General features: G+C 46.9%; 2 protein-coding genes across 2 annotated transcripts; one reads left to right on the forward strand and one right to left on the reverse strand.

Moving 5' to 3' along the window:
• The first annotated feature begins 43,196 nt into the window (after window positions 1-43,196).
• On the forward strand, window positions 43,197-101,993 carry ace2 (angiotensin I converting enzyme 2). The gene is made up of 19 exons (XM_060833251.1): window positions 43,197-43,265; window positions 44,309-44,572; window positions 56,268-56,426; window positions 60,544-60,637; window positions 63,145-63,288; window positions 63,380-63,492; window positions 64,620-64,728; window positions 66,046-66,143; window positions 67,790-67,962; window positions 68,869-69,095; window positions 75,178-75,322; window positions 78,577-78,675; window positions 81,206-81,328; window positions 82,449-82,627; window positions 86,492-86,550; window positions 94,100-94,200; window positions 96,413-96,529; window positions 99,627-99,821; window positions 101,016-101,993. The coding sequence occupies exons 1-19, from the start codon at window positions 43,197-43,199 to the stop codon at window positions 101,152-101,154; spliced, it is 2,607 nt and encodes an 868-aa protein (XP_060689234.1). The 3' UTR covers window positions 101,155-101,993.
• Window positions 101,994-108,531: 6,538 nt separating this feature from the next.
• Window positions 108,532-135,477, reverse strand: LOC132820671 (uncharacterized). Its single transcript, XM_060832900.1, has 6 exons — window positions 135,240-135,477; window positions 127,332-127,428; window positions 122,232-122,691; window positions 117,210-117,359; window positions 115,442-115,581; window positions 108,532-109,128 (listed from the first exon to the last, which is right to left on the reverse strand). The coding sequence occupies exons 1-6, from the start codon at window positions 135,350-135,352 to the stop codon at window positions 108,907-108,909; spliced, it is 1,182 nt and encodes a 393-aa protein (XP_060688883.1). The 5' UTR covers window positions 135,353-135,477; the 3' UTR covers window positions 108,532-108,906.
• Between the last annotated feature and the right edge of the window lie 8,702 nt (window positions 135,478-144,179).

A 144,179-nucleotide genomic window follows, 5' to 3' on the forward strand; every position in this document is an offset into this window, starting at 1 on the left:
GAAGCTTGAGTCTAGCACTGACATTCTGCTGCCGTTTCAGAGATCTTTACAGGGAGGCTGGGTAAACGCACAAGGGAGAGAGGAACAGAGACTGGTGAGGTAGGCAGGGAGGAACCTCGAGTGGAACGTATACGCCACCATAGCCTATCTCAGTGCTGCCATTTTTAGCAGCTCTATCATCAGGTCCCTCAGGAGATTTGAACGCCATTTTACTTAACATTTGTGCATTTAGTCCTCTTTTCTCATTGACTGGGGAAATTCGGTCTCATGCCTCACCAGTTGGTCACATGTGTGCGTTGTAATTCAGTAATCCTCCAGGATTAACCCATTTTCGCAAGTGTTAACGACTGTGGCTTCTGGCCAGACTCTGCCCGACTAAGTGACAGGAGGTTAAGTGGGGGTGAGCTGAATATGCCTGATTCCTGCTAACAACAAGTGACCCCATGGCATAATGTGTTCCTGAAGCAGTTTCTATCAGGGCCAGTTCAGCTTAGAATCAGAGGAGCCAATAGAGAGGCCATTCAGGTCTTTATATTTGTGTCAACTCTCCGAAAGATCTATCTGATCAATCCAGTCCCCTTAACACAAGCTCCTCTCAAATTCCACTCCCCAGCGCAACATTATAGTTATAGTGAAAGTGGTTATAGCTTCTATTTCTCTGATGCTTTTGCTAAATTTTTTTTTAATCACTGTGTGAACAGCGTAATAAGTAGAGGGGACCAGTTGAGTTCAAGGGAGTGGACGAGTAGGAGTATCCCAGTTGATCCCTTAAATCTGTTTTACCGTTAAAGTCATGGCTGACATTTATTTTAACCTCACTTTGATTCAGTGCCCCTCAATACCCCTGTCTATTCACCTCTAAGGTCATGGTTTTGATTGAAATCCCAGCCCCTAACAGATTTTGGAATGGAAACACTTTGAAGGAGTGCTTCCTGACATCAAATTGAATCTCAAATGTTTAGGTTATTCCCTCTACACCGCCCCCCACCCCACCTCTTCCCATCTTCACTTGCCTTGTTCTGAACTACAATGGGAAATATTTCCTCTTTATCTACTCCAAAAACAAATCATCAGCCTAAGCACCTCCATTAAATCACCCCTCAGCCTGCCATAATCTGCCACACTCTCTGATTCAATGCATTTTTTTTCTCATGGCCTAACTCTTCCGGCTTCAGTATCAATCTGCTAAATCTCTGCTCCATTCTCTTTAATCAAATATATCTCTCCAGGGGTGCTGTACCTCAACTGAATGATGTATTTTGTCTAATGAGGAATTTAGACAAAGTGTAACATAATTTTCTCCCCTTTCGTATCAATCTGTGTTTGACATAGAGTCATAGAGATGTACAGCATGGAAACAGACCCTTTGGTCCAACCCGTCCATGCCGACCAGATATCCCAACCCAATCTAGTCCCACCTGCCAGCACCCAGCCCATATCCCTCCAAACCCTTCCTATTCATATACCCATCCAAATGCATCTTAAATGTTGCAATTATACCAGCCTCCACCACTTCCTCTGGCAGCTCATTCCATACACTTACCACCCTCTGTGTGAAAACGTTGCCCCTTAAGTCCCTTTTACATTTTTTCCTCTCACCCTAAACCTATGTCCTCTAGTTTTGGACTCCCCCACCCCAGGGAAAATACTTTATCTGTTTATCCTATCCCTCAAGTCCCTCATAATTTTATAAACCTCCAACAGGTCACCTCTCAGCCTCCGACGCTCCAGGGGAAACAGCCCCAGCCTGTTCAGCCTCTCCCTGTAGCTCAAATCCCCCAACCCTGGCAACATCCATGTAAATCTTTTCTGAACCCTTTCAAGTCTCACAACATCTTTCCTGTAGGAGGGAGACCAGAATTGCACACAACATTCCAAAAGTGGTTTGAATTGTTTTTTGCTGTTGAACTAACATTGATAATTATGTATCAGTACACACTTTAGCAATGCTGCTAATTTAAATGTGGCTTCCTTGTCGGCAGGTATTTAGATGTGCCCAAGGCAGACAAGGCTATGGGCTGAGTGCTGGGAAATGGGCTGAGAATAGTTTGAAGGTTGGCTTTGACTTGTGTAGACCAAAGGGCCTTATGTCAGTGTTGTGCATCTCAATGATTCTAAGGCCTTGCCCCTTCCTAACCACATGCAACCCTGGGTTTAAGCAGTGCTGTCAAACGTAGGGCAGGCTGGCCTCTAAACTCTGGAATTCCCTCCCTAAATGGTAGTGAATGGGAAAATGTTGCTTCCCGCCAGGTCTAAAATGTGTTCCTTCAGCTCCTATTTGGGATTAATTACCATCCCGAGACATCACCCCAACCCGAACACCACTCCCATCTCCTTTTCTTGCAGATTGCTCCCTCTTGCCCTCTTTTTCTTACCCTTTCATTCTGTTTTTCTTCTTGCGGACATAAGAAAAATTTCTAATTTATCTGATTACTTTTCCTTCAAGACGGTAGGCCCATTGGCTCCAAGCCTCTCGCATTCTTTATTTTGCTTTCTCTCCTCCTTATCTTTATTTTCACTTACCTTCTGGTGTTCTGGAGAGAGAGAGAGAGAGAGAGAGAGAACAGCAACAGTAGTGGCGTCTTGAGGGCAGCCCTGCCTCCTGAATGGTGTCACTGGAGTTCCGGTGTAGGGAAGCAACTGCCGACTCAGTGCAGTAAGGCCTGGAGGCCCAGTATGTGGATCAAATGTAGGGCTGGTGCAGTGTCGGCTGGTGGTCTGGTGTGTGGATTGCCTGTAGACCCGGTCCAGTGTCGGCTGGAGGTCTGGTGTGTGGATTGCCTGTAGGCCCGGTCCAGTGTCGGCTGGAGGTCTGGTGTGTGGATTGCCTGTAGACCCGGTGCAGTGTCGGCTGGAGGTCTGGTGTGTGGATTGCCTATAGGCCTGGTGCAGTGTTGGCTGGAGGTCTGGTGTGTGGATTGCCTGTGGGCCCAGTCCAGTGTCGGCTGGAGGTCTGGTGTGTGGATTGCCTGTAGGCCCGGTGCAGTGTCGGCTGGAGGTCTGGTGTGTGGATTGCCTGTAGGCCCGGTGCAGGATCGGCTGGAGGTCCATTGTGCAGAGAAACGGCTGTGGGCCTGAGACCAATGTGGTCAGGGAGAACATGAAGTGTCAGTTCCTGGTATCTCTGGTGTCGAGAGCAGGAAGCCCGAGGTTTCCCAGAGAGAGGGGCCAAAGTGGAAGAGATCGAGCCCTTGCACATAAGAAAGGCTATTGAGCCTTTATTCCTTTATTAATCCACATACTAGGAAGTTAACTTTTAACTTTATTTCTTTATTTTTCTACTTGTACTCAGAAAAATGGCAAAGCTGTATTTATATCATTGTTTCTCTACATTGCCAATTTTACCTATGTTTTGTACCAAGGTACCTTCATACCTAAGATGGCACCTTGTTGGGTGACATTGTGCACTTGTCACTGCCCACCTGTACTGTGACAATAAAGCTTGAAGCGAATTGAGTCCAATCAACTCCAATCAAATTAATGTGTGAATTGTGCCTCTGGACTTCTCTCCTTCCAGTAGTCCTTCTCCACCTTACAGCGTAAACAGGAGCTCATGATATTGTGGCTGAAATTGAAAGGGTAATGACTTGACAGAGTAATAAAGCTGTTGACTTGTTTGTCATCTTGACAGTGTCTCCAATGTGCTCATATGTGAAGAAACGAAGAGGATCTCGTTTTATTTTGTGGTGACAAATGAAACATTGGACGTCGTACGCAAGGATGAAGTGGAAAAGGCAATCAGGTATGGCTTTGCGTTGCAAAGACAGAGGCGACGGGGCGAAATCTCCTTCCGGTAATGGCTGCAGCTGATGTTGTGCGTTCAACATTTCAGAATGGTCCGACCGCGGTTCAATGATGCCTTTTCCCTGGATGACAAGACGTTGGAATTTGTCGGGATTGAGCCCACCTTCGTCCCACCCACTGAGCCAGCAGTGACAGTCTGGCTGATTGTATTTGGTGTCATCATGGGTTTGATTATGATCGGTTTGATTGTGAATATCATCACTGGTTACAAAGAGAAAAAAAAGTAAGTACTTCAATGCATCCTTTCTTCTGCTTTCCCTTTCCAGGGTTAAATTAGTGAGTTGGAAGAATGGACTGATACTGCATCATGGTAGGACTTGAGTCCAATTCATAACAGCTCACTAAAATGGGCAAATGGCCTCCATTGACACTGTGTATTCTGTGAATCTGCAAATGCTATCTGACACTGGATGGCCTTGTCCCAGAGGGCACTTAAACCTTCTGCATCATACCACCATTGGGCAGCTAGACAAATGAGCTATTTCGGGGTGGCATGGTGGCTTAGTGGCTAGCACTGCTGTCTCGCAGTGTCAGGGACCAGGGTTCAATCCCAGCCTTGAGTGACTGTGTGGAGTTTGCATACACTCCTCATCTTTACATGGGTTCCCTTCAGGTGCTGTGGTTTCCTCCCACAGTCCAACAATGTGCGGTTTGGGTGGATTGGCCATGCTGTAGGGTCCAGGCTACATGGAGTGGTCATAGGAAATGCAGGGATCAGGCAGGGGAGTGAGTCTGGGTCGGATGCTCTTCAGTGGATCAGATGGGCCGAATGGCCTGCTTCCACTCTGTAGGGATTCTATGACCTCTTGAAGAACCTTTGACATGTCCTGGACATTTCAAAGGAACTGGTTCAAATTCACAGGATGCACTTCCATGGACAGGGGTCCCCAGTTGGAGGTTGCTTGTAGAAAGAACCGCCCGCGATGTTCAGGCATGTATTTCACTTTCAGCACAGAATTGCACGGGAGTGTCTCAAGCCTGGTAGAAAAGTTGGCTCCCAGTTCCACAGAGCATGTGTCGTTTGAGGGGCTTGGAGGAATCTGTGAATTCTGGACAATGCTTGTTTGAGTTGTTTTGATTCATTCACGGGGTGAGGGCATCGTTGGCCAGGCAAGAATTTATTGCCCATCCCTAATTGCCCAGAGGGTAGTTAAGAGCCAACCGCGTTGCTGTGGGTCTGGAGTCACATGGAGGCCAGAACGGGGAAGGATGGCAGTTCCCTTCCTGAAAGGGGTATCAGTGAGTCAGCTGGGTTTTACCTGACAATTGACAAAAGAGTCACGGTGGTCATTAGACTCCGAATTGCAGATTTCCATCTCGTGCTTGAATTCAAATTCAGCCACTTCAGTCGATTGTGCTTTCATGTTCCCTTAGCGTTGACAGGAAAGTCATACCCATTTTTTAAAATCTTCAAATGATTAGCAATGAAATGGAACATGTTGAGTAGGTGGGTGGTGGAGAACTGGGGAAATCTTGTTCCGAAATCGTGGCCAGGATCAAGTGGGAAGACAACACGGGTATTACCTAAAGGCCTGAAGTACAGCGTGGGAAAGTGTGAGGCCATGCACTAGGGTGATTAGAATAGAGGCATGAACTATTTTCTCAATGGGGAGAAAAGCCTAAAGGGCAAAGAGACTTGGGAGTTCTAGTCCAGGATTCTCTCAAGGTAAACTTGCAGGTTGAGCCAGTAGTGAGGAAGACAAATGCAATAATGGCATTTATTATGAGAAGACTTGTACATAAAAAACAGGGATGTACTTCTGAGGCATTATGAGGCTCTGGTCAGACCACATTCAGAGTACTGTGTGCAGTTTTGGGCCCCATATCTCAGGAAGGATGTACTGACCCTGGAGCGTGTTCAGAGGATGTTCACGACAATGGTCCCAGGAATGAAAAGCTTAACATGTGAGGAATGTTTGAGGAGTCTGGGTCTTTACTTGATGGAGGTTAGAAGGATGAGGGGGGAATCTAATTGAAACTTAGAGAATACCGAATGGCCTGGATAGAGTGGATGGTGGGAAGATGTTTCCATTGATAAGAAAGACCAAGACCCGAGGGCACAGCTTTATATTAAAGGGAAGACCTTTTCGGAATGGAGATAGGGAGAAAGTTCTTCAGCCAGAGAGTGGTGAATCGATGGAATTCATCGCTACAGAAGGATGTGGAGGCCAGGTCATTAAGTATATTGAAGATTGAAATAGATAGGGACTGAGTATTAAGGGGAGAAAGTGGGAGAATGGATTTGAGATACTTATCAGGCATTATTGAATGGTGGGGCAGACTCAATGGGCTGAATGGCCTAATTTCTGCTGCTGTGTCTTATAGTCTTATAGGTGTGGCCCAGTGTTATCACCTGCAAATGAATAGGGTTGGAACAACCAAGAAAGGCAGGATGGAATAAGCAGATATGTTGGTCGAGTTAGATTACTCAGTCCTAGTGAGGACAGAAAGCTCCCTTCCTTCTTTTCAACATCCTGTTGATCAATTGCAACAATGATTTCTATTTTTGCTTAGCCCAGAGTTAAATCAAAGCCAATTTAAAAATGTTGTTAAAGTGGATCAAAAAGAAGGAGACAATTATAAAGGTTTCTTGAGTAAGAGGAATTTTATTATCTACTAACCCTGAGAAAAGTAATAAAAACAAGGCATTAAACACAGACACAAACTCACACTCACACACACACACACACACACACACTCACACACACACACACTCACACACACACACACACTCACGCACACACACACACATACACACACATACACACACATACACACACTCACACCTACACCCACAAACCATCACATACACACACCCACACCCACACACACCCATACACACACACACAACCCACACACACACACACACATACACACAAACCATCACATATACACACACACACACAAGCCATCACACACACACACACACACCCACACCCACAAACTATCACATACACACACACCCACACTCACACACAACCCACACACATACACACACACACCCACAAACCATCACATGCACACCCACACATACCCACACACACCCACACACCCACACACACCCACACACACATACATACACACACACATAAACGCACACATACACACATACATACACACACCCACCCACATACACACACACACATATACACACACACTCACACCTACACCCACAAACCATCACATACACACACCCACACCCACACCAACACACACCCACATCCAGCTCGGCGAGCAGAACCACAACAACGGATACCCGAGCTACAAATCTTCAATCAGATTTTAAACACACCCATACACACACACACAACCCACACACACACACACACATACATACAAACCATCACATATACACACAACACCCACAAGCCATCACACACACACGCACACACACACACATCCACACACACACATACACACACCCACACACCCACCCACACCCACAAACTATCACATACGCACACATACACACACACACCCACAAACTATCACATACACACACTCACCCACACCCACACACACCCACACACACCCACACTCACACACCACCCACACACACACATACACACACACCAACACAACCACGCACATACACACACATTCACACACACAACCCACACACACACATACACACACACACGCACACACCCACCCACCCACACCCACACATACACACACACAACCCACACACACACACATACACACATACCCACACACACAACCCGCACACACACATATACATACACACACGTATACACACACTCACATACACAACCCACACACACACATACACACACGCACACACCCACACCCACACACCCACACATACACACATACCCACACATACACATACATAACACACCCACACACCCACACCCACACACAAACCATCACATACACACACACGCACACACACACCCACACACACACACGCGCACACACATACACACCCACACCCACAAACCATCACATGCACACACATACACACACACACCCACAAACCATCACATACCCACACCCACACACACACACACACAGACACACACACATACACACACACAACCCACACCCACACATACCCACACACACCCACACACCCACACACACCCACACACACATACATACACACACACATAAACGCACACATACACACATACATACACACACCCACCCACATACACACACACACACATATACACACACACTCACACCTACACCCACAAACCATCACATACACACACCCACACCCACACCAACACACACCCACATCCAGCTCGGCGAGCAGAACCACAACAACGGATACCCGAGCTACAAATCTTCAATCAGATTTTAAACACACCCATACACACACACACAACCCACACACACACACACACATACATACAAACCATCACATATACACACAACACCCACAAGCCATCACACACACACGCACACACACACACATCCACACACACACATACACACACCCACACACCCACCCACACCCACAAACTATCTCACACGCACACATACACACACACACCCACAAACTATCACATACACACACTCACCCACACCCACACACACCCACACACACCCACACTCACACACCCACACATATACACACACAACCCACACACACACATACACACACACCAACACAACCACGCACATACACACACATTCACACACACAACCCACACACACACATACACACACACACACGCACACACCCACCCACCCACACCCACACATACACACACACAACCCACACACACACACATACACACATACCCACACACACAACCCGCACACACACATATACATACACACACGTATACACACACTCACATACACAACCCACACACACACATACACACACGCACACACCCACACCCACACACCCACACATACACACATACCCACACATACACATACATAACACACCCACACACCCACACCCACACACAAACCATCACATACACACACACGCACACACACACCCACACACACACACGCGCACACACATACACACCCACACCCACAAACCATCACATGCACACACATACACACACACACCCACAAACCATCACATACACACACCCACACACACACACACACCCAGACACACACACATACACACACACAACCCACACACACACAACCCACACACACACACAACCCACACACACACATACACCCACACACCCACACATACACACACACATACACACACAACCCCCCCCACACACACACACGCATACACCCATACCCACACCCACACATATACACACACAGACGCACACACCCACCCACCCACACCCACACATACACACACCCACACCCACACATACACACACACATACACCCACCCACACCCACACACATACACACACCCACACCCACACATCCACACACACACACACACACCCACACATACACCCACACATACACCCCCCACATACACACCCCAACACCCACACAACACACACACCCCACACACAACCCTCCACACACGCACCAAACACACATGCAGCCCAGACAAACCCCTCACACACATACACACACACTCCACACACACACACACACAAGCACACACACACCAAAACCTCCCCACACACGCACACCCATGCACACATATACACACACATACACACCCCCCACACACACCCCACACACATACCCACACACCTCACACACACACCCTATACACATACTTACACCCCACACACACACACCCCACACACACACCAACATACACCCACTCACATACACACAAACCCCCCCACACATACACACACACCCCACACACACACACCCCGCACACATACACACACGCCCACACACACATGCACGCACACATACACACACACTCTCACACACATGCAGATACACACACACCACACACACACGCTAACACACACACACATGCACCCACACACACATGCACCCACGCACACACCTCACACACACCCCACACACACAGACACACACACACATGCACCCACACACACACACCCCCACACACACACCCCCTCACACACACTCAGACACACTCAGACACACAGCGCTCCCCCCGCACATATACACGCAGACACACAGCGCCCCCCATACACATACACACACACACACACACACACAAAATCGCGCGCACACACACACGCGCGCGTGCACACACACACACACACACACACACACACACACACACAGACACACCAGTAATAAGTGCTTTGTGGAGGGTCAAGAGGATGAATACTACTCAGTTTAAACATCCTTAGATTTTGGGATGCATCAGGTTTTTAACCTGGGACCATGGCGGTCTGATTGTTGTCTGGTATCCTCAGCAGTGGCAAAGCTTCTTGGTAATTGGTTATTTCCCCAATTCACCAGGTTCTGTTTAAACTGAGAAACATAGAAAATGAGTGCAGGCGTAGGCCATTCAGCCCTTCGAGCTTGCATCACCATTCAATATGATCATGGCTGATCGTTTCGAAGAGAGATTAGCAGGGGAACGAGACAATCTTCCAGTTCTTGCTTACAAATACATTTTCTTTCTCTCTGCTCTGCTGTTCAAAGGCAACTGTTGAAATAGAAACTGGTGTGTATTCCTGAGTCCGGTTCCATTGTCTTTTCAAGCTGCCAGTATGCTACTCCTCTGGAGTGAGCCTGCAGAATGAAAAAGAGAGAGATAGAGTTTTTATTTATTGAAGCTTAAGATATGATTATCTACACAACCCATGTCAAAATATCAGGGAGAATGTTAATATTTAGTTACAAAACCAGGAACTCAGCAACCTGCCCCATGCTGGATGGCTGATAATAGTCCATTTTGAGCAATTAGAAATTGGCAGTACATGCTGGCCCAGGTACCAAGTCAACATCGTGTGAACAAATAAAAGAAGGGAGTGCTGGGGGTGGCAATTTGGCCAATATCCCTTCTGCCCTATACACTGTGTATGATACCAAGAGTGGATCTTTATCCTTCTATCACTGAACTATCGCTGGAACAAACCATTTGAAATTAAACCCAATAGCTCTGAGCTGTTAAATGCTTTTCTATCTGGGAAATAATGGGAGTGTTAGTTCAGAAACCTTAGCCTTCATAGCAAAAAGGAAGGTCCTTACACATGAGTGTACTCTCTATGACTGTGCTGTTATAATACGCTGACTCTCCGACTAGTGCTAATGTTATTTGTCAATGAATTAATCCCAGCAACCATAAACTTTGCCTGCTGTTGCTAATGATATTATTCACTTATCTATTTTTAAACTTTGGAGTGTGTTGCAAACCTTGTTACCATGACAATACTGATCCTATACAGAATGTTCGGGCTCAGACTGATAGGATAGAGAACGTCTTTCCTGGTATTAAGGTTTCCGAGCTTTGCTGACCTTTGACCTTGTGGTCCAAATTGCTCCAAACGTAGCACCAATTAAAGGTGGCAGATCCTCGCTTTATACTACATTGTAAAAGTGACAAATGCTTACATTTATGCGGTGCATTACATGTAATAAAAATGTTACAGGGCATTTTCTGGGATGTTATGAAGCAAAATTAGGCATCAAGCCAGTCAGGAGGTATTTAGGCAAAAGGCCAAATCTTTGTCAAAAGGGGAGGCTTTAAGGAGAGTTCTACATGCGGGGAGATCGAGAGGCTGAGAGGTTCCAGGGTTTGGGGCCTAACCAACTGAAGGCATTGCTCAATTAAAACCGGGCTATTCCAGATTAGAGGGACAGAACTACATCCGAAAGGTATGGGGGTGTTACAGGAGACTGCAAAGAAGAAGAGGTTTTATAAACAAGGATGAGATTTTGAAAATCAAAGTGGCATCTGGCTGAGTGCCAGTGTAGATCGGAGAGAGAAGAGATGTTCGATAAGTGGGATTTTAGTAGCATTAAGGATAGGGGCTTCAAGTTTTCGATATTCTCAAGTTTACAGAAAGAAGGAAATGGGACAGAAGTTGCAAGCAACGCAGCGCAGGGTGTGGTAGACAAAGTGTGAGGGAAGGGTTCATTAACAGATTGGCTAAAGCATGGAGCAAACAGGGAGCAAGGGTTTGTCAAGGTTTTACCAAAGAGTGAATTGGCAGACTTGGTGATGGCACGGTTATGTGCTGGAGGCCAAGCTAACTTGTAACCTCTCCCAATTGTGCTCAATTAAAGAGAAATGTGAACACGGTGATTTTCACAAAGACCCGAGTCAAGGCGCCCTCAACGAGCCCCCTCACAGCTGGTGTGAGAGATGGCAACATAGTGAGTTTTAGAACACAGTACCCTTAATCTGGTCAGACCGCGCTCACTTTTAACATGATGGGGCAAAGATGGAAAATGTGCCTTTCCCATGACTGTAGGAGAAAGCTGACATGATAATCACACAGCATGGCAGACCTGCACGAACTGGATGTTGGGAATTGTGTAAAACAAAGGAGTAGAGAAAGGCCATCCACTTTTTGTCAGAATTTACAAATTCCCTACATCTGCAGACTGACATGAATCATAGAATCCTGACAGTGCAGAAGCAGGACATTTCGCCCATCGAGTCCACACCAACTCTCTGAAGAGCATCCCTCCCTCATTCACCCCCTTACCCTGCCCCTGTCATCCTGCATTTCCCACAGCCTGCATGTCCTTGGAGACTATGGCGCAACTTAGCATGGCCAATTCACCTAACCTGCACATCCTTGGACTGTGGGAGGAAACCCACTCAGACACGGGGAGAACGTGCAAACTCCACACAGACAGTCGCCCGAGGCTGGGATCGAACCCAGGGCCCTGGTGCTGTGAGGCAGCAGCGCTAACCACTGTGCCAACGTGAAATCAACATAAACCCTTTCAAAGAGTAAAAAAGGTCCTTGCTCCTTAAGATAAAACCTGACCTGCATAATTCAGCCCAATCGTGTCACAGATGATGCTTTCATATCTTGAGCTCAGCAATGTAGGAACCCTGATAGTCTCTCCAGTGTTTGTGATGAATTGGTGCCAATGCTGAGCCCTTCATTTGTTTTTATTGTGGTTCAACGTGTAGGTTTATCGGTTATTAAAAAGCTGAACGATGATAACATGTGGATACCAGGTTTTATAGGATGTTCAGGCACTGGGTCGAGAGTCCAAAAGCAAACGTACAGTTTTAAATCGACTATGCAGTTCTGGGTTAACACAGCCATGGGAACAATGCCGAGTCATCGTGACAAAGGACAAAGCTCTTTGTGAAATGGCAGTAGCAGCTTCTGTCCAATAACTCAGCAAGTGTTCTGCTAGCCCTTGCAACTCCAGTTCATGCAATAATAGAAACGAAGGCCATTCGGCCCCTTGGGCTGATGGGAGGAATAGTGATGTAGAAGAATGTCTTCCCCCTGCCCTGCTGCAGTTAGGAAGGTTGGATGCAAATCGGATGATAAGCTGAGGCCAGCAGATGCTGGAGAGTGTGGTGCTGGAAAAGCACAACTGGTCAGGCAGCATCCGAGGAGCAGGAGAGTCGACGTTTCGGGAAGAAACCCTCGGAACACTGTATGCAGATCACCCAGCTTTAAAAAGGTCGCTCAGCTTTGATATCACAGTGTGGGCCAGCTTAACACAGAGTTTGAAAGGATCAAACAAAGTAACTTTGATAGGTAGAGATAAGAACATCACAAAGGTGGCACAGTGGCTCAGTGGTTAGCACTGATGCACTCACAGTGCCAGGGCCCTGGGTTCAAATCCAGCCTCAGGCAACGGTCTGTGTGGAGTTTGCACATTCTCCCCCTGTCTGCGTGGGTTTCCTCCGGGTGCTCTGGTTTCCTCCCACAGGCCAGGTGAATTGGCTATGTTAAATTGCTCATAGTGTCACAGGGATGTGTAGGTTTGGTGGATTGGCCATGGGAAATGTAGGGTTACAGAGAAGGTGGGGGGGGGGGGGGAGGTTGGTCTGGGTGTGATGCTGTTTGGAGGATCAGTATGGACTGAATGACCTGCATGGATTCTATATGATGCTCTTCGAGTAAACCATCCTTTTGGACAAGTTCAACAATTCACTTCCTGCAGGAGTGAGAACTCGTGGCAGAACAGAGAGTTAAGACTGCAGGATTAGAATCATTAAATCCCTCCAGTATGGAAACGGGCCCTTCGGCCCAACAAGTCCACACCAACCCTTCAAAGGGTAACCCACCCAGACCCATTCCCCTACCATATTACTTCACATTTCCCCTGACTAATGCACCTAACCTACTCACCCCTGGACACTATGAGGCAATTTATCGTGACCAACTCGCCTAACCTGCACACCTTTGGATTGTGAGAGGAAACTGGAGCAAACCCATGCAGACACGGGGAGAATGTACAGAGAGTCGCCTGAGGCTGGGATCGAACCTGGGTCCCTGGCGTTGGGAAGCAGCAGTGCTAACCACTGAGCCATGGAAACAAACCCTTCGGCTCAGTACATCCATGCCAACTAGGCTTCCCAAACTAACGTAGACCCCATTTGCCTGCATTTGGCACATATCCCCATCCATGTCCTCCACTCATCATCCCAGTGTTTTTCTTAAACCACCACAGAGTGACTTCAAGTGTTCTACTTTGTTACAGTGAAAACACCTGAATTCTTCTACTGCACTTCCCCCTCATACCCAGGAGGGGGGAATGGTTGATGATTATGAGTTGGTTTGTAAATCGAAGTTTGGTTCTGACGTCAGTTTGAGGTATAGAAATTGGGGTGAAGAGAAATCATCAGGTGGTAAGGGAAAATTTACCACAGGATGAAAAGGAAACCCCTGAGGGGGAAGGAGCAGTAAAAGAATTCAGGTGTTTTCGTTGTAATGAAGTGGGACTCGTGAAGTCACTGTGTTGGTGGTTTAAGAAAAACGCTGGGAAGTTGAGTGGAGGAATTGGATGAGGATACAGGCCAAATGTAGTCAAAAGGGTCTACGTTAATTTGGGAACCCTGGTTGGCATGGGTGAGTTGTGCCAAAGGGTCTGTTTCCATGCTGTATGACTCAGTGCTGGGCCCTGCCTGGGACCTGCAGTCATCTCACAAAGCGTGGGTTCCAGAGGAAGGGTGACTCCGGGAGCTTCAGCTGGGAAAGGGTCTTATGGAACGTCAGGAAGTTTGGTGAGTGGTGGGGGAGGGGAATAGGTGCAGTGTGTCAGGTTCTGGAGAGCAGAGGGGAGGCACGATGGGTCAGGATACCAACTTGGGTACGTGCACACTGCGCACCACCAGTTAACGCCAGTCCTTTACCACTTTCACTCAGCAGCGCTGGGGAGGAAAGGGACTTTCGGTACTCTCAGGTGAAGACCACCAGCTGTCCACAAAGCTGCAGTTCCTTATTATTTGTGTCATTCAGTGAATCACTTCTGTAAACTGTTCAAGGACACAGTGCCCAGCTTTGCTTCCTGTTGTGCATCTAAGGCTTGTCACAGTGCTTTGTGAAGGTTTAATATCATCTTGTTGACTTTACCCCATGAGTCTGTTAACAAAGCCAAGCAGTCTCCTAGTTTTTTATAATAGTCCTTTCAATTGAAGACAACTGTAGCATGTCTTTTTGCTCCAGTACCCCATTTAAAGTACTTTCCACTGTGTAAAGTATTTTGAAATGATGCTCTATATCCTTGAGTATGGTAAGCCGATTAGATGACACTTAGTAAAATGACTTTTGAATATCCACCTGTAAAGCATCAGCTGAATGAATCTCTCTAGCGTCAAATAATGTTGATCTTGGTAATGTTGTTTGAGCTTTGTGCCCCCCTTGTACAGCCACAGCCTTGTGTGCCTCACTCTGTCTGAGCACCCTATGCTCTGCCTGTCCTTGTTTGTTATGCTCTGCCTGTCCAAAGCTTTTCACTGTACCTAGGTACACGTGACTACAATAACTCAAATCAAATCAATCTCATCACGTCCAATAAGCCTCCTTCATGAGGAACTTATTCAAGTTCAAAGTCTATACTGACTCATCTTTACCTGTCTCTATGAGTTTCTCCAAGGCAGACTGGTCTGTAGCTGTTGGGTTTTTCTCTCCACCTCAGAGAGAGAGAGCAGTACAATTTACTAGTCCCCTAACGCTACTCCCATTTCTAAAGAGGATAGGAATATTGTGGATGGACCCACTGCAATTTTTATCCTTATTTTCCCAGTAGTCAGGGATACCTCCCATTCAGATTGGATGATGTCACTATCGTCAACACTGCCAATCTTTGGAAGTATCTCTCTTTATCTTTTGGTATCCTATTCAACACTGTTACAACCTTTCATGAAGAGAAATGGTGAGTGTTAATTTGCCATAGCCTCAGCCATATCATCTGACGCCACAAGAAATGGCGATTTTCTTAGTCCCTGTAGGATTTGACACTTTCTTCAATTACTCGCTCCCTAAGGTCATCACTCCAATAATAATCAAATCACTGCACCTTCGGTATGTGGGAAACTAGAACCCTGCAAGTCTTTCCCAACCTCAGGTTGTGATTAAATTCCACTGTATCAATTAAATCGTAAGAGGAATGACTGTAGTGATTGGAATGAGGTCGGCAAGGTGGATATCATAGAATACAAGTTCCCTAATTGGGGCTGTTCACCTGGTCCAATCAGGGAGCTCTGGCTGACAGATAGAAACAAGAGTGTACCCCGGGTGTCCTTGGAGAAGGAGCACACAGTGTCCACCAACACCCTGGAGTTGTTCAGGGAGAGGTGGGCGCCGCAGGGAGTGGAGTGCATCATTTCCCCCTCCAACGCTATTTTGATTTAGTCCCTGCCCTCCCCTTCACTGTTTGTTCACACAGCATTGCCCTTTGATGTGAAGGGCACTGCTTGTCACAGGCCACTCGGGTTTTTCCTACTTTTCCTGGTGGTGGAAATTGAATAAAGATTCGTGCACTTTGTGTCTCTCACTGTGTCTCACACCTGCACACACACACCATGGGTGCTGGGAAAAAAATAAGCACGACCACAGTTAGGCGATAGTGTGGGGGCTTTTAAAAAAAAAGAAAGAAACAAGAGTGTTCACTGGTCACTCAGGTGTCTCCGTTCTTCCTGGTGGTGGAAACTGAATAAAGGTTCATGCACCTTGTGTTTTTCATGCCTGCACACACACAACATGGGTGCTGGGGGAAAAATAAACACTAAACAAAAAACAGGGGTGTCAGAGATGCTATTCACTCTGAGAGCTGGCTCTGAGGGAGCTGGATCAGTGTCAACTACTATGCACAAGAAAAAAGTGAAAAAGAAAAAGAGAAAAAAAAATAAACAAGAGGATTTGGGTTTTTTTTCTCACTCTGAGAGCCAGCTCTGAGCTTGCTGGGTCAGCATCACTTACTATGCATGTGTAAATAAAAGGTGACTTGGTGACAGAATTCTGGCCTTGATTTCAGAGATAACTTGCAAATATTGTATTGCAAGCTTGGTGGACCCTCAAGCCTGGTGTTAAAGAGACTTGAAATAAGGTTTGACAGCAACAATGGACAGATTTGAACCCAGACCCCAGACATGCCCAAACCGGTTATCACACTGCGTCATATCTCACTGTGATGTGTCTCATCTCTTGCAGGAAAGCACGAGACGCTGAAGGGAGAGGGGAAGAAAATGAAGACAAAACTCTCAAAGGCATCGAAAATGGGATTTACTGTAATTCACTGGCTGGCGACAAAGGCCAGAAAAATGAAGCTTTCTGTCAGGATGATGACAAATTAACACAGCTATAAGAGACAACTCTTATTACAGTCAGCTTAAAATATCTGCACAGGCTCTGGCTGCCATACTCATCATGACAGATATCAGTCTTGGTTGTAAGAGTTCTGAGTCGTAAATTCAAATCAGCTCCGTTGTAATTTTTTTTTCCCTTTCCTGATAGTTTATGCTAGTTTGTTTGTGCTCAATGGATTGTGGAGTGATGGAAATATCAAAGGGGCTCCATCACAACAACTTTGGAGTCATCAGATTGGGTGTGATAATATGATCCCTTCTTCACTAATGGTTGTTGCATTGGGGACACGCTGCTGTAGTGAGTGAGTACCTCTTTAATGAACACTGTAACATCATAAGGATGACTGAATGAAAAAACACCATTCAAATGAGGAAAGACTTCCACCTCTGTAAGACTGCTCTTATCTATTTAATATATTATGTATCAAAACATGGTTTCACTATGGGACCAAGTAAATCACAAGTTTACAAAAACTCATCGCAGTAGTCATTATTAGTTAGTCATGCATTAAGATTTACCTTCCCTAACGAATACGCTGCAATTTTATTCTTTTGTCAGTGGGTCATAGAATCAGTCCAGTGTGGAAACAGGCCCCTTGGTCCAACAAGTCCACACTGACCTTCTGAAGAGAATCCCACCCAGACCTATTCCACTGCCCTATTACTCTACATTTCCCATGACTAATGCACCTAACCTATGCAGCTCTGAGCACTGGACAATTTAGCATGGCCAATTCACTGAACCTGCACATCTTTATACTGTGGAAACAAGAGCATCTGGAGGAAACCCACTCAGACACGGGGAGAATGTGCAAAGTCCACACAGACAGTCACCTGAGGCTGCGATCGAGCCTAGGTCCCTGGCACTGTGAGGCAGCACTGGGTTCTCTTAGTAGCAGGAGATTGGATGGGGAGGAATTTGTTATGTGTGTCCAACTGGAGAAGGGGCCATATTAGACCGTTATATTCAGGAATGAGCCCAGCCAGACAATTGAAGTTTGAGTGGGGGCACATTTCGGCAAAAGTGACCATAATTCTGTATGTTTTTAATCACGTATAGATGAAGATAAGTGCAGCACTTGGGTGAAATTTGTAAACTGGGGGAAGGTTAGCAACTACAATATTAGGCCAGAACTGAAGGATGGTGATAGCAGACAGTTGTTTGAAGGTAAATCCACAACTAGCATGTGGGAATCCTTTCAAGGCCAGTTGAATAGAGTTCGGGACCAGCATAGTCCTGTGGAAATGAAGGATAAGGATGGCAAGATTCGGGAACCTTGGACAACAAGAGAAATTGTGAGCACAGTCCAAAAGAAAAAGGAGGCATATGTAAGGCTAGGGAAGCTGAGGACAAACAGAACCCTCAAAGAGTAAAAGGAAAGCAGGAAAAACAAGCTTTGATGAGGAGTTTGGAGGGCTAGCGGCGCATATGAAAAGCCCTTGGCAAACAGGGTTAAGGAAAATCCCAAGGAATCTTGTCTGCAAAGTGCAGTAGAGTAACTAGGGAAAGAAGAGATCCACTCAAGGACAAAGTAAGGAACTTATCCGTGGAGTTAGAGGAAGAGGGGGAGGTCCTTAATGGTGAGGTCCATCAGTATTCACAAAGGAAAGGGACATGATGGATGATAACTCTCGAAAAGGGTATGTTGATATTCTAGGGCATGCCAATATAAAGAAGGAGGACGTGTTGGGTGTTTTGAAAAGCATGAAGGTAGACCCAACCCCAGGACCTGATGGGATCTATCCCCAGAACGCTGAAGAGACAAAGGAGGAAATTATTGGGGCTTTGCATGAAATCTTTCTATCATCTTTCATGACAGGAGGGGTCCCAGGAGATTGGAGAATAGTCAAAGTTGTTCCTTTGTTTAAGAAGGGCAGCAGGGATAATCCAGGAAATTACAGGCCGGTGAGTTTTACATTAGCAATAGGGAAAGTATTGGAGGAGATTCTTAGGAACAGGATGTACTCACATTTGGCAAATATAGAATCATCAATGCTGTGCAGCATGGCTACGCGCAGGAGAGGTCACGTCTCACAAACCTGATTAGGCTTTTTGAGAAAGTGATGAAGATAATTGATGAGGGCAGGGCAGTGGAATTTGTCTACCTGGACTTTAGTAAGGCCTTTGATGGCAGACTGATACAAAAGGTGAAGTCACATTGGATTCACAATGCTAAGGTGGATAGAGAACTGACTTGGTCATAAAAGAGGGAAAGTAGCAGTGGTAGGGTGTTTTTCTGACTGGAGATCTCTGGCTGGTGGTCTTCCACAGGGGTCAGTGCTGGGACCCCTGTTTGTAGTATATATAAATGTAAATGATTTGGAGGAGAATATTGGGGGCTTGATTAATAAATTTGTGGACAACAGAAAGATTGGGGGAGCTGTGGATAGTGAGGAGGATTCCCTGAGTTTATAACAGGATGTAGATAGGGTAGAGACTTGGATGAAGAAATGACAGGTGGAATTTAATCTGGACAAATGCGAGGTGATACATCTTGGAAGGTCTAATGCAGGAGGCAAATATACAGTAAATGGCAGAATTCTCAACTTAATCAACATACAGAGGGATCTAAGGGCACAGTTCCCTGACAATTCCCACACAAGTGGGTAAGGTAGTTGTGAAGGGATATGGCATGCTTGCCTTCATTATTCGGGACATAGAGCATCAAAATTGACAAGTCATGTTGCAGCTGTACAGACCTTCAGTTAGGCCACATTTGGAATATTGTGTACAGTTCCAGTTGCCACACTACCAGAAGGATGTGGAGGCTTTCGACAGGGTACAGTAATGGTTTGCCAGGATGTTGCTTGGTTTGGAAGGCATGAACTATGAGGAGAGATTGGACAAAGTTGATTTGTTTTCACTTGAATGTCAGAGGCTGAGGGGTGACCTGGAAGAAGATAACTTTGACTGTGAGGACTAAAATGTTCAGTCCTTTCCACCATTACCCATCAGGTACGCCACCCCCCACTCCCCCCCACCACTGTTGTTCGCCCACACCAAGTAATCATCCCGTCACCTGGAACTTTCTTCATTTTCCACAGATTTCTTGCATATCTTTGTTGACTCTCTTACCTTGCCTCCTGAGCCCCTAGCTACTGAGGTCCCAAAGCCCCTCCTGAACTCTCAGCCTACCACCTCCCTTCCATGATCCTCCATGGACCACGTCCATGTAACCGCTATAACATCACATTCAACTCCTCTCTACCCACCTCTCTGAACTGAGTGCACATTCTCCTAGGCAACACCAACAGACAGATCCCCAGGCGTAAACAAATCATAGAAATAGCCTTACTCCAGGCACCCTGCTTTTGGTAACAGCCTCTTCCCAAATATATTGACACATGCTTCAATGTCCATGTATTCCCCCCTCTCCCTGGCAGTGCCCCATCCTGCCATAGACAATACCCCACTCTTGCCCAGCCATTGCTCCCCTCTGCCACTTTTGCTCCAGTTCTTGAGGAGGTTGGTATTCTGAGGGTCACAAACCCAATATACAGGCTGTACTCCAGTAAGAGAAAGTGAGGACTGCAGATGCTGGAGATAAGTGTCGAAGTGTGGTACTGGAAAAGCACAGCCAGTCAGGCAGCAACCGCGGAGTCGACATTTCAGAGCATAAGCCCTTCATCAGCAATTGGAGGTGACCAGTGGGGAAACGGGATGAGAGATAAATGGGAAGAGAGGGATGAGGCTGTAGGGAAGGTGGTTTGGAAGGCGATAAGAAGTGGCAGGTGGAGGGGGGGTGATGGTGATAGGTCAGAGCAGAGGGTAGAGCTGATTGGTGGGAAGGAAAATGGACAAGTGGGATAGTTCGAGAGAGTGGTGCCGAGTTGGACAGTGGGATCTAGGATAAGAGGGGGGAGTTGCGGAGGGAATGGTCTCTGCAGAATGCTATTAGGGGTGAGGAGGGGAATATATCTCCGGTGGTGGGATCTGTTTGTAGGTGGCGGGAATGGTGAAGGATGATGCATTGTATTGGAGATTGGTGGAGTGGAAGATGAGGATTGGGGGTTGGTGGGGGATGGGCTCTATCCGGAGATTGGTGGAGACAGGACCGATATCCTCATACACGGTCATTCACTAGTACGGTGGCGTAGACATTCAGACTAGAGCAACTGTAGTCAGGAGACTGAGTCGTGAGAGGAGCAAGGATGTGAATGAACGATAGAAAAGTAAAATAAAGCAAGCGTTGAATGCAGAGAAAACAAGGGCCTGTAGCGTATAGGGCTGGAGTATGGAAATAGATGTGTATGCATTGCCAAAATAGACAGGTGGAAGGACATCACATCTGAATGCACAGGGCATTTACAATGAGGTGGGTGAATTAACAGCACAAATAGCTGTAAACGGGCACAATATGATTGCAATGAGGGGACATGGCTGCAGAATGATCAAAGTTGAAAACTGAGAATCTAGGAATGTTTAATCTTCCAGAAGGCCAGGCAACATGAGATAGGGGGCGCAATGGCACTGAAGGGTGGAATCGTGAGAAGGGATATCGGCACAGAAAATCTAAACATGGAATCAGTCTGACAGGAGCTACGATCAACAAAAAGGTGGAACACATCAGTAGAAATTATCTATAAGCCTCCAAACAGAGCTTTAGGTTGCATTAAACAGGAAATTAGAAATATACTTGACAGTGCTACAGTAGCCTGTCAGCTGCATGTAGACTGAGCAAAGCACATCATCGATAAAACTGTAGCAGATAAATATCTGGAAGATATACAAGATCGATGTTTAATCCAGTACCCGGACAGACTGTCCTAGATTTGGTCACATGCAACTGGAAAGGGTGGGTTAATCTTCCTGTGAGACCTTCTTTAGGAAAGATGTGGTGGCAATGCGGCAGAATTCTTACTGGGATGAAAATGAATGAGTACAATGCAAACTAGTGTCTTAGTCCTGAGCAAAGGAAATTACGACAGCATCCGGGGTGATTTGGCTGCAATAGATTGGGTAACTTTACTAAAAGACATGGACATGGAAAGGCAATGATTAATAGTTAAGGAACTAATGAATACATTGCAGCAGTTAAACATTCATTTTGGGTGAAAGAACACAGCAGGAAAATTGCCCCAATCAAGAATACCATAACAAATTAAGGATAGTATTAGATCCAAAGAAGCATATATATTGAGAGTCTATGGCCTTGACGTATTATCACTGGACTGTTAATCCAGAGACCCAGGTTCGAATTCCCCTCCACTGTCCACACCCCCACCTCCCGCCCCAGGGCAGATGGAAGAATTTCAATTCAATAAAAATCTGGAATTCAGAGTCTAATGATGACCATGAGTCTATTGTCAGGAAACCCCACCTGGTTACTAATGGAAACTGCCATCCTTACCTGGTCTGGCCTGCACGTGATTCCAGATCCACAGCAATATAGTTGACTGTTAACTGCCCTCTGGGCAATTAGAGGTGGACAATAAATGCTTCCCACATCCCACAAGTGAATGAATAAAAAATAAAGTTTCTCAAAAGATTTGGAAGCCTTAGACGCAGGAGCTGTCTAGAATTCAACAAAGGAGGACCAGCAAGTTCATCATTTGGGGAAATGTGGAGTATGAGAGTAAGGAACACTAAAGTGAACTGTAAGAGCTTTTAGAGGTATGTAAAAAGGAAAGAGAAAGCATACTTACCAAAGACAAGTGTAGGCTCTTGCAGTTCTGAAGTAATGGCATTAATAATGGGGAACAAGAGATGGGGAAGCAGCGCTTTGTTGTTCTGTCTTCACAGAATAAGACATAAACACTTCCCAGAAATGCAAGGGATGCAAAGATCTTTTAGGAAGGAGGAATTGAAGGAAATTCATATTAATATTAAAAATGCTGGAGAGATTAATGGGGCTGAGAGTTAAGATAGTCCCCAGGACTTTGTAATAAACATCCCAGGGACTAAAGTGGGAAGAAGGGAAGGCATGGAAAATCAGTTGGAAACTATTATAAAGGACATGATAATAAGAAAATGAGAAAATATTAACAGGATCAAGACAACGACAACATGGATTTATGAAAGGGAACTCATGGTGGGCAAACCTTCTTGATACTTTGGGAGATATAACTAACAGGGGGCAAACCTGTGGATTGTGGTGTATTTGATTTCCACAAAGCTTTTGATGAAATTTGACATGGGAGGTTCACACTCCAAGCTCATGGCATTAGTGGTAATGTACTGACATGAATTGAAAATTAGTTAGCAGTCAGGAGACAAATAGTAGGAATAATAGGATTGTTCTCAGCGTGGAATGTGGTGGCAAGTGAAGTACTAGACAGGTCAGTATTTGGGTCCTAAAAATTCACAATTATATCAACCACTTGGATAAGGGAATCGAAAGTAAGATTTCCAAGTTTGCTGGTGACACAAGACCCAGCGTGATTGTAAGTGCTGAGGAAGATGTGAGGAGGCTGATTAGGTAACTTGAGTGAATGGGCAACCATATGACAGGTACTGTATAAAGAGGATACATATGACATTGTCCACTCCAGAGGAATAACATAATCGGGAATGTTTCTCCTGCTGTTGAGGATCTGAAGTTTGGGTTATGATGGGATTAATTTCCTCCTGGAAGCTCTGGGATGGGAAGAGCATGCCGATGGTAATCCTCTCACACAGTCCTGTACATGTTAATTCCAAGCTCTGGAAGTGCTACATTATTAAAATTAGGACAGATTGTTTCCTCCATTTGTCTTTGAAAAAAAACCAGACTTATCTAAAATTAACAACCATTAGATTTACAAAGTGCTTTCTAGCCAATGAAGTCTTATTGAGGTACTGTCATTGCTGGGAAGTAGGAAATGTAGCCATGCACAGCAAGTTCCCACAAGCAGCAATGTGATAACAAGGAGACCATCTTTGTTCATGTTGATTGAGAAATAGACATTAGCCACAACACTGAGCTACAACTGCTTTACTCTTTTTTTAAAAAAGCACCATAAGTTCTATTGCAAGGGGTGGCAGATGGGAGGTCAATTTAACGTCCCATCTGAAAGATGGCACCTCCTATGAAGTAGCACTCTATCAGTACTGCATTGGGATGCCTGCCTGGGTTTTAGAGCTGATGTACTCAAGTGAGCTGTGAACCTGGGAGAGGAGAGTGCCCCAATTAAGGCGTGACTGATATATGACCAATCTAGGCAGAAACTCAGATAACACAGGATATCTCACTGCCCTCTTTAAAGAGATAGAGCCGTGGCTTGTTTTATAACCTTGATAAGGGCTGACTTGTTTGGATAAAGAATCATTTCATCAGCATTAGTCCTCTCCTTTCCCGGTATTCAGTCTATGTATGGACAAATTCCATTTTGAGGATAGATTTGGGGCCCCTCCTAATGGTCTTTCCTTGTGCTCCCATTCCTCCATATGGTGCAATCCACCCACAGGGAGATTAGCTGTGGATTTCCCCAGTGTGAAATATCACCAACAGGCCAGCCATCTCCACAGTGTGGTATCAATGTCTGTTCAACTGTGGATGGGGATACTGGCATTGGAGGGAGCTGAAGATAAACCTGGGAAGTAGGTTAAAGGGAGAAAGCAAGAGGGAGAGAGGCAGTCTCGACATGGTGAGTGAGAACAATGCGTAGGGCATGGTCTGTTTAGCTGCTTTCTGACAGAAGCATTGTAAGTAATGAAGTTATAAAGTTTATTTCTATAAAAGGGAAGTGAACACGGTTAAACACAACATCCGAATTAAAACGAAAACTGAAAATTAGTGTGCAAAATTAAACCACTCAAAGAGACAGCCAATCCTGGCTATCAATAAGGCTTATGGGTGATTATCTCGACCAATGAAAGCAAAGTCAGAAAGAAATCAGGTTGAAATTGGCTGTGCGTAAATCAGATTTGGAGTTTAATGTATAATGGAAATGTTAACTATCTGAATAAATAATTCACAACATGCTTAACTAATTAGATTCGCAAAAAAGATCATAAGAATTCATTGCAGGCAGGACAAGGGGAAAGGCTCGCAGTAAGTATGTTGGATCTTTGACGATAAAATTGTTTTCTTCTTTCTGTCTGCGTGCATGCCATGCCCCATTCCCCACCCCCCACCTTACTAATTATCACTGGGTCCTCTGTGAAGGGGTCTTTAGTTGTTTTTCCTGAACTATTACGGCTGCTTTGATAATGGTTTCCTCCCAAAGGTGTTAAACCAGCGGCCTCAGCAGCCAACTACAGACACAATGAAAGAAGGTAACATATGTTCAGGATACATTGGCCATAGAGTCAAACATAGAATACAGCACAGAGAGAAGGTAGTTACCCTAGCTCTCAACCCACCCTCTCTTGAATCAATCCAGTCAGCTCTTTTCAAATGCGTAATAAACACAAAAAGAGTAACAGTTAAGGTTTTGAGTCCATTTCGATTGTTTCTCTCTCCTGCTGAGTTTATCTAGCATTCATTTTGCTAGAAATGCCTCTTCTATCCCTGCTGACTTCCCTGAAGTTAAAAATCACATAACACCAGGTTATAGTCCAACAGGTTTAATTGGAAACACACTAGCTTTCGGAGCGACGCTCCTTCATCAGGTGATTGTCGTCATCAGGTACTTTCATCAGGTACTTTCCTGAAAGTCTCCACTCAATTTCCTTTTGACAACTCTGGTTGGTTCTACCTCCAAGTCCGTCAAAGCCAGTGTGTTCCACGACATTGCAACAATCTGTTATTTCTTCATCTCTTATCCAAACCTCTAGTTCCTCTCTCTGTCACATCTCCCCCCAGTTTCCTTTCCTTTAAGGATGGTAGCCTTAGTTACCTTGTCACTAAAATCCCTCACCCTTGGAACCCATTTTGTTGAATCTCCCTTGTAGCGCTCAAGGGTCCTCAAAGGGTCAGAGCTGGACGCAATAATCTAATCATGGCCTAACCAGAGATTTATACAAGTTCAGCACCACTTTCCCTGCTTTTTGTAGCCAACACCACTTTCTTGATGAAGACCCAGATTTAATTTATTCTCTCAATATGTCCTGTCACCTTCAAGTGTTTATGTGGATGAACACCCAGGTCCTCTGCCCCTGTGCACCCTATAGAGCTATCCCATTAAGTCTAAACATCCTGTCCCCATCCCTTCAGTTAAAATCCAACACCTCACACTTCCAATTGCCACTTGTCTGCCCCTTCTGGTTGCCTCTCTATGTCCGAGCACAATTAAATAGCATCATTCTGGTGTTGATTAGGTCGGGAGTCTGTCTCTGTCATCTTACTGGTCATGATCTGTTTGATTGTAGTGGATAGGAACTGAGGAAGATTTATCAGAGTATTCTCATCAATTTGACCGTGCAGGGAGTATTGAGTACAGGTTTGGGAATAACAACTGCATCAGATGGACTAGAGTGGAGTTGTGAATCTCCACCCTTGTTGTCAAGATTACTTAATGATTTAATAATATATTTGTCACATTATTTTTTCCAGTTGGTATATGCTTTAATGGCAAGGCAGTTTGCCTTTTAACACAGCAATGTAATATAATGAGTCTATATTTCCTGTCCCTATCCTGGCGCATTGTTCACACAGCAACCCTCCAGCTCTTGGTTCAAGTCCCTGCATGTTATAATTACATTTTAATGTGGTGCCTGTTTCTGACTCTCTCACTCTTTCAGGTAGAATTCCAGACCTTCACCACATTCTGCGGTGGAAGATAAACTCCTCAAGCACCTTTCAATCCTTCCACTAATTAAATTAAATCCATGCCCCCTACATATTGACCTGCCTATGAAGTGACACATTCTTATCCCTCTACCCTGACCCCTCATAATTTTTGTACATGTCAATTAGGTCCGCCCTCAATCTCCTCTCCTCCAAAGAAAGTAAGCTTACTCCATCTTACTGAAATTGTCCAAAGCAGCCCACATCCTCATAAATCTGCTGTGCACCTCCTCTAATGCAATAACATTCTCCCTGTAATGAGTAATAGTATCTAGCTATGGATTAACTAGCTTATATATCGATTCTGCTCTCGTATTGTCTGGCTCAGCTAATTAAGGAAAGGATGCTATATGCCTTGCTAATCATATTTTCTACCTGTCTGTCTACCTTTGGGGACATGTGGACATGTACAGTCCTAAGGACATTCCGTTCCTCTACCTAATCAATATCCAGCCACCTATTGTATGAGGGAGCAAGTGGTATAGTGGTGATATTACTGAGCAAGTAATCCAAAGGTCCAGCAAATGTTCTGGCTTCAAATCCTATCGCAGCAGTGGTAATGATTAATTCAATTATTAAAACTTGGAATTGAACCCCTGCTGTTGGCGTCACAGTGCTCTGTAAACCAAAAATCCAGCCAACTTAGCGAATTCCCGGTGTGATTCTATGACGAGTCTGTCATGTCCTAATCAACAACTTTATTAAAATCCACATAGATTACATCAAAGTTGCAGTCTCAATCATGTTGACCATGGCAACATTTGTGGCAAAAACACCATCCGATTCCCATTCCAGGAAAGAGATTGGTTCTCCTTACCTGGTCTCAGTGTTTGACCCTTCACTGCCTGCTGTAATGGTCTATCAGTTGAAAGGGAATTAATGATGAACAATAGAGACCTTGACAGTGAAGCTCACTTCCCATTTCAAACTGAAGGGCGATTCATTGAGTATCGAACACATTACCCCACTCTTCTTTAGATCAAATTCCATTTGACAACCTCCCAACAGAACTATCTGTCAACTTTAACCCTTTCCTTCCTGTGGTCAAACCAATGTTTGGATCCAGTTTTCCACTTCCCCTTCACTGCCATCAGCTATCAATGTACTGACCAAAGGGGTATAGGAGTCCGGATGTTATGTTGAGGTTGTGCAGGACATTGCTGAGGCCTCATCTGGAGCACTGTGTCCAGTTCTGGTCACCCAGTTATACGAAGCATACCATTAAGCTCAAAAGGACTTGGAAAGTATTTAGAAGGATGATGTTGAGATTGGAGAGTTTGACTTATAAGGAGAGGCTGGATAGACTGGGCCTTTTTTCACTGGAACGTAGGAGTATGAGAGGTGATCGTATAGAGGTTTATAAAATCATGTAGGGTATAGTTAAGGCATATGGCAAGTGTCTTTTCTCTTGAGTGGGGGATTTCATGATGAGAGGGCATCTTTATAAGATGAGAGGAGAAAGATTGAAAAAAGAGATGAGGGGCAAGTTTTTCACACAGACTCGGGTTTGTGCGTGGAATGAACCTTCAGAGGAAGTGGTAGATGAGGGTACAGTTATAATGTTTAAAAGACACTTAAATAAGTACATAAATAGGAAAGGTTTGGATAGATATGGGCCAAACACAGGCAGAGGGGGGACTAGTTTAGGTTGGTCCGAAGGGTCTGTTTCCATGATTCTGTTGTCACCATTGTCTTACCAGACCATAGGGGCTGCTCTGTCATTGGAGAGAAGCAACTGGGGGTGACTTAACCTGAGGGCCACCAGACCTCAGGCAAGGGAAGAGGTTGAGAAGGAGAGCACCTCATCAAACCTCAAACTGGTGATGGGAATTGAACCAACAATCCAGCCAACTGAGCTAAACCAATTCCCTGTATGATCCTATGATAAGTCTGCCATGTCCTAATCAACAACTTTGTTAAACTCCACAAAAATTACAGCAAAGTTGCAAATCCCATCAACCATACTCATTATCATCTCAAAACGTGTCAACAGGTTAGTCCAATATGACTTTCCTTTTGCAGTTTGCTTAATCTGTCCTTTAAATCACATACTCCTGGAATTATTTCCAATAATTTCCTCGTTCTATTAAGGTTAAACTCAACTACCAGTCTTTCTCCTTTTTATAATAACGCTAGCATGTTAGCAGTTCTGACCCCATGCTTGTAGAGTGGCAATACAACAGAAGGGAGGGTATCTCAGTGGTTGATATAGATTTATTAGGCATTCACATCTCGAGCTGAGCAATTACACCATTCAAGTGAAATTGTGAGGTATTGTTGAGAGTGTTTGTGAAATTATAGTCAATAACAGTTATCACATTCTGCTTAATGTTCTACCAGCATCCTGGAATGCTCCTGTTATTTTGAGAAGTAATTTATAAACTGAAGAGTAAGAAGACCCAACTGTGAAATGTCTGAGTGAATACGCCCTTTCTGAAATTGTCTTCTCCCTTGAATTAGAGACATGAACAAACCAAAATACAAAGGCTGGGGAAACCCAGCAGGTCTCTCTTCATCCATTGCGTTTAGGAGAATGAGGGGGTGATATTGTTGAAATATGCAAAACTCTGAGGGGCAGATATTGAAATGAAGATTCCACTAGTCGGGGAATCTTGGATGGAAGCATATAGTTATAGAATAATCATTTAATACTGAGATATGAATGAATTTCTTCTCCTGGAGAAGAGTGTGACAATGCTACTCCCTTAAGAAGGTTATTTTGCCCTTGGTGGGCTTTTTTTGAGAGGTGTTGTAAAGGCAGATGCTCTGACATGTCCTTCATCAGGAATAAAGGCAGAGAGCCTGAAGGGTGGAGAGATAAGCTAGAGGAGGGTGGGGGTGGGGAGAAAGTAGCATAGAGTACAATGGGTGAGTGGGGGAGGGGATGAAGGTGATAGGTCAGGGAGGAGAGGGTGGAGTGGACAGGTGGAAAAGGAGATAGGTAGGTAGGACAAGTCCGGACAAGTCATGGGGACAGTGCTGAGCTGGAAGTTTGAAACTAGGATGGGGTGGGGGAAGGGGAAATGATGAAGCTGTTGAAGTCCACATTGATGCCCTGGGGTTGAAGTGTTCCGAGGCGGTAGATGAGGCGTTCTTCCTCCAGGCGTCTGGTGGTGAGGGAGTGGCGGTGAAGGAGGCCCAGGACCTCCATGTCCTCGGCAGAGTGGGAGGGAGAGTGGAGTCAGAGTGTTTAACAGCTGTTTGCCCTTGAGCTGCAAAAGTAAGATTGTACAACCCTGAGGCTCATTGCTGCACTGATACCGCTGCCATACCCTCTGCAGTACAACCAGGTGACAAAGCTGTTGGAAATCCAGCTCTCTATTCAAGTATCCAATGAGGAACAAAGCTCGTGAGCCCTTTTGGAGCCTTTCTGACCATAAAACCCAGAAGTACGTCTGGTACCCGGTTCCAATACTTTCCAAGAGCAATGAGACACGGAGTAGCCCTGACTCAAATAGCTCTTTCACCTTTCCATGATGGCCTACAGAAATGTGTGGGAAGTCTCATAGCTTCTGCAATTGTGAAGGCTGCCAGCTCTACCCCCACTGTTTTGTTTTCTAAAGCTTAATTTTAATGTCAACTTAATGATGGGCATCATTGCACCAAGAATGTGCTGCTGGAAAAGCACAGCAGGTCAGGCAGCAGCCGAGGAGCAGGAGAATCGATGTGTCAGGCATAAGCCCTTCATCAGGAACCATCCATCATTGCACCAATATCAATATAACAGCAATTGTATCAAGTGCATTGTGACTGGATGAAATTATTTCATCATTCTGATGATTAAACTAGAAAACGTTGAACTTATATTGAATTTGCAAACATTTATGAGATACTTTCGACAATCGAGTGATAAATACATGGCTTCTTTTCTCTCAGCGGTATTACACGAGATGGTTAAAGACATGGCTTGCTCCTTGTGCATTTCCAGTGGTCGGCCATGTTGTTTTCTTATCTCAGAAATGGCGGGAATAACTCAAGTATCTACAGGAGTAAGAGCAGCACAAAGTAGGTATCTTAAAGGTAGGGGGCCTCCATGCCTCAGTCTCAGTGTGTGTGTGCGCTACCTACCTGGTTGAAACAAAAACTGCACATTGGCTGGAATTTTTACAAGGCTCTATACCAGAGAACTGGGAGGTGGGGGGCATTTTGTTTAACATCGCTGGAGTGACGTCCGTTAAAAAGATTCTTTGACTGTGCCGGGAGAAATGTTCATCTAAATGTTTTACCAAACTGGTTAATTGCTTCTCTTTTGTATGACTATCCAGTATGGGATCGATGTTCACCACGTTTTTTTTTGTTCAAAATGAAATCAAAATAACCTGTTTAACGTAAACAAAGCTAATTCCTAAAGCATGTGGCAATCTCTGGTTAACACCTGAACTACAACTCAGATGTTAAAACTTTATCTCCTCAATCATCCACAGACAGATATAGAACAGAGAACAAATACAGCGCAGTTCATTCTGTTTGGCCCCGGACCTTGCACCAACCTGTGAACCCATTCTCATGCAACAGAAAACGAACAGTCTCTGCTGACAAGCAAAAGGGAAATTAACAACTCTGTGGACCAAGGGTCTGGAAACATAGGATAAGATGCGATGATTCCTCATATCTGCCGAATGTGCCACTGATAATGGTGAATTCCTGACAGCAGTGAATTGATGATAGATGTGCAGCTCTGATTACAACCGCCTCGGGAATTGATCATATTCCACCTCTTCAAGTCTTCCTGAGTTGACAGGAAACTGGAACTCGGAAGCTCAGTCAAGTTCTCAAGAACGTCAAAGGACGCAAGGATTTCAGAAGAGGGTCTTGAAGCTTCAGGAATACCTTCTTCACGGACGTAGGTCTGTAAAACAGAATTCTAGTCCCAAAAGGATTGCTTGGCAAATATAAAGGCTACTTAGTCTTTTGAAGGCCTGTATTTCCAGTATTTATGACATTAAACCTCATCTTTTATCTCCTTAAAGGCATAGCTTGGATGCTTTCTCGATAGTCCCTTGATTTACAATAAGATTAATTACAACACACATTAAATTGTTAACTTCATTTCTTAGAAATTACATAGCAAAATCTCTTTAGGAGTAGTCACCATGGTTTTGTGAGTGGGAGATCATGCATCACAAATTTGTTAGTGTCCTTTGATGGAGTGACCAGGAAGGTTGACAAGGGCAGAGTCGTAGACTTGGTCCATTTGGATTTGAGCAAGGCCTTTGAGAAGGTTCCACATGGTAGGCTGCTCTGGATGGTTAGGTCGCATGGAATCCAGGGGGAGCTGGCAAACTGGGTACACAATTGGCTTGATGGTAGGAAGCAGAAGGTAGTGGTAGAAGGATGCTTATCAGACTGAAGGCCTGTGACTCATGGAGTACCTCAGGAGTCAATGCTGGGCCCATTGCTGTTTGCTATTGATATCAATGAGAATGTGCAAGGCATGATGCATAGGTTAGCTGATGACACTAAAATAGGAGATATGCAGTGAGGAAGGTTATCAGAAATTGCTGAAGGACTTTGATCAGCTGGGAAAGTGGGCCAAGAAATGGCAAATGGAGTTTAATGAAGATAATTGTGAGGTATTGCATTTTGAAAAGTCAAATCAAGGTAGGAGTTTCATGGTGAATGGTAGGGCCTTAAGGGGTGTAGTGGGACAGAGGGACCTTGGAGTTCAGGTTCACAGTTCTCTGAAAGTGGAGTCACAGGTAGACAGGGGAGTGAAGAAGGCTTTTGGCACACTGGCCTTCATCAGTCAGGGCACTGAGTACAGAAGTTGGGAAGTTATGTTGCAGTTGTACAGGACGTTGGTTAAGCCGCACTTGGAGTATTATGCTCAGTTTTGGTCACCTTGTTATAGGAAGGTTGTTCTTAAACTGGAAAACGTGCAGAAGAAATTTACAAGGATGTTGCCAAGACATTGAATCAGATAAATGTGAGGTGCTGCATTTTGGGAAAGCAAATCTTAGCAGGACTTATACATTTAATGGTAAGGTCCTAGGGAGTGTTGCTGAACAAACAGACCTTGGAGTGCAGGTTCATAGCTCCTTGAAAGTGGAGTCACAGGTAGATAAGATAGTGAAGAAGGTGTTTGGTATACTTTCCTTTATTGGTCAGAGTATTGAGTACAGGAGTTGGGAGGTCATGTTGCGGCTGTACAGGACATTGGTTAGGCCACTGTTAGAATATTGTGTGCAATCCTGGTCTCCTTCCTATTGGAAAGATTTGTGAAACTTGAAAGGGTTCAGAAAAGATTTACAAGGATGCTGCCAGGGTTGGAGGATTTGAGCTATGGGGACAGGTTGACTGGGCTGGGGCTGTTTTCCCTGAAGCGTCGGAGGCTGAGGGGTGACCTTACAGAGGTTTACAAAATTATGAGGGGCATGGATAGGATAAATAGGCAAAGTCTTTTCTCTGGTGTCAGGGAGTCCAGAACTAGAGGGCATAGGTCTAGGGTGAGAGGGGAAAGATATAAAAGAGAACTAAGGAGCAACCTTTTCACGCAGAGGGTGGTACGTGTATGGAATGAAGTGCCAGAGGAAGTGGTAGAGACTGGTACAATTGCAACATTTAAAAGGCATTTGGATGGGCGTATGAATAGGAAGGGTTTGGAGGGAGGGTTTGGAGGGATATGGACTAAGTGCTGGCAGATGGGACTAGATTGGGTTGGGATATCTGGTTGGCATGGAGGGGTTAGACCAAAGGGTCTGTTTCCATGCTGCACATCTCTATGAGTCTATGGTGTGAATTATAGGGAGAGGTTGGACAAGCTGGCATGTTTTTCTTTACAGTGTAGAAGACCGAGAGGGTCCTTATAGAAGTATATAAGAGCATGAGAGGCAGGGACAGGGTGAATGCACTCAGTCTTTTTCCAAGGGTTGGGGTATCGAGGGCTATAGGGCATCAGTTTAAGGTCAGAGGGGAAAGAATAAAAGGGAACCTGAGGGGCAACATTTTTACACAGAGGGTGGTACGCAGATGGAATGAGCTGCCAGCAGAAGTGGTTGAGATGGGTACGTTAATAATATTTAAAAGGCATTTGGACAAATCATGGATAGGAAAGGGTTAGAAGGATATGTGTCAAGTGCAGGGAAATGGGGGTAGTGTGGGTGGACGTATTGGTGAGCATGAACCAGTTTGGGTGAAAGGGCCTCTCTCCGTGCTGTAGAACTCCATGACTCTGTGACTCTTTTCAATTCAAAGAATATCCAAATTGTTCCAAATGTTCCAGTTTTTTGTTTCCCAGAGAGACTTTAAAGAAAGATATCCATTCCTAACGAGATCAACATGCAACTAAAGGCAAAAGTGAGGACTGCAGACGCTGGAAGCCAGAGTTTAGATTAGAGTGGTGCTGGAAAAGCACAGCAGGTCAGGCAACATCCGAGGAGCAGGAAAATCAACATTTCGGGCAAAAGCCCAGCCTCTATGGTGGAGAGATATACTAAGTGCCCAGATTTGTCATATGACCAAAGGGCTCTCTGTACTGTAGCACTCATGGTACAGGCTGTGTCTGGACTTTTCTTTGTTGTGTATAGATTAATTTATCTGTAAATAACTCCATCAGTACATAGAATTCACATACTTATGGAAATGGTGCAGAGAAAGTTTATCAAGTCTGGAGGGTTTCAATCATGCAGAGAGGTTGGATAAACTTTGATTATTTTTACTGAAAAGAAGGAAGCTGAGGGGTGACCCGAGAGAGAGCTGCAAAATTATGAGAGGCTTGGTTAGGATGGATAGTCAGCGGCTTTTTTCCCCAGGGTGGAAAGGTCAACTACAAGAGGTCACAGTTTCAAGGTGAGATGTGAAAGGTTCAGGAGTGAACTGCAAGGGAAAACGTTTCACACAGAGGCTGGTGGGTGCCTGGAACGCACTGCCAGTGGAGATGGTGGAAGCAAGGATGTTAGCAACGTTTGAGGCATATCTAGACAGACACATGAATGGGAAGTGGGCAATACGTTGTGGGTCTAAATAATGAGTCAGAATCAGTACAGGCCTGACGGGTCGAAGGGCCTGAATTGAGAAGGAATTTCTTCACCCAGAGGGTAGTGAATCTATGGACCTCTAAGCCCAGTGAAGTAGTTGAGACTTCCTCAGTAAAGCTAACATAGAAATGTTTTTTGAACAAGAAGGGAATTAAGGATTATGGTGAGAGGGTGAGGCCATGGAAAGGTCAGCGATGATCTTACTGAATGGTGAAGCAGGCTGAAAGGGCCAGATGGCCTACTCTCACTGCTATCTCTTCTGCTCTTATTTATCTTATGCATAATATTGTATCATGTATATTACATTTGGTAACATAGGAATATTATTTCATGTTGGGAATTATTTTTCTTCAGAAACAGATGTTCCCCACAATACAGAACGCAGAAGGAAGTAAGCACATGGATTTTTTTGAGAGCTAGATAGACATTTCTACAGCCCTCAAGGGGATATAACTCCCGTATCCCCAACCCTACCTGTAAGACAAAGGTAGGCCATATTCTTTTGAACTTCTTTTGTGGAATATCTTCCATCACCCTTTCAGACAGTGCACCACCGATCATAAACATTTACTCTTAAGAAAAACATAATCAACTCATCTCCACTCTGTGTTTAGTGATAAATGTTTCCGACTCTGGTGTCCTCTGGTTATTGACACTGATGTCAGTGAAAACAATTTCTCCTCAGTGCCTCTCCAAACTACTTCACAATCTTGAACACCGTTATTAAATCTCCCTATAACCTTCTCGGTGCAAGGTGTATGTTATATACCATGTGTCGGGGTATGTTATATACCATGTGTCGGGGGATGTTATATACCATGTGTCGAGGGGATGTTATATACCATGTGTCGGGGTATGTTATATACCATGTGTCGGGGTATGTTATATACTGTGTGTCGGGGGATGTTATATACTGTGTGACTATATGTTTACGTGTGTGTTTTAATGTTGTCCCTCAGACCAGGTTTTCCATTTGTTGAGGTTGTGTCTAATCTGCCTTTCCCCATTTCCATTGATACATTCAGACACAGAAACCATCTCTGATTAAACTTTCCAATTGATCCTGCATCCGGTGACACCTATTAAAGCAGGTTTGAAGCTCTGAGTACCTTTTAGATGGAAGGGGATTTCCTAATTGCATTCCTGATAAATGGAGATCTCATTTTATTGGAAGGTGAATCTGATCCTTGATGCCACAACCTGCAAAAATCATTTCTCTCGATCTACCTGTTCCTCATAAAATCTTCAATACTTGATTATATTACCTAGAGCCAACAAATCTCGATCGAGTATAACCCTAGTTTATGTGGTATCTTTCCTGGCAATTTAACCCTTGGAATCTGGATATCATTCCAATAAATCTGCCCTGTACTCTTTCCAAAGCCAATATATTCTTCCTAAGGTGTGGTGCCCAGAACTGGCATATCTATCAAATATTCCCTTACAGAGCTGACTTCTATCTCCATGTATTGTCCTACAATCGATATAAAAACTCAGTTTATTCTGCTTCTCCTTATTTCTCCATTGAAAATACATCTTTTCACACTTCTCTGTGTTCTCTGCATCCATCTATTTTCCAAATCTTCCTCGGTTTTCCTGAAGTCTGTTGCTATCCTTTTCACTGTCACGTTTTCACCAATATGAGTGTCGATAGCCAGAGGACACCAGAGTCAGAATACTTTAGCACGAAACACAGAGCGGAGATGAGTTGATTGTATTTTCCTTACAACAAATGCTTATGATCAGAGCTGCACTGCCTGAAAGGGTGATGGAAGCTAATTCTCCAAAAAAAACCATAACTTATTTCTGAGTTTCTTTACAATTTTAAACTTTGAGCTGATGTAAATGACCTCAGATTTAATGTTTATCAGAATAGCAGTGACTTTATCTCAACAACCACACCAGCAGTAGCAGAAGTGAACCAAATCCTGAAATTCACACTCATTCAACAGAGGACAGTATAATACAGGAACAGAACCCTTCAGCCCACCATGTCTGTGCTGAATGTTTTGCAGCAGACCAGACCCCCCTCAAAACATTTCAAGAAAGTAGCCTGGATCTTAACTTTGCTAGCTGTTTAAAACGGGTGTGAAATGGATATTCCAGGAGGGATGCAGCTGGTCAAACCACTTAGTTTTAAACAAAACAGAATTTATTTGCAAGATTACCGAATGAAACAAACAAAAGAGATCAGACTACAGAATAAACTAACTCAACAGATTATCCCAACTTAATGATGCTGTTTCAAAACGTGCAACAATCCCCATAAACACCTCTTAACACAAAAGGTAAAGTCAAACACAGGGTCTTCCAGGAGAGATGTCAGAGAGAGAGGAGGATCAGTACGGACCTGCTCCTTTGGGTCCAGCAGCTTTAAGCCTGCCTGACTGCTTTCAGTGAATAACCAGGCTGCCAAAACCAAACCAAACCAAACCAGAGAGCAGCTGAGCTGGGAGAACTGGCCACTCCCCTTTCACTGTACAAGGGTTTTGTTTTTAACTTGAAAGCTTTTTCCTGAGACAGTATTTGCTAGCTATTATCAAATTGACCCTAAAACCCTACCAAGCCCAGAGTTTTCAGAACCTGTGTTTTTATGGCATCCTGAAAAAAAAATGACAACATCGCCTTGTTAAAGCAGCGGAATCATCACATGATCATGATGTAATTCTAACCTAACCCCATCTGCCATACAAGGTCTGTATCTCTCAATACTCTGCCTGTTCATGAATCTGTCTAAATGCTTCTTAAACATTGCTATCATATCTGTTTCTAGCACCTCTCCTGGCAGCATCTCCCCTGGCACCAACCACTAAAAATACTTGCCTTGCATATCTCTTTTAAAATTTCCCTCATACTTTAAACCTATACTCCCTTGCATTTAACATTTCCACCCTGGGAAAGAGATTCCAACTATCTGCCCTATCCATGCCTCCCATCATTTTATACACTTTATCATGTTGCCCCCTCATCCTCCAAACACCCTGGGGTGAGGGAGTCCAGAACGAGGCGGCATAGGTTTAGGGTGAGAAGGGGAAAATTTAAAAGGGGCCTATGGGGCAACTTTTTCACACAGAGGGTGGTATGTGTATGGAATGAGCTGCCAGAGGAAGTGGTGGAGGCTGGTACAATCACAGCATTTAAAAGGTATCTGGATGGGTATGTGAATAGGAAGGGTTTGGAGGGATATAGGCCGGGTGCTGGAAAATGGGACTAGATTAGATTGGGATATCTGGCCAGTATGAACAGGTTGGACTGAATGGCCTGTTTCATGCTGTACATCTCTATGACTCTATAACATTCCTGAAGAAGGGCTCATGCCCGAAACATCGACTCTCCTGCTCCTTGGATGCTGCCTGACCTGCTGCGCTTTTCCAGCAACACATTTTCAGCTCTGATCTCCAACAACTGCAGTCCTCACTTTCTCCTATGACTCTATAACACCCTGGTGAAAACAATCCAAATTTATCCAATCATTCCTTCAAGCTAATGCACTATAATCCAGGCAACATCCTCTATTGCACCTTCTCTCAAGCCATCACATCCTTCCTATAGCTCAGCGACCTGAACTGAACACAATACTCCAAGTGTGGCCTGACCAAAGCCTTATCCATCTGCAATATGACTTGCCAATTTTTATACTCAATGCCCCACCAGTCTTGCATCACGCACATGCACTACACTCAGCCCAGACATACTGAAGTTATCAATCCTGTGAGGCATCACATTTACATGCACACAAATACTCACATCTGTGTATTGGTGTATAACCATGACACAGGTTACATGTGGTACCTGAGTCTGATGAGACCTCACTGGACTGAGCTCTGAAGAAAGCTGAGAAATGTAACAAACTAAATGTTTTATTTGGTGGACAAGCTCCCCGAAGGCTTCCTGGACATAATCTAACTTACTAGGAGAAAGTGAGGACCAGACTTGAATGAATCAATGATACGGATTTTCACCCTCTCACTGGCACATGGATGAGCAATGTTTAATGGGTGGCATGGCAGTTCAGTGGGCAGGTCTGCTGCCTCACAGTGCCAGGATTCACTTCAACACTTGGGTGACTGCCTATGTGGAGTTTGTACATTCTCCCCGTGTCTGCATGATTTGGTTTCCTCCTGCTGTCCAAAGCCGTGCAGGATAGGTGGATTGGCCACGCTAGATTGCCCACAGTATCCAGGTATGTGCAGGCAAGGTGGTGTAGTAGGGTGATTGGGTGGGATGCTCTTCAGAAGGTTGGTGTGGACTGGATGGGCTGAACGGCCTACTTCCACACTGTCGGGATCCTGTGATTCTTAATGTCCATGTGAAATCATATCTCTGAAAGCTGGTTTCAAATTTCCAGCCTGTGTCCTCCAGTTTTATCATTCTGAGCAAGACAAACTGACTGGTTCTATTGCACAGAATCTAGTTCCTTTCGAATTCTTTGGAATAGTAACCATTGTCATTTCTCTCCTTCCTTTTCTCAATGAGGACACGCTCAGGTTAAACAGTCACTCCTCACAGCCCAATCCTTCTAATCCATTAATCAATCTGCTCTCTCAAGCCTGTGTCCTCCCAGCGGGTGAAATATCCTTCCGCACTGTGGGAATTAGAACGAGATTGCATAGGTGTGAACAAGTCAGCTGGGAATACTGACGGAACTGAGTTACCTGAATAAGTGAGGCTCCAAAAATACTCAGGAAGTTGAACACCACTCAGGAAGTTGAATTTGGATAAATGTGAGGTATTGTATATTGGTCATACACGTAAGAGTAGGAGTTATACAGTTAATGGTAGGGCTCTGAGTAGTGTTGGCTTTTGTCCGAAACATCGACTCAATAGCTCCTCGGATGCTGCCTGACTTGCTGTGCTTTTCCAGCGCCAGATTCTTGGACTCTGGGTAGTGTTGTTGAGCAGAGAGACCTAGGTACACAATTCCTTGAAGTTGGCATCACAGGGTGGTTAAGAAGGCCCTTATCACACTTGCCATCATTGCTCAGAGTATAGGAAATATAAACCAAATGAACTGCCGATGCTGCAGATCAGAAACAAAACCAGAAATTGGTGGAAAAACTCAGCAGGTCTGGCAGCGTCTGAGAAGAGAAATTGTTAACGTTTCGGGTTAGGTGAATTCTCCTCACAGATGGTGCCAGGACCTGCCAGCAGTTTGTGTTTTTATTGTCTTTTAGTATCGGACGCTGAGGTTGTACAGAAGATTGGTGAGATCAGTTCTGGAGAACTGAGTCCAGATCTGACTGAAAATGTGTTGCTGGAAAAGCGCAGCAGGTCAGGCAGCATCCAAGGAGCAGGAGAGTCGACGTTTCGGGCATGAGCCCTCCTTCAGTTCTGACTGCTTTGTTATAGGAGGGATATTATTAAGCTGGAGAGGGTCCAGAAAAGATTTACCAGGATGTTGCTGTGAACGGAGTATTTCAGCTATAAAATTAGACTGGAAAGACAGGGACTTTTTTCACTGGAGTGTAAGAGGTTGAGGGGTGACCTTACTGAGGTTTATAAAATCATAAGAGGCATAGATAAGGTGGATGGCACGGGTCTTGTCCCTCGGGTGGGGTGTTCAAAACTCAGGGGCAAATTTTTAAGGCAAGAGGAGAAAGAAGATGAGGGGCAACGTTTTTACACAGAGAGTGGTTCGTGTGTGGAATGAGCCAGGGAAAGTGTTGGATGCAGGTACAGTTACAATGTTTAAAAAACATTCATATAAGGTCATGAAAAGAGAAAGATTTGGAAGGATATGGGCCAGGAGCAGGCAAGTGGGACAATTTGGGCGGCACGGCATGGTGGCACAGTGGTTAGCACTGCTGCCTCACAACGCCAGAGACCCAGGTTCAATTCCCGCCTCAGGTGACTGGAGTTTGCACGTTCTCCCCGTGCTGGCGTGGGTTTCCTCTGGGTGCTCTGGTTTCCTCCCACAGTTCAAAAATGTGCAGGTTAGGTGACTTGGCCGTGTTAAATTGCTCGTAGTGGTAGGTAAATGTAGGGGCATGGGTGGGTTGTGCTTCGGCGGGTCGGTGTGGACTTGTTGGGCCGAAGGGCCTGTTTCCACACTGTAAATAATCTAATCTAATCTAATTTTGGTTTGGTAACATGGTCAACATGAACTGGTTGGACCAAAGGTTCTGTTCCCGTGCTGGACGACTCTATGACAAACCAACCTGCTCAGTTGGCACCACATCCACTCCCTCCACCAGCCACGTAACAGGAGTGTGCGCCATCAACAAGGTAGACAGCAGCAACTCGCCAAGGTTCCTTTCATGACTCCTTCCACCACCCACCAACGTCTGCCAACTGGAAGGACAAGGGCAGCAGATGTGACCATCCTGACTTGGAGATTTGGGAGCATCCCTTCATTGTCACTGAGCCTACCCTCCCTAACAGCACTGTTGGTAAACCTATACCCCAAGGTGTGGAACAGTTCCAGAAAACAGTTCACCATTGACTTCACCAGGGCATTTAGAGATGGCCAACAAACACTGGCCCAGCCTGTGGCAGCCATATTGTATGAATGGATTGGAAGGCATGTATCAATATTACAGGCGTATCAATACCCAACTTTCGACACGTCCTGACAGCTGCTTTTGTTTCGTTACTGCTACATGACAAGGACACCTAAGCACTTCCATAGTATATACCCTTCCTCTAGCTCATATCAGAACTGCCTAGACTGCTATATACTGGCCCAGACTGGAACCTTGCAGTACCATACCTTGTATATAAATGCTGCCTTGCAACTAAATTCAGCAAGGCCCCGATCTTATCAGGTTGTGTGTGACCCGGGCTCCGGTGAGATGAAGGGTAGAGTCAGATTTCCCCTCATTTCCCCTCCCCCCACCTTGTCTCAGTCAAATCCCTCGAACTCAGCACCACCTTCCTAACCTGCAATCTTCTTCCTGACCTCTCCGCCCTCACCCCACTCCGGCCTATCACCCTCACCTTGACCTCCTTCCACCTATCGCATTTCCAACGCCTCTCCCCCAAGTCCCTCCTCCCTACCTTTTATCTTAGCCTGCTGGACACACTTTCCTCATTCCTGATGAAGGGCTTATGCCCGAAACGTCAAATCTCCTGTTCCTTGGATGCTGCCTGACCTGCTGCACTTTTCCAGCAACACATTTTCAGCTCTGATCTCCAGCATCTGCAGTCCTCACTTTCTCCTCGAAGGGTAGAGTCAGGCTAAATGTTCAGTCAGACCCATCTCGACATCAAGATTACCTGATTGCATCTTGCTCACTTCCCCACATGTTGAGATTGTTGCCAGGCAACATCGAGTTCCCAATTGACCCCCCTCATTGTAGTTTGTTCAGTGCCTTGTTGAACACCCAGCTCACCGTAGATTGGCAGTGTATATTAATGGGAAAACTCGATATGGAAACCAATGATGGGTTTAACTGGCTACACTATTCCAAAATAAAGGGTAGCAGCCACCAGCATTCCAGGCTATGCTCTACGGAGTCTGCCTGCCTGCTCCATGAACATTCGCATCTGACATGTGCCAGTCTCTAAGAACCCTCAGGATACATCGCCAATTCAACCATTGGACCCTCCCGGTCCCACAGTGTTGCACCAGTCGCCCTCATTGTGAAACAAGCACACTGTGCGCTCAGGGACACAGCCCCAGCTCAGGGAATGGACAAGGCTCCATCTCCAGGCTCTTCACTCACTGTCTCCACAGCACTGTCTCCCTCTGAGCCTGTCTGGGTGCTCACTGCATCGCTGCCTTGCCTCGTCTTTTCACGCTTTACCCCCTCAGCCAGAGATACCCCGGCTCAGATTACTGAACAAAGAACAACACAGCACGAGAACAGGCCCTTCGGCCTTCCAAGCCTGTGCTGACGCATTTTGTCCTTCTATTCTGAAACTGTCTTCATTGTCAGAATCCGTATCTCTCTATTCCCTTCATTTATGTGTCTGTCTATGTACGTCTTGAATGCTGCTAATGTGTCTGCTTCCACCACCTCCTCTAGCAGCACACTTCAGACACTCAGCACCCTTTGTGTGAAAGGCCATTATCTTGCCTTGCTGCTTAGCGTGGACTCAAGGCCAGGACATCTGTCCCAGTTAGCAACAGGCGTCAGTCAAGAGGAATGGCAATTACTCTGGAATTCCTACCTCAAGATGTCAAGAGCAGGCTCTGATGCCAAACCAGAGCCTGTTGGGGTCAGTCAGATTCAGGGTCCTCACTGCGTAAGGAGGGAAGAGTTAAGTGTTGGTCAGCCCTTCACCCACCCTAACTCCTTCTGCCCTCTGGGGGCAGTTCACCTCCTGGAATGAGAAACAGGCAGGTATTACAGGAAACAAACCTGGGTGGCACAGCTGGTGGGTGGGGTTGTCCTAAGCAAGTGAGTGGGCACTGCAGAGGGCGTGCAGGGTTCGGGGTGTCAGGCTGGGAGGGGCGGGAGGGAGGTGAGAGAAAATGCTGTTGGCAATAGTGAGCGGGGTAGAGCTGGTGGGAGGCGGGTGAAGTAGCGGAGATCGGGCGAGTGTGAGGTGTCAGAGAGAAGATGATGTCATGTGCCCTAGTGCAGTGCACCGAGTCATTGACCTTCACCCTACAGTAATGGGCATTCGTCCAGATGGCTGAGACTGCTTTAACCCGGGCGGGCAACCTCAGACCAGACTGGCATGGCCCGGTGTCATGTCCTCAAGGTTGTGGGGCAAGAGGACATCCAGCCTGTGCGCCATCCAGCAGGTCTCTGCCCACAGGGGACAGGGATGAGGATTACTCCCATCTGCCACATCTGGGACAAATGGCAGGAACCACTCAGGGCAGATCTGAGCTGGCAGTGCTTGTCTGGGTGTACAACTGGCACCTAACTTGGCATGGGCACCATGCTGGCTGCTGGCGAGTTCTCATGTGTGTGTGTGTGTGTGTGTGTGTGTGTGTGGGGCGACGGACAAGCATGGGAGCAGAAAGCAGGCGCGAGGGCTCATAAACTACTGAAGGAAGGAAATTCGGTCAGATACGGTGAGGAAGGTCCAACGGCCTTGTGGCAAGAACCACCCCACCGCAACACGAGGCAATTCTCATTGCGGCAAAACAGCAGAAGATTCAGCCCACCCCCATCCTACCCACCCCCACTCCGTTATTGTTACATGCTGCCCAATGCATTGCAATCTGTAAAGGGTTAATATTATTAGGCCTACCTCTTTCGTAGACAGCTCCCACATACCTGCTTGAGGGCATATTTGAAGTGATTATCTTGTGTGACTTTTTCTCTTGTTCAAAGGCCATTGCGATAGGAGCTGATTTAAACAGGAGAGCCTGGAGCGATAACGTTCAGTGGAAGGCTCCTTGGCTCGGGGATAGCATGTTACTGCTCGCGCTATGGGTAGTGTGCCTCGCGGCACCTGCATTCTCCCTAACAGCTGAGGAAGAAGCTCGGCAATTTCTGAACAGGTTCAACACGGAAGCCGAGAAACTGGTCTACCAATCCTCACTGGCATCATGGGCGTACAACACCAATATCACAGACGAAAACGCTTTGCAAATGGTGAGTACTTTGAGTGCCTTCGTCTCAGCCACATGACAGGGGCAGCTCGTATCTGTTTCCTCACTGATGGAGGATATCGCAGGTTCAAGGGTGAAGGGCGCAGTCTTTAGAAAATGAGCTGTGTCAAGCAGCCTTGTTGTGTTGTATTCCTCACCTCTACACTGTAGGACTCACTCTGGTAACAACAATGACTGCAGATGCTGGAAACCAGATTCTGGATTAGTGGTGCTGGAAGAGCACAGCAGAACAGGCAGCATCCAAAGTGCAGCGAAATCGACGTTTCGGGCAAAAGCCCTTCATCAGGACTTACTCTGGCGTCTACTCCCATCTTTGTCCCCAGCCTACGTCAATCTTACTTATTTACCAGTCAGCACCATTACTTGCTTCGCTATTACTTGTGAATCCAATCTGTGTTTAAACATCCACTCCAAGTCAATTCCCGATCTGGGTTGCAAAGGCCTGGAAAGAATCTTTTCGTCTTCAGTGTCTGCTCTTTATTCTGGCAGAGGGAAGAACCCACAGTGAATCCATTCCAACAGCCCTTGCTGTGGTTACTAGGAAGCAGGCAAGGACACTAACCTTCACCCACAAGCTGCTGTCAGCAAAACAGTGCAAGGTCAAATCTTTATGGTAGGCCATAAAGCATTGTAAAAGGGCCTTTGACTTTGAATGAGGGTGGCAGGAGATTTACCACAACAGATAGCTGTTGGAAATAAACATGACGGCATTGCGTGGCAACATTGGCACAGGTAGCCGGGTCAGTACCACACGCATTCAGTGATAATTCAGAAATGGTGCAGTGCCAAAGGATAATTGACATAATTCCCAGATTTGAAAAGAGAGGGACACAACCTGCCCGGGGAATTACACAGAGCAGTAGCGAAATAGCAGAGGTCAGAAAATTAATGAAATCATTGCTAAAGGAAGAAAATTGTGAAATAAAACTATAGTAATGAATAATTAGCAATAATTTGATGTGATGTTTCCTGACTTATTTTTGCAGTGTTAGGAAGACTAGATAAAATAACGTGGTAGATGTAATTTATCTCAATTATCAACAAGTCTATAAGAAGAGCCCCCAAAATGGACCGATGACCAGAGAATGTAGAGAGGACACTGACAGAATGGACTGCTGCCTCGGCTTCATGACAGAAGGCAGGGAGCAGGAGAAGAGGCGAGATATTGACAGTAGCGGAAGACCATGTACCACAAGGCACCAGTGCAGTCCATGGGGAAAGTGAGGACTGCAGATCAGAGCTGAAAATGTGCTGCTGGAAAAGCGCAGCAGGTCAGGCAGCGTCCAAGGAGCAGGAGAGTCGACGTTTTGGGCATGAGTCTCTTCTTCAGGAATGACATTCATTCCTGAAGAAGGGCTCATGTCCGAAACGTCGATTCTCCTGCTCCTTGGATGCTGCCTGACCTGCTGCACTTTTCCAGCAACACATTTTCAGCACTGGTGCAGTTCATCATTTACATTAACAACCTACACTTTGGAATCAACCGAACGCAATGTTGAGATTTGTGGCTGACTCACCATAAAGGAAAATGTCACTGAGTCAGTACAACGGACAACAAAATCAAGGGTGATGTTAATAAACTTGTAGAACAGGTAAAGGATAATCAACAGAGAAAAATGTTTTGATAGGTGGAAAATGAAGTGGTCACTTTTCATTTGAAAGTGGGCAGAGGAACAAAGGGAGTTTATTTTTAATTCTCTCCCACGACACAGCTATACTGGCTGGGCCCAATATTTATTGCCCGTCCCTAGTTGTCCCTTGAGAAGGTGGGGGTGAGCTGCCTTCTTGAACCGCTGCAGTCCAGGTGCTGTGAGCTGATCCACAATGTCCTTGGGAAGGGAATTCCAGGATTCTGACCCAACGACAGTGAAGGAATGCCGATGTATTTCCAAGCCAGGATGGTGAGTGGCTCGGAGGGGAACTTGAAGGTGTGCAAATACACCAGTCATCAGAGGTTGCACAACAGTTGTGAGAAACATGTTTGCAAACATTTGCAAATTCATAAAGGAAAGTAAACCAAGCATTTCTTCTGGAGGGAAATAATTGAAAAGTAGGGAATTGCTGTATGCCTGTGTTGAAACTTGTGTGCAAAGAGAGTACTGTGTGCTGTTCTGGTTGCTATATTATGGACAGAATAAAAAGGCACTGGTCAGAGTACAGAGAAGGCCCTAGTGGCCCTAATAGATAAGGCACTGGCCTCCTAAGCCAGGGATTGTAGGTTCAAGTCCCATCTGGGCTGGGCTGGGCTGGACTCTGAAATACTTCCTGTTTGGAGTGGCTCAATGGTTAGCACTGCTGCCTCACAGCCCCAGGTTTGATTCCAGCCTCTGACTGTCTGTTTGGAGTTTGCACGTTCTTCCAATGCCTGCATGGGCTTCCGCCCACAATCCAAAGATAGACAGGTTAGAAGAATTAGCTGTGCTAGGTTGTCCATAGTGTTCAGGGATGTGTAGGTTAGGTGCAATAGTCAGGGGGAAAGGTAGAGTAATGGGGTAGGGGAATGGGTCTGACTGGGATACTCTTAAGAGGGTCACTGTGTTGGGCCTGTATTCATACTGTAGGGAGTCTATAATAAGGTTCACAAGGGTGATAACGGAAATATAGTGGGTTCAATATCTTTTACTATGAAGAATAATGACCCCTTCCTGTGAATAAACCATGTGATACACTTAACCAACCCACACTTCCTCAGAAACAAAAATAGAAGTCACTGCAAAGCTCAGCAGGTCTGGTAACATCTGTGCAGAGAAATCAGAGTTCACGTGTGAGGTTGAGTCAGCTTTCCCCAGAACCCCACTTCCTCAGTTTTGCATGCATTTGTTACATTCTGATTTGGGGCAGTTTCAGAGGGGTCTCCACGAGCATTTAGGTTCCTCGGTGGAGGGGGCTGAAACAGGCTTCGTTCATCAGCCACCACCCCAGCTTATCACCACAAGATGAATTTAAAATCAAATCCCTTCCCTTATGGAAAGCTCTCTCCCAGAATCAAATGTGCTTTTGTTCAAAAAAGACCCAGTTTCACAAGGCTTTCTTGGATTCATAGAAAGAGCGTATTAATGACTAAATCTGGGATGAATTACTGAGACAGCGTAAGTTAGAAGTAAGAGATGAGCCAATGCAGATAAAACTTAAAAACACAGATATACAGATCAATCTGTCAATTCTTTGTACACAGCAGATAGGACATAGAAAAGTACAGCTCAGAACAGGCCATTCACCCCACAATGTTATGCCAAGGATTATTCCTAATCTAAAATAAAATAACCTAACCTATGCTCCCCTCAACTCACTGCTGTCCATGTGCATGTCCAACAGTCACTTAAATGTCCCCAATGACTCTGCTTCCACCACCACAGCTGGCAATGCATTCCATGCATTCACAACTCTCTGCGTAATGAACCTACCTCTGAAATCTCCTCTACTCCTTCCTCCGAATATCTTAAAACTATGACCCCTTGTGCCAGTCAATCCTGCCCTGGGGAAAAGTCTCTGGCTACTGACTCTATCCATGCCTCTCATGATCTTGTATACCTCGATCAGGTCGCCTCTCTTCCTCCTTCTCTCCAGAGACAAAAGTCCGAGCTGAGTCAACCGTTCTTCGTAAGACAAACCCTCCAGTCCAGGCAGCATCCTGGTAAACCTTCTTTGCACCCTTTCCAAATCCTCTGTGTCTTTCCTATAGTAGGGTGACCAGAACTGGACACAATATTCCATGTGTGGTCTCACCAGGGACTTGTAGAGCTATAGCAAAACCTCGCGCCTCTTAAACTCGATTCCCCTGTTAATGAAAGCCAAAACACCATATGCTTTCTTAACAACCCTGTCCACTTGGGTGGCAACTTCGAGGTATCTATGCACTTGAACACCCAGATCCCTCTGTTCCTCCACACTGCCAAGAATCCTGTCTTTAATCCTATATTCAGCATTCAAGTTCAACCTTCCAAAATACATCACTTTGACTTATCCAAGTTGAAATCCATCTGCCATTTCTCAGCCCAGCTCTGCATCCTGTCTCTGTCGCGCTGCAGCCTGCAATAGCCCTCGATTCTATCAACGATACTATTGGTACTAAATAGATAGGTGAGCGTCGCAGCCATTGCAATGACAATAGCTCTAACTCCATTGAGCTTGACAGCTGGCTTCATAATTATCAGTTTTGATCTTCTGCGTTAAAAAAAAATTTGTGAAGAATCATTATTTGTTTCTTTTTTATGTTTGCAAATCAGCATGTCAGCATTGAAAACATTTGTGAAGAATCATCATTTCCTCTTTTATTGTTTGCAAATCAGCAGATCGTCTGCATTAAAAGGATCGAAGATCAGTTGAGACTCGGTTGCTCTAATTCCTTTCAGCCGTGATTGAATTCCAGCATTCAGAGAGAGAGAGAGAGTCCATTTGTTATCCTGTTTTCTTCATGTTTTGTTACGAGCTAGCTGACGGCTGGTACTTGGAGAGAGATTTTTTTTAACCTGCAATACCAGGGGTAATTTGGAGAGAGTTCTTTAACTGTGACCTTCACGGTGTGCTAATGCTCAAACACAGGCTGGTACACAGGGAAGAGTCCAGTCCCACAAGTCCACTCCAGGACAATTGTAACTGGTTGTTGAACTCTGGCCTTTGTGGTCAGAAAAACACAAAAGGGACAGAATGCACAAGGGTTGGCTCGCTCTTGAACAGGGAGTGTCAGCTATTTGACTTCTTTCAAATTACAAGAGATCACAGTCCAGTCTTTTGAAATTTTTTCGACACTTTGGATGGGACCTTCCACGTAATTGACAGCCTCTTAATTTACTTCTGCTGCTAATTTTAGGCTGCTTTGGCCCTCTTTACATCCTGGAAGTACAAGTTACAAATAACCATGGTGCTTCAGAGTTTGAACCTGTGCTCATAGTAACAAATCTGTCAATAATACGACCCGACTCGATCCCACCACCAGCTCTCTAGATTCCTCCATATTGTTGTTCTCAAAGAGTCATAGAGATTTACAGCATGGAAACAGACCTTTCTGTCCAACCTGTCCATGCCAACCAGATATCCCAACCCAATCTAGTCCCACTGCCAGCACCCGGCCCATATCCCTCCAAACCCTTCCTATTCATATACCCATCCAAATGCCTTTTAAATGTTGCAATTGCACCAGCCTGTACCACATCCTCTGACAGCTCATTCCATACACATACCACCCTCTGGGTGATAATGTTGCCCAATAGGTCACTTTTATATCTTTCCCCTCTCATCATAAACCTATGCCCTCTAGTTCTGGACTCCCCCATCCCAAGGGAAAAGATTTTGTCTATTTATTCTATCCATGCCCCTCATAATTTTGTAAACCTCTATAAGGTCACCCCTCAGCCTCAGATGCTCCAGGGAAAACAGCCCCAGCCCAGTCAACCTGTCCCCACAGCTCAAATCCTCCAACCCTGGCAACATCCTTGTAAATTTTTTTTTGAACCCTTTCAAGTTTCACAACATCTTTCCGATAGGAAGGAGACCAAATTGCATGCAATATTCCAACAGTGGCCTAACCAATGTCCTGTACAGCCACAACATGACCTCCCAACTCCTGTACTCAATACTCTGACCAATAAAGGAAAGCATTCCAAACGCCTTCTTCACTCTCCTATCTCCCTGCGACTCCACTTTCAAGGAGCTATGAACCTGCACTCCAAGGTCTCTTTGTTCAGCAACACTCCCTAGGACCTTACCATTAAGTGTATAAATCCTGTTAAGATTTGCTTTCCCAAAATGCAGCACCTCGCATTTATCTGAATTAAACTCCATCTGCCACTTCTCAGCCCATTGAGCCATCTGGTCCAAATCCTGTTGTAATCTGAGGTAACCCTCTTCGCTGTCCACTACACCTCCAATTTTGGTGTCAACTGCAAACTTACTAACTGTACCTCTTATGCTCACATCTAAATCATTTATGTAAATGACAAAAAGTAGAGGGCCCAGCACCGATCCTTGTGGCACTCCACTAGTCACAGGCCTCCAGTCTGAAAAACGACCCTTCACCACAACCACCCTCTGTCTTCTACCTTTGAGCCAGTTCTGTATCCAAATGGCTAGTTCTCCCTGTATTCCATGAGATCTAATCTTGCTAATCAGCCTTCCATGGGGAACCTTGTCGAACACCTTACTGAAGTTCAGATAGATCACATCTCCCGCTCTGCCCTCATGAATCCTCTTTGTTACATTTTCAAAAAACTCAGTCAAGTTTGTGAGACATGATTTCCCACGCACAAAGCCATGTTGACTATCCCTCATCCCTATCCCCCCAAAGGAGCCTTCCATATCCATCAAAGTTTCACCTGCACATCCACCAATGTCATTTATTGTATCCGTTGCTCCTGATGCGGTCTCCTCTATGTTGGGGAGACTGGACACCTTCTAGCAGAGCGCTTTAGGGAACATCTCCGGGACACCCGCACCAATCAACCCCACCGCCCTGTGGCCCAACATTCCAACTCCCCCTCCCACTCTGCCGAGGACATGCATGTCCTGGGCCTCCTCCACCGCCATTCCCTCGCCAACCGACGCCTGGAGGAAGAACGCCTCATCTTCCGCCTCAGAACACTTCAACCCCAAGGCATCAATGTGAACTTCACCAGTTTCCTCATTTTCCCTTCCCCCACCTCACCCCAGCTCCAACCTTCCAGCTCAGCATTGCCCTCATGACCTGTCCTACCTACCAATCTTCCTTTCCACCTATCCACTCCACCCACCTCTCTGACCTATCACCTCCATCCCCACCACCATTCACCCATTGTACTCTATGTTACTTTCCCCCCCACCGCCACCCTCCTCTCATTTATCTCTCCACCATGCAGGCATCCTGCCTCTATTCCTGATGAAGGGCTTTAGCCTGAAACGAAAATGTGTTGCTGGTTAAAGCACAGCAGGTCAGGCAGCATCCAAGGAACAGGAAATTCGACGTTTCGGGCCTGAGCCCTTCATCAGGAAGGGCTGATGAAGATTTCCTGATGAAGGGCTCTGACCCGAAACGTCGAATTTCCTGTTCCTTGGATGCTGCCTGACCTGCTGTGCTTTAACCAGCAACACATTTTCAGCTCTGATCTCCAGCATCTGCAAACCTCGCTTTTTACTCTTTAGCCTGAAACGTCGATTTTCCTGCTCCTCGGATGCTGCCTGAACTGTTGTGCTTTTCCAGCGCCATTCTAATCTAGACTCTGGTTTCCAGTATCTGCAGCCCTTGATTTTACCCACTGTTTTTATCCCTAATCAGTCCTTGCCTTTCCAAATACATGTACATCCTGTCCCTCAGGATTCCCTCCAACAACTTGCCCACCACCGAGGTCAGGCTCACTGGTCTATACTTCCCTGGCTTGTCCTATCCACCCTTCTTAAACAGTGGCACCACATTAGCCAACATTCAGTCTTTGGCACCTCACCTGTGACTATCGATGATACAAATATCTCAGTAAGAGGCCCAGCAATCACTACCCTTGCTTCCTACAGAGTTCTCGGGTACACCTGATCAGGTCCTGGGGATTTATCCACCTTTATGCGTTTCAAGACACTTCCTCCTCTGTAATATGGACATTTTGCAAGACGTCACCATCTATTTCCCTACAGTCTAAATATTCCATATCCTTTTCCACAGTAAATACTGATGCAAAATACTCATTTAGTATCTCCCCCATTTTCTGCGGCTCCACACAAAGGCCGCCTTGCTGATCTTTGAGGGGCCCTATCCTCTCCCTAGTTATCGTTTTGTCCTTAATGTATTTGTAAAAACCCTTTGGATTCTCCTTAATTCTATTGCCAAAGCTATCTCATGTCCCCTTTTTGCCCTCCTGATTTCCCTCTTTAGTATACTCCTAATGCCTTTATACTATTCTAAGGATTCACTCGATCTATCCAGTCTATACCTGACATATGCTTCCTTCTTTTTCTTAACCAAACCCTCAATTTCTTTAGTCATCCAGCATTCCCTATACCTACCAGCCTTCCCTTTCACCCTGACAGGAATATACTCAGACTGTGTTTTTCTCTCTGATAGCGAGTGCTGGACAGACAGAAACTTCCTCCAATTAGATACCGGGAAGACAGAAGCCAATTCCATTGATTGCGAATCACACACTCGATTCCCTCTTCCCGAAGTTGACCCGAACTCCTCAGCTTCCTGTTTGATGAAGGGGAGGAGAAGGCCAAGTGTCGTTCTTGCCAGACAATTGATCCAGAAACTCAGCTAACACTCTGAGGACACAAGAGTCAAATCCTGCCATGGCAGATGGTGGAACTTGAGTTCAAAAATAATCTGGAATTAAGAATCCACTGATGATTATGAAACCAATGTCAACCCGTCAGGGAAAAAAATATACCATCTGGTTCATTAATGACTTTCAGGGAAGGAAACTGCCATCCTTACCATGTCTGGCTTACACGTGACTCCAGACCCACAGTTGACTCACAACTGACATTCTGAAATAGCAGAGCAAGGTCAAGGGCAGCTCGGGACAGGAAATCAGTGCTGACCAGCTCACAATACCCATGTCCCAGCAGGGGATAAAAACAAAACACAGGCAGCTGTGCCCATTTCTGCTGTAGCACCCAAACCAACTCTACAGCCTTACCCAAGCCCAGCCCAGACTTAGGTCAACTGCTTATCCCCCACACTTTGGATAACTGGGGAGGGGAGTGGGTGTGTGGGGAGGGGGAATATGTGTGGGGGAGGGGGGTGTTATGTGTGGGGAGAGGGAATGGGTAGTGGGGAGGGGGGGGTTATGTGTGGGGGAGGGAAGCGTGTGTGTGGGGATGGGGGTTGTGTGTGGTGGAGGGGGAATGATTGTGTGGGGAGTGGGGTATGTGTGGAGGAGGGGGAGTGTGTGTGTGGGAGAGGGGGGTTATGTGTGGGGGAGGGGAAGTGGGTGTGTGGGGAGGGGGATTATGTGTGGGGAGGGGAGTGGCTGTGTGGGGAGGGGTGTTATGTGTGGGGGAGAGGGAGTGGGTATGTGGGGAGGGGGGTTATGTGTGGGGAGGGGAGTGGGTCTGTGGGGAGGGGGTGTTATGTGTGGGGGAGGGGGAGTAGGTGTGTGGGGAGTGGGGTATGTGTGGGGGAGGGGGAGTGAGTGTGAAGGGAGGGGGTTTATGTGTGGGGGAGGGGAGTGGGTCTGTGGGGAGGGGAGTTCTGTGAGGGGGAGGGGGGGTGGTTGTGTGGGGAGGGGTGTATGTGTAGGGGAGGGGGAGTGGGTGTGTGGGGAGAGGGTTATGTGTGGGGGAGAGGGAGTGGGTGTGTGAGGAGTGGGTTATGTGTGGGGGAGGGGGAGGGGTGTGTGGGGAGGTGTTATGTGAGGGAGAGGGGAGTGGGTGTGTGAGGAGGAGGTTTCTGTGTGGGGGAGGGGTAGTGGGTGTGTGGGGAGAGGGGGGTTATGTGTGGTGGAGGGGGAGTGGGTGTGTGGGGATGGGGGTTGTGTGTGGGGGACGGGAGTGGATGTGTGGCGAGGGGGTTATGTATGGGGGAGGGGAGTGGGTGTGTGGGGAGGGGGGTTATGTGAGGGAGAGGGGAGTGGGTGTGTGGGGAGGAGGTTTCTGTGTGGGGGAGGGGTAGTGGGTGTATGGGCAGAGGGGGGTTATGTGTGGTGGAGGGGGAGTGGGTGTGTGGGGATGGGGGTTGTGTGTGGGGGACGGGAGTGGATGTGTGGCGAGGGGGTTATGTATGGGGGAGGGGAGTGGGTGTGTGGGGAGGGGGGTTATGTGAGGGAGAGGGGAGTGGGTGTGTGGGGAGGAGGTTTCTGTGTGGGGGAGGGGTAGTGGGTGTATGGGCAGAGGGGGGTTATGTGTGGTGGAGGGGGAGTGGGTGTGTGGGGATGGGGGTTGTGTGTTGGGGAGGGGAGTGGATGTTTGGGGAGGGGGTTATGTATGGGGGAGAGGAGTGGGTGTGTGGGGAGAGGGGGGTTATATGGGTGGAGGGGGAGTGGGATTGTTGGGAAGGGGGTTATGTGTGGGGGAGGGGAGTAGGTGTGTGGGGAGTGGGGTATGTGTGGGGGAGGGGGAGTGAGTGTGTGGGGAGGGGGCTTATGTGTGGAGGAGGGGAGTGGGTGTGTGGGGAGGGGTGTTATGTGGGGGGGAGAGGGAGTGGGTGTGTGGGGAGAGGGGGTTTATGTGTGGAGGAGGGGGAGTGGGTCTGTGGGGAGGGGGGTATATGTGGGGGAGGGGGAGTAGGTGTGTGGGGAGTGGGGTATGTGTGGGGGAGGGGGAGTGAGTGTGAAGGGAGGGGGTTTATGTGTGGGGGAGGGGGAGTGGGTGTGTGGGGATGGGGGTTGTGTGTTGGGGAGGGGAGTGGATGTTTGGGGAGGGGGTTATGTATGGGGGAGAGGAGTGGGTGTGTAGGGAGAGGGAGGTTATATGGGTGGAGGGGGAGTGGGATTGTTGGGAAGGGGGTTATGTGTGGGGGAGGGGAGTAGGTGTGTGGGGAGTGGGGTATGTGTGGGGGAGGGGGAGTGAGTGTGTGGGGAGGGGGCTTATGTGTGGAGGAGGGGAGTGGGTGTGTCGGGAGGGTTGTTAAGTGTGGGGGAGGGGGAGTGGGTGTGTGGGGAGAGGGTTGTGTGTGGGGGAGGGGAGTGGGTGAGTGGGGAGTGGGTTTATGTGTGGGGGGAGTGGGTTTGTGGGGAGGGGGGTTAGGTGTGTGGAAGGAGGAGTGGGTCTGTGGGGAGGGGGTTATGTGTGGGGGAGAGGGAGTGGGTGCGTGGGGATGGGGGTTGTGTGTTGGGGAGGGGAGTGGATGTGTGGGGAGGGGATTATGTATGGGGGAGGGGAGTGGGTGTGTGGGGAGAGGGGGGTTATATGGGGGAGGGAGAGTGGGATTGTTGGGAAGGGGGTTATGTGTGGGGGAGGGGAGTAGGTGTGTGGGGAGTGGGGTATGTGTGGGGGAGGGGGAGTGAGTGTGTGGGGAGGGCGGTTATGTGTGGGGGAGGGGAGTGGGTGTGTGGGGAGGGTTGTTATGTGTGGGGGAGGGGGAGGGGGTGTGTGGGGAGGGGGCTTATGTGTGGGGGAGGGGAGTGGGTGTGTGGGGAGGGGTGTTATGTGGGGGGGAGAGGGAGTGGGTCTGTGGGGAGGGAGGTTATGTGTGGGGGAAGGGGAGGGGGTGTGTGGGGAGGGGGGTATGTGTGGGGGAGGGGGAGTGGGTGTGTGGGGAGTGGGGTTATGTGTGGGGGAGGGGGTGTGGGTGTGTGTGGAGAGGGGGTTATGTGTGGGGGAGGGGAGTGGGTGTGTGTGGAGAGGGGGTTATGTGTGGGGGAGGGGGAGGGGGTGTGTGGGTAGAAGGGAGATATGCGTGGGGGAGGGGTGTGTGTGTGGGGAGAGGGAGGTTATATGTGGGGGAGGGGGAGTGTGTGTGTGGGGAGAGGGAGGTTATGTGTGGGGGAGGGGGAGTGGATGTGTGGGACAGGTGGTTATACGTGGGGGAGGGGGAGTGGGTGTGGGGGGAGAGAGGATTATGTGTGGGGGTGGGGGAGTGGGTGTGTGTGGGGAGAGGGAGGTTATGTGTGGGGGTGGGGGAGTGGGTGTGTGGGGAGGGGTGTTATGTGGGGGGGGAGGGAAGTGGGTGTGTGGGGAGGGGGGATGTGTGGGAAGGGGGTTACTACAGCACGTGAATCCACGAGCAAATTGTACTGTCTAAAGATCTGATCCAAACCTTTCCTGAACTGTTTATCCAGAACATCGCTGGCGGGGTGTGGTCCAAATTTTACCAAAACGCCTCAGACGAAGCGAGTAAGTTTCCCATCAGTGAGATAAAGGACAAACTAATCAAACTGCAGCTCTCGATGCTTCAGGATAAAGGCTCTGGTGTCTTACCAGCAGATGAATACAGCAAGGTAAGTGACTGAGGGAAACTGCAGGATTATTTGCAGCTTCTGGGAATATTTGCAGATGACAGTGGGTGATGAGTGAGGGTGGGGCATGGACGTGACAGGGGAATGGGTGTGGGGGTGAAGAGAGTGAGTGTGCCATAGTGGGTATGGGGAGAGGGAATGTGTGTGGGGTGAGAGGGGGTATGGGGAGGGTAGTGGGGAGGAGGGTGGTCATAGGAAGAGAGGGAGTGGATATGGGTGAGGAGAAATGGGAGGGGAGTGACAGGGGGTGTGGGGAGGTAGTGGGGAGGGAGTGGGCATGGTGCAGGGGGCATGGGTGTGAGGTCAGAGGTGGTGTGGGAGGGTAATGGGGAGGAGGATGGTCATAGGAGGAGAGGGAGTGGGTATGGGTGAGGTGAAAAGGGAGGGGAGTGAGAGGGGGTGTGGGGAGGGTAGTGAGGAGGGAGGCGTTGTGGAAGAGACAATAGGTGGTCATGGGGGGAGAGGGAGTGGGTATGAGGGAGGGTCAATGGAAGTGGAGTGAGGGGGATGTCGGGAGGGTAGTGGGGAGAGAGGGGATGCCGGAGATGCAGTGCGTGGGCATGGACAGTGAGGGAGTAGGATGGGGGATGAGTTGTGGGAGAGGGAGTATGTGGGGGGGAGGTGTGTGGAGGGGTTGTGGGAAAGGGAGTGGGTGTGTGGGGGAGGGGTCGTAGAGAGTGAGTAGGTGTGTGGGGAGGGGTTGTGGGAGTGGGTGTGTGGGGGAGGGGTTGTGGGGGAGGGAGTGGGTGTGTGGGGGAGGGGCTGTGGGAGAGAGAGTGGGTGTGTGGGGAGGGGTCGTAGAGAGTGAGTAGGTGTGTGGGGAGGGGTTGTGGGAGTGGGTGTGTGGGGGAGGGGTTGTGGGGGAGGGAGTGGGTGTGTGGGGGAGGGGCTGTGGAAGAGGAAGTGGGTGTGTAGGGGATGTGGGAGAGGGAGTGGGTGTGGGGGGAGGGGTTGTGGGGGAGGGAGTGGGTGTGTGGGGGAGGGGCTGTGGGAGAGGGAGTGGGTGTGTAGGGGAGGGGATGTGGGAGATGGAGTGGGTGTGGGGGGGAGGGGTTGTGGGGGAGGGAGTGGGTGTGAAGGGGAGGGGTTGTGGGGGAGGGAGTGGGTGTGAAGGGGAGGGGTTGCGGGGAAGGGAGTGGGTGTGAAGGGGAGGGGCTGTGGGGGAGGGAGTGGGTGTGAAGGGGAGGGGTTGTGGGGGAGGGAGTGGGTGTGAAGGGGAGGGGTTGTGGTGGAGGGAGTGGGTGTGTGGGGGAGGGGTTGTGGGGGAGGGAGTGGGTGTGGGGGGGGAGGGGTTGTGGGGGAGGGAGTGGGTGTGAAGGGGAGGGGTTGTGGGGGAGGGAGTGGGTGTGAAGGGGAGGGGTTGTGGGGGAGGGAGTGGGTGTGAAGGGGAGGGGCTGTGGGGGAGGGAGTGGGTGTGAAGGGGAGGGGTTGTGGGGGAGGGAGTGGGTGTGAAGGGGAGGGGCTGTGGGGGAGGGAGTGGGTGTGGTGGAGTGATTGTGGGAGATGGAGTGGGGAAATTGATGTTCAGGATTTTAAGGAATGTGTGTGGGGGTGGCACTGTGAGAAGTGCATTTGGAGGGAGGGGGTGTGTGAGTGTGGGGGGAGTGCGTGTGGGGAGTGTGAGTGTGGGGGGAGTGTGAAGTGGAGGTGCAGTGATTGTGTGGGCAGAGGGTTTTTTTGTGATGGAGGGGGAGTGAGAGTGGGTTGGGGGAGTGTGGGGAAAGGGCAGTGAGTGTGGATAAGGGGTTGTGAGTGTGAGGGAAGGGGAGAGACAAAGAGTGTGGGCTGTGACTGTGGGGGTGGGGGAGTGTTTGGGAGGAACAGTGAGTGTAGGTGAGGGGAGTGTGGGGGAGGGGAGTGTGAGGGAGAGGTAGTATGGGGAAAGGGGTGTGGGGGAGGTATTGTTGGGAAGGAGGACTGCGCACGGGGGAATTGGTAGGGGGCAAGTGAGTGTGGGGACGGACCGGTTTGTGTGGTGGAGTTGGTGTGGGTGTGGGAGTAGAGGGGGTTATGTGTCAGGGATGGGTGTGGGTTTGGAGGGAGCGGGTGTGGGTATGGGAGATTTTGTGTGGATATGGCTGTTTGGGTGTGGGTGTGGGGGAGTGATGTGGGTATGGATGTGTGGGTGTGGGTGTGGAGGGAGTGGGTGTGGGTGTGGGAGAGTGGATGTGGGTGTGGGAGAGTGGGTGTGGGTGTGGGGGGAGTGGGTGTGGATGTGGATGTGGGGGAGTGGGTGTGGATTTCTGGGTATGGGTGTGGATATGGGTGTGGGTGTAGATTTGTGGGTGTGGGTGTGGGTGTGGGTGTGGGTGTGGGTGTGGATGTGGATTTCTGGGTATGGGTGTGGGTGTGGGTGTGGGTGTGGGTGTGGGTGTGGATGTGGGTTTGGGTGTGGGTGTGGGTATGGGTGTGGGTGTGGGTGTGGATGTGGGTGTGGATGTGGATTTCTGGGCGTGGGTGTGGGTGTAGATTTGTGGGTATGGGTGTGGATGTGGGTGTGGGTATGGGTGTGGGTGTGCATGTGTGGGTGTGGGTGTGGATGTGGGTGTGGATTTCTGGGTATGGGTGTGGGTGTGGATGTGGATTTCTGGGTGTGGGTGTGGGTGTAGATTTGTGGGTATGGGTGTGGGTGTGGGTATGGGTGTGCGTGTGTGTGGGTGTGGGTGTGGGTGTGGATTTCTGGGTGTGGGTGTGGATGTGGGTGTGGGTGTGGATTTCTGGGTGTGGGTGTGGGTGTAGATTTGTGGGTATGGGTATGGGTATGGGTGTGGATGTGGGTGTGGGTATGGGTGTGGGTGTGCATGTGTGGGTGTGGGTGTGGATGTGGGTGTGGATTTCTGGGTATGGGTGTGGGTGTGGATGTGGATTTCTGTGTGTGGGTGTGGGTGTGGATTTGTGGGTGTGGGTGTGGATTTGTGGGTATCGGTGTGGATGTGGGTATGGATTTCTGGGTGTGGGTGTAGGTATGGGTGTGGGTGTGGGTATGGATTTGTGGGTGTGGGTGTAGGTATGGGTGTGGGTGTGGGTATGGATTTGTGGGTGTGGATTTCTAGGTGTGGGTGTAGGTATGGATGTGGGTATGGATGTGGATGTGGATTTGTGGGTTTGGGTGTGGGTGTGGGGAGAGGGTGTGGGTGTGGGTGTGGGTGTGGACATGGGCGTGGGTGTGGGGAGAGGGTGTGGGTGGGGATATGGGTGTGGGTGTGGGGAGAGGATATGGGTGTAGGTGTGGGTGTGGGTTTGGGTGTGGGTGTGGGGAGAGGGTGTGGGTGTGGGTGTGGGAGAGGGTTTGGGTGTGGGTGTGGGTGTGGACATATGTGTGGGTGTGGGGAGAGGGTGTGGGTGTGGATGTGGTATGATGGGTGTGGGTATGGGTGTGTGTTTGGGTGTGGGTGTGCGTGTGGGATTGGGTGTGGGTGTGGATATGGGTGTGGAAATGGGTGTGGGTGTGGGTGTGGTATGATGGGTGTGGGTATGGGTGTGTGTTTGGGTGTGGGTGTGCGTGTGGGATTGGGTGTGGGTGTGGATATGGGTGTGGAAATGGGTGTGGGTGTGGGTGTGGATATGGGTATGAGTGTGGGTGTGGGTGTGGAGAGAGGGTGTGGGTGTGGGGAGAGGGTGTGGGTGTGGATATGGGTGTGGGTGTGGCTGTGGGTGTGGGGAGAGGGTGTGGGTATCTGAAGTGAATTCTGGAATTGTTTGCATGGAGAGTGGCGACTCAGGGATTTTGTGGCTCACTCCTGCCCCCTGCTTCGTGAGCTCATGGTTAACGTTCCACTCCCAGACTAGATGGCCATGTAAACAACTGGCATGATATGATCTAAATATTGATCATCAGTTTACAAACACTTCCACCACCAGCGCCCTAAAGGGAAAATTAAAAATCAACATTCATTGACCAAAGTAGGCCAAATTCTGCCTGGAGTGGACAGCAGAGAATTCCAGCCACACCTATCTTTGCAGAGTCTTCAGTTCTGACTTCCCTCTCACTGATACTTGCCTTGGTCATTGCTGAGGAGAAGGCAGCTTAAACTGCCCCTGGCTCATGAGAGAATGATCATCGCCGAAGTTCAACGTGTTGTCATTGTTCTCATTGCAGCTGACACAAATTCTGAATGAAATGGTCACGATCTACAGCACAGGAATCGTCTGCGATCCAGCTGAACCCAGTCACTGCATGGAATTGGAGCCAGGTACCTGATTCAAAGCTCCGCGCAAACACACACATACAGTCGCACACACTGACACACACATATGTATAAACACACACAAATACAGTCACTCATACACACACATATACAGACACACACACATGTATAAACACACACAAATACAGTCACTTATGCGCACACACATATTCAGACACACACATTCTTACTCACACGCACAGATATATATAGACACACACAAATACAGTCACTCATGCACACACACATATACAGACACACACACGTATAAACACACACAAATACAGTCACTTATGCACACACATATACAGACACACACACACTTACACTCATATGTATAGACACACACAAATAAGTCACTCATGCACACACACACACATATACAGACACACACACACACACACACATGTATGGACACTACACAAATACAGTCACTCATGCACTCACATATACAGACACACACACACACATACAGACACACACACACATATACAGACACACACACACATATGTATAGACACACAAATACAGTCACTCATGCACACACACATATACAGACACGCACACACATATGTATAGACACGACACAAATACAGTCACTCATGCACACACATGTACAGACACACACAAATAGTCACTCATGCGCACGCACACATATACAGATACACACATACATATAAACACAGTCATACACATATACACACACAGAAATAGTCACACACATTTACAGACACACACACACACAAATACAGATGTAGACACATACATATTGACACACACAAATACAAAAACACACATACATACAGATACACAAACATATACATGTAGACACGCAATCATGGATGTGTACATGCATGCTCACACATACATACACCACACACAAACACACACTTACAGTCTCTCTCACACACATACACACACAAATGCATACACAAGCACATTTACACATACACAGATACTGACACACACACACTATGTATTACAAATGAGTATATTCTAATTACAGCTGTGAATGTTCAACATATGATTCTACATATGGTAAAAGCCTCCTTTTTAACCTTGTAGACACATATGTAGACAACAAAAGGAATTAGTCTTATGGAAGGTGAGGATGAAAAATATGAGGCAATACAGTTCAATAATGCCAATCCACAGCATTGATTGAGATGAGCTTTGCTTGCCAAGAATTTCTGTTCTCTGATATACTTTCTTTAGGCTCTTTCAACTTTTTCTTTGCAGCAGGCACAGAACAACTGGTATACTAACTGCAAAGTCTCTTCATTACCGGTACAAGACAATAGCTTACAGAAACTGATGGGAGAAAATAGCTGGCAATCTTTGTCCCTTGGAGTATTTTTGACTTCAGAGAAAGAGAGACGCACAACCTGCTCTTGCAGCAGCCTCTGAGATTCTCTCTGTTGGGATCACACCCACAAACTGTTCGGCAGCCTGACGACCAATCAGTGAGTCATAGTCAGGCCTTTGGCCGCAATTGCATAAACCAATCAGCTGCTTGTTCTCAGCCAAGTGACAGACTGACCACAAACCCTGATGTTGTGCCATGAACAAATGTCCCCAGTCCCACCAGCCCCCTCCCACCCCACACTACACTGAAACAAAGCAGTTCTGTAAACAACGGGTTTCAGTGGCCTGTTGTTAAGACAGCAATCATTCCACAGTCCTTAGCTTCCAGAATGCTGCTGCTACTTAAGTCCCCAATCAAGAAATGCAAAATAGTCTTTCCAACATGAATACCACACCATTCACAACACGAAGGTGAACTTGATTTAACTCTTTGTCAGCTGATGTATTGAAGAGTGGACCCTTGACCTGCGGACGTTAGGACCCAGATGTTGTTGTCCACTGGTTGGCCATTGGTGAGCCTTGGTGACAATGCTCAATGATTGGCAGGCAGCCAGACGGTTCATCTCCCCACCCCATTCCATGGGAGTGGAGTATTCCCACTATCGTCCCATATCTTAAAAATAATCATGGAACCCCTCCAGCATGGAAGCAGGGCACAACCCCTACCCAGACCCCTCCCCCAACCCAGTAACTCCCATGGCTAATCACCTAGCCCGTGCGTTGTTGGACCATGGGAGGAAACCGGAGCACCCAGAGGAAATCCACACAAACATGGGGAGAACATGCAAACTCCAAACAGACGGTCACCCGAGGCAGGAATTGAACCCAGTGCTAACCACTGAGCTGCCATATTACCGGCGGAGACTCTAGCCTATGCCAAGTTTTAAAGCACAGTGTGTGGTTAGGATCTGGATAGCAAGTGCTGGAGGGTGACTCAATTGTGCTTTCAAAAAGGAATTGGATAATTGGGTTTAAAGGTCTGGAGCAGCAGGGGGTAGCCAGGTTGCAGAGAGCTCGATAAATGGGGCTGAGTGGCCTTAAGAGACAATGGAGTCACCAATGGATTAGCCCTCTGTGGAACGTGGATATGTGAATTGCCCACTGACGAGTCATTCCAAATTCTCCTCATGCTGCATTTATCGTTTCAGGGTTGACCGTTCTGATGGCCGAGAGCAAGGATTACAACGAGAGGCTCTGGGCCTGGGAAGGTTGGCGGGTGAACGTGGGCAAAAGACTCCGGCCACTCTATGAGGGATACGCAACTTTGAAGAACAAAGCGGCCAGATTGAATGGTGACTGAGAGAAGTAAACAATCCTTGAGACTTTCGTCTTTGGCGAGGGGAGTCTGCTGTGAAAAACTTGTCTTGCTTGTTTGTTTTGAAGGTTATGAGGACTATGGCGATTATTGGCGAGGAAACTACGAAACCGATGACGTTGGAGTGTACGCCTACAGTCGGAACGATCTCCTGAAAGATGTGGATAGGCTACTTGAAGAGGTTAAAAACATTTCTTACCTCAATCACTTGTCTGTGTCTAATCTTTTCACCCAGCAATCCCCAAAAAGTTGACATGCCTGCAGCTAGCATTTGCTTAAATATTCAAACAACTAATATAATTTACTGAGACAATGAATTAAAGACATTGGAAGCTGTTGTGAGTTATTAGTCACTGTCATGCCTTGGGGGAATTCACAGGTTAAAATGCCACTCCCTGGCATTTGCAATCATGGACCTTATTTATAAATAGTATCAAAATGGCCTCACTGTGGGCTGCTAACCTGCAATTAGTTTCTCTTTCTGTCTATCACCACAACCGCAGCCAACAGCAAACAATAACAGAATCAACAGACACACTTACTCAAAGACTGAACCACTAAGCCATGAAACACTCCAGCCAGGCTGATGAGGCAGAGTTCTGACAGGACGCCTCTGTTTTGGAAGCTAAAACCAGATTCCTGTCACGTTTACAAGGAGCAGGAAGTCTCAATCCTGAGCGGACATTTTCCTCGCTCTCCCAAGTCCCACAGAACAGAGGCCGATTTAAGGATATGGCCTTGGTTATTCTGGGAATCCTGCCTTGATGCGCCTTGGACAGAGGCATTCCACATGGGGTGGGGGTAGTGGGGGAAGGTTAGCCCCTATTGGCTGATGTGTCAGTTCCCTAATCCTAGCTGTAGGTAGGCTGCTAGGATATAGTTGGTGTCCTACTCATGAGGCCTGGGTCCCACCCTCCTCCACTCCATGGTCACACCCCTCTGCCTTCCATCTTAATGCCCCCAGTTGCAGGATGAGTCCGTACATGGTCCTTCATGGGACCTCAGGGGAGAAGACTGTACTTCCCCTCCTGACTGAGGCGCAACACCTTCCAGGCCCCCCCACCTCCCCGTTCCTCTCTTCTCAGCTGGTGGGGGTGGAGGTGGGGGGAATCATTAGATTGCTGCACTTTTTGTTCACATTTCATTTCCATGTAGCTACCCACTTCAGATCGGAATGTGATCGTGTAGCAGGAGCTGGGCATCTAAGTTCACCCAAATCCAGAGTAACAGTTGCGAAACTGAATACATTAACCATTTAACCTGCTAGATGTAACTGCTGTCAACAACTTGTTTCTGTGACCCCTGTAGATAATGCCCCTGTACAAGGAACTGCATGCGTATGTGAGAGCAAAACTCCAAGATACCTTTGGGCCAGAACGTATCAGCTCTACAGGATGTCTCCCAGCTCACTTACTGGGTAAGATCATTTTCTAATTCCTGTCACAGTCCCAGAATGGTCCGATTCCTGCTCTTGTAACATCGCGTGGCTGAATTGTTGTCCTTGCATGTACATTTCCCATTTGCAACTTCCTGAAGACACTTGTGTGAGTCTAAAGTCTGCTTTAAAATTCTTTGTGATGCAACCCCAAGGTGGCTCAGTGGTTACTGATCTAAGGAATACAACACAAAGGAACGTTTCCTAATGTTGGGCATTGTGAAGACTCATTGGCACATTGGTGGTGAAGGAGGCACTCGGTCAAGGGAACAGCAGCAAGAAAGCCCCTCAAGGAATGACATGATTGGATTGGGTTTGGATTAGAGTGGTGCTGGAAAAGCACAGCAGGTCAGGCAGCATCCGAGGAGCAGGAAAATCAACGTTTCGGGCAAAAGCCTTTCATCAGGAGTGGAGTTTGTGCTGCTGTCAGTAATCTGTGCTCCTCTTGCCACTCAGTGCGTGAATTCCCTATGCTTTCACCTCTGATTCACTCAACGTCACCAGGCCAAGGGTCACCAGTTCCTGCCCTGTTTCACCATGATGCCTGTTGCCGGTGACAATATGTGACCGTGTTTTTACAACAATGGGGTGATATGAACAGCTCCTGGCAGATATAGGTACAACAATTAACCATGTGACAGGCCACCTCGGGCTCTCCTCTGGTTCACAGGCCTCTAAAGGTTGTTAGAATGGGCCCCACTCCGAATACACAACCTCAGCTTTAACCTCAATGCAGTTAAGGTGCCACTGAGCTGGCAGAGCAGGGCCTGGCATCAATTTGGAACTATCCTTTGAAGAGGTCTCCCTGCTGTCTTGACCAATAGCTAGCCCTCAAATGGTGTCAAAAGCAAACGATCTGCATTTGTATCATGAGGCATGTGTGGAATCTTGCAGTGTGAAATTCAGCTGGCTGTGGTTCCCACACCTTGGCAATGACAGGATTGTAAAGGAGATGGTCATATTGGCTGCAAAACACTTTGCAATGTCTTCAGGTCATGAATGGTGTTGGATAAATGTTAGTCGATTCTTTTTTCTTGAACCTGAGCCCAACTCTGAAGAGGATTTGGGAGTACAGAGGGGTAAGTGCAGGGCTAGTTGAAAGGTACATCTTGCAGTGTGCAGTCTCTGTACATCAAGCGATATTGTTACTTTGTCTTACCTTACCAGACCCTCTACAGTATATCGCCTTTCCCGAATTTAGCCCAGGGTCTTGTAAATATTGTACAAAACATCCAGCTGACATTGTTTAATGCCCAGCTACCTTGCAGGCATTTTGACTAAATTCTACTTCCTCCTCAGGTGACATGTGGGGAAGATTTTGGGGAAACCTGTATCCTTGGTCGATTCCATACCCAGAGCAGGAAGATATCGATGTGACCTCTGAAATGATAAAACAGGTACATTGGCTGCTGTGCCCTTCCTACAGGATGTTCCAACTAAACTACAATTGAATATCGCTAATTGAAGCCAACTAGTTATTAAAGATACCAAGTATGATATTGTCAAAGATTTATGTTTTAGCAGTAACGCAAATAGAAGAGAAGCACTTTCAAAGTAAGCAACGAGAAAGGGTCATTTAGCTGTTGGGGCTGTGATCCCAGCTGGTGGGAATGTGAACAAGTTTGATCCCACAAACAGCAAAAAGAAACATTCAGCCCAATTTCCCATCAGTATTTGTTCCAGACTCTCAAACCTCTGTGAAGTATCACTCCCATTTGAACACTTCTTAGTCACAACCGACAATGTTGAAAGAGTGTTGCTTTGGTGAATTCCCGTATCTTTCCCAGATCTGGTTCTCTCTATTGCTATTTCTAACTGGGACACACAACAGCCACAGGCTAATTCACTGACATTTCCTCATTGAACTCTGAGAAAACCTCAAGGTTTCTTTTCTAACCCTATCTGCTGGGAGTGCTAAAACAGACCTGAATGTTTTCTAGCTCTGATGACCTGGAGACTGCCAAAACAAAATGCACTGACCTTCTGCTGATATGTATCTTTTCTTCAGAGTTGAGCTTGCTTCTCACCTTTGACCTCCCCTCCTGTAGGTCATGAAAGGTCGACTTGGTAAACATTCTAAGAATTCACTAGTTGCTTTGTCCAGTGGGTCACACGATTTCTTGCAAATGTTCTTTGGATCCAAATGAGTTTCTGACCCTTTGAAAAAGATCTCACCTTCACAGAACCAAAAAAAAAGGCAAAACCTCTTTGACTTCTACTTCAGCAGCCAAATGCCTAAATAATAAAATATTATAAACTTCATCAACAGTTGCAAAGATAATGGCTGCTTTTGCTATTTTACCAGTTAAGACAATAGAGCTAATCAATGCAGATGAATGGTGTGATAACCAATGCTTGGGCTATCTGACTGGACAGTTACTGGCAATGGTGCTTGTATTCATGGATCTGCCTCTTAGTGACAAGGTTATCTTTCCAAACTTAATCAATGGTGCATAGTGGCCCGTCAAACATCCCTGGGGAATATTGTAAATGTACTTGCCCAGATATTATATTGCTTATGTTACTCCCCATTTGTACTAGAATTGGAGGCGAGGTGACTGTTCCAATGTAGCATTACAATTATTAGCTGCTGTCTTTCATCTCTAGTTCAATTGTTTTAAAGCTGATTGCTTCAAATACTGAAATAGTGGGTGGCACTGCTGCCTCACAGCGCCAGAGACCCGGGTTCAATTCCCACCTCAGGCGACTGACTGTTTGGAGTTTGTACATTCTCCCCGTGTCTGCGTGGGTTTCCTCCCACAGTCCAAAGATGTGCGGGTCAGGTGAATTGGCCATGCTAAATTGCCCGTAGTGTTAGGTAAGAGGTAAATGTAGGGGTATGGGTGGGTTGCGGGTCGGTGTGGACTTGTTGGGCCGAAGGGCCTGTTTCCACGCTGTAAGTAATCTAATCTAATCTAATGAATACTTCATTTTCATATTGGCATGTTCCAATCCGATGTAGTAAGATATAAGACGACCGATTGATTGCTTGTCATTTGAATGCCTTGCTACAATTGCAAGAAACGGTTCCTTGTCATTATAGGGATGGGATCCAAAACAAATGTTTCAGAGCGCAGACACCTTCTTTCAATCATTGGGCCTTCAGCCTATGAATTCGAACTTCTGGAATTATTCCATGATTGAGAAGCCTACTGATGGCCGTAAAGTTGTCTGTCATCCAACAGCGTGGGATATGGGCAACAGAGTGGATTTCAGGTACAGGTCGTGCAGAACTGCGACAGTTAAGAGTCTGGGAAAGTGCTGGGTTGGCCAGCTTACCTTGTGACTATTACCATGCCAACACACTGAACACACATCGCAGTGGCATTGCTTCGATGTACGCTCAGTCGTATCTCATACAAATGACCAGATTTCCCTCATGTACGCTGGGTACCTGGTGCAAACCCTCAGATTCAGTGCACGAGAAGGAGGTCACATTGGAAAAACCATATCCCATTGTCTGCCTCCCAGCTCAGGCTCTGCTCCCTGGCTGCTGCCTCCCACAATCTTGCCACCTACTACCAGAGGCTGAAGTTGATGGGTCACCAGCTTACACTTAGATAGTATTCCTTCTGTAACCATTCAGTCAACAAAACCACCTCCTGCTTGTATTCCCAATCTCCTCCCTTCCTCAGCTAATTTACTTTCAAAGCCCTTATACGTGCTTTTAAGACCATAAGAATTGGGAGCAGGAGTGTTTGAGCCTTCTCTGCAGTTCAGCAGGATGGTGGCTGATTCCCTGACTCTGTACGAATCTGTCTCAGGCTTAAACATACAGAAGGACTCTGCCCCCACACAGCTCTCTCTGTGGCCAGGAATTCCAAAGACTCACAACCCTCAGAGGGAAGAAATTCTCCCTCATCTCAGTCTTAATCTGGTGTCCCTTTATTCTGAGGCTGTGTTCTCTGGTCTTAGACTCTCCCAAGAGGGGAACCATCCTCTCAGCATTGACCCTGTCAAGCCTCTTAAGAATCCGATATGTTTCAACGTGATCTCCTCTCATTCTTCTCCATCCCAGTGTGTAGAATCCCAGCTTGTTTAACCTTTGCTGATAAGACAATCCGTTCTAAATTCAGGAATTTGATGTGCAAAATGCCAGAACTATTTTTTTTTTAACTGCAGGATTAAAATGTGCACCAAAGTGAACATGGAAGACTTCTTAACTGTCCACCATGAAATGGGTCACATACAGTACGACATGGAGTACGCTCACCTACCCTACTTATTACGCGACGGGGCCAATGAAGGCTTCCATGAGGGTGTAGGGGAGATCATGTCACTCTCAGCAGCTACTCCCAAATATCTGAAATCACTGGGTCTTCTTTCCAGTTCTTTCATTGAAACAAATGGTAGGTAATTAAAGTGGCTTCTGAATCTAATAGTCTTCGGTGACTCCAACCACATTAGAATACACAAACAGCCCCCTATTACTCCAACAGTCCTCTATTATTCCAAGCACACTTTAACACAAACACATCTCTCTATTATTTCAATAGCTTGCTATATTTCATGCACACACAATATGAATGGATCATGTCCTTTTCGAGTTTTATCCTCACTCGTCAACGAAAGTAAACCCCTATCTAGCTAACCACAGCCAGATGATCTTAAAGGGAACGGGATAAAATGTTATAAACCAGAATCATCAATAAAACGAGGAATGAGCTGGATTTTTCAACCGTTCGGTTATATTACCGCTCATCATTTGTTATGCGTTACGTGCACTTTAATTATATTACACCAATATTACCCACCACCTTTAATCAGTGGCTTAAAATAATTTACTTTTATTAATAAAATATTAAAATCATGAAATACTAATTTAAAATTAATACTAATTTAAAATTAACCTAAAACCTGATTTAAAACAACCTAAAATTTTAAAAAATTATTAAATTCTGTCAAATGGAGAATCCTATGAGTCCATAAAAATCCTTCAAAGCTCGAGAGTCAAAGATAGCACAAGATTTGTGATGTTTTGAGCAAAGGTTTTAAATTTCTCGATCCCGAGGTCTTTCTTTAGTTCGTTGTTCTTTTCAAACCATTTTCCTCGGGATCCCATCACAAATCCATCAAAGGATATTCTTGTTCCTTTTTGTGAAAACCATTATTTCCTTTTCTAGATGTTTATATTTTTCCTTCTTTTCTTCCCAAGCCTGTTCCAGTGAGTTAATTTGCATGTCCATTCTAATCGTTAGGTCTACAACGATAACATGATTTTCCTTCTTAAACATTAAATCCGGTATTCATAATTTCCCAGTATTATCTTTTATGCGTGGTTCCACGTACGTTATCCATCCTTTTATCTTGATAAACTTTATTAATTCTTCCATTATTCTATTGTGTCTCTTAATCCTCATATTTTTTGCGTAGGGACACCATCCTGAAATATGCGCAATCGTTTCTGAATTATCATTGCATCGCCGACAATTCTTAATGTTAAATGGCCTTCCATAAGCTAGAGACGCCCTCGTAGGTTCGTTCGTAATAAAATTGAATTTATTACTTTGAACGTCTGCCTATATTGAGTTTTTGTCAAGCAATTATTGGAGATATTATCGTTCTTGAAATAATGGGTGCCCACCCCTTGACAGAGCAAGGCCATCCATTTCTGAAGTTCTATAGACCTCCAGTTGGTATAGTTCTTATTACTAAATTCCTCTATACCATTATTCTCCTCATCGGTGATATCCATTTCTTCCAATTGTCGATTTACATTTGGCTTCCAAATCTTCTCTAAAACTTTCAATTTACTAAGTTTTTGCATTTTTGTAGCTAAACTAACACTCTCGAATGAAAATGATACATGTAAAATTTCATCCTCGGATTTGCATAGCATTTCATATTTCCTTAAAACAGAAATCGGAATAAATGTAGACAGTTTATTCAACGCAAGGCCACCACCACGGGTCTTAGTATATAAAAACCCATCTGTGATGGATTGAGGGAGATGTAATATTTCTTTTACTGCACTTTTAATTTATATTGTCAAGTTTGTTAAGATAGTTTAATGATACTTCCGATAAAATTAAATAGTAGTAAAGTCTAGGGATAAAATACACTTTTAAGAGTTCCAATTTCTGTACAGGTTTTAAAAGAGATCCTTTAAGATTATCTATCCAAATACCTAATTGGTCTTCCCAATTCACTTGGCTTACCCCAATCCATGGATCAAATTTTGCACCTAGATATTTATCAGTGCTTCCTGGATCTGTAAACTGTATATTTCCCTCATTAAATTTCCAATTTGCCCTATCATTATAAATAAAGGTTTTATTTTTATAAGCAAAGTAGAATCCTTTAGTTTTTCTTACATTAATCTCCATCCCAGTATTATTACAAAATTTTTCTATCAGTTTTAAATTGTATGCCATTCCTTCATAGGTTTGGCTAATCAAAGCTATATCATCGGCAAACGTTAAGGTTACACAATGATAGCTCTCTTTATCTGGACCCCAAAAATATTTCTTTTTCTCTTTCTTCAATAGTACCTATAAGGGGGTCCATAACTATATTAAAAAGAATCGGTGATAAAGAATCACCTTGTTTAACCCCTCTTAAAATTTTGATCTTATTCGTTGTACAATTAAAACATTAGATCTTAGTAAAGTTATTATTATATAAGCTCATAATTAATTTAATAAAAACTGAAGGGAGTTGAATTCTCTTGAGGGCATTTATTATCAATTTGTGCCCAACGGTATTAAAGGCTTTATCCAGGTCCACGAAGCTAAGTCGATTTTCTTTTTCTTAGCTCCACTAATGATATTCTCCAAAATTTTAATGTTCTCTTCACAACCCGCTACTCCTGCCATAAAATCTTTTTGCTGTTTATTTAAATTTATAACTTTACTTAACCTATTAGCTATAATTTTTGTAAAAAGCCGAAACAAAATTGGACCTATTGTGATGGGTCTCCAATTATTAATATCCTTTAACCCAACCTCCTCACTAACTTTGGGGATTGATACTGTTCTCCTTAGTTTTACTATATCAGGGATATTGCCTGTTTCCAACCAAATGGTATAAATTCTGGGGATTATCATATTATCTTTATTAAATATTCTAATCACTTCTTTAGGCGTCATCTGGTCCGGCCCCTCCGTGGTTTAAACGGCCTGATTGACATCCCCTACCGTTATAGGGCCAGTCTGCATGTCACACATTGGTCCCTCAATTTGCCCTTTGTATTTGACAAAACCTCTCAAATTGCTTTTTTCATTAGGATTAGATAATATATTTTTAAAATAATCCTCCGATTCCTCCTTGCTAAGTGGACATTCGCATTTAGCCGGAACTCCCATCGTAGTTCTAGCTAAATATTGTCTTTTATTCTTATATAAAACCTGTGTTTCTTTAACCTTTCCTTTTTTCCTACTATATCTTCCTTTAGCGTTATTTACCCTCATCTTACATTCTTGTCTACTCTCCTTCTGCTTAGTAATTAATCCCTTTTTACATTTCAATTTCTTTGACCTATTGCTCTCATCATTGGTCCCTGATTTACCAATTATCATATCCATAATGCTGTCATAATCATATACTATACGTTTGCTTTTACTTATTTTGTCCTCTATCATCTCTACTAACTCTATTAATGATCCATCTTTTGATTCTACATTCCCATTGATATTATTATTTCCTTGATGGTTATATTCATCTATTACTATCTCCTCTGTTGGAGTATCTAAATCTATATCACTATTCTCTTTACTTCTATTGTCATTACTGGGGACTATTTCCTGACTTGTGCCCACAACTTTATCGCTAATCTTATTATGTTTAACTAACAATCTCCTTGAATCAGAAATTTGTTTTGACGTCTTAGTTTTCAATTTTTCAGCTATAAGTTTATTAATATTTTTACAACCTATAAATTCCTGTTCTAATTGTTGTAAGATTTTTATTTCCGAGTTGGACCTCTTTTACCTTTCTCTACTTTTTCCAAATTACCTTTTTTCTGTTTATTTCTTTTAGCATTTCTCAAATTAGGGTGCACGTAACTCTCGTGTTATCCTAAACCTATAGCTGTTGTAAATCTAAGCGGGCAAATTTCGCTTTGGAATGATTTATCTTCTTCCCTCTCTTTTATATTACTGTTACATTTAGGGTAGTGACATCCAACTGATTGGTGACTACCCTCCCAGCCACATTTATTACATTTAACTCTCACAGCTTTACACAATTTTAAATATTTTCTAAACATTCCCGTCGTATTATAAATTTACAGAATTTACCATAAAATTATCTAATGGATCTTCTATTATTACTTCTATTTTATCTTTCTCGTTAACAACCGGGTGAATAATCCTCCTCTCACTATTCTCTTTATTGCTCTCTGGTTCTCCAATTTGACTAAAATCAAAGGGCCCTTTAAAATTCGAATTAAAAATTGTCTGGCTATTAAAAGAACAAGATTCTAGAGGGGCTTTCTCTATGAATCCTTCAATTCGAACTTGATCCTGAGTCCTCTGGACTTTATTACCAGCTTCCTCGTGCCTGCTAGAGGGCAGCCGTGTTGGAGTGACTATTATGGTCTCTTCCGTTTGCGTAGAAACAGATAGTCTCGTCCTTATTTGGCTAACACAGTTAGCACACGGTGTCGCCAATAACAACCGTGCAGGGGCGGTTATTTTCCCGGTCTCCCACCCAACTGGAAATTTTGGAATTCGACCTAATCGCCGCTGCCAAAAATAGGTTACTAACATTGACCGATAGGTCACCAGCCGTCTCGTATCTTTTCTCTGGTTGTATTAGCCGACCTGAGTAGAGTACTGCTCATACAACAGAAAGAGAACACTAAAACTGTCAGTGGCTACACAGCACTGGATAAAACCAAAGGTAAAACCAATGATAAAATCAGTGATAAAATCAATGATAAGATCCATGCCAATATAACTTCTTAAACAATTAAAACCACTCCTCTGATATTGAGCTTCCTCTCACAGGTCATTTCCAGGGGGAGCCATGTGGAGGTTCGACCAACTTTGCAACCGATAAAATACGTAGAAACGATTGCAAAGGTACCATTGGGAGACCAAACAACCAAACAAAATAACTGTAGTCACATCCCCCCAATAGTCCCCTATTACTCCAACAGCCTCCTATTACTTCAACACCTGCTATTACCTCAACAGCCCTCTACTGCTCCAAGTGTTCTTCATCACTGCATTAGTTCTCTATTACTTCAGCTACTCAATGATACACTAACAATTCTCTATTAATTCAACAATCTCCCATTTTTACAGCAATTCTTCATTGCTCCAATGATTCTGTACCACTTTAATGGAACTCCATCCTTGCCAGGTGAATAAACCTAGATGGTGTCACCCAATTGGGCACTGACTCAGAAGGACATTTGCATACTTTGCAGTTGGACATTGTAGCTAGTCTCTTATTTAAAAGGGATGCATGTTAATTTTACTGTCCCACTTCATCTCTCACTGTACACCTCAAGAGAATAGGATAATATTATTTGACTCCTCATGAAACGTCTCTCAAGTCAGAGTTACAAACAGGAATATGGGCGGCACGGTGGCACAGTGATTAGCACTGCTGCCTCACAGCACCAAGGACCTGGGTTCAATTCCCACCTCAGGTGACTGACTGTGTGGAGTTTGCACGTTCTCCCCGTGTCTGCGTGGGTTTCCTCCGGGTGCTCCAGTTTCCTCCCACAGTCCAAAGATGTGCGGGTCAGGTGAATTGGCCATGCTAAATTGCCCATAGTGTTAGGTAAGGGGTATATGTTGGGGTATGGGTGGGTTGCGCTTCAGCGGGTCGGTGTGGACTTGTTGGGCCGAAGGGCCTGTTTCCACACTGTAAGTAATCTAATCTAATCTAATATGGCAGATTGCCTAGTGTGAAATGAATCTCAGTTTAGATGTTATTGGGCAAAACAAATAGAGGGAGGCAGGAGGAATTACATTGCCATTTATTATGCTCTTAATCTTGGCATAGAACCCTACAGTGTGGAAGCAGGGCATTCAGCCCACACCAACCCACCCAGACCCACAACCCTACACCGATAACCTTGACTCTCCCATGGCTAATTCACCTAGCCTGCACATCTGTGGGCACTATAACCAATTTAGTGCGACTAATCCACCCAACTGGCACATCTTTGCACTGTGGGAGGAAGCCAGAGAGCCCACAGGAAACCCACACAGACACAGGGAGAACGTACTAACTCCACACAGACAGTCGTCCGAGGCTGGAATCGAACCTTTGACCCTAGCGCTGTGAAGCAGCAGTGCTAACCACTGAGCCATTGTGCCACCCAGAGCCCACAGCACCTCAAATGGGAATGAAACCCATAATCCCTGGTTTAAGAGCCCAATGCCTCATCCGTAAGGCCACTGGGACCATAAGTATAAATTAGCGAGACTAAGAATTGAGAAGGAGTTGTAACAGTTGTGATTATTTCTATCATAGAGATTGACATCAACTTCCTGTTGAAGCAAGCATTGACTATTGTGGGTACCCTGCCTTTCACATACATGATGGAGCAGTGGCGTTGGGAAATGTTCCGAGGAAACATACCCAAAGATCAGTGGATGAAAAAGTATTGGGAAATGAAGTAAGTATTTGACACTGAGCTGTGATTAATAATCTCATCGTGACAATAGCCAAGGGATGTTTCTGCCTTTCCTCTTTGACTGAAGTCAAAGTGGTTAAGAGGAGATGGTTATGAAGTCAGCGGCTTTCACATCAGGCTTTCTGTCCTGGAAAGGTTGGAGTGAGTGCATTTCTCTAGCACAACGTGGACTGCTGAAGGTTGGACCATGCTGTGAGTGTTGGAGTCTTGCAAACCTTTTATTTACTGGCACCTATGGGAGCAGGTATTTGTTGGTTGATCCAATATCCCGGATAATCAAGAGGGAACGCCTAAACGCTGTAAGCCCTGAGTGAACGAAGCCTCAAGTCATCATCATCTCTCTCTCTCTCTCTAGAACAGCCCTATGATTCATCTCAGGAATGTGTTTAGCTCAGTTGGCTGGATTGTTGCTTTACAGAGCAGTGTGATACCAACAGTGTGGGTTCAATTCCCATCACCGGTTTGAGGTTACAGTGAAGGACTGTCCTTCTCAACCTCTTCCCTCTCCTGAGATCTGATGGCCCTCAGGTTAAATCAGCACCAGTTACTTCTCTCAAAATGAGAGAGTGATGGCAACAAAATAGTTCCTCTGGAACTATGGAAGGAAACGCAACTGAATGGAAAGTGTTTAGGAGCATCCTGAGGTTTTGAAAGGTGTTATGGAAATGCAAGCACTTTCTTTTGCCCAGTAATGCTGACCTTTTGCACCTGATGACTGACTTTAACTTGCTTACTTGGTTGGTCTCCATGCTGAACCTGAATTGTTAAAATCAACTCCTTGTTTAAAACTTCAGGGAGAGAAATGTAGGCCTGGATTTTGACTGAGAGCAGTTTTCTGCCATAACCTACACGGTTTGTCGAGAATTTCCCTTCCTGTAGCTGTAGAATGATAGCTGATCTATTTCAGGGATGAATCCTTGTTAAAAATCCTATTGACTGACTTCTCTGAACCTGCACACAAAAAAAGAGCTTTCAATTCTGGTGTCATCCTCTGTTTGCAACTTTCATTAAAGCCTTTGGCAAGGTCCCAGATGGAAGGTTAGTCCAAAAGGTAAGAGCCCTTGGGATCCAGTACTCAACTGGGGAGGTGACAGTCTATTGGTGTTATCATTGGATTGTTAATCCAGAGACTCCGGTTAAAATCCCACCATGGCCGATGTTGGAATTTAAATCAAATAAACATCTGGAATGCAGAGCCTACTGATGACTATGAATCCATTGCAAGTTGTTGGGAAAGACCCTTGTGATTCAATAATGTCCTTTAGGGAAGGAAACCGCCATCTTGGTTTGGCTTACATGTGGTTCCAGACCCACTGCAATATGGTTGACTCTTAACTGCCCTCTGAGCCGTTAGGGATGGGCAATAAATGCTGGTCTGGTCAATGACACCCACATCCTGAGAATAAATAAAGAAAGCAACTCACACTGTTCCACTTGAATACATTGAGTACTAGTTGATGTACTTAGGAGAGTTGATGAAGATAATGCCATCATTTACTTAGGGACTTCTATTGTCTGCATTAGTAATGGACATGTTAGAAGAATTGAAAGCCCAGAGGGCCGAAGGAGGGAACGAAAGCTGAAATGTTTTTATCTGGCTGGAGGGATGTAAAGACAGGTCATCCTATAAGGGCTGCTTTAGTCACTTCTATTCTGATCAACATTAAACCTGAGGTAATATATTTCAGCTCAAAGTTTGCCGTTGTTGAGAAACTTAGAAATGTATTACACAGTGGAAAAGATAACGACGGACTTCAGGAAAACCTTGAAAGATCTGTGAAATGGATGGATGCAGATAGATAAATCTTAAGACAGAGAAGTGTGAAGAGATGTATTTTCAATGGAGAAATAAGGAGAAGCAGAATAAACTGAGTTTTTATGTCGATTGGAGGACAATACAGGGAGATAGAAGTCAGTTCTGTAAGGGAATGTTTGATAGATGCCAGTTCTGGGCACCACACCTTAGGGAGAATATATTGGCTTTGGAAAGAGTACAGGGCAGATTTATTGGAATGATATCCAGATTCCAAGGGTTAAATTGCCAGGAAAGATACCACATAAACTAGGGTTATACTCGATCGAGATTTGTTGGCTCTAGGTAATATAATCAAGTATTGAAGATTTTATGAGGAACAGGTAGATCGAGAGAAATGATTTTTGCAGGTTGTGGCATCAAGGATCAGATTCACCTTCCAATAAAATGAGATCTCCATTTATCAGGAATGCAATTAGGAAATCCCCTTCCATCTAAAAGGTACTCAGAGCTTCAAACCTGCTTTAATAGGAGTCACCGGATGCAGGATCAATTGGAAAGTTTAATCAGAGATGGTTTCTGTGTCTGAATGTATCAATGGAAATGGGGAAAGGCAGATTAGACACAACCTCAACAAATGGAAAACCTGGTCTGAGGGACAACATTAAAACACACACGTAAACATATAGTCACACAGTATATAACATCCCCCGACACATGGTATATAACATCCCCTCGACACATGGTATATAACATACACCTTGCTCCTTCTCACGTTCCTGAAACTAAATGGTACCATTTTAAAAGGAGTGCAGTGTAAGAAAGTGTGTTTGGGTATATGTCCGCAATTCTTTGACAATGTCAGGGCAAGGTCAGCTGTTGTCAAAGAGTCTATGATCCAATTTTAAACAGATTCTGAGGGAAGGGAGATTATACTGAACTGAGATTAAACACTGGCCAGCTGCAATACTGTATCAAATTCTGGTCACTGCAGTTTAAGAAGGAGGGTAAAGCCTTGGAGAGGGTACAGAGGGGGAAACGTATAAAATCAACACCAGAGACAGGGCTCTCGAGAGTTTAGAATGACTGGAGAAGCTGAAGGCCATTCTCCTTATCACCGAGAAGGTTATAGGGAGACTTAATAAAGGTGTTCAAGATTGTGAAGTATTTTGGGAGAGGAACTAAGGAGAAATTGTTTTCACTGACACCAATGTCGACAACCAGAGGACACCAGAGTCGGAATAATTTATCACTAGACACAGAGTGAAGATGAGTTGATTGTGTTTTTCGTAGAGTAAATGTTTATGATCGGTGGTACACTGCCTGAAAGGGTGATGGAAGCTAATTCTATAACAGCGTCTGAAAGAATATGGGATAACTGCATGAAGGGACACAACACAAAGATATAAGGAAGGGTCGGAGAGTGGAAACTGATTGGAAATTTCTTTCAGTGAGGAATCCCATTATTTGTTCTTCTTCTTAGGCGGAGGATTGTTGGTGTTGTTGAGCCTCTACCGCATGATGAAACCTACTGCGATCCGGCCGCTCTCTACCATGTTTCCAATGATTACTCCTTCATCAGGTATGTGTAAAATCCCCTGCAGTGTCCATCACCAGTGTGGGAACTGAGACTTCCCCGGTATCAACAACTGTTGTGATAGGGGGTCACTTGAAAGCTGAAACCTGAGTCATTCACTTATCCTGGTTAACCTTGATGTCTCCATGACTGTAGATGTGGCCAGTGACAACACGCTGCTGTCCAAATAGTTCTCAAACATTGTCGACACGGTTTCTTTTCTCGATACTGGATGTTCGAACGAGCACTCCCCAGGCTGTTGAGATGTACATTCCATGATGTTGTGACTGTATCTCACTGCAATAACACACTTCAACTTGCAAACATGCATTTTGGTGACTTATAACAGTTGCAGAATAGGAGTTTGGAGCTAATTTATAGGAGCTCAATCCCAAATCCACCGATACCTTTAATATCTCGAAATCCGTTGCTATCTCTCTTGCATATACTCAATGATTAAGTCTGCGCACACCTTAAGGGTATAGAATTCCAAAGATATACCACCCTCTGAAAGAAGAGGTTCCTCCTCACCTCAATTCAAAATGGTCTAGCTCTCATTCAGAGACTGTACACCTTTGACCCCATTCGCCCTCCAGACAGGAGAATATCCCTCCTGACAACTTGTCATTTTCAGCTTCTCTTTGTCTATCCAATCGGATAATGAAATGAAAAGTCAATCCCTGCCTGTGAGACCTAGGGGGTCTGACCTGAGCTGAGGTCTGCTCTCAATTCCACTAGGATCTCCCCTTTCCCCACTGGCCATTGAGTTCTGTCTGGTGGTCAGTATCTTTAAGAGGTATGCTCATGAAACCACCGCTATGTTGTAGCAGCAACCTGAGGGTAGAAAGATCTCAGACTCCATCTTAACTCGGATCACTTAAAGCGTGACACACTAATGGAAGCATGTTTTCCTTATAACCAAAGAGCGTAGTACTTGGTAAGCCGTGTAGGTGATTGTGAATACAATGATTTTGTTTAATATGTAATAAATATCTGTCATATCCTTCAACACTATGCTGTTTGATCCTAGTTTCTCATTTTATGAAGGATGGTGTAAACATTGTCACATTAAGTAAAGGTACCCTCATGGAAGCAAACCCCGCATCACTGGTCGTGCTTAATTTATCAAAGTGATAAGCTTTCTGGGGAGAGAATTGTGGGTTTTCTGCTATGGGGCAGAGTCTTCGTATCTATTTAAGACTAAGGTAGATAGGTTTTTTGATCAGGGAGAAAGTGAGGACTGCAGATGTTGGAGGTCAGAGTCGAAGATTGTGGTGCTGGAAAATCACAGCAGGTCAGGCAGCATCCGAGGAGTAGGAGAATCGCTGTTTTGAGCAAATTCCTGATGTAGAGACAATGCTCGAAATGTCGATTCTCCTGCTCCTCGGTTGCTGCCTGACTGGCTCAATGTTTGATCAGGAGCAAGTGAGGACTGAAAATGATGGATGTCAGAGTCGAAGAGGGTGGTGCTGGAAAAGCACAGCAGGTCAGGCAGCATCCGAGGAGCAGGGGAACCGACGTTTCGGTCAAAATCCCTTCATCAGGAATGAGGCTTGTGAGCCAAGGGGGTGGAGGGATAAATGGGAGGGGGTTTGGGGGTGGGTGCAAGGTAGCTGAGAGGGTGATAGGTAAATGAAGGTGGGGGTAAAGGTGATAGGTCGGAGAGGAGGGTGGAGCAGATAGGTGGCAAGGAAGATGGACAGGTCAGGAGGGCGGTGCTGAGTTGGAAGGTTGGAACTGGGGTAAGGTGGAGGGAGGGGAAATGAGGAAACTGGTGGATGCCGTGTGGTTGGAGGGTCCCAAGATGAAAGGTGAGGTGTTCCTCCTCCAGGCATTGGGTGGTGAGAGTGTGGCGATGGAGGAGGCCCAGGACCTGCACATCCTCGGCAGAGTGGGAGAGGGAGTTGAAGTGATCAGCCACGGGGCGGTGGGGTTAGCTCTCCTGCTCCTCAGATGCTGCCGGATCTTTGCCAGCACCACACTCTCGACTCTGACCTCCAGCACCTGCAGCCCTCACTTTCTCCATGAGGAGTGTTGGATGCTAGTGAATGGCACAGCAGGCTTGAGGGGCTAAATAACCTATTCCTTAAAAGGAATAATGCTTCTGGAATACTGTCATGTTCTAGTCGTAGAATTGTAGATTCCCTACAGCCCATTGAGTCCACGCCGACCCTCCGAAGAGCAACCCACCCAACCCTATCCCCCCTGACCCTTTCACCCTGCATTTTCCATGGCTAATCCACCTAACCTGCACACCATGGGCAACTTGGCATGGGCAAACTCCACACAAACAGTTTCCTGAGGGTGGAATCGAACCCACGGGACTGGCTGTGTGAGGCAGCAGTGCTAACTACTCTCCTGAATCTTTTCTACCTTATACAATAGCAGAGAAATCCCAGTTGCTGGGCCCTGAGGGTGGATTATTGTCAGGGATTGGCATGTTTCCCCAGTGCACACTGCAGCTGATGAACGTGTTGGTTACTGTGGGCTGTTGGCTTGCAGTCTACGATAACACCTTCCCTGTCCTTTCCTTTAGGTACTATACAAGGACAATCTACCAGTTCCAGTTTCACGAAGCGCTGTGTAAGGTCACTGGCCACGAAGGAGAACTGCACAAATGTGCCATCACCAACTCCGCACCAGCGGGCAAGAAACTCAGGCAAGTTTTCAATCCCTTGCGCATGCTGTTGTATCTGGTGTAACACAAGAACACTCAGCTCACAGGAAGTTCCAGGCAACGTGTCAGAGTCACTGCGTAAAGCTATCAGATCGGATAAAAATCAAAGCGTCACAGAGAGCATTGAAACAGGCCCTTCAGCCCAACCGACCAGGTTTCCTGAACTGAGCTAGCCCCCAGCTGCCTGCGTTTGGCCCCTACCCCTCTAAACCTTTCTTATCCACCTACCTTTCCAAATGCCTTCCGAATGTTGCAATTGCGCATGCCTCAACCTGGAAGCACGTTCCATACGCACGTCACTTATTGTGTGAAAAAGTTATCCCTTGGCTCCCATTTAACTCTCTCCCCTTTCACCTTAAACCCCGCCCTCTCATTTTGGACTACCCCTACCCTGGGGAAAAGACCTTGGCTGTTCACCTTATCGATGCCCCTCATGATTTTATTATCCTTGATAAGGCCATTCCTCAGCCTCCCACACTCCAGGGGAAAAAGCTCCCGGCTTATCTAGCCTCTTCTTTGAACTCAAACCGTTTTGGTAACATTCTCGTAAATCCTGTTTGCACTCTTTCCTGTTTAACAACATCCTTGCGACAACAGAGCGACTAGAATTCGGTGCAGTACTCCAAATGTGGCCTTCCCCAATGTCTTGTACAGCTGTAACATGACGTCCCATCTCCTGTACTCAGTGCTCTGTTCAGTGCTTTTTTATCCCAGATGTTGCCGTGCAGAGTCAATGGAACAACTAAGACATTGCCAGAATTCAGAGCCGGCCAACTCTGCTTTGAGCTTGTGTCAGCTTTGCTAGTATGGTTTCACACCAGTGGAGCATCTCAGACCTTCCTCCAGTTAAAAAAAACAAATCTACAATGAAAATTTGTTATCACACAATGTACGATTACGTCACAAGCGTCCAACTGAGTGGCAAGATAATTTGTGACTTCATTCTTCACTGCGTTCAGCTCATCGGCTGTAAGATTGAGACAGATATCGTGCACAGAAGCTATTCAGTCCCTTCAGTTATGGCTCCTTCAGTGTTTAAAGGAAGTGACCAAGCATGAGGTGGACAGTCTGATCCAGTTGCCTTGTTTTCTCTCTCGTGCAGTGACATGCTGAAATTAGGGAAGTCTGAATCCTGGACTAGAGCTCTCGAGAAGGTAACCTCTCAAACCAGAATGGATTCCACGCCACTGCTGAACTATTTCCAACCCTTGTATGCCTGGCTGAAGAAAAACAACGCAGACAATGGCCGGACCGTCGGGTGGGATGTCAACTGGAGCCCATGTAAGTCGAGAACCCACTAAGCCAGCCATCCCCTTGCGTTCCATTGGGGACAATTTTGTTGTTTCTAATTAAAACGTGAAGAAATAACTTTGGAAAATGACGGCTAAACTTTTTCTCCTCTCGGTTGATGAGTTGAGGAGGATAATGGAGGTTGAGGTTGGGATGAGGGGGGCGAACTCAAGCAGGCCAAGTAGCCACACTTTGCTCCTATTTCTTATGACCCTGAACAAGAGAGAATGGTGGCACCGTTCAAATTGAGAGGCTAAGGAGGAGAGAGGGACCACTCAGTGGTGGAAGAAGATGATTGTGAGTGAGAAGAGACCTCAGGGTTACTTAAGCCATACAGACTCATTCCTAGATGTTTTTATTTATTCCTTCCTGGGCATCACTGGCAAGGTAGGCATTTTCTGCCAGTCCCTAGTTGCTCTCTAACTGAGAGGCCATTTCAGAAGGCAGTTAAGAGTCAACCACATTGGGCATAAGTAATGGGTGCCCAGTGTGATTGACTCAACTGCCTTCTGAAATGGTCTCTCAGTTAGAGAGCAACTAGGGACTGGCAGAAAATGCCTACCTTGCCAGTGTTGCCCAGGAAGGAATAAATAAAACATATTGGAATGAGTCTGTATGGCTTAAGCCTGATATTGGTAATCCAGATCAGGGTTGGCTGACACACTCACCCACACCCACCCTCACTCACCCACCCTCACTCACTCACCCACACTCTCACTCACCCACCCACACTCACCCACCCACATTCACCCACCCTCACTCACCCACACTCACCCACACATATCCACACTCACTCTCACCCTCACTCACTCACCTACACTCACCCACACCCACCGACACCCACGCACACTCACTCACACTCACCCACACTCACACTCATTCACCCACACTCAACTAAACACACCACCACTCGTCCACATCTACCTACACCCAGTCACACTCAGTCACGCTCACTTACACTCACCCTCACTCACCCACAATCACCCACACTCACCTACACCCATGCACACTCAGTCACATTCACCCACACCCACTCACACTCAGTCACACTCAGACTCACGCACTCATGCTCACTCACACTCACACACAACTACCTACACAGTCCCACACTCAGTCATACTCACCCACCCACACCCACCCACACCCACCCATACTCAATCACACTCACCCACACCGACCCACACCCACACACTGATGCACACCCATATACGCTCACGCACACCCACCCACACTCACCCACACTCACCCACACCCATCCACACCCACCCACGCTCACACACACCCACATATACTCACCCACACCCACCCACACTCACCCACATTCACACACACCCACCCACACCCACCCATACTCACACCCACCCACCCACACTCACCTACACCCATGCACACTCAGTCACATTCACCCACACCCACTCACACTCAGTCACACTCAGACTCGCACGCACGCTCACTCACACTCACATTCACACACAACTACCTACACAGTACCACACTCAGTGACACTCACCCACACACACCACACCCACCCACACCCACCAACACCTACTCACACTCATCCACACTCACACACAAACACTCACCCACACCCACCCACACTCACACACCTACCCACACCTACTCACACCCACAAACACCCACCCACACTTACCCACACCCACCATACAGACCCACACCCACTCACACTCACACACACCCACCCACACTCATACACACTCACACACTCACTCACACTCACCCACGCCCACCCACACCGACCCACATCCACCCACACTCACACACACCCACCCACACCAACCCACACCCACCCACACTCACACACAGTCACACACATCCACCCACACCCACTCACACCCACCCACACTCGCACACACCCACCAACACTCACACACAGTCACCCACACTGACCCACACCCACCCACACTCACACACACTCACACACCCACCCACACCCACCCACACTCACCCACACTCACACACACCCACCCACACAGACCCACACCCACCCACACCCATCCACACTCAACCATACCCACCCACACATACCCACACTCACCCACACCCACCCACACTCACACAACCCACCCACACTCACCCACTCCCATCCACACCCACCACACTCACACACACTCACCCACCCCCACCCACACTCACCCACACCTAACCACATCCACTCAAACTCACACAACCCACCCACACTCACCCACACCCACCCACACTCACCCACACTCACCCACACCCACCCACACAGACACCCACACATACCAATCCGCACCCACGCACATCCACCCACACTCACCAATACCCACACCCACCCACACTCACTCATACCCACCCACACAAACCCACACCCACCTACACTCTCACACACTCACACCCACCCACACCCACCCACACTCACCCACACTCACCCACATCCACCCACACTCACAGACACCCACATACACTGACCCACACCCACGCACACCCACCCACACCCACACACACCCACCCACACTCACACCCACCCACACACATGCGCTGTGAGGTATCAGTACAGTAATCAATGTAGTGGACAAAGAGCTGAAGGAGAGAATGAGAAACGTTCGTCCAGGCAACCATCATCTGAAATGGCTGAAATTTTCTGGTTCCCCATCGTGAACACATTTAATTAGTGGAAGTGAGCACCATTAAAGGAGAAGATGTTTAATGTCACAACAAGTTAATATTTATATAGCCCCTTTAACCTAAGAGAACACTCACTTCCACAGAAGGGTTAAAAAGCGATGGATAACATTCAGCCAATCAAGAATTAGGGAAAAGTTTGGTTAAGGCGTTAGGTTTTACAGATTATCTTACAGAAGAGTGACCAGTCAGAGGTTTAAGCAGGGGAATCCAATGGTTCGGGTGCAAAGAGGTAAAGGCATGGTCTCCAAGTAGGCTAACTAAAACCCAAGGAACTGGAAGACCGGAAATCCAGAAACTTTGATGAAATGAGTTCACTTGACTAATTCCCAGAATGGGTGAATTGTCCTCTGAGGAAAGGAGTGGTGAGGTAGTGATAGGTGAACCCAGGTGGAGGGTATGACCTGGTTAGCCTATGAGAGGAATGGAAGGTAGGAACAGGGGGGATGCTGGGAAGGGAGGTTATTTGAAATCGGAGAACTCAGTGATGAGTCTTCTGGGCTGTAGGCTGCCCAGGCAGAAGATAAGGTGTTGTTTCTCCAATTTGCGGTCTGATTCACTGTGGCAATGGAGGAGGCAGAGGGTGGGGGAGGGTGGGAAGGGGAATTGAAGTGGGTGATAAACAGGAGATAAGGCTGGCCATTACAGGCCCAGCTGAGATGCTCGGTAAAACGTTCCTAGTTTACATTGGTCTTCCTGAGGTAGAGAAGACCACATCAGGAGCACAGATGCAGTAAACTAGGTTGGAGGAGAGGTAGGTGAACCTCTGTCTCACCTGGAGGGACTGTTTGGAGCCACGGATGGAGGTGGAGGGGGGTTGCTGTGCTGGCAGGAGATTGCAGGGGAAGACCAGGCTCAAGTGGATGAGTGCCTACCCCTGGTCCTAATGTATGTGCCCCTGGCTCAGATCAGTGGGAGGCAGGTTAGAACAAGTAAGGGGAACTGAGCTAACCAAAGGGAACAGTGAAAGGGGCAGATAGTTCCAAGCCTCCACTGTGGGAGTGACCACAAACACTCCTGGTTAATGTAATGGCTGCCAGGATGAAAGGGTTTAGCACGGTGTGCTTTTAAATAAATAAATCATGGCTCATTGCATTTATATGTTTCAGACTTTAAAATTAATTTTCAAGCTCTAGTGCTTGATTCTGAATCAAACTGGTGGTTCTTTATTTTCCTTCTTTCTATTTTCAGATGAAAAGGATGCAATTAAAGTGCGGATTAGTTTGAAGGCAGCCCTTGGACAGAATGCTGTAAGGTTGATTTTATTTTCATAAGATTATGATAATAAACATAGGGTCAGGAGCAGGTCGTACAAGCTCCTTCGATTTGATCCACCAATCAGTAAGATCCTAGCTGATCTAATGGTGCCGCCTCATTTTGAGATTCCCCCACAAGAGCAGATTTTATGCGTTTCCGTAAGATGCCCTCTCGTTTCTCTCTCAGCACCAGCGAGTATAACGTTTTCTTCCGACAACAATCGCCTCATCCCAGAAGGAAGAATCTGAACCCCTTCCAAAGCAGGTCGCCCTCTCCTTCACTGGAGACTACAGCAGCAGGGAGCATGCTGGGAGAGAGAGAGAGAAAGAGCAAGCGAACAGTTTGAGTCAAGAGGTCTCTACATCAGGGGCTCGAAATGTTAGCTTGCTCTCTCTCTCTCTCCCTGCATGGTCCCTGATGCCGTGATCTCCAGCATTTGTTGTGTTCAGTACAGATACCAGCATCTGCAGGAATTCGCTCTGACACACCTCACCCTCAATAAGGAAACCAAATCTGTACATAGTACTGCACCAATGTACAACAATGGGAGGATGCCCCACTTTTCTACTCAATCTTCATTCAGTAAAAGCCCAACATGCATTTGCATTTCTGACTGACTCACCGTGCCTGCATACTCTCTTTATGTGACTCCTACAAGACCACTCACATCCTTTGTATTGCAACATCGCACAGTCTCTCCCCACTTAAATGATATTCCACTTTCAATTTACCCACTGACAACGCCTCACTTTCCCACATCTGTGAAATGTTTCATCACTCACTTCATCCATCTAGGCTCCTTGCAACTTATTTTCCTGCACATCTTTTTGTTGTCAGCATATGTGGCTCCAAGCTACTGTATCTCTCTAAGTCATGAGTATAGATGTGAAATATTTCAGGGTCCAAGACTGATCCCTGTGAGACTCCACTAGCCGCAACCTAGATTTCTGACAGTGTGAAAAACAGACCATTCAGCCCACCTGAAGAACATCCCACCCAGACCCACCCTATCCCTGCATTTCCCATGGCTAATCCATCTGCACTCTTGGATACTATGGGGCACAATTTAGTGTGGCCAATCCACCCAACCTGCATCTTTGGATGTGGGAGGAAACCAGAGCACCCAGAGGAAACAGCTGGTGAAAGGCTTCTGCCCGAAATGTTGATTCACCTGCTCCTCGGATGCTGCCTGACTGACTGTCTGTGCTTTTCCAGCACCACACTCCCGACTCTGACCTCCAGCATCTGCAGTCCTCACTTTCTCCACCCAGGGGGAATCCACACAGACACAGGGAGAATGTGCAAACCCTACACACAGTTGTCCGAATTTGGAATCAAACGAGTATCCCTGGCACTGTGAGGCAGCAGTACTAACCATGGAGCGATAATTTATGCTGGCTTTTGTTCTTTTCGATCAGACAACCATCTATCCATGCTAATGTATCACTCACAACCCTATGTGTGATCTCGAAAGTGGCAGATTATCAAATATCTTTTAAAAATCCAAATACACAACATCTACTGGGCCACCTTTATCCATCCAGCTCGTTCCATTCTCAAAGAACTCTAATTCAATCATCGAACATGATTTCCCTTTCACAAAACCATGATGACCCTGCCTGATTCTATTCTAAATGTCTTGTAATTGCCTTCTTTTTAAGGGGTTTCAGCATTTTCCCAATAATACATGTTAGGCTAACTGGGGTATAGATTTCTGCTTCCTACCTCTGTCCCCTCTCGAATAGTGGTGTTATGTTAGTGGTTTTTCTGATCTTCTGCGACATTTCTAGAATTGAGAGAATTCTGAAAGATTGCAACCAATGCATCCATCAATACTGCAACTACCTTTTTTTAAGATCCTCAGATGCTGTACAGATCTGAGAGAATTAACCAACCTATAATCTCATTGGTTTTCCAAGTTCCTTTCCCAGTGATAGAGATCATTTTAGCTCCCTCTTTCTCTTTTGCCCCTTGATTTTCTGCTATTATTGAGATACTTCCTGTGTTTTCCACAGCAACGATTGATATGAAATACTTTTTCAAAGCTTTGTTTCCCCTTTAAAATGTTCCAGTCATAGAGATGTACAGCACGGAAACAGACCCTTCGGTCCCACCTGTCCATGCTGACCAGATATCCCAACCCAATCTAGTCCCACCTGCCAGCACCCGGCCCATATCCCTCCAGACCCTTCCTATTCATATACCCATCCAAATGTCTCTTAATTGTTGCAATTGTACCAGCCTCCATCACTTCCTCTGGCAACTCATTCCATACACGTACCACCCTCTGCGTGAAAAAGTTGCCCCTATGTCCTTTTTATATCTTTCCCCTCTCACCCTAAACCTATACCCTCTAGTTCTGGACTGCCCCACCCCAGGGAAAAGGCATTGTCTGTTTACCCTATCCATGCCCCTCATAATTTTATACACATCTATAAGGTCACCCTTCAGCCTCCGACGCTGTAGGGAAAACAGCCCCAGCCTGTTCAGCCTCTCCCTGTAGCTCAAATCCTCCAACCCTGGCAACATCCTTGTAAATCTTTTCTGAACCCTTTCAAGTTTCACAACATATTTCCAATAGGAAGGAGACCAGAATTGTACACAATATTCCAACAGTGGCCTAACCAATGTCCTGTACAGCTGCAACATGACCTCCCAACTCCTGTACTCAATACACAAAACTACTTTAGCTACTCTTTTCCTATTTATTTACCTACCATCAGCATTATTTACCTACAGTAGCCTACATAATTTAATTTCGCTCGATATATTTAGCATCCTTTGTTCTTTGAACACATCTTGTGTTCTTTCCCAATATTTACCTTTGCACTTCTGTCATTTCTCTGACACCCGTCACTACCTCACCTCGAGTCCTCATTCAGCTATTGTCACCAAAATGTCTGTCACTGTTTCTCGACCATTCACTTTAGCTAACTCAGTCCCCTCAGTGACTTTTCATAACTATAACTCAGACTGTTAGGCGTGTAGTTATTATATCCAAACAACTACAGAAACAGGACCCCAACATCAGAAAACTTATATTCCCAATCTCCAGGAACAGTGCACAATACTCAAGGTTAAGTTCTGTTCCCAAGCTGCATGGTAAACGGTGCTGGAAAGAGAATTAAAATAATTAAACACGAATGAACAACAATGATTATGTCTGTGAGGTGCTCCTGCAAATCTAGAACACAAAATAAAATGTCATTGCCAACAGTGGCGTGAGAATAAGGGAATCAGAAAAGGCTGTGGGTGAATTCATAGGGTAGACAGTGGGTGTAACAGTGGGTGAATGAGCAGGGGGTACAAAACTGAGGGTGAATCAGGGTAGACAGTGTGGTCAGCAGTGGGTGAATGAACAGGGTAGACAGTGGGTATAGGAGTGGGTGAATGAACAGGGTAGACAGTGGGTACAGGAGTGGGTGAATGAACAGGGTAGACAGTGGGTACAGGAGTGGGTAAATTAACAGGGTAGACAGTGGGTATAGGAGTGGGTGAATGAACAGGGTAGACAATGGGTGTAGGAGTGGGTGAATGAACAGGGTTATACAGTGGGTACAGGAGTGGATGAATGAACAGGGTAGACAGAGGGTATAGGAGTGGGTGAATGAACAGGGTAGACAGTGGGTATAGGAGTGGGTGAGTGAACAGGGTAGACAGTGGGTATAGGAGTGGGTGAGTGAACAGGGTAGACAGTGGGTATAGGAGTGGGTGAATTAACAGGGTAGACAGTGGGTATTGGAGTGGGTATCTCAGGGTAGATTAATGGTCCATCACACAGTCTTTTTTAAATATATTTATCTGTGAATGACCACACAGTAAATTAAAACTTAGCACTGCCAATGCTGGGAATCCGAAAGAATCATTGCTATGGGAACTCAACAGATCTGGCCGCATCTCTGGGATGAAAGCAGAAAGACCCTGGTGACTCTTTCTCAGAACAGGTCACTGGTCTTGAAACGTTAAGTCTTTTTTCGTTTCACAGATGCCGTCACGACCTGCTGAGTTTCCCCAGCAATTTCTGTATCTATACAAATGAAGCGTGATTTTATTTCTCCGCAATTGTGCAGAAAGCTGTATGTAATCTGTCATTCTAAACCCACTGGGTTCAATACTTCCTTCACCCTCATGTCTTACTCTCTGAAAGTGTCTCTTCCTGATGGCAATTGACTGGCTAGACTATCCCTCTGCAATCTCAGTGATTCAGTGTAATTGATTCACTTCCAATATACACTGCCTCACTGGCAAGCAGTATCACTTTCCCCTGTTTGATCATTGTTCAGAGGCGATTATATTGGATCTTGCTGAAATTAAGTTGCCATCTCATGATTATTCTGCAGGCTGCGAATTCCACTGACAAATTTTATTACTTTGATTGCCATTTTTCATGGTGGCAGGATTGCCATTGATGGTTAAAAGCTTAACCTTGTCAGCATAAGTGACATCGCAATTAACCCTCTGGGAGCTGTGAGTGTTCCCTCTTGCACGAATTATTGTGACCCCCCTCTCATACTGAGGAACAAGCATTCAAGGGGAGAGGGGGACAATTCAAAGGAGATGTCAGAGGCAAGTTTTTTACACAGAGAGTGATAGGTGCAAGGAATGGAGGAATATGGACCAGGGGTGGGCAGAAGGGATTGGTTAAATTTGGCATCACATTTGGCACAATATCATGGGCCAAAGAGCCTGTCCTGTGTTGTACTGTTCTATATCCTATGCTCTAAGTATGTCCTTATAGATGCTTATGAAAAGGGCACAGATAAGGTGATTGACAATGTTTTTTTTTCCCCTGGGGTAGGGGAGTTTGAGACCATGCGGCATATTTTTAAGGTGAGAGGAGAAAGATTTAGAAAAGACATGAGGACATTTTCTTTTACATAGAGAGTGGTTTTTGTGTGCAATGTGCATCCACAGGGAAGTGGTGGATGTGGGAACAGTTACAATGTTTAAAAGATATTTGGATAAGTACATGAATTGGAAAGGTTTGGAGGGATATGGACCAAGCGCAGGCAGGTGGGATTGGTTTGGTTTGGGATTATGGTCTGTTTCCGAGCTGTATGACCCTATGACATGGTTGAACGTACAGGATTGAAATCATTCTGGCAGTGGTGTTAAATCCTTAGAAAATCGTACCCTCCAGCCCCAGCACCAAACCCAATCTAATCTTTCCTTATATATTAGGGCAGGGCCTTATATATTAGGCTAATAATGACTCATAGGTTGCTATGGTGTTATCATGAGATGGCCATGTCTTTAATATCCTCACTTTAGGATTGCCTGAAAAATCTATAAGGCCACTTGCTGGAAATTAATGCTTTCACTTTTGCTTTCGCAATGGGTGATTGGGAATCCAGGAGGAATAAGTAAGGAAAGGAAATCATTTTAAACCCATCTTTCCAAACAGGAAAGATTAGATTGGGTTTGGTGCTGGGGCTGGAGGGTACGATTTTCTAAGGATTTAACACCACTGCCAGAATGATTTCAATCCTGTATGTTCAACCATGTCATAGGGTCATACAGCTCGGAAACAGACCATAATCCCAAACCAAACCAATCCCACCTGCCTGCGCTTGGTCCATATCCCTCCAAACCTCTCCAATTCATGTACTTATCCAAATATCTTTTAAACATTGTAACTGTTCCCACATCCACCACTTCCCTGTGGACGCACATTGCACACAAAAACCACTCTCTATGTAGAAGAAAATGTCCTCATGTCTTTTCTAAATCTTTCTCCTCTCACCTTAAAAATATGCCGCATGGTCTCAAACTCCCCTACCCCAGGGGAAAAAAAAACATTGTCAATCACCTTATCTATGCCCCTTTCATAAGCATCTATAAGGTCACCCCTCAACCTCCCAGAGTCCATTGAAAAAAAGTCCCAGCACATCCAGCCTCTCCTTATAACTCAGATCCTCCATTCCCAGCAACATCCTGGTAAATTTCTTCTGAACCCTCTCCGGCTTTAACAATATCCTCCCTGGAACAACATAACCAGAACTGTACACAGTCATCCAGGACAGGCCTCATTGCCATCCTGTACAACCTCAACACAACGTCCTAATTCCTATACTGAAAGGTCTGAGCAATGAAGGCAAGTGTGCTAAATGCCTTCTTAACCCCCCCTGTCTGTATGCGATGCAAATTTCAGATAATTGTGTACCTGAACCCTTAGGTCTGTCTGTTCTATAGTACTGCCCAAGACCCTACTTTTAATTGTATAACTCTTGCCTTTGTTTATGGGCGGCACGGTGGCTCAGCAGTTAGCACTGCTGCCTCACAGCACCAGGGACCTGGGTTCGATTCCCGTTTTGGGTGACTGTCTGTGTGGAGTTTGCACATCCTCCCCGTGTCTGCGTGGGTCTCCTCCCACAATCCAACAGTGTGCAGGCTAGATGGATTGGCCATAGTGTTCATGGATGTGCAGGCTAGGCGGACTAGCCATGGGAACTACAGGGATGGGGGAGGGTGTCTGCTTAGGGATTGTGTTCTGAGGGTCAGTGTGGACATGATAGGCTGAATGGCCTGCTCCTACAGGGCTAGAATAGGGGAATGGATCTGGGTGGGATGCCCTTCAGATGGGCGGTTTGGACTCGATGGGCTGAATGGCCTGCTTCCACACTGTAGGGATTCTGCGATCTGACTTCGGTCGAGGGGTGAACATTAGTCTGGTAAATGTGGGACAAAACAGAGCCCCTTTCACCATCACCTGAGAAGACGGGCATTTTAACGCCCTGCATCTCCGACAGTGCAGGTCTCCCTCAGTACTGCACAGGAAGTACTGGAGAGGGGTGATATGCTGCCATATTTGGAGTGCGATTTGAACCCACGACCATGAGGCGAATACAAATGGGCTAGTCACTGAGGCATTCAGGTAAAAAGTGAGGTCTGCAGATACTGGAGATCAGAGCTGAAAATGTGTTGCTGGTTAAAGCGCAGCAGGTCAGGCAGCATCCAAGGAACAGGAAATTCGACGTTTCGGGCACAAGCCCTTCATCAGGAATGCCGCCTTCTCAGGTGATGGTGAAAGGGGCTCTGTTTTGTCCCACATTTACCAGGCTAATGTTCACCCCTCGACCAAAGTCAGATCGCAGAATCCCTACAGTGTGGAAGCAGGCCATTCATCATTTCCTGATGAAGGGCTCTGGCCCGAAACGTCGAATTTCCTGTTCCTTGGATGCTGCCTGACCTGCTGTGCTTTAACCAGCAACACATTTTCAGCTAGTCACTGAGGCACCAATGGGAACGGAAACAACGCTAACGTTGTTCACTCACATTATCGCTGAGTGAAATGTTTAGCTTTCATAGTTTGGACTTTTCTCGTTTATGACTTTACAGTTGCCTCATTGCACATTCACAAATATTTGGTCGTTAAATTCAGGCTCTGGGCCATGAAAAGTAAGAAAACTAATCAATGGCAGCTTATTTCTGTCAAGTGTTTGTGATATTGGACGATATGTGCTGAGCTTAGACCCAGTGGTAGGGAGCTGCGTCCTCCGCTCTGGGTGAATATTAACACAAAGGCTTCCTGTTTGACCTCAGTACCCCTGGGACATGAGCGAGAAGTACTTTTTCCGGTCAACTGTCGCCTTTTCCATGAGGAAGTACTGGGAGGAGTCAAGAAATCAGCTCATCAACTTCGAGTGAGTGAATCTATTTCTCTCTCCCGACCACCCCTCCCCCACGGTACTCGGTGCACCATCGACATCGCTACAGTGGGTAAATAAACTGGTGGGGAGCTGACACCCAGGGCTGGGGGAGCAACCGGAGGAAACAAATAAATATGGGAGTAAGTGGGAATCATTGGGAAATGAGGAGGAAGTGAGGGTTTAAGGAAGATGTACCCTGTCTCAGCTTCACCGGGAAGCAAGGTCACGTCAATGGGATTGGAATAGCTAGCTGTTGTGACTAGTATGGACATTATGGGCTGAAGAGCCTCTTTCAGTGCTGTTAAACTCCGCAACAGTAATGGACATTATGAATTAGTGCAGCTCCCTCCAATGCCTGTCTAATGATGGGGTGTGAGGGGGGGGGTTGGAGAGAAGCAGAAATGTCTTTTCTCTCAGTCAGTCAGGCTTAGCGAACATTTGTGAGGTTGGGATTGTGGAATCCAGGCTCCGCGGAAAGGTAGAGATGAGGCCACAGTCTTGCCAAAGGGGGAGAGCAGGCTGTAGGGGCTGAATGGTCTCCTCCTGCAGCTACACTGTGCCTACCACGGAAACCGTGCCCTCTGATGCCCTGTTCCTCTGTTTTGGGAGGTTGGGGGAGGGGTAGCAGTTGAGGCTCAATGGCAATTGGGAGGGCAATCAGGAGAGGAGGATGCGTACCCACCATCCCCGGAGCAAGCTAGCAGCTCTGTCCAGGCCGGTCTCCATGCTTTCTGGGAAATGTAGCCACTCCGGCTCGGAGCTATTGTATGGCGCGCTGGTTAACAGGCCCTCCAGGATTTCCCCACGTACTCTCCCCATCAGCTCTCCTATCTACTGCAGAACAGGGCAACATGCCCCCACCCCCAGCCACGCCCCACCGACCTGGGGTCTACTTGTCCTGTGCCAACTCCAGCACACTGGCACTCAGCCCACTGCCCGATATCCCTGAGCTGGGGTAAGTGCGATGCCAGGACAAAATCAGAAGTCAGTGTCGAGAATGGGGTGTTGAAAAAGCACAGCAGGTCAGGAGCATCTGAGGAGCAGGAGAGTTGACGTTACGTGCAAAAGCCCTTCATCAGTCTCACGGCACCAGGCTACAGTTCAACAGGTCTATTTGAAAAATCACAAGCTTTAGGAGCGCTGCCCCTTCACCAGGTGGAGCCCAGTTGGACTGTTACCTGATGTTGTGTAACTTCTGACTCTTTCTACCCCAGTCCAACACTGGCAAGTGCATAACACAGGCTCTGCTGGGACTGGGGGCACGAGGGGGCTTTCTCTTCAGGAGATTTGGTCACTCATAGAATCATAGAGATGTACAACATGGAAACAGACCCTTCGGTCCAACCTGTCCATGCCAGCCAGACATCCCAACACAATCTAGTCCCACCTGCCAGCACCCGGCCCATATCCCTCCAAACCCTTCCTATTCATAGACCCATCCAAATGCCTCTTAAATGTTGCAATTGTACCAGCCTCCACCACTTCCTCTGGCAGCTCATTCCAAACACGTACCACCCTCTGTGTGAAAAAGTTACCCGGTAGGTCCCTTTTAAATCTTTCCCCTCTCACCCTAAACCTGTGCCCTCTAGTTCTGGACTCCCCCCACCCCAGGGAAAAGACTTTGCCTATTTACCCTATCCATGCCCCACATGATTTTATAAACCTCTATAAGGTCACCCCTCAGCCTCCAATACTCCAGGGAAAACAGCCCCAGCCAGTTCAGCCTCTCCCTGTAGCTCAAATCCTCCAACCCTGGCAACATCCTTGTAAATCTTTTCTGAACCCTTTCAAGTTTCACAACATCTTTCCAATAGGAAGGAGACCAGAATTGCAAACAATATTCCAACAGTGGCCTAACCGATGTCCTGTACAGCCGCAACATGACCTCCCAACTCCTGTACTCAATACTCTGACCAGCAAAGGAAAGCATACCAAACGCCTTCTTCATTATCCTGTCTACCTGCGACTCCACTTTCAAGGAGCTATGAACCCACACTCCAAGGTCTCTTTGTTCAGCAATATTTCCTGAGTAGGTGAACAGGGGTTTGAAGTGCTTTGGGAATGGGGCCCGGATTTGACACCGCATCCAACAGCGCAGTTTGGACCCACTTTGCACATAGGTCTCTCAAATGTACCTGCTCATTACCTAGAAGTGTCCCCCACTGTGCTGCCTTTATAATAATAATTATTGTTATCTTCTGCACAGGATGAAGAATGTTTATATATTCAATGAAACAGAAAGAATCTCCTTTTATTTCATTGTTGTGAATCCAAAGAACCTCTCTGAAATTATTCCAAAGGCAGAGGTGGCACAAGCTATCAGGTATCACCGAAAACACTTTGGCATTGAAGTGGCTAACAATGTTGTATTTCCTCAGTTACCAGTACAGAGATTGAATATTGTTTTAACAAGGTATCTCAGGTGGAACTTTCTCATCTTAAACTCATTCAGACAATTCACAAGAATATCAATAAAGGGGAAAACCAACATTCATGGCCAAATTTACGCAACTGTGCTCATTGATTAGGAATTAGACTCTGATTGGTCAGGTTGCTGTCATGGAGAATACACCAGATAGCTGATGACTAACAGTTCACTGCCAAACTGTTCAAAGTTTGCGCGAAGATTTGTAGCTCGGGTGCTCGTTGTTGTGGTTCTGTTCGCCGAGCTGGGAATTTGTGTTGCAGACGTTTCGTCCCCTGTCTAGGTGACATCCTCAGTGCTTGGGAGCCTCCTGTGCAGCGCTTCTGTGACGTTTCCTCCGCCATCTATAGTGGTTTGAATCTGCTGCTTCCGTTTGTCAGTTCCAGCTGTCCGCTGCAGTGGCCGGTATATTGGATCCAGGTCGGTGTGTTTGTTGTTAGAATCTGTGGATGAGTGCCATGCCTTTAGGAATTCCCTAGCTGTTCTTTGTTTGGCTTGTCCTTTAATAGCAGTGTTGTCCCAGTCGAATTCCTGTTGCTTGTCATCTGCGTGTGTGGCTACTAAGGATAGCTGGTGGTGTCGTTTCGTGGGTAGTTGGTGTTCATGGATGCGGATCGTTAGCTGTCTTCCTGTTTGCCCTATGTAGTGTTTTGTGCAGTCCTTGCATGGGATTTTGTCCACTACATTGGTTTTGCTCATGCTGGGTATCGGGTCCTTCTTTCTGGTGTACGAAAACATGAACCAGGCAAGTTGACTCTGATTGAAGAAGGAATTACTCTGTGGGATGAGCCCGACAATGTCTGTCACCTACATTGTCAAGTTGAAACAAGTGCAGTGTGTGCATATGCTTTTTCAATTTGTAAGCCACCGGGCCTTATATATCATATATTTAGCTTCTGGTCCATACAGGAGTACCCCAATGTCAGCTTCGCAGACAATCCTGAAGTTATTATAATTGTAATTCTTAGCAGACTCTGGTTGTTCAACAAATGATGTCCAATCATGGAATCACATCGTATGTTAGACACCATGTTTTGCAAGCACAAGCAGCTTGGTTATGTTCTTGTCATGAACAGCAAAATGTTGTGCTCTTTGACATGATCTACTCGTCTTTGGGATGCATAGTTTACATTCCTACCATTACACTGGCACTGAAACTCATTAACTGCATTACCAGTACAGAGATTGAATATTGGTTTAACAAGGTATCTCAGGTGGACGTTTCTCATCTTAAACTCATTCAGACAATTCACAAGAATATCAATAAAGGGGAAAAAACAACATTCATGGCCAAATTTATGCAACTGTGCTCATTGATTGGGAATTAGACTCTGATTGGTCAGGTTGCTGTCATGGAGAATACACCAGATAGCTGATGACTAACAGTTCACTGCCAAACTGTTCAAAGTTTGGGAGAAGATTTGTGTGCTATCAGAACATCCTTTTGGGGTTTGAAGACAACATTTTGCGATTCTTGAACAAAGAAAAGTACAAAGCAGACTCGGTTAGCAAAGCACCAAACATGGTGTTCAATATTCGATTGGACAGCATTTGGTGAACAATCCCGTGTATGCTAAGAACTATGTTGACAATCAATTTAAGACAGTCAGGCTTGCAGTCTGGTGCGCTTGTATATATTGGAAAATGCATATATTAATACACAGACATCCATTCCTTGTAGACAGAAAGGCCATTATGCAAATTACTTCTTTTGAAACAAAACAAAATAGGTGACAGCCAATCTGTTGTTCATTTCTGAATGCCTTGACCAATCTGAGTCAACCAATCTGGTTTAAATTTGAAAGTTAATTGTCACTCATCATCTAACTGGTGCATTCTCCATCGCAAAACCTCTACCAATTAAAGGCTATATGCCAACCAATCAGTGTTGTCTACTCACATAGTAAAAAAAAGTTTCCCCTTTATATCAGTATGCTTGGAATTGTCCTGCTAACCCTTGAGAAAGTGACGGAGAGTCACGATCTGAACCCTTGAAGTCCTTGGAGTGAACGACCACCTGCAATGCCCTTCGAAGGTTATCTAGGATTTTGACCTAGTGACAGTGAAGGAGCGACAATATATGTTCATGTCAGAATGGTGAGTGCCTTGGAGGGGAACGTCTAGGTGATGGTGTGCCCATGTATCTGCTGGCCTCATCCTGAACTGGTCATGGGTTTGGAAAGATGGTGTTGAAGGAGCCTGGGCAAATTGCTGCAGTGAATTGGAGATGGTGCACACTGCTCCTCCTGAGTGTCGGTGGTGTGGAGGGAGGGGATGCTTGTGGGTGTGGTGCCATTCAAGTGGGTTGCTTAGTCCTAGATGGTGTCAAGTTTCTTGAGTGTTGTTGGAGCTGCACCCATCCAGGCAAGTGGGGAATATTCCATTGCATTCCTGACTTGTGCCTTGTGGATGGTGAATAGGCTTTGGGGAGTCAGGGGTGAGTTACTCACCGCAATATTCCTAGTGTCTGACTTGCTCTTGTCGCTACTGCATTTGTGTGGTGAGCGCAGTTGAATGTCTAACCAACAGTAACCTCCAGGGTATTGATAGTGGGGGAATTCAGTGATGGTAACACCGTTGTTGCCTAGGCCGGCTGCAGTGGTTGAGTTGCCTTTCATTGGAGATATGGAAACTTGGAAAATGGGAGCAAATTTCGAATGAACATGGACTCGGTCTGAGTTTAATAATCAAAACTTACGCTAGATATTAATAATGTACAAACGTTCAAAATGTTCACATCAGATTCTCATCCCCTTTCAAATCGATGTCTCTAAACTAGGAGGTTGAAGGCTCGTGGTAAGACAGCGGCTGGAAGATATAAGCGTTGCTAAAAGATCTCTGTACCCTGTCACAGAATGTAATGGGCTAGATCCCTTTATTGAAGGATTGGTGGTATCCCGTATGCCGAATCATTAATCATCATGCGGAGTCATTTCGAACACGCTGTTTGCGAGTCACTAACACCACTCCTGTCTCATGTTGTGTCCTGTCACAGGAAGAACAGGGAGCGGTTTAACAGTGCTTTTCTGTTGAACGATAAGACCCTTGAGTTTATTGGCATTCCGCCAACGCTAGCCCCGCAAAAGGAGGCCACAGTGGCAGTGTGGCTGATCGTCTTTGGGGTTATCATTGGCCTGGTGTGCATTGGATTAACCATCCTGATCATCGGTGGCATTCGGGCAAGAAGACAGTAAGTGCAGAGATACTGCGCACTGGCACAAATTTTTAGATTAGACTTACAGTGTGGAAACAGGCCCTTCGGCCCAACAAGTCCACACCGACCCGCCGAAGCGCAACCCACCCATACCCCTACGTTTACCCCTTACCTAACACTACGGGCAATTTTTTAGCTTGGCCAATTCACCTGACCCGCACATCTTTGTGACTGTGGGAGGAAACCGGAGCACCCGGAGGAAACCCACGCAGACACGGGGAGAACGTGCAAACTCCACACAGTCAGTCGCCTGAGTCGGGAATTGAACCCGGGTCTACAGGCGCTGTGAGGCAGCAGTGCTAACCACTGTGCCACCGTGCCGCCCACTAATGGGTGCAGAGATTGCTGAGGGGTTTGGGGGAACAGCTTGGGGGAATCATTGAGGGGGGTTGGGGGACAGTTTAATGAGGGTTGTGAGAATCAGCAAACAAAATGGGCGACAGCGAGGTCTCCAGGGCCTTATGGGGCTCAGTGTAGACTCTGGAGATCATTGTGGATTAGGAAAACCAGTGGAGATTTCAGGAGTCAGTGTGGATTCTGGAGCTCATTGTGGATTCCGAGGATCAGTGAGGATTGCAGGGATCAGGGTGGATTATGGGAATCAGTGGGTAGGATGGGGCTCACTGATTTTCCTGCTCCTCGGACGCTGCCCGACACGCTGTGCTTTTCCAGCACCACTCTAATCTGGGGGATCACTGGCAGTTATGGGAGTGTTTGGGAATTATAAGGATAAATGAGGAAGCTGGGAATTATTGGGAAGTTTTGGATCGCTGGGGACTCTGAGAATCAATGTGGATTATGGGGATCACTGAGGATTTTGGGAATTGCTGAGGATTATGAGAAAATTGGGATGTTGAGGATTAATGGGGATTTTTGAGATCAGTGGGGAGTCTGAGAATCAATTTGGATTATGGGATCCATGGGGATTGTGGGGACCATTGTGGATTATGGGCATTTGTGGAGATTCTGAGGATCAGTGACAGTTAGGAGGATCAGTAGTGATTGTGAGGATCAGTGAAGGTTATTGGGATCAGTGAGAATTATGGGAATAATTGGGATGGTAGGTATAATAGACTGCTGATGATGTGCTGAATGGGTAAGTCAGTGTTTACTGTGTAATAATTGTGCATTCTGAAATAAAGTGAAATATCATTGTTTATTCCTCAATAGCAGAAAATCACGTGACGCAGAGGACAATGAACTTCAAAAGACCAAAGATTTACCTGCAGTGGTTCCTGAGGAGATTGAGTTTGAGAAGGGGATTAAAAATCCAGCTTTCACCACAGATACATTGAGCACGGAGATGTAGACTCAACCAATCCCAGATGTTGCTAATTCTACTTGGTCTGCCTTTGTAAGTTATGGAATTGTGTACTGAAGCTTCTCATGCAGTTCAATTACTACAGTTAGTATCTGGTAACAGAATTAGCTCAAATTTTACAAAGTTTTGACTGTTTAGTCCAGATTTACTCAACTCCAATGAGCCTATTGGATCCCAATAAAGAGGTACCATTCCTCTGTGAAGCTGTTAATCAGGGCCTCCGATACCAAGAGACAAATAATCTTATTGTAAAATATTCAGTGTAGACTTCCCAATATGTCATCACAGGTATTAGCCACTAGTTCCCATTGGCAGTTCACCTTGATGTGAACACAGGGAACAGTATTTGTAAATCGACAGCAGTGACAGAACAGGATATCTGGCTGATTTCATGACCAGAGTCAAGATTAGAGTGGTGCTGGAAAAACACAGCAGGTCAGGCAGCATCTGAGGAGCAGCCCCACTTGCTGTGCGTTTCCAGCCCCACTCTAATCTCGACTCTAATCTCCAGCATCTGCAGTACCCACTTCTGCCCTGTTGATTCTATGACCACCTAGCGACAACCACTGAATCCTGTCCATTATTTGCCTGGAGTCAAGGAGGATGACAGAATCTGGCCCACACGACTTCCCTCTCCGGTTTAATACAGTAAGGATCAGTAAAGGTGAATGAATTCAAGGTCCCTAAAATGTTCATTTCTTAGACTAAAGCTGACCCAGGCTATCAAATACATTGGATCCCATGGAGTGTTGATTTCAAATAATAGACTCCCTTCATTGTGGCCTAAATCTGCTGTAATGGTTCAAGACAAATAAAGACATAAAGGCACCCCAGACATTTGTTTGCTTGCGTTAATCCTTTCTGAACTGTAGGGATATATGGGCGCAGTTTTGATTGCTCTCATCGGGCAGCTGGTTGAATTACAATGTGCAACAGCCGTTTTTTTTAGATTAGATTAGACTTACGGTGTGGAAACAGGCCCTTCGGCCCAACAAGTCCACACCGACCCGCCGAAGCGCAACCCACCCATACCCCTACATTTACCCCTTACCTAACACTACGGGCAATTTAACACGGCCAATTCACCTGACCCGCACATCTTTGGACTGTGGGAGCACCCGGAGGAAACCCACGCAGACACGGGGAGAACGTGCAAACTCCACACAGTCAGTCGCCCGAGGCAGGAATTGAACCCGGGTCTCAGGCGCTGTGAGGCAGCAGTGCTAACCACTGTGCCACCGTGCCGCTCATTAGAAAACCACAAAAAGCTCAAGTCAGGAATCCAACCTTCGACTGGGAGGAAGCAGGTCATCATCTTGAGGAAGATGTTTATGTGCACGTTGTCCCACTGGTCGCCATCAGCATGGGCATCCATGAGAGGAAACGACAACTCAGCAACTAGTGCACCTTCGGGCAGAGGAGATTGAGAGGGGAAGTGATTGAGGTGTATCCAATTATCAGGCACAGAGTTAGGGCAGACAGGAAGAAGCCTTTCCCCTTGTTGGAGGGGTTAATGAACTGGGGCATAGATTGAAGGGAAAGGGCAGGAGGCTTAGAGCAGAGGCGAGGAAAACTGTTTTCACCCAGAAGGTGGTGGGAATCTGGAACTCACTGCTATAAGGGTGGGAGAGGCAGACAATCTCACCACATTGAGGTGGTATTTAGATGTGCACTTGTGATGCCAATGCTATGGACCAAGTGTTGAAGCCTGAAGGATCAATGACCTACATGAAAGGGTCCAGCTGGTGACAACGTTCTTTCCCTGCTCATTAAAAATGAGAGATCCGAAGCAAGTTGCTCCCACTTAGGGCTGGAGTGCAGGATGTGGGGATAATATCCAGGTTAGCCTTGCTCCTGGGAATTAACCATGACTGAGAGAATGAAAAGAGGTCACACCAAATAGGACAAATCTGGGGAACTGGGAGGAGAAAGAGGGTTATGTGCTCTCAATGGGAGGACACACCCACAGAGGCTTATAGGAACTCTGGGACCTTAAAAAGGGAGGAGGCCATTCAGCCCCTCAGCCCTATTCCAACATTCAATAAGATCATTCAACATTCAAAAAACTTAAAATAAGCAACTGACCCATTGTTGTTTGTGGAAGTGAATTTGAAATTTCTACCAGGCGAAACGCTCCCTCATATTACTCCCAAAAAATCTGGCTCCCCAGACAAAAAAATTAAGGTAGATATACAGAACAGAGAGTGTGGTGCTGGAAAAGCACAGCAGGTCAGGCAGCATCTGAGGAGCAGGAGAATCAATGTTTCCGGCTATGCTTCTACCCCCTCGGATGCTGCCTGACCTGCTGTGCTTTTCCAGCACCACACACTTGACTCTGATCTCCAGCATCTGCAGTCCTCACTTTCTCCCAGATATACGGAACCTATTGTTCCCCTTAATATCTTGTAAACTTTGTTGAGATCACCCACAACTTCTTTAAGCTCCAGGGAACGCAATCCTATTTTGTGTTATCTCGCTACCGCATTTTCCCCCTTGGAGTTCAGACAGTTCCCTGCTTGGCTCTGTTGACAGTGAATGTGCTTCACAAGGTGGGGGACCTGGAACATATCGCAACTCCCCAGGGGATTGTCTGCCCCAGGGATTTCTTTTTCTGAAGGAAGCCATTCGGTATAATCTGCTGCTCCCACATGAAATCATCAGCAACTCATCTGCCCTTTACATTATTGAGTGAACCTCTTTGGTGAATATTCTGTGCAACTCCATTGGACGGGAATAGACTCACAGTCACATTGACCCCATAAAATCTTGGCTTGGGTCAGAGTAAATAGGCCTCTATCTCCTTCCACATCTTCGAACCTTGTTTTGGGGGGGAGGGGGTTGTTGGTGGGTGTGGTGTTGGTAGGTTGGGGGTGGGGGACTGACCACAATTTCACCCGTTGGCTTAATCCAAAAATAAACTCTTCGTCATTGAACATTTCCATTTGCAACTCTTACAGTGTCGCCCATCTCTATGTCATCGGGAAATTTAGATTAGTGAGCGTTGAGTATGTGTAAATTGTTGAGTTTCCTGAGGGAGACTGGCAGTCATCTCCTCTCAATGTGTGTTCCTCCTCCATTATCCTTACTGTGTGAGTCCAGTTGCTGAGTCCACTTCTCAAGCATATTAATGGGTTGTCTTTCGGTTCTATGGCTTCAAATTTAGCCAAAAGATCTCTTATGAGGTACGTTAACAAATGCTTTCTGGAAGTATATCTCAATAACATCCACAGCTTTTCACTGGCCATTTATTCAAAAGACTCCACTAGATGTATCTAGCCTGACCTCCCTGTCACATCCCTTCATTCTCTCATCAGTTGAAAGCCCACTCCTCTGGGCATTTCTCAGAACTCAAGCTTTTTGATTAGACTTGTGCCCTGAGAGAGTGTGTGTGTGTGTGTGTGTGTGTGTGTGTGTGTGTGTGTGTGTGTGTGTGTGTGTGTGTGTGTGTGTGTGTGTGTGTGTGTGTGTGTGTGTGTGTGTGAGAGAGAGAGAGAAGGTATGTGCATGGATGAATGTCAGTGTGTGTGAGTGTGAGAATATGACTGCTTGTGAATGAGTGTATGTGAGAGTGTGTGTGTGTATGTGTGTGAAGGTGAGTATGTGAATGTGTGAGTGTGAGGATGGATGTCAGTGTGAGCATTAGTGTGAGTGTGAGACTGTGGGAGAATGTGTGACTGTGCGGGTGTGAGTGCGCAGGTGTATGAGTATGAATATGGGTATGTGCGTGTGACAGTTTGAGTGTCAGTGTGAGTGAGAGATTGTGAGAATGAGTGTGTGGCTGTGTGTGTATGTGTATGAATATGAGTGTGTGTGACAGTGTGAGTGTCACGGTTAGTGTGAGAATGAGTGTGTGTGTGAACGTGAGGGTGAGAGTGAGTGTGTGTCAATATGAGGGTGAGAGAGTGTGAGAGAGTGTGTGTGCATCTGTATGAATGTGAGTGTGAGTGTGGGAGGGTTTGGAGGGAGGTGTCACGGACACTTGGATGTGAGATTGTCAGTCCCTGTAAACAAAGGAAGGGTCACTTTACACTGTTCTTGGGAGCACTAACCTGGAAGAGGAGTGTATGCAAGTGTTTGATCCCTTCCTGTGTGCCAGCAGTCAGGCCAGGAGCATGGAACCATTTAATAAACTCCTCAGTCCTATGACTCAAATCTTCCCAGAGCTACCTGCATATTAAGATCCCTGTTACTGCGTCAATGCAACATGGAGGGAAGAATGAAGACACTTGAAAGAATTTGGAAGGAGCCTGTATTATAATGACCAGGAATCAATTGTAGAGAGCAGCAGAAGTAGGAACATAATATTCGATAAGGGTTGGCGCTGGGATCGCTGCTCTTCACGATTCACATTAACCATTTCAACTCTTGAATGAAATTCACATCTTTTCTATTTCAATTAAATAAAAGCGTGAGTTGAACCAAATTAAAATTGACAGCCATTAGGAGGCACCATAACGAAAATCAAACCACAATGCAAACTTCCAGAAGTTTAAATTAAAATAATGCTGTAGTGGTTCTGTTCGCCGAGCTGGAAGTTTTGGTTGCAAACATTTCGTCCCCTGGCTAGGAGACATCATCAGTGCTCTGGAGCCTCCTGCGAAGCGCTTCTTTGATGTTTCTTCCGGCATTTATAGTGGTCTGTCCTTGCCGCTTCCGGGTGTCAGTTTCAGCTGTCCGCTGTAGTGGTTGGTATATTGGGTCCAGGTCGATGTGTCTGTTGATGGAGTTTGTGGATGAATGCCATGCCTCTAGGAATTCCCTGGCTGTTCTCTGTCTGGCTTGCCCTATGATAGTAGTGTTTTCCCAGTCGAATTCATGTTGCTTGTTGTCTGAGTGTGTGGCTACTAGGGATAGCTGGTCGTGTCGTTTCATGGCTAGTCGGTGTTCCTGTATGTGTATAACACACACAAACGAAGCTGCATCAGGACACTATTCAAAAGAGCTACAACACACTGCAGTACACCAGAACTGCGAAAAGAGGAAGAGGAATACCTATACAAGGTATTCGCCAAAAACGGATACCCGCACAACTTTATCAACAGATGCCTAAGAGATAGACCATGGAACAAGGACATGCCACAACCAAAAGGACTAGCCACACTACCATACATCAGGAGCGTTTCAGAACTGACAGCCAGACTACTGCGACCCTTAGGACTCATAACGGCACACAAACCAACAGCCACGCTCAGACAACAACTCACTAGAACAAAGGACCCGATACCCAACATGAGCAAAACTAATGTAGTTTACAAAATACCATGCAAGGACTGCACAAAACACTATATAGGACAAACAGGAAGACAGCTAACAATCCGCATACATGAACACCAACTAGCCACGAAACGACACGACCAGCTATCCCTAGTAGCCACACACTCAGACAACAAGTAACATGAATTCGACTGGGAAAACACTACTATCATAGGGCAAGCCAGACAGAGAACAGCCAGGGAATTCCTAGAGGCATTGCATTCATCCACAAACTCCATCAACAGACACATCGACCTGGACCCAATATACCAACCACTACAGCGGACAGTTGAAACTGACACCCGGAAGCGGCAAGGACAGACCACTATAAATGCCGGAAGAAACATCAAAGAAGCGCTTCGCAGGAGGCTCCAGAGCACTGATGATGTCTCCTAGCCAGGGGACGAAACGTTTGCAACCAAAACTTCCAGCTCGGCGAACAGAACCACAACAACAAGCACCCGAGCTACAAATCTTCGCACAAACTTTGATTAAAATAATGCGTTGTGGAGTCGTGACCATAGACTCCTTGTGTCCATAGTGGTGACCATAGATACCCAAGAGACACACCGGTGTTCACCAGGAATGCCCAGAAACACATCGGTTTTCACCAAGATCACCCGAGACACACCGGTGTTCAGCAGGAACAATCGGAGACACACTGGCGTTCACCAGGATCCCCTAGAGACACACCAGAAATCACCAGGATCCCCCAGAGACACACCAGTGTTAAACAGGATCACACAGAGACACACCGGTATTCACCAGGATCCCCCAGGGACACACCAGTGTTCACCAGGATCTCTCAGAGACATACCGGTGTTCACCAGGATCTCCCAGAGACACACCGGTGTTCACCAGGATCCCCGAGAGACACACCGGTGTTCACCAGGATCCCACAGAAACACACCTGTGTTCACCAGGATCCCCGAGAGACAGACCGGAAATCACCAGGATCCCCCAGAGTCACACCGGTGTTCACCAGGATCCCCGAGAGACAGACCGGAAATCACCAGGATCCCCAAGAGACACACCGGTGTTCACCAGGATCCCCGAGAGACAGACCGGAAATCACCACGATCCCCGAGAGATACACCGGTGTTCACCAGGAAAGCCCAGAGACACAATGGTGTTCACCAGGAATGCCCAGAAACACAATGGTGTTCACCAGTATCACCCAGCGACACCCCGGTGTTCACCAGGATCCCCAGAGACACATCGGTGTTCACCAGGATCCCAGAGACACCACACTGTTCACCAGGATCCCCGAGAGACACACCAGGGTTCACCAGGAACCCCCAGAGACACCCCAGTCTTCACCAGGATCCCCGAGAGACACACCGGTTTTCACCAGGATCTCCCAGGGACACACTGAGGTTCACCAGGATCCACCAGAGACACACCGGTGTTCACCAGGATCCCCGAGAGACACACCGGTGTTCACCAGGATCTCCCAGAGACACATCGGTGTTCACCAGGGTCTCCCAGAGACACACCGGTGTTCACCAGGATCTCCCAGAGACACACCGGTGTTCACCAGGATCCCCCAGAAACACACCGGTTTTCACCAGGATCTCCCAGGGACACACTGAGGTTCACCAGGATCCACCAGAGACACACCAGTTTTCACCAGGATCTCCCAGGGTCACACTGAGGTTTACCAGGATCCACCAGAGACACACCGGTTTTCACCAGGATCCCCCAGAGACACACCGGTTTTCACCAGGATCACCGAGAGACACACCGGTGTTCACCAGGATCCACCAGAGACACACCGGTGTTCACCAGGATCCCCGAGTGACACACCGGTGTTCACCAGGATCCCCCAGAGACACACCGGTGTTCACCAGGATCTCCCAGGGACACACTGAGGTTCACCAGGATCCCCCAGAGACACACCAGTTTTCACCAGGATCTCCCAGGGACACACCGAGGTTCACCAGGATCTCCCAGAGACACGCCGGTGTTCACCAGGATCTCCCAGAGACACACCGGTGTTCACCAGGGTCTCCCAGAGACACACCGGTGTTCACCAGGATCTCCCAGAGTCACACCGGTGTTCACCAGGATCCCCCAGAGACACACCGGTTTTCACCAGGATCTCCCAGGGACACACTGAGGTTCACCAGGATCCACCAGAGACACACCGGTTTTCACCAGGATCCCCCAGAGACACACCGGTTTTCACCAGGATCACCGAGAGACACACCGGTGTTCACCAGGATCCACCAGAGACACACCGGTGTTCACCAGGATCCCCGAGTGACACACCGGTGTTCACCAGGATCCCCCAGACACACCGGTGTTCACCAGGATCCCCCAGAGACACACCGGTGTGCACCAGGATCCCCAGAGACACATCGGTGTTCACCAGGATCTCCCAGGGACACCCTGTCGTGCCACTTCTCTGTGGCAATGTGAGACTACCTAATTGAAAAATTCCCTTCGCTCAGATCCCTTCCCATCGGAGTGCTGCAGTAGGGTGCCTCAGAGTTTAACCAAGATAAAGATGAAGTCTGCGTTTAAGGGTTCCTGCATGGTTTTCTTCATGCCTGCGACCTGCTCGCTCCATCGGTTATTGATGAACCAGCCTCGGTACCGAGCAGACTCAAAGCTGCGGGTGGCGTCTTGTCGCTCCTTCATGTAGAAGATGAACCTCCACTGTGGGCTGTCCTCGGTGATCTTTCTCAGGGACCGCGTGGTACATTCCTGAGGATGAAAAATATTCCTCCCGTCAGTTCCCCCCAGCCGACTGTCAGAAATCAACAGTTATCATCATAGGGACAGAGAGGATAGGAGCAGAAGTAGGCCATTCGGCCCTTTAAGCCTGCTATCTTTCTCTCTCTGACAAAGACACATGCATGCACACACACAGACATACACCCATACACACACGTATACACTCATACACACACACACATACACTGACATACACACAGACAGACACACACACATCCACACACACAGACATACACACTCATACACACACAGACACACACAGACATACACAGACACACACAGACACACATACACTGACATATACACACACTCATACACACTCACATATACACTGACATACACACACTCGTACACACGCACACTGACACATACACTCACATAGACATACACACTCATTCACACACAGACACACACACACATACACTGACATACACACACAGACGCACACACACATACACTGACATACAGACACACACACACATACACTGACACACACAGACACACACACACACACACACACACACAGGCATACACACTCATGCACATGCAAACACCCACACACACACTGACATACACACACAGACACACACGCATTGACATACACACACGTAGGCATACACACGCATACACACACAGACATACACTGACATACACACACACGCAAACACACAGACACACACACACTGACATATGCACTCATACACACACACTCTCTCACATACACACTGACACACATACACACACACACTGACACAAACACACTGGCACACACACTCTCACACACACACAATGACACACACACACACACACACGCTCACACACACCCATTCACTCACACCCATACACTCTCTCACTCACATACACATTCACATACACACTCTCACACACACACTTACACAGACACAATCTCTCTCAAATACACACAGACACACTCATACACACACTCACGCGCACACACACTCTCACACACACAAACTTTCTCACTCTCACACACACTCAATCTTACACACACACTCACTCTCTCACATACACACACCCTCACACACACAATCAGCCACTCTCACACACACTCTCTCACATGCACACATACACTCTCTCATGCACACACAATCAATCTCAATCTCACACACACTCGATCTCATGCACACACTGACTTTCGCACACACACAAACACTCTCATACACACACACACACACACACACACACACACACACAATTATTGCGGCCCTGTTATTCCAAAGGTGGTGGGATTTGAATTCAATAACTAGGAATTTGGCATTAAGGGTCCAATGATGACCGTGAATCTATTGTCAGGTCCATCTGGGTCACTGCTACCCTTTGGGGAAGGAGCCTACCTTACTCACCCAGCCTGGCCTACATGTGACTCCAAACCCCAGGCCTGCTAAGGAGTTAGAGCCATTCACTACCAGGTCAGTGCACACCATCTCCAAGGTGCACTGCAGACATACACCAAGGGTCCTTAGCCAGCACCTTCCAAACCCACGGCCCCTTCCATCTACAGTGTAAATGGAGCTGGGTGAAAGAGGGAGGTAAATGATCGTACCCTTTTTCCTTCCTCAGTGAATACTTTCTGCTCTTTAACATTGAAGCAAAGCCTTTGGGTATTTGGGGCAGGAGGGAAAAGAGGGACTTTAAGGAGCCGGGAAATACAGAGTGTTAGAGAGATTGTCATTCTGGCAAGAAGCAGCCGAGAGTTACTGTCGCTGAATCTGGAGGCTGAGGTCCTCAGCTACCACCAGGATTCATGAGAAACTCAGGGTGAGTGGGGTGCTGCTGACATACTGAGCACAGATGGTGAGGGTTTGTTTCATAGTTATCACTTACAGTTTGTACCAACTTTGTTTTGTGGTTTCTAGTTTGTAAGGGCTTTATTCTGATTTAATGAGGGTCAAGGGAAGAGGGGTCCTGAAGCCATTGATGCTAGTTGATTTTAAGCTCCGTTTAGAGGTTTAATCCAAAGCGATAGATCATGGCAGAGATCTCAAAGCCTTCACATGGGAAAGGATAGGGAATGCAACCATAGCGTCATACAGCCCTTCGGTCCAACCAGTCCATGCTGACTGTCATCCCAAACTAAACTAGTCCCACCTTGGCCCATATCTCTCCAACTCTTTCCTATTCATGTACTTATCCAAATGATTTTTAAATGTTGTAACTATTCCAACTTCCAGCACTTCCTCTGAAATTTTTATTCCACACACAAACCACTTTCTGTAAAAACATTGCCCCTCATGTTTTTTTATAAAACCTTAAAAATCCACCCCCTGATTTTAAACTCTCACCAACCTTGAGGAAAGACCCCTCATGACGTAAAACGCAATAATTATGTTTGTACCGTCATCATTGCGGCAATGATGTTTGAGTGTTGATGTTGCAATTCAGAGGGAGAGCTACAGAGAAGGTGCCATCTTCCAATTAAAATGCACAAGGGATTCGCTGAGTTCAAATTCCACCATGCTGGGATTCGGGAACCTGGGTCCCTAGAATTTGAGCTGAATTAATAGTCTGGTCACAACACCACCATCTCTCCCCACAAGGGTTTGATGGTAAGGAGAATGGACAGGTATTTCTGTGACCACAAACAATACTCCAGAATGCTATCTTGCTCCTCTGCTGCTAGGCCCAAGGATTTCTCAGAAGGGCTATCGAACTGGGAGGGTGAATGGCCTGTGGTTGTGGTACACATTGCTAGCAATCGATATGGATTCGCTAAACAAAGAGAGTTGAGGAGCTAAAAGGGAGCTGGGAAGTAAGTTGAAAAGCCACACCCCAAAGGTGGGCGGCACGGTGGCACAGTGGTTAGCATTGCTGCCTCACAGCGCCTGAGACCCGGGTTCAATTCCCGCCTCAGGTGACTGACTGTGTGGAGTTTGCACATTCTCCCTGTGTCTGCGTGGGTTTCCTCCGGGTGCTCCGGTTTCCTCCCACAGTCCAAAGATGTGCGGGTCAGGTGAATCGGCCATGCTAAATTGCCCGTAGTGTTAGATAAGGGGTAAATGTAGGGGTATGGGTGGGTTGCGCTTCGGCGGGTCAGTGTGGACTTGTTGGGCCAAAGGGCCTGTTTCCACACTGTAAGTAATCTTAAAAAAAATCTAAAAAAAAAAGCAGTGACCTCAGGGTTATGACAGCGTCATGTGCTAGTCAGGGTAGAAATAGCAGGGTATGTCAGTTGAGTATGTGACTGTAAAGGTGGTGCGATGGGGGATGGTTTCAGATTCCTGGGACATTGAGACCAGGTCTGGGAGAGGTGGGACCAGTACGTTGGATAGGGTCCACCCGGTTAGGACTGGCACTGTTGCGCTCAGGCAAGTATTTGCGAGTGGGGTGGTTGGGATGGGTTTAAACTTGAACAGCAAGGGGCTGGGAACCTTAACAAGGCTGAGAAAGGAAAGGGAAAAAAAAGGACAGTAAGAGAAAGAACATCAAATGCAACGACAGGGTGAGAGAAACACAGCCACAGCTTTGGGATGAATTAAACATGGCAACTGGGCAAGCCTAAAGGTTTCGTATCTTAACCCATGAAGCATTAAGATAGACAAACTTACAGCAGAGATTAAAAATAATGGATGTAATCTCATAAACCTTATGGAGACCCGCTCACGAGGCGATCAAAACTGGGAACGTAATATTCAGGGATTTGATCATTTGGAAAATCGGGAGGGGTGGTGGGGGGGGGGAAGGAAAAAGGTGGTAAGGCAGCGATGTTAATAAGGATGACATGAGAACCCTTGTGAGAGATTATCTCGGCTCAGATGGTATGGATGGAGGCGAGATTCAATAACGGAAAGTGCAGATTAGTCGGAGGGGTATATTGTCTCCTAAAGAGTAACCCCACAGCAGGAATACATAAAATTCAACAAATAATAAAGGTATGTAAGAAAACTAGAATGATTATTATGGGTGAATTCAATCTTCATGATGTTTGGGTAAATCAATTTGGAAAGGATAGCTGCATCAAGTGATTCAGAGAATGCATTAGGAATAATTACCTCCAGAAATATGTCATGAAGCCAATCAGGGAGCAGGCTCATTTAAATCTGGTAATGGGTAATGAGGGAGGCTTAATAATTCACCTCAAGGTCAAAGATCACCTTGGACGTAGTGATCCTAACAGGACAGAATTTAACGTTCACTTTCAGAGTCAGAAACTTGGGTTTTTGTGTTTAACTTGAACAGAGGGAATTGCAGTGAAATGAAGGATAAAGTGAGTTAAAAGAGACTGGACTGGTTAGGTTAGGAGTTATGGCAGTGGCAGGGGTTAAAGGAGGTAAGTCATGGCGCTCGGCCAAGGCATGCCCCAGTAAGGAGGAAAGATTCACAGAGAGGGATAATCCAACCACGGCCCAAACTGGCTGATGGAGACCATGACTGCCCGCATTTAGTCCGCATCCCTCAAAACCTTTCCCACCCATGTACAGATCCAAATCCTTCCAAAACGTTGCTATTGTGCCTCAATCACTTCCTCTGGCAGCCCATTCCATAGACGCACCACCCTCGGTGTGAAATAGTTACCCTTGTGCTCGTCTTGAATCTTTCCCATCTCACCTTCAACCTTTGCCCACTAGTTTTCAATCCCCCAGCCCTGGGAAAATGATTATCCGCTTTCAACCCATCACTGCCCCTCATGATGTTATACACCCCGATAATGTTGATGGTTTGAAATGCAATGGTCTATCACAGGGAAGATAAAGTGACTTATACATTGACTAGTATTGTGTAAGGATTGTCAGGTAATACATTCCATTGTCACTTGTCAAAAGTGCCAGGGAGTCAAAGAAACCAAAAACAAACCAGTCAGGTTTCACACCATGACCGAGACAACTGACAGCTCTGGCTATGATAGCAATCCTGTCAGAAACGGAGATAAAAGGCATCTGGAGTGCGGGTGTGAGGGTACAGGTGTGAGAGTACGGGTGTGAGGGTACGGGTGTGAGGGTACGGGTGTGAGGGTACGGATGTGAGGGTACGGGTGTGAGAGTACGGGTGTGAGCGTACGGGTGTGAGCGTACGGGTGTGAGGGTACGGATGTGAGGGTACGGGTGTGAGAGTACGGGTGTGAGGGTACGGGTGTGAGGGTACAGGTGTGTACGGGTGTGAGGGTACGGGTGTGAGGGTACGGGTGTGAGGGTACAAGTGTGAGGGTACAAGTGTGAGAGTACGGGTGTGAGAGTACGGGTGTGAGAGTACGGGTGTGAGAGTACGGGTGTGAGGGTACGGGTGTGAGGGTACGGGAGTGAGGGTACGGGTGTGAGAGTACGGGTGTGAGGGTACGGGTGTGAGGGTACGGGTGTGAGGGTACAAGTGTGAGAGTATCAGTGCGAGGGTACGGGTGTGAGAGTACGGGTGTGAGGGTACGGGTGTGAGGGTACGGGTGTGTGGGTACGGGTGTGAGGGTACGGGTGTGAGGGTACGGGTGTGAGAGTACGGGTGTGAGGGTACAGGTGTGAGGGTACGGGTGTGAGGGTACAGGTGTGAGAGTACGGGTGTGAGGGTACGGGTGTGAGAGTACGGGTGTGAGAGTACGGGTGTGAGGGTACAAGTGTGAGAGTACGGGTGTGAGGGTACGGGTGTGAGAGTACGGGTGTGAGAGTACGGGTGTGAGGGTACGGGTGTGAGGGTACGGGTGTGAGGGTATGGGTGTGAGGGTACGGGTGTGAGGGTACAAGTGTGAGAGTACGGGTGTGAGGGTAAGGGTGTGAGGGTACAGGTGTGAGAGTACAGGTGTGATGGTACAATTGAGTGAGTACGGGTGTGCATGTGAGTGTGCATGGGCATATGTGAGCATGAGAATGAGAGAATTGCGCATGGGTGTGTGTATGTGAGTGTGTATATGTGAGTGAGCGTGAGTGTGAATGTGTGTGTGAGTGAGTCGGTGAGAGTGGCTGAGTGTGTGTGAGAGTGTGAGTGTCTGTGTGTGAGTGTGTACGTATATGAGTGTGGGTCTGTGTATGAGTGAGAATGTGTATGTGTGTGATTGCGAGTGGGTGTGTGTATGTGAGTGTGTGTATATGTGAGTGAGCGTGAGTATGAATGTGTGTGTGTGTGAAGGGGTGGTCAGATGTAACATTGCCATCTCTGACCTGGGCAGTGTGGCTGGGGCATGTGTCAGATGCCAGTATTCTGTCATGAGACAGCTTCGATGGTTTTTATCTCCTGTGCTCTCATATCTGAATATTGTGGACTATTTCATGAGAGCAATGAGCTTTCTCCACCCATAGCCAGCTGACCACAACCAACCGGAGAACAGCACTGGCTCACTCACCTCGATTTTGAGCAGGACGTCGCTCCCTTCTGTCTGACATGCCAGGAAATAATTTGTTTTTGAAAAATTGAGTACCACAGGCATCCCGCAATATGGTCTGAGAATCTTGTTGGACTTGTAATAAAAGATTGTCAGCTGGGCTGTGAAGGGAATAAAAGTGGGCATAATTAAGGCAACTTGTCTTTCACTAGCTGGTTTTAGCAACTAACACAATTTGTTTTCCCAGAATCTCTCTCTTCTATCCTCAGTAAATGAGAGGGGGTTACAAAGGGGATTAAACAAATGTAATTGAAGCTAGACAGGGCTGAGGATAGAGTGCTCTTACAATAGGAGCCTCAGTTACCAACTCACAAGAAGTGACATCAGTTCAGGCAGGCAAGTACAGATAATTTTATTTTTAAACCAGCAAGGTGTGTCAGTCTCAGAACTGGGATTCAGTAACTTGTGATAACTTTGCTAAATTAATGAATTAGACATAGTAAGGAATCCATTTCACTTTGAAAGAGGAGTATAACTGAGAAAGGGTGTACGTGTGTGTGTGTGTGTGTGTGTGTGTGTGTGTGGTTAATTCTGGAGTTAAGGAGGTTGGCCTATGGGAGAGACTGAGTAGACTGGGATTATATTCATTGGAATTTAGAAAATATGGGGGGATTCTTATAGAAACATATAAAATTATGAAAGGAATAGGTAATGTTAGAAATAAGAGAGGATGTTTCCACTGGAGGGTGAAACTCAGACAAGAGGACATAGCCTCAAGATTAGAGGGAGCAGGTTAGGACTGAATTATGAACGAACCTCTTCCCTTAGAGGGTTGGGAATGTGTGGAATTCCTTCCTCAGTGCAGCAGTTGACACTACTTCTGTGAGCACTTTTAAAGCTCGGATAGATACTTTTTTGAACAGTAAAGGAATTAAGGGATGCAGTGTGAGGGTGGGTAAGTGGAGTCAGGATTAGAGTGGTGCTGGAAAAGCACAGCAGGTCAGGCAGCATCCGAGGAGCAGGCAAATCGACGTTTCAAGCAGAAACCCTTCACCGGGAATCCCTGTCTCCACCATCTGATTCCTGATGAAAGGCTTTTGCCCGAAACGTCGATTTCCCTGCTCCTCGGATGCTGCCTGACCGGCTGTGCCTTTCCAGCACCACACTCGAATCTAGACTCTGATCTCCAGCATCTGCAGGACCCACTTCCACCTTCGTGGGTAAGTGGAGCTGAGTCCATGCAAAGATCGGCCACGATCTTGTTGAAGGGCGGAGCAGGGTCGACGGGGCCAGACGGCCTACTCCTGTTCCTAGTCCTTATCGTACGTTCTCTTTCATTCAAGACATGGCCAACATTCAGGGACAGCGTGGTTGCCAGTATTAGCTACAGGGTGAAGTGATGGAGAAGCCTCAGTTGGGCTGAGAAGCGCAGGTGCATACTAACTGTGTACAACAGTCCTTCCCAGACAACACCGATGGTCTGTGTGTAACTTGCAGAGACAGAGAGATGCTGACCGTACATTGATTTTCCAAGGACAGGAGGACACCTCGTCCATGTCACCTCTGATTTTGCCTGATGTTTGCAGAAGTTGCTGAATCTAATACAGTGCAGGGCCCCTGTCAGGATTCTACACACGCAAGGCCAGAGGAGGTTACCTAGAGAGAAGAGGTCTTCATCTCTGTCTCAGCTGGCAGTCATTTGGACAGGAGGCAAGGATATAAATAACACCGACCAAGAATGCAGAGCGACATTAACCAAGGAGAAGGTGCCGCTGCATTTTGAACCTACCAGACTCAGGAACCTGCTGGCTCAGCACTATGGTTTGGTAGCAGTTGCCAGGCCGGAGGTACTGGTCTCTCTCGTTGTGGATTAGGAGTGGGTATTCGCTGTTCATTACCTTCAAGATCATCCCGCAGCAATCACCGGGGGGCACTTGTTCTGTCGAGAGACACAACCCAATTACTGCTGACAAGAGAGTGGAGATGGTGACATTGTGCGCAGCAACTGACTGGGACTTGGGTTCGAATCCACCAAAGACTGCTGGTGGCATGTCAAATCAACGTGGAGGGAAAGTGACCTCGAAGCGATCGTCAGTTGCTGTGAAAACCCATTTGGCTCACTCACGTTCTTCAGGGAAGGAAAACTGCTGTCCTAGCCTGGTCTGGGGCCCACATGTAACTCCAGGCTCACGGCAATTGCAGGGGACCCTCAACTGCCCCTCTGCAAGGCACTCAGTTCAAGGGCAGTTAGGGTCAAGAAACAAATATTGGTCATGCCAGAGATCCACACAAGGTGTGAAAGAGTGGATTGGAAGTGACAAGACCCAGGATATTTTGTGCCGAAGGGACTACAATATGGGGTTTGTGTTTCAGAGTAGCCATAGTTCAGTCAAAGGGGAGATTTCCTTTATAAATGATATCCATGTTTAACTCAACTGATCAATGATTCTTTTGCCCTGAATGGTAATGGTGATCTCTGGTAAATAAACAAGATAATGACAATTCATTTTTTCCATTCTCTAAGGTCTTCTCTCATTTTCACAAGGTTAAAAATCACACCACACCAGGTTATAGTCCAACAGGTTTATTTGGAAGCACTAGCTTTCGGAGTGCTGCCCCTTCATCAGGTGATAGTGGAGAATAAGATTGAAAGACACAGAATTTATAGCAAAAGTTTACAGTGTGATGTAATTGAAATTATATATTGAAAAAGACTTGGATTGTTTGTTAAGTCTCTCATCTTTTCGAGTGACCATGTTGGTTTCATATGTACATCACAAAACTTTTTTTACAATTTACATTGTCAAGTGAACTTTAGCAATTGGTGTCATGTCAGCCCAGGTAATGCACTGAAGGTGTGAGCTTCCCTGTGTGAGGCTGTCTGGGTCTTATTCTCCACAACCACCTGATGAAGGAGCGTCACTCCGAAAGCTAGAGCTTCCAATTAAACCTGTTGGACTATAACCTGGTGTTGTGTGATTTTTAACTTTGTCCACCCCAGTCCAACACCGACACCTCCAAATCATAACGCCTTTTTCACACAAGCTACGTTCGCTATCCTCAGCTTTGGACAAACAGAAGACTTTTTAATGCTTTATTTCTGTCATGTAAGTAGAGTGATTTTCACTGAATTCTTCTAACCAGCCTCCAAGCATCCCCAGGAATGGTCTTGGGGTGCAATTGTGCTCAAGGACTTGACTCTGATCCCTGGTAGAGGAACCAGAGGACCATCGAGGGACTGGTGATGCCAGGAAAAGGTCCGTGTGCAGTTTTGAGGCCGGAGGAAAGACAGGGAGGAACCTTGTGTCAACAGAGCAGCAGGAGACTTGCAGAGGTGGGTGAGGTTTGAGGTGGTGCCACTGCCCTGGTGTGGCAGGGTGGGTACAGGGCATGTCCTTCTCCTCAGGACCTGCACAGTTCACTGGTTATCCAGTGGGGGATGTGGATGCTGCACTGAGGGTGGGTGTGCAGAGCTCTCTTGTGAACATTACCCTACTACCGCCTCCTTGTGGTATCTGCCATCTCTACCAGTATCCGTCATTGGCGAAATGACAGTTTACTGCTACCAGTTCTCCTTTATCTATAACTTTCCCTAAGTCCTCTCTAATAATCAGGGGAGGTACTTAAATTGACAGGAGTCTGAGGGAGGGTCACCAGCCCTGAATGCTGCCAGACCTACTGAGTTTTCCCAGGAACTACTGTATTTGTGACGCAACCCAGTGGTGTCTCACTGCCTTAGGACCTCAATTAGTCATGTTAGTTATTGACATGGATAATAGCATATATGAAGTCAAATGCCCAAATTTGCTGATGATACGATGTTAGGTGTAGACAGTGTAGATTATAGCATAAAATTAAAAGGGCATCGAATATAGAAGTTGGAAAGTGATGTTGCAGTTGTACAGGATGTTGGTATGGCCACACTTGGAGTATTGTGCTCAGTTTTGGTCACCTTACTACAGGAAGGATGTTACTAACCTGGAGAGACAGCAGATGAAATTTACAAAGATGTTGCCCCAGGACTCAATGATCTGAGTTATAGGCAGAGGTTGGACAAGATAGGGCTTTTTTCGTTAGAGTGTAGGAGACTGGAGGTGGATCTTATAGAGGTTTATAAGATTATGAGAGGCATGGATTGAGTGTGTGTACTCAGTGTTTTTCCCAGGGTTGGGGTATCGAGGGCGAGAGGGCATCAGTTTAAGGTTAGAGGGGAAAGATATAAAAGAGACCTAAGGGGCAACTTTTTCACGCAGAGGGTGGTACGTGTATGGAATGAGCTGCCAGAGGAAGTGGTGGAGGCTGGGACATTAACAACATTTAAAAGGCATTTGATCAAATACATGGAGAGGAAAGGGTTAGAAGAATATGGGCCAAGTGCAGGGAAATGGGGTTAGCGTGGGGGGACAGTTTGGTCGGCATGGACCAGTCTGGGTCAAAGGGCGTGTCTCTGTATTGTAAGACACTCTGACTCTCTGCTAGTGATAGACAGGCGAATGGGCAAAACTTTGACAGATGGAATTGAACGTGAGATTTATCCATTTTTGGACCAGAGTAAAATGGATAGCACTGGGTACTTTCTAAATGGCACGAAGCTAAACGGCATGATGTCTACAGAGACATGGCAATTCAGGTGCATAGATCTTTAAGATACCACAAACGGGTGCAGAAGATAATTGAGTAAGCTAATAGAGTGCCTGCCTTTCTACAGGAGTGTAAGGATGCAGACCGTACACTGCAGTTGTACAAACCTCCAGTTCGAGCCCCCTTGGAGTACAGTGAGCAGATCTGGGGAGCACACCTTCAGAAGGATAGACCGGCCTTAGAGGGACTATGATGAAGCTTTCTAAGAATGGTACTAGGGGGTGAAGTTATGAGGAGAGATTGCACAATTGATCTGCTCTAGAATTTCGGAGGTTAAGGGGTGATCTGACTGAAGGCTTCAAGATAGGAACAGGAAAGGACAGGGTAGACAAGGATCAATTACTTCCACTAGCTGGGGATTCTAGAAATAGGGGCTTGGTTTGAGAATGAGGGCCAGAGCGTTCAAGAGAGAGGTTTGCAAGTCCTACTACACACACAGGGTGGGAGATGTCTGGAACTCTCTTCCCCAAAGGTAGTAGATGCTGGATCAGTTGTTAAGTTTAAATTCTGAGATGGATATTTTTTTGTTAAGCAAAAGCTATGAAGGGAAATGGGTCAAAAGCAGGTATATCAATCATAGGACCACAGAACAGCCATGGTCTCATTGAATGGTAGAACACGCTCGATGGGCAGAATGACCTACTCCTGTTTTTGTGTTCCCATGTTTATCACCTATCCCTAAGAATCGGTTTAGCTCAGTTTGCTGGGTCGTTAGTTTACAGAACAGTGTGGGTTCAATTCCCACCACTGGTCTGAGGTTACCATGACGGACTCTTCTTTACAACCTCTTCCCTCACCTGAGGTACGGTGGCCCCTCAGGTTAAATCTCCACCAAGTCACTTCACTCTCTAATGGAGAGAGCAGCCCCTATGGGCTGGTACGGCTAATGGTGACACAACCAACCTATCCCTAATTACCCTGGGACTGAGTGGGCTGGACCTGAGTAGAACCATTTCAGAGGGCAGTTAAGAGTCAACTAACTTCACTGGAGTCGTGTTCAGGCCAGACCAGGTGAGGGTGGCAGATTCCCTTCCCTGAAGGACATGAATGAACCAGATGGCTTTTTACACCAATCGATGTTAGTTTAATGGCCATCACTGATATTAATCATATTCCAGATTTATTGACATTATATTCCACCAGTTGACACTGGGGGTGTGGGGGATGGGTGGTGTTCAGGGGATTGTGGGTTCGAACTTCTAACCACGACATTAGCCAAGATTACTAGCCCAGAGATATCGCCACTGCCTTCCCCTTATTTCCAACAGGTTGACTATCTTCCTCAATGTCCTTTGTCATGTCTCCCAGTCACCCAGGAGTGGTCAAGATTTGGACAAGTATCCCTTGAAAAAGCCAGCTAAAGGATGAAGGTGGTGGCAGGCTCGGCATTTCTGACTGGGGAAATTGGCAATTAGATACGTCGAGTTATACCCCAGGTGACTATGACCACCACTAGTTACAGACTTGTCCAGAGTTGGTTACCCTAAAGTGGTAACTGTACTGACACTCCGACAATACTGAAGGGGTACAGATGGAGCCAGGTCATAATGAGCCCCCGCAATTTGGAGATAGGCCATTTGGTCCATCGAGTCTGCACTGACCCTCCAAAGAGGATCCCACCCAGACTCACTCCCCTGCACTTCCCATGGCGAACCCACCTAAGCGTGCACATCCCTGGACACCATGGGGAAAATCAGCACGGCCATTCACCCGACCTGCACGTGCTTTGGACAGTGGGAGGAAACCGGAGCAGCCGGAGGAAACCCACGCAGACACGGGGAGAACATGCAAACTCCACACAGTCAGTCACCCGAGACTGGAATTGAACCTGGGTCCCTGGCGCTGTGAGGCAGCAGTGCTAACCACTGAGCCACTCCATGAAGTCTGATCACATGGGATGGAGACCTGATGGAAGATAAAAGTGTGACCCTACCCTACAATCTTTCTGTGTGCAGCTTAAGATCAAACCAAAGTCACACTAGCCTTGCGTTCAATCCCTATAACTTACCAGCAACTAAAGACATTGGGAACAAACACCAAATAAAAGTTAAGGTACTGAATCATAGTAGCAAGATCAATAAAGACCCTTTGGCCCATCTAGACAAACCTACGCGAGCCCACTTTGCAGAATGACTGAGCTCAGAGGTTAGTTGTAAAAGGAATTGCTCACCTTCCAGATGATAGAGTTCTGATTTCACCTCCGAATTGAGAATAACACGGTGTATGTCACATTCTTTCTTCTGGCACACAGGACACGTGAGCGCTGAGGACCAAGATGGGCCGCGCCCCTGCACTCTGCAGAGGGAAGCCTGATTCAAAGCCACCAGCAGCCCGTGTGGTTTCGCACTGCCACACATAGCGCCTGCAGCCTCCTCTCCACCGAGCATGTCGCTGGGAGCATTACAGAAAGTTTCCGCGCCGGTGTGTTCACCGTGCAACCTCCCGGTGTCCCCTGCTAGCAAAGGATCATGGTTCTCAGCTGGCACTGGCTCCACCAGGCCCTCACATGATCTCGTCATCTTCAAACTGAACAGCAGCTTCATCTTCTGTTTGTTGTACGGCCAATATACAGTATCTCTGAGATTCGCAGGGACATGGGTATCCTCACTGCGCCCAGGACGAAGAACAGTCTGGAAATTGTCAGAATAAAGTTAGGTTTGCAAGATTTTTTTTATACTTGTGAGCGCAGTGACAATGGTGTGTGTTTAAAATGCATGAATTCATCATTTTCTACAGCCAGTCACACAGCAGCTCAGCAAGCTCACACTCACAGTTGTCAGGAAAACACATCTCAAGTGACTGTAAGACTCACAACTTCACACTGTCTGTTACGCTCAGTGAGTGCTGATCCCCTCTCTCTCTGCCTGTTACTCTCAGCGTGTGGTGTTCCCCTCTCTCTGTCTGTTACTCTCAATGTGTGTTGTTCTCCTCTCTCTGTCTGTTACTCTCAGTGTGTGGGGTTCCCCTCTCTCTCTGTCTGTTACTCTCAGTGTGTGGTGTTCCCCTCTCTCTGTCTGTTACTCTCAGTGTGTGGTGTTCCCCTCTCTCTGCCTGTTACTCTCAGCGTGTGTTGTTCCCCTCTCTCTGTCTGTTACTCTCAGTGTGTGTTGTTCCCCTCTCTCTGTCTGTAGCTCTCAGTGTGTGGTGTTCCCCTCTCTCTGCCTGTTACTCTCAGTGTGTGGTGTTTCCCTCTCTCTGCCTGTTACTCTCAGTGTGTAGTGTTCCCCTCTCTCTGTCTGTTACTCTCAATGTGTGTTGTTCTCCTCTCTCTGTCTGTTACTCTCAGTGTGTGGGGTTCCCCTCTCTCTCTATCTGTTACTCTCAGTGTGTGGTGTTCCCCTCTCTCTGTCTGTTACTCTCAGTGTGTGGTGTTCCCCTCTCTCTGCCTGTTACTCTCAGCGTGTGTTGTTCCCCTCTCTCTGTCTGTTACTCTCAGTGTATGTTGTTCCCCTCTCTGTCTGTAGCTCTCAGTGTGTGGTGTTCCCCTCTCTCTCTGCCTGTTACTCTCAGTGTGTGGTGTTCCCCTCTCTCTCTGCCTGTTACTCTCAGTGTGTGGTGTTCCCCTCTCTCTGTCTGTTACTCTCAACGTGTGGTGTTGCCCCCTCTCCTTCTGTTACTCTCAACATGTGGTGTTCCCCTCTCTCTGCCTGTTACTCTCAGTGTGTAGTGTTCCCCTCTCTCTGCCTGTTACTCTCAGCGTGTGGTGTTCCCCTCTCTCCGTCTGTTACTCTCAGTGTGTAGTGTTCCCCTCTCTCTCTGTCTGTTACTCTCAGCATGTGGTGTTCCCCTCTCTCTCTGCCTGTTACTCTCAGTGTATGGTGTTCCCCCCTCTCCGTCTGTTACTCTCAACGTGTGTTGTTCTCCTCTCTCTGTCTGTTACTCTCAGTGTGTGGTGTTCCCCTCTCTCTGTCTGTTACTCTCAGTGTCTGGTGTTCCCCTCTCTCTGTCTGTTACTCTCAATGTGTGGTGTTCCCCTCTCTCTGTCTGTTACTCTCAGTGTGTGGTGTTCCCCTCTCTCTGTCTGTTACTCTCAGTGTGTGGTGTTCCCCTCTCTCTGCCTGTTACTCTCAGTGTGTAGTGTTCCCCTCTCTCTATCTGTTACTCTCAGTGTGTGGTGTTCCCCTCTCTCTGTCTGTTACTCTCAGTGTCTGGTGTTCCCCTCTCTCTGTCTGTTACTCTCAGTGTGTGGTGTTCCCCTCTCTCTGCCTGTTACTCTCAGTGTGTAGTGTTCCCCTCTCTCTGTCTGTTACTCTCAGTGTGTGGTGTTCCCCTCTCTCTGCCTGTTACTCTCAGTGTGTAGTGTTCCCCTCTCTCTGTCTGTTACTCTCAGTGTGTGGTGTTCCCCTCTCTCTATCTGTTACTCTCAGCGTGTGGTGTTCCCCTCTCTCTGTCTGTTACTCTCAGTGTGTGGTGTTCCCCTCTCTCTGTCTGTTGCTCTCAACGTGTGGTGTTGCCCCCTCTCCTTCTGTTACTCTCAACATGTGGTGTTCCCCTCTCTCTGCCTGTTACTCTCAGTGTGTAGTGTTCCCCTCTCTCTCTGTCTGTTACTCTCAGTGTGTGGTGTTCCCCTCTCTCTGTCTGTTACTCTCAGTGTGTGGTGTTCCCCTCTCTCTGCCTGTTACTCTCAGTGTGTAGTGTTCCCCTCTCTCTGTCTGTTACTCTCAGTGTGTGGTGTTCCCCTCTCTCTGTCTGTTGCTCTCAACGTGTGGTGTTGCCCCCTCTCCTTCTGTTACTCTCAACATGTGGTGTTCCCCTCTCTCTGCCTGTTACTCTCAGTGTGTAGTGTTCCCCTCTCTCTCTGTCTGTTACTCTCAGTGTGTGGTGTTCCCCTCTCTCTGTCTGTTACTCTCAGTGTGTGGTGTTCCCCTCTCTCTGCCTGTTACTCTCAGTGTGTAGTGTTCCCCTCTCTCTGTCTGTTACTCTCAGTGTGTGGTGTTCCCCTCTCTCTGTCTGTTACTCTCAGTGTCTGGTGTTCCCCTCTCTCTGTCTGTTACTCTCAATGTGTGGTGTTCCCCTCTCTCTGTCTGTTACTCTCAGTGTGTGGTGTTCCCCTCTCTCTGTCTGTTACTCTCAGTGTGTGGTGTTCCCCTCTCTCTGCCTGTTACTCTCAGTGTGTGGTGTTCCCCTCTCTCTATCTGTTACTCTCAGTGTGTGGTGTTCCCCTCTCTCTGTCTGTTACTCTCAGTGTCTGGTGTTCCCCTCTCTCTGTCTGTTACTCTCAGTGTGTGGTGTTCCCCTCTCTCTATCTGTTACTCTCAGTGTGTGGTGTTCCCCTCTCTCTGCCTGTTACTCTCAGTGTGTAGTGTTCCCCTCTCTCTGTCTGTTACTCTCAGTGTGTGGTGTTCCCCTCTCTCTGCCTGTTACTCTCAGTGTGTAGTGTTCCCCTCTCTCTGTCTGTTACTCTCAGTGTGTGGTGTTCCCCTCTCTCTATCTGTTACTCTCAGCGTGTGGTGTTCCCCTCTCTCTGTCTGTTACTCTCAGTGTGTAGTGTTCCCCTCTCTCTGTCTGTTACTCTCAGTGTGTGGTGTTCCCCTCTCTCTGCCTGTTACTCTCAGTGTGTAGTGTTCCCCTCTCTCTCTGTCTGTTACTCTCAGTGTGTGGTGTTCCCCTCTCTCTGTCTGTTACTCTCAGTGTGTGGTGTTCCCCTCTCTCTGCCTGTTACTCTCAGTGTGTAGTGTTCCCCTCTCTCTGTCTGTTACTCTCAGTGTGTGGTGTTCCCCTCTCTCTGCCTGTTACTCTCAGTGTGTAGTGTTCCCCTCTCTCGGTCTGTTACTCTCAGCGTGTGGTGTTCCCCTCTCTCTGTCTGTTACTCTCAGTGTGTAGTGTTCCCCTCTCTCTCTGTCTGTTACTCTCAGTGTGTGGTGTTCCCCTCTCTCTGTCTGTTACTCTCAGTGTGTAGTGTTCCCCTCTCCCTCTGTCTGTTACTCTCAGTGTGTGATGTTCCCCTCTCTCTCTGTCTGTTACTCTCAGTGTGTAGTGTTCCCCTCTCTCTGTCTGTTACTCTCAGTGTGTGGTGTTCCCCTCTCACTGTCTGTTACTCTCAGTGTGTGGTGTTCCCCTCTCTCTTTCTGTTACTCTCAGTGTGTAGTGTTCCCCTCTCTCTCTGTCTGTTACTCTCAGTGTGTAGTGTTCCCCTCTCTCTGTCTGTTACTCTCAATGTGTGTTGTTCTCCTCTCTCTGTCTGTTACTCTCAGTGTGTGGTGTTCCTCTCTCTCTGTCTGTTACTCTCAGTGTGTGGTGTTCCCCTCTCTCTGTCTGTTACTCTCAGTGTGTGGTGTTCCCCTCTCTCTCTGTCTGTTACTCTCAGTGTGTCGTGTTCCCCTCACTCTGTCTGTTACTCTCAGTGTGTCGTGTTCCCCTCTCTCTGTCTGTTACTCTCAGTGTCTGGTGTTCCTCTGTCTCTGTCTGTTACTCTCAGTGTGTGGTGTTCCCCTCTCTCTGTCTGTTACTCTCACTGTGTGGTGTTCCCCTCTCTCTCTGCCTGTTACTCTCAGTGTGTGGTGTTCCCCTCTCTCTCTGCCTGTTACTCTCAGCGTGTGGTGTTCCCCTCTCTCTGTCTGTTCCTCTCACTGTGTGGTGTTCCTCTCTCTGTCTGTTACTCTCAGTGTGTGGTGTTCCCCTCTGTCTCTGTCTGTTACTCTCAGCATGTGGCATTCCACTGTCTCTGCGTCTGTCTGTTGTTTTCAGTGTGTGGTGTTCCTTTGTCTCTCTCTGTTATTCACAGCATGTGGTGTTCCCCTCTCTCTCTGTATATTACTCTCAGCGTGTGGTGCCCCTTAAGTCCCTTTTAACTCTTTCCCCTCTCACCCTCAACCTATGCCCTCTAGTTCTGGACTCCACCACTCTAAGGGAAAAGATTTTGTCTATTTATCCTATCCATGCCCCTCATAATTTTATAAACCTCCATAAGGTCACCCCTCAGCCTCCGACGCTCCAGGGAAAACAGCCCCAGCCTGTTCAGCCTCTCCTTGTAGCTGAAATCCTCCAACCCTGGCAACATCCTTGTAAATCTTTTCTGAACCCTTTCAAGTTTCACAACATCTTTCCGATAGGAAGGAGACCAGAATTGCACACCATATTCCAACAGTGGCCTAACCAATGTCCTGTACAGCCGCAACATGTCCTTCCAACTCCTGTACTCAATACTCTGACCAATAAAGCATACCAAACGCCTTCTTCACTATCCTATCTACCTGCGACTCTCCCAGTTGTGTGGAGTTTCTCTTTTTGTTACTCCCAGTTGAATGGTGTTTCCCATTTTGTTACTCACCAGCTGTGTGGAGTTTTCCCGGAGTAACTCAGCTATGATCTCCGGTGGGAATTCAGATGCGTTTTTGTCATTCACCTGCAGCAAACAGTCGCCCCTCCTAAAACACAACCACACAATCAATGCAGCTTCATGTTGAGTAACAAATGAAGTTTTCAGAATGTAGAGAGAACAGACCACGATCGCATGATAACCACAACTGTTTGGGAGCTGGGATTTACCCGTATTGTAAGTTAAACCAGCACAGCCGGGCTGAAACGAAATGGTGGCCTCTAGCTGCCACCTGGGCTGGTGGGAGGTCTGCAGCAGAAGCTTTAGCTTCTCAGTCGCCTGTTGAGGAAGAACCCAAGCCACTGAATGAACGGGTGAAGGCTTAGCGAAGGGGCGCTGTCCAGAATGCAGAATGTTTGCTGAGGTTTGATGAGAGAATGAATGGCCTACAGTGGGCACAGTGCTTCTCGTTGTCCGGAGTAAAGCCTCGAAAACAAGGGAGAGGAAAGGACTTCTCTGGAAGACGCATGGACATCTGTCCTTCAACATTCACTAAACGCATACCAATAACAGTGGCTCAATTAAAGAAAGCTCAAATATCAGATGAGGAATATGGCATTGAGATGGCGGTTCGACCAAAACACGTGTTTGTTCAACACAAGTTGGTCATAAGGTGATTGAAGAATTTAAACCATCATTTGTAGCATGCGAGCCCTCCTTACCTGTATTGGTATAATGTGATTCTTGTCCCATTGGTTTAAATGGTGCTGCTGTTACCCGATTTTCTTATAATGCGGGATCGCACAGGAACGGAATGACTGTGTTATATCCCAAGGGGCTGTGTACGGCATGGTGGCTCAGTGGTTAGCACTGCTGCCTCATAGTATCACGGACCTGGGTTCGACTCCACCCTCAGACCACTGTCTGTGTGGAGTTTGCACGTTCTCCCTGTGCCTGTGTGGATTTCCTTCCCTTGTCCAAAGTGCAGGTTAGGTGAACTGGCCGTGCTCAATTGCCCATAGCGTCCAGGGATGTGCAGATTCGGTAAACTATCCCTGGGAAGTACAAGGACACTGTATAGGGGTGTAGCTTGGTGGGGTGCTCTTTGGAGAGTTGGTATGGACTGGGTGGAATGAATGGCCTCCTTCCACACTATTCTGCGATGTTGAATGACCAGATGGCCTATCCCTGTTCCTGGTATTTAAGTTTCTGTCGCAATAAAGCTGAATTGAAGGTTGGAGCAGATTACAAAGAAAAGGAGTGGGGCCTGGGAAGATCTTGAGGGTTTGATAATGTGGCTGAGAATTTTAAATTAATTGACAATTATTAACACACTCTCTGGGGGAAGAGCAAACAGCACGTGTCCCCAGCACCTCCTGCTGGTACATAAAGAATTCGGCACAGGATGAGTTATTTGGCCAGATTTACCAGTGTACCATCATGGCTGCCCTTCTATCTCTATTGTTTATGTCCAACAGATATTACCACAGGACATGGTTCATGCTGGTTAGTTTATCGAAGCCATTACTGTGAGGCAAGAGGAAATCTGAGGAAGAACATTCAGAATTTTTATTGAGCAATGTTCCAGTCATTACATTGCCCACTATCTATTTATCCAGAAAAACTCCACAGGAATCTTCCTCCCTCTGCTACCTTGCTCACTCGGCTCCCCTATTGCCTCCTCGCAACCTTTTCAACATGAGCAACGTCTTGGACTTTCAGGTCTCTCATCGCTCGGATTCGCCACATGCACGTATGTTCAGTGAACGGTGACAGAGTCAGGGGGCGAGTGTTGGGTGAGCAGATACTTGTTCAATCTATAGTTCATGGAGTTTTACCTCATGCCATTGTACAACCCAGTGATACAAGCAGTCCTGCGATATTCTTTAAGCAATGTATTTGCTTTAGCCGTAGAATGAATCCCAGAGTAAAGCAAGTTCGCAAAGAATACAGAATGACACAAATGCTCTGACTGGAGTACGCCGTTGTGTATCGCTTCAGCTGCTGGGCCTCCTCGAGTCCATGCTATTGGGCCTACTCAAGTCTGCACTGCTGGGCCTACTCAAGTCCATGCTTCTGGGCCTACTGAAGTCTGCACTGCTGGGCCTACTCAAGTCCATGCTTTTGAGCCTACTCAAGTCTGCCCTGCTGGGCCTACTCGAGTCCACGCTTTAAGGCCTACTCAAGTCTGTGCGTAGGGTTAAGTTTTTGACTTTATTCCCACAAGGTACAGTAAGCAAGTGGTTCTTCCAGTTGCCTGCCACTTGAACACCCTACTCTGCTCCCTGGCCAACGTCTCTGTCTCAGGCTTGCTGCAGTGTTCCAGCGAAGCTCAACACAAACTGGAAGAACAGCACCTCATTTTCCACTCAGGAGTTCTACAGCCTTCTCGGCTCACTATCGAGATGAAAGATTTTCGGCCCTGAACACCTTCTCTCATGGCTTACGCCAACCTCCACACAAATGGGCTGTGACCAGTAACAACCCACTAATGGCACCCAGCTAGCCCCATCCTCCATTCCTATCTCCATCACCCTCTAACTTCAGCATTTTCAATTATATCTCCAGCTGTCTTTTGAAGCCTCCTATGAAATCTGCCTTCACCACTCTCCCAGGCAGTGCGTGACACGTCCTAACAACTCTCTGAGCAAAGAGGTTTCTCCTCAGTTCATTCCTAGCTGTCTTGCTGACAGTGTTGAATTTGTGATCCCTCATTACTGACGTACCAACTAGCGGATAGAATATCCTTCTTTAATCTATCAAAATGGTTAATTATTTTGAACACCTTAAAAAGGCCACCTTTAAATCTCTTCTCCAAGGAGAACAAGCCCAATCTCTAATCTTTCCTTTTACCCAAAATCCTTCATTCCTGCTATCATTTCAGTAAATCTCCCTTGCGCTGTCATCAGGGCTTTAACATCCATGAACATCATTCGGTAAGATGGCGGAGGAGAAGGGCTCCTCAACCCGGGGCTCATATGCTCCATTCATTTTTCTTTTCACTTCTAATTAATTTTTTTTTCTTTTTCTTTCCTCTTTTATTTTACTTACCTCTTGTTAAAGAGGTCACAGCAAGTAAGCTGTGATTTGAGTAGGCCCAGCAGGGCAGACTTGAGTAGGCCCAGAAGCATGGACTCGAGTAAGCCCTGCAGTGCAGACTTGAGTAGGCCCACAAGCATGGACTCAAGTAGGCCCTGCAGTGCAGACTTGAGTAGGCCAAAGAGTGTGGACTTGAGCAGTACAGACTTGAGTAGGCCCACAAGCATGGACTCGAGTTGACCCAGCAGTGCAGACTTGAGTAGGCCCACAAGCATGGACTCGAGTAGGCCCAGTAGTTGATGCAATACCCAATGGCATCAGTGGCATCTGCTTTGACAAGACCCAGTGAGGACTCATCGTGGTGAGGGCATTGTGTAGGCTGAGATCACTGAAGAGTGATGACCTTTGTTCCAGCGGTGGCATGGCAACAGGGACTTAGGCCTGGCCTCTTGGCTCATGGCAGGGCATTTAACAAGAAGGACTGTAATGTTGAGCAGTTTTTCTTTATTTCTTGATTTTTCTACCTTTATATTCTGTGTTTTGGTTTATTTTTCTGTGTTTTGGAATGATGCCAGAGAATGGCGACACTATAGAATCATCAAATCATAGACTCCCTACAGTGTGGAAACAGAGCATTCAGCCCAACAAGTCCACACCGACCCACTAAAGAGTAGCCCACCCAGACCCATTCCCCAACCCTATTACTCCACATTTCCCCCTGACTAATGTACCTAACCTATACATCCCTGAACACGGTGGGCAATTGAGCACGGCCAATTCACCCTGACCTGCACATCTTTGGACTGTGGGAGGAAACTGGAGCACCTGAAGGAAACCCATCCGGACCCCAGGAGAAGGCACACCGATTCCTTACAACACTTTCCCACGGTAATTGTGCAACAAAATACACATCGCAGTAAATAAATCAAATCCTTCCCTAAAGAAGGTGCCCAGAGCTGAACGCAATTCTCTAAATGTGGTCTGGCCAATGCTTTCTCGAAATGTAGCATCACTTCCTTCCTCATTCTCCAGCCTGTCTATCATCTTGGGGATTGCATTACTACACCCCACAATAATTTACTGTGTTTCCAGCATCCACGTCACTTATCCTCTTGAAAGTTAAGCTCCGCACACCCGGGTCGAAGCATCTGTAGGTATCAACGATAACAATGCTCCAGTTACCAAGCCCTGTGAGCACCAATGGATAGTCGTGTATTCAAGGAAGAGTCAAAAAGATTTGGGTCAAATTCTTTGATGTTTGTAGCCTTCCCATAGCCATCCATGTGGTATTTCATCAGGATGGAACCGACTTTCCTTCTTTGGAGAACTGCCAATTATTTAAATGGTCCCTCTTTAAAACTTCCTACTCTATCCCGTGACTCAGTCGCTGCTGTACCTGATAATCTGTGTCTCTGTCTTCTCTGGGCTGGACTCCCTGAAAGTCGCCCTCCTTGAGTTGATTTTACCTTCCTCATTTCCATAACTGTTCTAAGCCCTATTGACATTTGGATTCCCTTTCCTAATGAAAACAGGCTTGATTATCCCACTTCATTCCCCAGAACTGGATCTAGCTCCATCTTCTGTCCAGAACATTGCTGCATAAGCAGTTCAGAAACTCCACACCCTCAGTGTAATTTTCAAGGTTCCTCCCTGAGCATGTATCAGTCTGTATTAATATAATTGACATTCCCATTGGCACCAGAGTCTATCTTTCTTAACATCCGATGTCCTACAATGAACATCCAGTTCTAGATTAGATTAGACTTACAGTGTGGAAACAAGCCCTCCGGCCCAACAAGTCCACACCGACCCGCCGAAGCACAACCCACCCATACCCCTACATTTACCCCTTACCTAACACTACAGGCAATTTAAGCATGGCCAATTCACCTGACCCGCACATCTTTGGACTATGGGAGGAAACCGGAGCACCTGGAGGAAAACTCCACATAGTCAGTTGCCTGAGGCGGGAATTGAACCTGGGTCTCAGGCGCTGTGAGGCAGCAGTGCTAACCACTTGCCGCCGTGCCGCCCACTTCTTATGCAAAACAAAATGGATTCTGTCTCTCAATCAGCATAATGCCGTCACTTTCTTGACCTCGTCTTTGATCAGGTTGAATATTTAAGCTCTCCTTTCTGCTGTAGTCTGTTATTGCCATGATATTCCCATTACATGTGGTGACTTGTAGCTGTAACTCAACAAGCTTCTTAACTTTACTCAACTCCTTATGCACGTACACTCCTAGTGTCGCTTGGAGGTGTGTGAAAAAGTGCTCTTTTCCCTTTCTGTTGCCTCCTTCTTCGGGTCCACTCCTTGCTGTTTGTCTGTCACAGTCATAAGATCACCAAATTGGTGCGGTGCAGGAAGAGGCCATTCAGCCATTTGTCTACATCGAACACTCTGACCATTTTGACTTAGTGCCAGTCTCTTAGCTTTGCCCGGTAACTGTGCACACTGTTCCTATCTGGGCATGGTATGCCACATTTCTCTATGTTGAGCATCATTCTGATGCAAGACCCTTGCCAGATTGGTTCGAACCCTTGCCCACAGAACCAGATATTATTTTCATGCAAGTAATACAATCCTTTTCCTTGTTGAAGGAGCAGTGCACGGTGGCACAGTGGTTAGCACTGCTGCCTCACAATGCCAGGGACCCAGGTTCAATTCCAGCCTCAGGTGACTCTCTGTGTGGAGTTTGCATATTCTCCCTGTGTCTGTGTGGGTTTCATCCCACAGTCCAAAGATGTGCAGGTCAGGGTGGATTGGCCAGGCTAAATTGCCCATAGTGTTACGTGCATCAGTCAGGGGGGAATGTAGGGAAATGGATCTGGGTGGGTTACTCTTTGAAGGGTCAGTGTGGATTGGTTGGGCCAAAGGGCCTGTTTCCACACAGTAGGGAATCCAATCTAAGATGAAAGCTTGTACTTCCAAATAAATCTGTTGGACTATAACCTGGTGTTCGTGAGGATTGGAGATCAGAGTCGAGAGTGTGTTGCTGGAAAAGCACGGCAGGTCAGGCAGCATCCGAGGAGCAGGAGAATCAACGGTTTGGGCATAAGCCCTTCATCAGGAACCTGGTGTTGTGTGATTTTTAACTTTGTCCAAGATATGGCGACACCATTGAAGGCAATGGTTGAAGTAACTAATAACAGATGAAAACTTAAGGACATTGATTCATCCTTAAATCAAGCAATGGTCAATTGTTGTGTATTTTTAACAACATTAACCAATCATGAACACCAACCAACTATCAGTTGTTGTCCTGTTCAGCTACAACCCTTTCGCTGTGTCTTCTTCCGGCTGTAAACAAAGATGCGAACCTTCACAAATCTCTGGTTAGACCTTTGCTGGGAATATGTCACTGGTTCTGGAAGCCACGCCTCAGGAAGGATGGGAAGCCTTTGGTGACGGTAAACAGCAGGATAACCCCAGGGATAACAAACTCCAGTTAGCTGCAAAGACTGTGGAATCAATGACAACATACCGTGGCAACCAAAGGAGACTGAGAATCGCACCGTTGTTACAGTAGAGATGGAGGCCATCTCACATCACGAGCAATCTCCAAACACCTTCCCATTACTCTCACTTTGCAGATTATGATGCACTCAATTCTCTCCAGGAAAGAGCTTTGTGGCACCATTCTGTTCGTGGTTAGCTGGACAGAAAGCAGACCCTCCCTGTCATCCCAATTGCCAGACTTGCCTACTTTCAATAGTTTAGCACAGCTTCATGCTCCGTCTTTGTCATGAAGGTAATGAAAGCCCACGGCGCTATGCTATGTGTCGGTGACTGCGCTTGGGTTGGGTTCAAACCCACTGGAAACTCTAGGGTGAGGCTGCGACCAGGAAAGCTCAGTAGTTACCTCCAGGCTTCTGGGTTTTGGGCTGGGACTTGGTGCTCTGGGGAATGTGCAAAGACCAGGGTCAGGACCAAAGTCAAATCGAGTGACAAATCCAATCCGCATGAAATTGTGTCTGCCCTTTTCTTTCGTAAAATGCATTTTTTTTTTAAAAAAAATTCGACATCTTTGCCAGAGAAACTGTTTTAAATTTGAGATTAAAGCTGAAAGAACTGCAAATGTTGTAAATCTGCCATGAAATTTGCTGGAAAAGCTCAGCGGGTCTGGAAGCACGGTTAGATTCCCTACAGTGGGGAAACAGGCCCTTCAGCCCAACCAGTCCAGACTGACCCTCTGAAGAGTAACCCACCCAGACCCGTTTCCCTCTGACTAATGCACCTAATTCTGTGTGTAACCTAGCATGGCCGATTCACCTGACCCGCACATCTTTGGACTGTGGGAGGAAACCAGAGCACCCAGAGGAAACTCACACAGACACGGGGAGAATGTGCAAACTCCACACAGACAGTCGTCCGAGGCTGGAATCAAACCTGGGACCCTGGTGCTGTGAGGCAGCAGTGCTAACCACTGAGCCACCACCCCTCACAATCTGTGGAGAGAAATCACACTTAACCTTTCCTGACTCGACCAGAAACGTTAACTCTGATTTCTCTCCAGACGTGCTGCCAGGCCTGCTGAGCTTACCCAGCATTTTCCTTTGCTGCCATAAGTCTGAGGTATTTCTCTAGTCTACAGTCATGAAAATATATCACCTCATTTCAAATAAGTGATCATTTTAACGCGTTCCCACACATGGGCTTTACTGTTTGGGTAAATACATTCCCACGATGTAGATTTTAACGACAGGTCAAATTCACTGCTTCAATGCAGGTGACTGACAGAAGCAGCAGCCCATTTAGCAGCTTCGAATAGAGAAGCATTTCTCACAACAGTCAAAGCATTCCGGGAGAATCCAACTCTTCCTTGCACCCCACCCCCCCCCCCCACTTTGCCTTGGTGGTCAGTCTGGAAGGGTTCATACCTGAACAGGGAATGGGCACTCTGGCAGTGGAGGACATCTTGCACTTCGTAATGATGCTTCCCTTCCAGCATTTGGTGCCCGATGACGACCCCTCCTTTCAGGTAATGCGACATCTTGGCCCCAGCGAGAGGAGATCTCCAGCGCGTACAAAGCCAGGACTTCCCTTCGCTCAGTGAGGCCACCAAGGCTGACCAGGCTGCTTACCTCTGCTGCACTCACACACACACACACACTCCTCAGCCTCACCAGCCTCCGTCTGACTGGGCCAACAGCAAAGTCTTGCCTTTTATCCAGAACTACTGCCTGCGAACCTCCCTTCCCCATGTGACTGGGGCTCATCTGCAGTCATGGGATTTCACTTCTGCTTTGGAAGTTTCTTTAATCAAACATTTCTGATGACCTATTGCACTGTCAGTGTTGTTCGAAAAACATGTTGAAGCATGATTACAGATCCATTTTTAACCCTCAGGTGAATGCAGCGGGATTGAGCAGGGTCTGGCTTGCTCACTATTTCGCACACAGCACTCACCCAGTCGCTCCCATCGATATTTTAGCTTTTCCAGCGATTATTATGGGATGTCACCGCTTCCCCTTTGGTCAAAACCTCGCTGCACAATTTATCATTTGCAATTTTCCAGTCTCCTGCTGTGAAAAATAGGGGGAGCAGGTGGGAAGATACAGACAGAAAGGATCGTGTCTGAGTCGTGACATCCAGAGAAATGTTAGCAACTTTCCCCTCAAGCCTTCAATGCAGACTTTGGAATCTGGCCATGTTATGTCCACAAATTTGTATCTCATCAACTTGTCTCATTGCTACATCACTTGTAATTCTCCCCTAGTTCCCCTGGAAACTAGATAGTGCTAATCCCCAGCGCACGAGTCAGTCTCTCTCTCTCTCACACACGCCTTTGTCTGCGCCATTGTTAAAGCTGTTTCCTGTCCCCCCTCCTGCCAACATGCTCCATGACCACCCCACCCCTACCTCCTCGACCCGTTGTTAACAGAAGTTGGCATCGAGAAACCACCAGCCTCACCACACGCCAACTCTCGGACCAACTCTCACACCCATAGAGTCACTGAATCACACAAAACAGAAACAGACCCCTTCAGTCCATCCTGTCCACGGCAACCAGATATCCCAATCTGACCTAGGCCCGTTTGCCACAATTTGGACCATGTCCCACTAATCCCTTCCTATTCTTATACCTATCCAGATGCCTTTTAAATGCTGTGATTGTACCAGCCTCCACCACTTCCCCTGGCAGCTCATTCCACACACGCACCAGCCTCTGTGTGAAAATGTTGAGTTCCTTTTAAATCTTTCCCCTCTCACCCTAAACCTTATGCCCTCTAGTTTTGCACTCCCCTGCCCTGGGAAAAGATCTATTCACCCTATCCATGCCCCTCATGATAGCGAGAAGTGGGAATGGAGTTCTGAGAAGGGAATTTAAGGTGTTGAGGTGGGAATGAAAACGCAGAACATCAAAGTAATCATCTTTGGATTGGCTTACGATCATACAGTTTGATATTGAACTCTCAAATGGGAAATGCGAAAGTATGAAATGTTAATTAGCAAGGATGGATTAAAGGATCTTACCAAATAGGTTGACAGTGGACACACAATGGTTCATATTTGAAGTCTGTATATATGAATTACAACAATTAATCATTCCAGTCTGACACAAATAAGAACTGGAGCCCTTTGACACACTGCAGCTCGGGGGCATGTGTCCAGGCTTGGCACAGGTCACTTTGAGCGCTGGAGCCCACCTGCAGATCAAGGATTGACACAGGGCCCCTTTTCCACTCACTCACATTACACTTACCTTAAGGGTCTGTGTGGGTCATGGTGCTGACTCAGCGTGCCATGCACACTCTCACACAGACACACAAACAGACGCACACATATACTCACGCACACATAGACATGTGCAGATGTAGACACCCACACATACACGTGCACAAACACAAATGCATGCACGCCCGCACACAACCACACACACCCTTGCACACACAAACACAAGCACACATGCCTGTGCACACACAGCTATATGAAAACACACACACGCACACACACATGCACACACACACAAACACGTGCACATACGTGCGCACGCACACACATACACACACGTGCACACACACACGCACACACACACTCACACACGCACACACACATATACACACACGTGCACGCACACACACACGCACACACATACACACGCGCGCACACACGTGCACGCACACACACACATATACACAACACTCGCACACACACATGCACATGCATACACACATGCACACACACACACATGCACACACTCACACACGCACACACATATACACACACGTGCACGCACACACACACGCACACACACATACACACACGCACACACACAAATACGCACACACATGTGCACGCACACACACACACACGCACACACATATACACAACACTCGCACACACATGCACACGTGCACACACATGCACACACACACGCACACACACATATACACACACGTGCACGCACACACACACACGCACACACACATACACACACGCACACACAAATACACACACACACGTGCACGCACACACACACACACACACACGCACACACATATACACAACACTCGCGCACACACACACACACACGTCTCCCTGTCCCCGTGGGGAACACTGTCTCCCTGTCCCCGTGGGGAACACTGTCTCCCTGTCTCCGTGGGGAACACTGTCTCCCTGTCCCCGTGGGGAACACTGTCTTCCTGTCCCCGTGGGGAGCACTGTCTCATTGCCTCCATGGGGTGCCAGTGCACAGAGTGCAGATGCCAGTGCCCGGAGTGAGGATGCTAGTGTCCAGCGTGAAGATGCCAGTGTGCAGAGTGGGTATGTAAGTGCCCAGAGTGGGGTTGCCAGTGCTTAGAATGAGAATTCCAGTGCGCAGAGTGAGGGTGCCAGTGCCCAGAGTGTGTATGGAAGTGCCCAGATTGAGGGTGCCAGTGCCCAGGGTGAAGATTAAAGTGCCCAGAGTAGAGATATTGGTGTTCAGAGTGGGGATGCCAGTGCTCAGTGGTCCTGTGTGGAACAGAGTGGCAGCCAGTGATCATGCAGGCCCCTACACTGGCCTGTTGCTGCAGAGGGACTTTGGAGAGAGTCTGTGATGTTCAGCTTTTAAACTTTGCTTCTTGTTTTTTTTGCCCTGTGGTCACACTATGTATAGCTGTAATGTAACTGTTGTTTGTTCTTCATTTCTCTATTCTGTAACGGATAGCTAGGATGGCACTGTAAGTGGTGAGTTATAAACGCTTCACTGTGATCATTTGAGTACATGTGACAGTAAAGCTCATTCATTCATAGGGCAAAAGTGGGGACTGCAGATGCTGGAAACCAGAGATTAAATCAGTGCGGTGCTGGAAAAGCACAGCAGGTCAGGCAGCATCTGAGGAGCAGGAAAATTAACATTTCAGGCAAAGGCCCTACATCAGGAATAGAGGCAGGGTGCCTGCAAAGCGGAGAGATAAATGAGAGGGGGTTGGAGGTGGGGGAAGGCAGCAAAGAGCACAATAGGTGAGTGGGGGTGGGGAATGGAGGTGATAGATCAGAGGTTCCACCCCTCCCCCCCAACCACACTTACCCCAACCTTCCAGCTCAGCACTGTCCCCATCACCTGTCCTACCTGCCAAACTCCCTTCCCACCTATACACTCCACCCTCCCCCTGATCTATCACCTCCATCCCCACTCCCATTCACCTATCGTACTCTTTGCTACCTTCCCCCACCCTCTCCTCTGACCTATTCCCCCGATCCCCACCCCATCCACCTATTGTACTCTTTGCTACCTTCCCCCACCCTCCCCTCTGATCTATCACCTGCATCCCCACCCCCATTCACCTGTTGTACTCTTTGCTACCTTCCCCCACCCTCCCCTCTGACCTATCACCCCCATCCACCTATTGTACACTTTGCTACCTTCCCCCACCCTCCCCTCTGACCTATCACCCCCATCCCCACCCCCATCCACATATTCTACTCGATGCTACCTTCCCCCATCCAAGGAGCAAGGCAATCGACTTTCCAGGCAGGATCCTCCTTCAGCCCCTGGCCTGATGAAGGGTTTATGCCCGAAACATTGACTCTCTTGCTCCTCAGACGCTGCCTGACCTGCTGTGCCATTTCCAGCGCAGTGCTTCATCAACTCTGAATCTCCAGCGGCTGCATTCCTCATTTTCTCCTAGTTGTAGCAACTACCCTTCAACATACCATGGTGCTCTCTGCGTTATCTACCCTCCCCCTCAGTCCCTGGCTCATTCCTCCTGTTATTGATGGCTGTTCCTAACTTTTAGAACCCCCTGCTGTTCAGACCCTGACCACCCAACCTCTCCTCTCCCTTCACTTTGGCAATGCCAATGGCTCTCTTCTACCTGGTACCTGCCCTGGCATCGCCTCAGCAGCCAGCTTCACTCTAGCAACCCATCATAAACCCTGACAAGTCTCTTTAGCTCTTACCCAATCTCAAATGCTTCCTTCCTACACACAGCACGGTGGCACAGTGGTTAGCACTCACAGCGACAGAGACCCGGGTTCAAATCCCGCCTCAGGTGACTGTCTGTGTGGAGTTTGCACGTTCTCCCCGTGTCTGTGTGGGTTTCCTCTGGGTGCTCCGGTTTCCTCCTACAGTCCAAAGATGTGCGGGTCAGGTGAATTGGCCATGCTAAATGTCCCGTAGTATTAGGTAAGAGGGGAATGGGTGGGTTGCGTTTTAGTGGGAGGAAACTGGAGCATTCGGAGGAAGCACACACAGACACAAGCAGAATGTGCAAACTCCACACAGACAGTTGCCCGAGGCTGGAATCAAGCCTGGGACCCTGGTGCTGTGAGGCAGCAGAGCTAACCTATGAGCCACCGTGCCGCCCCTAATTGTGGCCTAAACTTCACTTTTGTGGGCGGCACGGTGGCACAGTGGTTAGCACTGCTGCCTCACAGCGCCTGAGATCTGGGTTCAAATCCCGACTCAGGCGACTGTGTGGAGTTTGCACATTCTCCCCCTGTCTGCGTGGGTTTCCTCCGGGTGCTCCGGTTTCCTCCCACAGTCCACAGATGTGCGGGTCAGGTGAATCGGCCATGCTAAATTGCCCGTAGTGTTAGGTAAGGGGTAAATGTAGGGGTCTGGGTGGGTTGCGCTTCGGCGGGTCAGTGTGGACTTGTTGGGCCGAAGGGCCTGTTTCCACACTGTAAGTAATCTAATCTAAAAAAAAAGTTGCTACTTCAAACATGGCTTCCTACTGCATCAGCACTTCCTGTTTGATTTGGTTTGATTTGATTGATTATTGTCACATGGTACAGTGAAAGGTTTGGTTTCGCGTGCAGTACAGGCAGATCATACCATTCAAAGTGCTTCAGGGTAATAGATCAGAGCGAGGAATATAGTTGCAGAGAAGGAGCACAGACAGCGAGATCAACATTAAATTTAGAGTTTGAGCTGTCCATTCAGAAGTCCAATCACAGTGAGGAAGACACGGTTCTTGAACCTGTTGGTGCAGGTGTTTAAGCTTCTGTATCTTCTGTCCAATGGAAGAGAGTACAACTGGGATGGGCGGGGTCTTGGATGATGTTGGCTGCCTAACCAAGGCAGTGTGAAGTGCAGATGGAATCAATGGGTGGGAGGTTGGCTTGTCCGATGCACTGGCCTGTGTTCCCAACTCTCGGTGGTTTTTCACGCTCCGAGGGAAAGCAGTTGCCATAGCGAGCTGTGATGCACCCAGACAGAATGCTTTCTACGGTACACCAATAAAAATTGGTAACAGTCATGCCACACACAGAGGTAACTAATTGAATCACATTGAGTTTTGAGCTCAGAAACAAGCCATGCATTCTAACAGGTAGAGGTTGGTATTTAGGCTCCACACAAAGTTTCAACTATAGTTCCCTTTGATTCCCCATCCTACGATTGATTTAGCTTCCTTTTAATGCCACCTGCATGGTTCACCTTAACTTCTCCAATGTGGTACAGAGTTCCACATTCTAACCCCCCGCACGGAGAAAACCATTTTGTCTGAATGTGTCACCTGATTTAGCAAAGGCACAATGTTATATTCACAGTCCAGGCCTTCAGGTGTGGGAACACTTGGGATTGACCTTGTTGCTGACTTCTGCACGGCTTGGCCACGCCCAGGGAACATGACCACATGTAGAAATGGGGAACATTGCGTAGCCTGAGTATTGAGTACTTTGACAAGTTTGGACATAACATGACCTGCACTGAGGGAACAAATATTGCTTTACTTCACTCATTAGTTGTTTTTCAGAGCTCGACAGAAGATGGCTACTTAATGCAATAGTGTCATTGTTGAATCGTAGCTGGTTTTGCAGATTGCATGTTTGACATCGATTCAAAATAAATTGCTTACGGATTGTAGGTCGGTACAATTTCGGAATTAGTTCTGGGTTTGTGATGAATGGACTTAACAAAAAAAAAGCAATCACCTCCTTCATAGCATGAGGTGGTAATCCAATTATAACAAGGAGAAGGTGAGGACTGCAGATGTTGGAGATCAGAGCTTAAAAATGTGTTGCTGGAAAAGCACAGCAGGTCAGGCAGCATCAAAGGAGCAGGAGAATCAACGTTTCGGGCATAAGCCCTTCTTCAGGAATGAGGAGGGTGTGCCAAGCAGGCTAAGATAAAAGGTAGGGAGGAGGGACTTGGGGGAGGGGCATTGGAAATGCTATAGGTGGAAGGAGGTCAAGGTGAGGGTGATAGGCCAGAGTGGGGTGGGGGCGGAGAGGTCAGGAAGAAGATTGCAGGTTAGGAAGGCGGTGCTGAGTTCGAGGGTTGGGACTGAGACAAGGTGGGGGGATGGGAAATGAGGAAACTGGAGAAATCTGAGTTCGTCCCTTGTGGTTGGAGGGTTCCTAGGCGGGAGATGAGGCGGACCTCCTCTAGGCATCATGTTGCCATGGTCTGTCTCCCCAATGTATAGGAGGTCACATTGGGTGCAGCTGAGACAGGCTGCCTACTTGCGGAACGTTTCAGAGAACACCTCTGGGACATCTGCACCAACCGACCCAACCACCCCGTGGCTGAACACTTTAACTCCCCCTCTCATTCCACCAAGGACATGCAGGTCCTTGGCCTCCTCCATCACCAGACCATAGCAACACGATGCCTGGAGGAAGAGCGCCTCATCTTCCACCTAGGAACCCTCCAACCACAAGGGATGAATACAGATTTCTCCAGCTTCCTCATTTCGCCTCCCCCCTCCACCTTTTGTCAGTCCCAACCCTCAGACTCAGCACCGCCTTCTTGACCTGCAATCATCTTCCCGACCTCTCCGCCCCCACACTCTCTCCGGCCTATCACCCTCACCTTGGCCTCCTTCCACCTATCGTATTCCCAATCCCCCTCCCCCAAGTCCATCCTCCCTACCTTATTTCTTAGCCTGCTTGGCACACCCTCCTCATTCCTGAAGAAGGGCTTATGCCCGAAACATCGATTATCCAATTATAACAAGTCAACTTTGTCAAAAATCAAATCAGCTTGCACTTTACCATTAGTATTAAACCCAATGCAGACTGAAAACCAGTAACCATACTGAATGGGTTCCATTGGTCTGACCTGTATACTTCACAGTGGGCTTCTGTGTGACCAGTGTGCTCATTCCAAGTGTCGATAGTAGTCATGGTGTGGAGATGCTGGTGTTGGACTGGGGTGTACAAAGTTAAAAATCGCGCAACACCAGGTTATAGTCCAACAGGTTTAATTGGAAGTACTATGGGTGGCATGATGGCACAGTGGTTAGCACTGCTGCCTCACACCACCAGAGACCTGGGTTCAGTTCCTGCCTCAGGCAATTCTCTGTGTGGAGTTTGCACATTCTCCCCGCGTCTGCATGGGTTTGCTCTGGGTTTCCTCCCACAATCCAAAAATGTGCAGGTCAGGTGAATTGGTGATGCTAAATTGCCCGTAGTGTTAGGTGCCCGAGTCAGGGGTGAATGTAGGGCAATGGGTCTGGGTTGGTTGCGCTTCGGTGGGTCAGTGTGGACTTGTTGGACCAGAGGGCTTGTTTCCACACTGTAAGTAATCTAATCACTAGCTTTTGGAGCGTCGCTCCTTCATCAGGTGATAGCTCAATCCTAACATACAGGTCGAATGTCCTGGCGCTACAGGACGTGTCAGAGTGTGGACATAGATACTACCATTACGCGTGGGGACACATCCCACCTTGTACATGGCAGGTACTCATGTGACTCAGCCAATGTTGTCTATCTTATACGTTGCAGGCAAGGACGCCCGGAGGTATGGTACATTGGGGAAACCGAGCAAAGGCCACGACAACGGATGACTGGGCACCGCACAACAATCAACAGACAGGAGGGTTCCCTCCCAGTTGGGGAACACTTCAGTGGTCCAGGACATTCGACCTTGGACCATCCTCCAAGAAGGCCTTCGGGACAAGCAGCAGAGAAAAGTGGCCGAGCAGAGGCTGATAGCTAAGTTCTGTACCCATAGGGAGGGCCTCAACCGGGACCTTGGGTTCATGTCACACTACAGGTGACCACCATTGCATTATATACACACACAGATACTCCTACACACACACTCTCTCACATCCACACGGACACAGGTACACACAGACGCGCACACAGACACCCACACACACCCTTATAGACACACACACTCCCACACCCGCACATGCACCCCCTCACCGACTTAAGACACTCTACACACACACACACACACACACACACACACACAGAGACAAAGACCCGCATGCACACATATATTTTGTGGGGTGAATGTGTACTTGCAGGGTTACATTGTACTTTGCTCAAAAACTGCATGAATTTACGTAAAACTCTGTGATCTCACTTTTTAGATTAGAATCAATCTAAACATCAGGTCATAAACAGAGAACACAGGGGGCTAACACCTTCAACATATG

This window comes from Hemiscyllium ocellatum, chromosome 12 (assembly GCF_020745735.1).
Source record: "Hemiscyllium ocellatum isolate sHemOce1 chromosome 12, sHemOce1.pat.X.cur, whole genome shotgun sequence".
NCBI lineage: Eukaryota > Metazoa > Chordata > Chondrichthyes > Orectolobiformes > Hemiscylliidae > Hemiscyllium > Hemiscyllium ocellatum.

What these genes read in the sequence shown, in the direction of transcription:
- ace2 (XM_060833251.1), top strand. Translation starts at nt 43,197, where the DNA reads ATGTCAAGAGCAGGCTCTGATGCCAAACCAGAGCCTGTTGGGGTCAGT. An exon ending in ACGAAAACGCTTTGCAAATG is followed by an intron (nt 44,573 to 56,267) that starts GTGAGTACTTTG and finishes CTGTTTATCCAG; the next exon opens with AACATCGCTGGCGGGGTGTG. An exon ending in AAAAAGTATTGGGAAATGAA is followed by an intron (nt 75,323 to 78,576) that starts GTAAGTATTTGA and finishes TCTTCTTCTTAG; the next exon opens with GCGGAGGATTGTTGGTGTTG.
- LOC132820671 (XM_060832900.1), bottom strand. Translation starts at nt 135,352, where the DNA reads ATGTCGCATTACCTGAAAGGAGGGGTCGTCATCGGGCACCAAATGCTG. An exon ending in AGTGCCCATTCCCTGTTCAG is followed by an intron (nt 127,429 to 135,239) that starts GTATGAACCCTT and finishes GTTGTGTTTTAG; the next exon opens with GAGGGGCGACTGTTTGCTGC. An exon ending in CCAGCAGGTTCCTGAGTCTG is followed by an intron (nt 115,582 to 117,209) that starts GTAGGTTCAAAA and finishes TTCCCTTCACAG; the next exon opens with CCCAGCTGACAATCTTTTAT.